The sequence below is a fragment of the Microtus oregoni genome, unplaced genomic scaffold (assembly GCF_018167655.1).
Source record: "Microtus oregoni isolate MIOR12 unplaced genomic scaffold, Mior012 000001F_ref0000356, whole genome shotgun sequence".
NCBI classification, from domain to species: Eukaryota; Metazoa; Chordata; class Mammalia; order Rodentia; family Cricetidae; genus Microtus; species Microtus oregoni.
The window spans coordinates 5,600,270-5,725,512 of NW_024543060.1; the positions used below are offsets into that span (position 1 = coordinate 5,600,270).

Genomic DNA, 125,243 nt, shown 5'->3' on the forward strand with positions numbered 1-125,243 from the left:
TAAGTCTGCCACGCCAGTCTGGGTTTCTGAGAATCACTACATCAGGGGACTTCTTCGGAAAGGCCAAGTAGACAGTCATCTCCATCAAAAGAAACTTCATCTCAGGGGTGGCCTGTTCGTGAACTTGTTTGACCCTCTGTATTATTTGCTGTCCTTGTGGCTGTGATGAAATCATGACAAAATGGACAAAGGAAATAAAGAGTTTATTTGGGCTCCTGGGTTGAGCATGCGGTCTAGCCCAGAAGGGAAAGTTGATGGCTTCCCCAGATGTGGTCACAGGAAGGTGAGGCAGCTGGTCACATTGTGTCCACAATCAAGAAGCCGGGAGAGCTGGGCACTGTGTTTAGTTCATTTTCTATCTCTTTTCTTCCCTTTTTATTCAGTTTTTATTCCCCCAGACAGGCTTTCTCTGTGTAGCCCTGGCTGTTCTGAAACTCGCTCTGTAGACCAGGCTGGCCTCAAACTCAGTGATTCCCCTGCCTCTGTTTCCCAAATGCTGGGGTTAAAGGTGTGCACCACCACTGTCCGACTTGCTTCTCTTTTTAGTCCATTCAGGATTCCAGGCCCAGGGATGGCACCACCCACATTCGGTTTGGCTCTTCTCACCTCAGTTAAACCTCTCTGGAGACACCCTCATAGACACCGACAGATGTTCATTTCCTGGATGGTTCTAGGTCCTGTCAAGTTGTTAAAATTAACCATCTCTGCGGTCCTGTGAAGTAAACACCACCATTATCTCCGTTATTCAGATAAAGAGACTGAGCATGGAAGGTAGAGTGGTCTATTGAGCTTGGCGGTCAGTGGGAATGGTGGGATTTGAACCTGGGCAGGTTAAATTCTTGGTGAAGTACCATGAACAGTGCTTAGAAATTTGTAGACAGAATGAGTTTTAAAAGGAGACCTTCATTTCATCCATGTTTTATGTAGCTGGTGGGGAAAGGGCCTCACCCTTGTGTGAAGGAATAGGACACCACTCCCAGGGCCTTTCTGGGTCTGAGAATATGCTCATTCTGGCCATCATTCTGATCATGCAAGAACATCAGTCATCAGTCCTGAGAACTGTCACTTCTGGTTGCAGATGGAGCCTAGGTGAGCCCAGAAGAGCAAGGGTCAGCCCTGAGGATACAGAAGGTATTCAGAGGCCCCACAGGACTCTGGGGGAGTGAGAAGGAGCTAGCACACAGCAGGGGGTGAAGATCTGACTGGTTTAAGGTGAGAGGAAATTTATTAGGAGCAAAACCTGGGCACAAAGCAGGAGGAGAGCACGCAGGGTCCAATAGAATCCACACCAGCCTTTGGGTGATCACTTTCCTCTGCAAGTTCAGGGACACAAGCAGAGGGGTGGGCCTGGGTCAGATGGCACATCCCTCACTGAAGGGCAAGGCTACAAGGCCATTGGGAGAGGGCGAAAGCTTGGGGGTCAGAGCAGAGCCTGGGTGGCGGTATTTAGAGAGGGGTGGGGAGACCGGTTAGAATCATTCTCACCTCCAGTCATGGTGGGCAGTGGATGACCGCACACACAGGCCGTACCTGGGCTGAAAGTCAGAGGAAATGGCTAAAGGCAGAGGTCCTTTCCAGGAAGAAGTGTGACCACTGATGGTTGACGCGCCAGGGATTGACGAAGACGGAGAGCCCGGTGTTCCTGAGAAGTGTTGCCAAAGCCCTGCTTTCAAATCCTCCAGGGCATTCCATGGACAGCAGCAGTTCTCCTTGACTTGAGGCAAAAGTCCTTCCTCACTCCTCCTGCCAGCCTTCGCTGTTCCTCTTCCGCCTCTGGTTCACCACCTCCCCACTGCCTGCTGCTCTCTCGCACACCTCCTACCAAGGGATGAGGCCTCGGGCAGCATCTCCGCTTTTCCTGCTACTGGCACTAAAGCTTCAATGCTTAGAAGTCTCCCCCTCCTCCTGATTACCAAACAGAACAGTCTTTCCACACCCAGAGCCTCTTCAGCCTTGGGCAGTGAGCACCATCAATGGATGTTCCTCAGAGTTCTTCAGAGAATCAGCACCAACAGGACACACATTTAGCTATCCCCCTTTCATGGGAATAGGTCCCCAGGCGCTCAGTAGACACCTGAAACCATAGACAGCACAAACCATAGATAGATACACTGTGTTTGTTCCTATACATAGACCTATGGTAAAGTTAACTCATAAGTTAGACATAGTAAAAGACTAATAATAAGTACAATAAAAGAGGACCAATTATTCAAAACACTGTGTTTAAAGTTAGTGAGAGTTGTCAGTTTCTCTCAAGATACCTGATCGTGCGGTGTGTGAACTAACTGGTGTGTAAGATTCATACCACAGATGTATGAGGCAAAGACCTAAGAGTGTAAAAATGTCATAATTATCACTAGTCTATCAACTAAAAGTAAATGATAACAATAGTAGTTTAAGTTTCTTGCAGACATATTCTGCACCTAAATAGGAAAAGAGAATACAAAAATGTGACTATCTCAAAAATAAAGCATAAACTGAAAGCAATTATCTCTTTTTTAACTAGGAAACATCATTTTTAGATTCATTCAAATGATTTAAAATATGCAAAAACTGAAAAAAGTTTTAAAGGAAAGCTCTACGTAATTAAAGCAATGTATTCCACACACATAAAGAAACCAATTAGATGAACAGACTAGGAAGTTTGATATAGATCTAAGTTTGTTTGAGAAACTTCGCATATGTAGAAATGGCATATTAACTTGGCATGGATAGGGTCATGTGATGGTTCATTCCAGTTGTCAGCATGATGAGATCTAGAATCACTGGGGAGACAGGCATCTCGGTATGCTTGCAGGGAATTTTCTTAATTAGGTCACTTGAAGTAGGAAGACCTCCCCACTGTGGATGGCATCATCCCCTAGGCAGGATTGAGAACTGGCCTTCATAGCTCTTTGCTTCATGACTGTGGAGGCAATGTGACCAGTTGCTTTAAACTCCTGTGGCTGTGACTTCCTAGCCATAATATATGGCACCCTCCAACTGTGAGCCAAAACAAGTCTTTCTCCCTTCAGTTGCTTTCCTCAGAGTATTTTACCATAGCATATGGAAAAGTGACAATGACAATTTCTCTGACAATAATGCTACATACTAGGTTACTAATCTAGAATAAAATGAAGCTAGATCACTACTTTACTCTCCCCACACTCATACATACAGAGTCATTTGCACGCATTCCATTTTGTTTAGATATACAGATATAAAGATAACACAATGGAAGCTAAATGAAAAGAAGGAGGATAGTGGTCTATCTTTGAGCTGAAGGAAGAACTTCTCAAACAAGACAGGAAAACTAAAGACTAAAGAAAAAGATAAACAAATTTACTTCACAATCAAAGGAAAAATACAAAGAAATGACAGCTTGTTAGAAAGAGGGGTTAAGAACCCTTGCTGTTCTTCCTGAGGATCCACGTTTGGATCCTAGCATTCATGTCACTCCAACTCCAGGGCATCTGACACCCTCGTCCACCTCTGTGGGTCCATGACTCATACACAAATACATACAGACATGTCAATAAACATAAAAATAAATTTAAAAGAAAGGAAAGCTGGAACACACAAGGGATTACTTTCCTTTTTTCTTTGTTTACTTAAAAACTATTTTAATTGATTGAAAAACACAAATAATTTGTTAACATAAACACACAATATGGACAGCCAAGACACAGAAAAAGGAAGAGAAAAGGAAGTTTTACTCCAAAACAAAGAGTTGAAATCCATTAATATACAAAGAGATTGTGACAGATAATGCCTGCCTCTCTGTCTCTGCCTGTCTGTCATCTGTCTCCCTATCTCTGTCTCTGTATCTCTCTCTCTCTTTCCTGAGGCAGGGTCTCATTTAAAATCCCAAACTGGTCTGAACTTGCTGTGTATCCCAGGCTGGCATCCCTCAAATTCATGATATTCAAGAGCAGGTATTACAGCTTATCAAACTGGCACATTCAAAGGACAACATTTATCATGGTGATCATGTGAGAAGGGACATTCTTAGAGAAGCTAAAGTCCCAGAAATCCTTGAGGGGAAGTCAACAGACCATGTATCTGAGCATTAAGAATGAACCCTCTCCAGTAGGTGAAGTGCTTGTTGTCCAAGCAAAAGGAGCAGAATTTGCATGCCCAGAAACCACATCGGGACATGTCGATGCCCATCTGAGATCTCAGTGCTCCTATATGCTGTGGGACAATAGTCTGTGCCCTGTCACTTGTATTTTAAATAAACACTGATTGGCCAGTAGCCAGGCAGGAAGTGTAGGCGGGGCAACCAGGCAGGAAGTAGAGGTGGGGCAAAGAGAACAGGAGAATCCTGGGGAAGGAGTCAGTTGGCAGTTGTCATCCAGACACAGAGGAAGCAAGATGTGACTATCTTGCTGAAAAAGGTACCAAACCATGTGGCTAACAGACAAGAATTATGGGCTAATATAAGTTATGAGTTAATAAGAAGCCTGAGCTAATAGGCCAATCAGCTTATAATTAATGGAGGCCTCTGTGTGTTTATTTGGGACTAAATGGATGTGGGATCTGGTAGGACAGAAACCTCTGTCAACACCCATAGAGAGATGGGAGGGTGGCTAATCTGGTACACAGCAGGGAACAAGAGATTCTGCCTCCAACAGGTTGTTCTCTGAGCTTCACACATGTGCCATAGAACATATAGAGCAACCCATATACACATGCATGAACATGCACACGCTTCACACATAGAGATTTAAGAAAAAAGAATAAGCTGTCTGCTTCATCTGTCAATGTCTTAACCTTGTTGGGAGCAGCAAAGGCATCAATAAATTCAGAGGCATGTGTGGAAGGTCATAATTTATGACATGACTAAGACAGGCAAGTCAGATTAAGAGAATGATGGAATAAAACATATTTAGTTTTACTATGGGATGTTGTGAAGCTGCCCAGAAATATGGGTTAGGTCTTCCTATGTATTGACTTAAAGTGCTGTCTATAATATTTCATTAGGTAGACGAGAGCAAGTTGCATATGATTTAAAAGTGTTTTTAAAACTGTGTATGGATGTGTACCACATGTGTGCAGTACCCTAGGAGGCCAGAAGAGGGAGTCAGATCCCCTGGAACTGGAGTTAGAGGCTGTTGTGAGGGCTGGAAACTGAACTTAGGTCCTCGGCAAGCACAGCAGGAGTTTGCTGTCAACTGCTGAGCCATTGCCTCAGTGTCTTCAATATTAATTTTGGATAGGAAGATAAATAAAACAGTGATCTATTTTTAGTTTTAGTTATTTTAGTTATGTATTTGCAAACACGCACATGTAAATGTGTGCATAAAAATAAACATCTATTACTTTAGAAACATGAAGTTCAAAGAGGAGTTGATAAAAAGACAGATAAAGAAAGGGAGACTGGTTACTGACTATGTATTCATTCATCTTTTCCTTTAAATCTTTGGGGGAACATGGAGCTTGCAGTGTCTGTATCTTTGTGTCCTCCAAGCTTGCCCCATAAGTCAGTTTACCTCAGCGTGAGAAGCACAGTAATATGTATTTTGTATATTATACAAAAGTGAGCAGAGACGGGGCCGGGAAATCACGAAGAGAAAGTGTTTCCTGTGTTTAGTCTACAGCCACACATAAAGGCAATGGAGCATGATCGGGGCAGGGATGGAGAGGGTGAGGTGTTGAAGGAAACCTCAGGCAGGTCAGATACATTTTGGGTGTTCAGGTGTTTGACGAGTTGGCTTGTGGAAGAAAGGACACAACCACATATTGTCTTAGAAATAAGCTGTGGGAGGCCACTGTGTGGAGGAAATTGCAGGGGCTTCAGCCAGGGCAAGCAGAGACCTGCTAGGGGTCCTCTGAGTCTGCTTCCCCATGCTGCCGTAAGGGGAATAACACCACACACTATCAAATGAGCAGAGCAGAAGCCAACAGTTTGCAAACTGTGTTTGTAAACTGTGGCTGCTTTTACTTGGAAGCCTGCATATATCGAACATGTATTAATATATTAATATAAAATTTTATATGTACTAATATGTTAACACAAATAGATTTCTGATTTTATTACCCATAATGTCACCTTGCACCTGTTAGTTATTGACTTAAGGTACCCTTAAACTATTACTGCCCAGAGAGTGATCCTGGGTGTGGGTCACGGGACTCTGCTCTTGTCCATTTCTACTTTGTTTTGTTGATAACTGAAGTCGTCCTGAGTCCACTGAGCCGGCTAATGGCAGGGCTGTGGGCGTGTAGGAAGGGCACTAAGTAAAAACATCACACGCAAAGACATTTGGGCAGCCGGAGATGCTGAGCAAAGCTGAAAGAGAAAGATCACCACAAAGCTCTTTACTCACACCAGCAATCTGCCGCCACAACCACAGAGAAAAGAAACAAATGCCTGGGTCACAGCCCACAATGCGAGCATAGTGGGGAACAGCAACCCCAGCCGACAGCCCATGCACTCTGTGAATCAGCCCGTGACTCAGCATCTAGCTCAAGGCCAATGAGGAGTATTTAGAACAAGGAAGTGTGTGGTCCTCCTCTGCTCTGCATGGTCATGTCTTACTCCTGGCATTGGCAGACCCAGAGCTGGGCTTCAAGAGTGGCAAGGTCAGAAGGTCAAAGAAAGCCTGGAAGGGTCTGCAAACGATGACAAGCATGGGGCTTCTAGATCCAGGCCTCTGAGGGAAGCAGACTGAGTTGCTTTCAACCATCAGCTTGAACCAAAGGCCTTTGGGAAACATAAGTATGATTTCTTTGTGTGGTCCTGAGGCCAGAACTGAGCTTAGGGTCAGCCCTTATAGGAGCCAATGGGCTTTGGCCAAGGTGCCCTAAGTATCAATGGCTTTCCTAAAGAACAAACTGCTTGTAAGGGAGGTAGCCCGTTCTGAGGTTGGATGCATCAAATAGAAGCATGGGGAGTGGGGTGGGGGAGAGGCACCTGGTAGGGATGCTGACTAGGAAGAGGAGCTTGTGTGAGGGTCGAACCAGTTGTCTTCTGCAATTTTCCTAGGATTCTGAAAATCCAGGTCTGGGGAGATGAAGCCCCCTGGTCCTGTGTCAAAAGTAGCCAATACTCATAACCTCAGATCTGGGGAGGTAGAGGCAGGAGGGTCCTAAGACTCCCTGGGTAGCTGCTGGCCTAGCCTACCTGGTGAGTTCTATGCCAGTGACAGATCCTGTCTAAAGCACAAACAACAGTTGGACGGCACCTGAGAAGGGACATCCGAGGTTGTCCCATGGTCTCACGTATGCACATGTATGCATCTGCACACACGAGTATGTCCATAAACACACGGACACACCCACAAATCAAGTGGAACATTCCAGATTGTGCCGGTTTTCTCAAAGTTGAATTTCCAAACCATGTGTACTTGGGAACTGGAGAAAAGCAACCACTGGCAATCATGGCCGGGGGAATCCTTATCATCGCCCTCTCCCTGGGTCCCCTACGTCAGCTGACCAAGGCAGATCTTCCTGTCTGACCTCCAAAGAACACTCCTTACAGTGATAGCTATTGTAGTCTGTGCCAGCTACATCCAACAGAGAGGGGGTTGCAGAACAAAAAAGTTACAAGGTCACCAGTGTCCATGGAAAATGTAGCTATTACTGATAATTCTTAGTTTTTTTTCTTTATATGGAACACAAAGAGAAGTTTCTGGTGGAGAAAAAAAAATCCCCAAGTTTCTGTTGGCTCTGTGCTTTGGTTAGTTATCTTTTCAGACTTGGCATTGGGTCAGGTTAGGCGAAAGGAAGCCTTAGAGAGGACCCATTTCAGGTTCATCCTTCCCAGACGGAAGAAAAGAAGACCCGAGGGCAACATGGCTCATCCAAAGACACCAGGTGCCTCGAGGCACAATTGGGACCGTGGCCAGACCTAGCCCCCACTTCTGTGTCGAAACCTAGACAGTTCCTGTAGGCTGCCTTCTGGGAAAGGTCCAGAGAAGCACAGCCTCTGGCCTTGGGCAAATGGAAATCTGGCCTCCTGGCTGTTCTTTTACAGACATGAAAGAGACACGTAGGCCCTGACCACACACCTCTCCTTCAAGACCTTTCTCTTTTACACGATTTTGAAGGCCTGTCTCCCAAACCTCGTGCCTGTACTGGTTCCTCACTGACTTGAGAGGAATACCAGACCCTTGCCCCATCTGTTGACACACACATGTTCCAGGGTCCAGAGTGGGAAGCTTGGCTTCTCCTCCAAAAAGTAGCAACATGGTAGAGGTTTCTAGGCTGTTTCTCCTTCCCAGAGATCCCTGCAACAGATGTTCTTGCTCTCAGCAGAAAACAGCTGGGGAACCTCTGGGCACCTCTGGATGCAGACCCAGCTACTGAGCCAGCAGGACTCAGTAGAGAATGTCCATGGTAGATAGGGTCCTTCTTCAGAAACCAATGTGAACAACAGGCCATTTTTTATGAGTCATATATTAATCATAGATAATAATAAGTTTGATAATGACACGTATAGTGTAATGAATGCATTTTGACCTTAGTAACATCCTCCCATTTACTCTTTCTTGTTCTCTTCCCCCTCCCATAGTCTCTTCTCTTTTCTTCCTCTCCCTTGTGAGTTTCATTAGGGCTGCTGATAGGAGCATGGAGAAGAAAGCTATTCATAGAACCACGGGCACCTTGCCAGTGGCTGGACCACTGCAGAAAGTGGGATAGTGCACTTGAAAACAGGTATGGGGTTCCTAGGCCCTGGGCCAGCGAAGCCCACCCTGCTTGACTGGGTCCCATGGACGTGGGAACAATGCTGAAGTTCTAGGGATCCCAGAGACAGGGGAGGGCTTCTGGGTCCCTGGTGTATGATTTGCTCATTCGTTTCTGTTTCCTCCATCTGTCTGCCAAGGGACCGGCAGCCCATTGGGAGGGCTTGGGGAGCCAAGCATCCTAAGTGTGTACTCTTCTCTAGCGCAATGTCTGTGTCATCTTCAGTGTTTCTGATACTCTCCCATTTAAATGGGAGAAAAGAAAGAAAGAGCGGTTAATGGGTTAATGCGTAAGATGGCCGGATTGCAGTAGGGTGTGTGTCGGGTGGTGGAATCCTGCGCCTGTTTGGGGATGTGACTCCTCTTCCCCTAAAGCTCTTCTGTTAGGGCCTGGCTGTGAGTCCTTCTGCAGCACGCAGGGAAGAGGGCAGTCACCAATCTAGGGTCCTTTTGGCACTGGCAGGGTCATTTGTGATACCCATGCGCCCCCCGGTGCCCCCCGCAGAGTGCTGCACCTCCCACCCCCACCGCCAGACTTCCAGAAAGCTCCTGGTGCATTCCCCAGCATTCTCTGGGCGTGAGTCATGCAGGTTTGCAGCCAGCCCCGAAGGGGGTGTACTTGAGCCGAGCACTATAAATAGGACGCTTCCCTGGTTCTCACCACCAGCGTCACCAGGAGGAGCGCACTGGAGCTACGCCGCAGGCCGGTGAGACGTCCCCACCTTTCCCATCCTAGGGCTGAAGCCACACTGGGAGGGATGGGAGGATAGGGCCAGCATCCAGGTGGAGAGATGGCGCAGCCGTGGGGAAGTGGGAGGAGGCCAGAGCCCCATCACCAGACTGCCGAGCCTGGTCGAACTGTACGGGGGCTGCCTGCCGGCTCAGACTCGGGAGTCCCTGTGTTCATAAGCCCGGATCACAATTTCAAGGTTGATTAGCCCGGATCACAATTTCAAGGCTGTTCAACAGGACGCATGCAAAGATCTTCCTTTTGCAAAAATGGGGAAACTGAGGGTTGAAGCCTGCGTTGCGTTGTGTTGCGTTGCGCTGCGCTACGGAAGGCGCAGGGGCGCAAGTGGCTGCGCGCTGCGTGCAGGTGCGGATCTTGGTGGTGGCTGATGCCTTACATGCATGAGTCACCGTGTTAGCGCCTCCCTTCCAGCTCCCGGGACATCATAATAAATAAGATGTGTATTTAAGGACACATTTCAGCCATCCAGTCCTGCTTAACACTGGCCTGAATGCACCCAGTACTTCAGAGAAACGCTCCACCAGGGCCTGAGAGGTCTGATCCCACCGGATCATTGTATAGATGGTAATCTGAGGCCTGGAGAGGATTAGAGGTTCAGCCTCCAGCCTTATACTAATGATAACAGACGCCCGATGACTTTCCAGAATTTCTGGACCCAGTTTTAAAAGCTGCTGCTGCTGCTGCTACCGCCGTTTTAAAGGAAAGAGTTAGGAATTGGAGAGTCTATGCAGGGTCTGTAACAGGAAGCACATGAGAGTACAATCTAGCTGCCCAACCTTGTGAGAATAATAAACGTTAGCCAGTGAAATATTAGACAACCACTTTAAAGAGCATTTGAAAGCAGGACCTATGAACAGATGGTTTATAAAAATGCATTGACATAAATGGAGAAAGCATGCCTCGAGGGAAGAGGCGGTGTTGTCCTCTTAGATAAGGAGATCCTTGGCCCTGGTGGGGCTCATCCACTCTGGGCAGCTGGCAGTCAGGCAGTAGGCCAGCCTCCAAGTGATGAGAGGAAGTGAGTCAGTGTTGAGGGAGGGCGCAGGGCTGTGTGGCATTGTCCTTGGACCAACAGCACCGTAGTACCTGGACGTTTGCGAGACAAGCAGATTCTGACCCAGAGTCAGCATTGCCACCAGGCCTCAGGGGAGTCTGTTGTTAGGAGATTCACAGAGCAGAGGATCCATCGATCGCATCTTTGAGGTCTGTATCAGCTCCATTTTATGGAGAAAGAAACGGAGGCAGGGAGATTTAAGACTTAGGATGCCAAGGAAAGAATACTGAAAGGAGGTTCTGGAGAGCTGGGCTCTTATCCTGGGTGGCAGCTGGCTTACAGTGTGTCTTGGGAACCTCACTAGTCTCTAGGCCTTGGCCCTTTTGTAGACGTGCAGAGGTTAGGTAGAAGAGTGACCCCCCCCCCTTTCTTATCTGGGAGCTTGGTGGCTCTCCAGGCCCTGGGTCTCCTTTGGCAGGTCCCAGGCCCACTGTGGCTCATCTTGATCCTGCCTCACCTCCCATTCATTGGTCTTCCTTGGCTACCCTGCCCTGCTTCTGGGCACAGTACTATCCTCTGGTTAGAATGCATTTGAATGGAGTTTCCCAAAGTCACACTTGAGGTTTCTCTCACCTACAGGCATTTCTGTGGTCTCATCTCTGATGTGGCAAAGGGTCTGTCCCTGTCTGAGTCGTTTCAGGCCTTGGGCAAGCATGTTGGAGGCTTATGGGATCAGCACTTTTCAAGTGGATCTGAAACCAGGCTGGTCCAGCTGCTTATCCACCACCACTGGGAAAGTGCCTGTCTCTTCTCCCATGCAGCTCCTCTGCCCATGTCCACAATTACGCCTCAGGAGAGGCCTTCCCTATTAATGATTTACCCAGTGTGCCGATGGGCCTGTCCAGCTGAGAGCCTGTTTCAGAGTGAGCCATTTCAGTAAGAAAGATGGCCCCCCCTTCTCTGTTCCTGTGGTGATGGGAAGTTGGTGAGCCCAGATAAGCCATTCTGGGCAGGGTTGGAGATGCAAAGCATGTGTGTGTGTGCATGTGTGTGTGTGTGCATGTGTATGTGTGTGTGTGTGTGTGTAGGCACGCACCTGCATGTGCATTTGTGTTTGTGCCTTTTTATGCAACCAATCCAGCTTCTGGGAAAGGATCCATTGTGTAATACTGGGGCTTCAGCCTGTGTCCCCTAGCTCAGGGCAGCCAGCCCAGTGGTGGCAGGGGCACCTTGGCAGAGCAGGCTGGTTCAGGCTTAGAGGGAACAAGCGTGTGAAAGGAATTTGCTGGAACCAATGTGCCTGTCTTCCTGAAGGGACTTTCGCGGGGGCTCATTGCTAATCCCCGGCTTTGTCTTCCCTTCCCTAGCTCTGCTTTCTCAGCTTCCTAACCAGTCCTTCTCTCCTCAGTCTGCTTCTCTGCCCCTCCCCCCCCCCCTACACACACTGGAATCCATGTTCGTCCTGGCAGGCACCTCACCCAGAGAGAGTCAAATGGATTGAATCTGCGGTGCTGACTGAAGGGGGTGAATGCTACCTCTGACTCCGGAAAAGCACACTTAGACAGCCCTGGGGGCTCTGAGGGGAGAGCAGAGCTGGGCTGGGGGTAAGGGTGTGGTCCCATTGAAGGGGATAGGGAAAGGATGTGTTTTATCCGAGGTTGCTGGGGATAAATTGCAGTAACAGTAACGGAGAGACTAGGGCGCCAGGTCCAATCCCACTCCCCCTCCTTTCTCCGGGAGCTGAAGCAGGTTGCAGGAAACGCATAAGCTGCCTGCCTCTTACCATGTTGTTCTGTTCTTTCTTTCCAAGCAGATCTGCTAGGACTCCTGACACAGAGGAGGCCCCGCCATGAAGATTCTCCTGCTGTGCGTGGCATTGCTGCTGACCTGGGACAATGGCGTGGTCCTGGGAGAGCAGGAGATCTCCGATAATGAGCTCCAGGGCAAGTAGACTCAGGGGGAGGTGGCGGGGCCTAGGGCAGGGCCAGCTCTCCAAGCTCAGTCCCCAAGTGCTGAGCGCTGTGGTCATCCTGCACCCCGGGTCTGTACCTTTCCCTGTGCTCTATTCTCTCTCAGTCTCTAAGCTCCTGCTTAGTGTTTTTGTGGTCAGGTACCTTCCAGACATTGCCCTCTATCCCAAGCCACTCCTTCATTCCTTCCTGGTCCCTCACCTGGCTTTCTTACTTTTCTCTCAAAGCTGTGCCTGGACCATTTGAAACTCTGTTGGTCTCTACTTTGTGTGATATCCAGAGTTCTTTTCCATGCATCCCCAAACCTCTCTCCCTGGAAACCTGGTTCCATCAGTGTTCTTAACTGGGTGAGAACAGCACAGTTCAACATGAAACAGTCATCTGAGATTGCCCCTTTCTTTCCCACTTCCCACCCTCTCTTCTCTATCTCCCACCCCTCCTCCCCATCTTCCAAGTCTCCCCCAGAAACCTGCCTTTCCTCCTTCCTTCTCTCACGACCTCTTGCTCATTACCTGGCCAGTTCTATGGGGCTTTTCATTAAGAAAAAAAAAAAAACCCAGATATTTGGATCAGACCTGGGCGCGGGTCTTCCCTATCTGCTCTAATTTCGTGGTTCTCTAACTTCCTGGTGCTGGGACCCATGAATACAATTCCTGTGTTATGCTGTGGTGCCCCCCCAACCATAAAATTATTTTCACTACCACTTCATAACTGTAATTTTGCTACTGTTACGAATCGTCCTGGAAATATCTGACACACAGCATAGGCGACCCCTGTGAAACAGGCATACGACCCCCACCCCCAAAGGAGTTGTGGCTCAAGGTCGAGAACCACTGTTCTAACTGTAAACCTCAGGCTTGAGCACATCGCTCTGCTCCTAAACTCCAGCTCTACTGAGACATGATTGGCGCGTCAGAACGGTGTGCTACAGAATACAACCTGATGCTCTGGTGTTGATACGCATGGTGAAATGACTGCCATTGTCAAACTATTAGGTTCCCATCATCTCACCTCACTGTTGGGGTTCAGACCTTCTTAGTGTGCTACAAACGATAGGACACCGCATTATTAACCACGAGCACCGCTAGGACCCTTGATCTCTGGGCTCACTCTCGCTGCAGGCTTGAGACTCTGTGCCCTTGGCTCAACACGGCCCCCGCCCCACTTCCCCTTCTCATTGGATGCATTTGACAATGGCATCAGGAGTAGTGAGTAGGACCCTTCTGAGGTGTAGGAAATGGTGCTTGACACAGGCTACGTATCCAGTAGGTGGTGTCGCTGTGTCATTGCCTGCATCACCCGGTGCTGTGCCTTGGTTACAGTCTCCATGGTGATTGCAGCCCGTCATTTATCTTCCTGTCTCCATGCTGTCCCTTGCCATTTCCTTCATCTTCCTGTCCCCATCACCTGTCACTGTGCGTTGGACAAAGAAGGACAAAGGCTGCGTTAACCTGAACTCCAGAAAGAGCTATATCCGAAAACAACAGACTTTTATTATATTTTGATGCTTAAGAGGTTAACTATCGCTTTTTTTCCCTCTTTTCCTTGAAATATCCTCTCTGACCATTGGCTCCCCAGAGTGGGTGTGGTTTGTGTTTCTGAGCTGTGGGGTGACATCTGCCATGAGTCCTGTGATGAGACGTAGAGGCAGGACACAGACCATAACAGCTGCCACTGGCTTGGGACTTGGGGTGGTTGGTGGTGATGGTGTTTTAGACCCCACACCACCAGAGCAGGGCTTCCGCACAGCCCCACTGGCTCCCGGGATATTCCTCCCGTCATTGCTTCCTCTCAACTCATATTGCCTTCTTGCCTCTCACAGAAATGTCCTCTCAAGGGAGTAAGTACATTAATAAGGAAATTCAAAATGCCGTCCAGGGAGTAAAGGAGATAAAGACCCTCATAGAAAAAACCAATGCGGAGCGCAAGTCACTGCTCAGCAGTTTAGAGGAAGCCAAGAAGAAGAAGGAGGTAGGGACAAGCCTTGACCAGGCCCTGGCTCTCCCTGCTGGAGGGGAGGAAGGAGTGGTGGTGGGCAGATGTCTCCAGGGGTTGCCATGGTGCCCTAGCACAGTCCGTGCAGGGTTTTACTGAAGCTGGGCTAGACCGAGGAAACAGGGAAGGCACATTTGCTTGCGAAAGCTGAGGTCTTGGATCTGGTTTCCTTGCATGTCCGGCCCAGGGCCTGAAGCCCAGGTTCATTTCAATAGATTCGTCTAATGCTTGCCTTGTTGAGGCTAGGGAATGGGCGCAGGCCTGGGTTGGGGTGAATCACAGCGGCGCCTGGCTACTCCCCGCTACTCTTTTCTTGTGTATTCAAAATTACTTTTAACGTGAGAGTGCTTATTGTAATATTTTAAAATTACTGCAGAGGCCTCCTAATTTATCCTTAGTCATACATCCATTCCCACTTCGCCACAGGGGGGAATCCTGAAGCCGTGGATAGAACCAGGCCCTCTAGATATGTCTTTGTGTACCTGCCCATGATAGTGCCAATTTATAAATTATAGCCAGGAAGATATGAACAACAACCACAAAATAGAACAATTATGATCTTACACTGCTGAGAAAGTTATGCATATATATTGTTCTCACTCTCAAAATATCTTCATTCCTCACGGTCCTTGATACTATTTTTAGAATGTGGTTGGCCGTGGGTGGATAAGACCACGAATGATAATTGGGGCTGCTATGGTACCATTAGTTTGTCTTGTCTTCTCCACTTGAGCATCTTGGTAGGCTCTGGTGCACACTCACCCATATGGTAGAATTTGTACACACCTCCATCATTCACACACACTTATTTCCCAGATCTGTATGTAGGTGTGCACATCTGCTGGAAACTAACATCTCTTCAGGCACAGGATTTAAAATTTTTATTTTGGCAAGCCCTGGAGCCAGTAACTGGGCCAGGGGCATGGTAATGAGTTTGATGGTTGAACCGACTTCTGTTTCGATGGCTTCGGTTTGCATGCCAGAGGCCACCACCATAATAGAAAGATGAGACAGGCGTCTTTGGGGAGCTGAGGTGTAAGGGAGAGGTGGGGCCTGAGGAAGAGACTGTCAGGGCAGTGAGTCAGAGAGGTCTGGGAAAGCCTAGGGAGCAGCTGGATCTTGAAGGATGAGAGGCTGCTGAGAGCATGACAGGTGGGCCAGAGAGAAGATGGGGGCACCAGGGCCAGAGAGAAGAGGAGGGCACCAGGACCAGAGGGAAGATGGGGCACCAGGGCCAGAGAGAAGATGGGGGCTGCAGGACCAGAGAGAAGAGGAGGGCACCAGGACCAGAGGGAAGATGGAAGCAGCAGGACCAGAGGGAAGATGGGGGCTGCAGGACCAGAGAGAAGATGGGGGCTGCAGGACCAGAGAGAAGAGGAGGGCACCAGGACCAGAGGGAAGATGGAAGCACCAGGACCAGAGGGAAGATGGGGGCTGCAGGACCAGAGGGAAGATGGGGGCTGCAGTAGCACATTGAACATAGCCCAGGGAGGTCTGCCGGGTCTCCGTGTGGCTCACCTGGCCTTGTTTTCTCCATGAAGGATGCTCTAGACGAGACCAGGGATTCTGAAATGAAGCTGAAGGCCTTCCCGGAAGTGTGCAACGAGACCATGATGGCCCTCTGGGAAGAGTGCAAGCCCTGCCTGAAGCAGACTTGCATGAAGTTCTATGCACGTGTCTGCAGAAGTGGCTCTGGTCTCGTTGGGCGCCAGGTGAGAAGGAGACATGGGCCTGGCCTGGGTTCTGAGTGGGGCATGTGGGGAATCCCTGAAACAGGCCTCATTCCATGTGCTGGGTACAGGTGATTAGCACTGCTTGACGACTTGCCTCACTAGTATCATGGTTGATTGGTGATGTCTGACATGAGTGCAGATGTTGGAAAAAAAAAAACCATTATAGGTGTGGTTGCCAGGTACCATCTCCCAGGAGACCTTTAACGAGCTGGGTAAAATGGCCTTACAGTATGGCAGAATCCTGTGTTCAACTAGGAAGAAGGAATTAAGAATATTTAGTATATTCACGTTGATTCTATCCCTACCTGTGAGCTTCACAAGGTTGGGACCTTGTAAAATGCACCGTTTCCTGGAGTTTGACCAGCTAAGCAGGAGGGGCTGTCCCCTAGGGTCCAAGATCACAGGGGCTCAGGGTGAGCCTCTGAGTGTCGCGGTGAGAGGGAGATGCAGTGACTCTAGTTGTCAGGATATCCAGGAGCCAGAGGAGTGGGGAGCTGGGTCACCTGCTGCGTGATCAGAACGCAGGATGGAGGCCACACCCCCTTACTGGGCTTCTCTGGGTCCCAGCTGGAGGAGTTTCTGAACCAGAGTTCACCCTTCTACTTCTGGATGAACGGTGACCGTATTGACTCCCTCATGGAGAGTGACCGACAGCAGAGCCAAGCCCTCGACGCCATGCAGGACAGATTTACCCGGGCGTCTGGCATCATGGACACGCTTTTCCAGGACCGCTTCTTCACCCACGAGCTGCAGGACAGCCACTATCTCTCACCCTTCGGCTTCCCCTCACACAGGAGACCTCATTTCTTATACCCCAAGTCCCGCTTAGTCCGTAGTCTCCTGCCTCTCTCCCACTTTGGGCCCCTGAGCTTCCACGACATGTTCCAGCCTTTCTTCGATATGATCCACCAGGCTCAACAGGCCATGGACATCCAGTTCCACAGCCCAGCCTTCCAGTTCCCCGACATGGATCTCTTAAGAGGTCAGAAAATGCTTGCTTGCTTTCCCAGCAGGAGTGGGAACCTTCCAAATGTTAAGGCTCTTCCAGGGCTTGGCATGTGCCATGTTTATGTTCCTAGAAGCCCCCTAGGCTGGCATTCTCTTCATTTACAGGGCAAAGGAACAAGGATGGGGGTAAAGCAATGTAGACGACATAGTGGCGTCCAGTTCAATTTAGCACTGCAGTGGTTGGAGACTGTGTTCTTTGTAGCCAACTCAGGGTGTGACCTGGGCCGTGCCTCCTGCCGGGCCTCAGCTTCTTTCTTAGGAGCTCTTGAGGTGTGGTGTGGGAAGCCTGCCCTTCCATGCAATGAACTGTATCACAGCCTTGATCACCCTTAAACAAGAGGCTCGTGGCTGTGGCCTTAGCATGCAATGTCTGTAAGGATGAAATGTAACACGAACACAAGAAGCCAGTGTCTGAGGAGCAATATTCTTCATCAGGGCCCTGTGTCCTGGCACCATTATGTGGTTTGCACTGTGGGGCTTGATGGCCGGTTAGGGAGAACCACCAGCCAAGGAGGCTGCAGAACAGAGTGACCTGTGGTGCCGAAGGCATGCAGCTGAGGGAACGTGGCAGGAGAGATGGAGACGGTGGGAACACAAGCTGTACCCGCTGAGGAGCCATGGGGATATCCTCAGGGAGCCACAAAGAAGTTCACATGCTTAGGCAAACAATCACCCGCATCTTCCCCGACCACAGGGCTGAGCAGAGAGGTGCGGGGAGTGTTATGTCGGGTGGGCTCCCGACATTCCAAAGTGCTGTGTGCCTCAGGCTGCCTCTTTCTCCCCTCATGTATGTGCAGAAGGTGAAGACGACCGTGCAGTGTGCAAGGAGATACGCCACAACTCCACAGGATGTCTGAAGATGAAGGGCCAGTGCGAGAAATGCCAGGAGATCTTGTCCGTGGGTGAGTGGGCGACCGGTCTCTGACTTTGCGCTGGGGTCATCTGACTTTGGGTCACTAGTGACTGACTCACTGGTGCTGGCCTTCTTCAGAGACTAGCTCTCTGTCTGTGAGCAGCGTTCCCAGGGAGGGTCCTCACCCTGGCGCACAGCCCGCTGTCCTCATGTCGAGAGTTAGGGTTGTTATTTGGAAGCTGGCATAGAACCCAGTGCCTCATTCTACCTCTGAGCCACACCCACCATACTTCGAATCAAGTTCAGATGCAGATTGTTCTAACATAGATGAGGTACATCTGAGGCACTTGCCGCCTTGGCAGCCCATGGTAAACCTGCAGTCCACGGTAGGTGTTGTGGTGGAATTTGACTATAGCTATCAGCAATCCACAGCCCATTCTCCTGGTTGCTTTGTCCGCAGTGCCAAGCCTAGTAGACCTTGTTTTTTTTTTTTTCCCCACTTCATATTGTGAAATCTTAGATGACATGCAGTTTTGTTTAACGAGCACTGTTGTAAACACTTCGCAGATGCTTGTTCACCCTTGAGAATGACCTTGTGAGTTCTTTCTATCTTGCAGAATGGCTAAGTGACTTGCCTAAGATTAGGAGACACAAGACGTCTCCCTTATGCTGTGCTCGTGAACATAACCCTGGGGTTTCTCCCTGGGAACCCTGAGCTATGTGACAGTGGTCTTTGCAATCCTGGTCATGTTCTTTTTGGCGGATTAGCCCCTCAGAAGAGGAAATATGTTCCTTCAGTAGTTCCCCAGGCAACCTGGGTATGGTGGTATCCCCCCACCCAATAATTCCAGTACTTAGGAGGCTGAGGTAGGATGATGGTGAGTTCAAGGCCAGTCTTGGCTACATAGTGAGATTCTGTCTCAAAGAAAACAAAACAAAACATAAGCAGAATCAAAACTGTTTCTTGCAGTTTTGTAGGGTCTGGCTGTCGATCCCATGCCCCTGCTCTGAGCCCACTCTTTACAGTGGTCCCCTGTCTTTGCAGCACACCCTGCTTGGATCACAAAGGGTTAATCTTCCTTATCAACCCTTTTTCCCCGTTACTTCATACCTGTGGTTGGCCAGGACAGGCCTTCAGAGTCTGGTTAAATATTCCTCGCCTCCCTCCTGCGATGTCAGGAGCCCATGCAAACAAACATTAGAGTTTTTCAAAGGTTATGGTGTGAAATTTTAGACAGATATCTGGCCCACCCTTGCAGACTTTCCCCAGTAAGCTGTCAGGATAGTTGAATGACAGAGAGCCTGACCACAAAGAAGCCAGTCACCTTATAGACTGGCTCTCTGACATCAGACTTAGCGATCCTAGACCACACTCTGCCACCCCTTAGCTTGTTCACGGTGCTTACCGGGACCTCTAGCCTGGGACGTCTTGATTTGCCCTGTGGGGCGGACCTTTGCAATGCTGAGTGTTTAACAGCATCTTTGGCTTCCACCTGCCAGATGCCAGCAGCCACCCTCCCTCCGCTGTGACAATCAGAAATATCTTCAGAACTTCCAGAATGCCCCCTGGTTGGTAGCATGGCGCCAGGTTGAGAACCGCCGTTCGACACTGTTAGCCCCTTGAGGACTTTTCCTTGTTTGGGATATTTAGTAGTAAGAACATTTGGGTTATTCCTCGAAACTTTCTCCTCAACCTGGCTTCCTGTCTCTAATCCTGTTTCTTGCCCCACACAGCATTCTATCTTATTTCAGTATAATAATTACAGCTGCACACAGGGCCCAGGAGGCTTTCTCTCTCTTTGTTTTCATATGGCCACTCCTAGATGTTTTAAAAATAGTGAAGGGGTGGGGAAAACTGGTTTTCAGATGACATGGGCACTTTCTAGGTCCTAGAAGCCTGACATCTGCAGGGCACTCAAGGACCAGAAAGGAAGATGGAAATTTTTCTCTTCTCTGCAGGAGCCCCCTGGCCAGCTATGGGTGGACAAGGGCAGGCAATGACCTACCCCCAGGCACCAAACGTCTGTGTTTTGTAGCTTATGGGTCTGACTGGCTCTTGTAAAGAACCAGAATTTCCAAATCTCTCAAAAATGCTCAAAAACAAGCTTGGCGAATATTCTCGAACCATAGTCTCAAGAGGAGGAAGAGCCTAGGTTGAGGAGTTGAAGATGTGGGCTCAATCCTAGTTCCACGAATTGTTTCTCCTATCAATTCAGGCCAGCTTTTAACTTCTGGAAGCCTGTTTCGTTACTGGTAAAACCAGAATTTGGATGCTTAGGCCACACCAAGTGTCCTTTGAGAGAAAAGGACACTTGGCGCACCTGATGTGTGTCTGGCACACAGCAGGTGCACTCTGAAGTGTCCAGTGCACAGCAGTTTCCTCTTGTTTGGAAATGACTCCTGGGAGGAATTAAGGCCGCCAGGGTAGCTCCAGGTCTGAAAATACGGAGCAGCGGACATTGGTGCTGCCCAGAGCGTGGTCCGCAGCTCAGGGACAAATCACCAAGACTGGTCATGTCTGCCACCCAGAGAGGACTCGGTTGTGCCGCTCCAGCACAGCACAGCCGCCACTGCTTCCCAAAGCACGAAGGGAACAGGGCCTTGATGCCCATTTTGGGGAGAGCAGTTTTGTGGGAGTCATAAGAACTGGTTTGTGGCCCCTCTACTCAACAGGAGCTCTGCCTGCTTCAGGCTCCAGCTGCAGCAGCCGGTTCCCAGTGACATTTTCATGGCCCTTTGACTTTTCGCTTCACGCTTCTGTTCCTTTCTCCTCTGAACAGACTGTTCGGCCAACAACCCCGCGCAGGCTCACCTGCGCCAAGAGCTGAACGACTCCCTTCAGCTGGCCGAGAGGTTGACCCAGCGGTACAACGAGCTGCTTCATTCGCTCCAGACCAAGATGCTCAACACCTCGTCCCTGCTGGAGCAGCTGAACGAGCAGTTCAACTGGGTGTCCCAGCTGGCTAACCTCACACAGGGCGAAGACGAGTACTACCTCCGCGTCTCCACAGTGAGTTGGGTTCCAGTCACGTGCCCAGGCTAGGGCCCACGTGTGGTCTAGAGATGACGTGTGCCTCACAGAGGTGGAATGGGACAAAGGTACCACACAAGAGTACCTCTGATTTCCACTGGCAAGGACTAGGGAAATCCTAGGCATACTTTAACATGGAAATGCCTTCACTCTCTGAGGGCAAAATATCCAAGTCCGATTTCCAAGAAAAGGAAAGTGAGGTTTCGTGGCTTACTAAAAATGAGGAACTTTGGACAACTTCCCCGGGTCACTGACCCGTCAGCTTGACTGTAGAGCAGCTTCCTTACCCTGGGCTGCGTTAAGTAGCACATGAATTGGTTCATTGTCAGCCGGTAAGAATAGCTTCCTTTAGTGCTAGGAGACCCCGTCTCCCCGTTTTGACCACAGACTGGCTAATATTTGTACAAGCAAATGTTGGGGCCAGACATGCTTTCAGCCAGCATTGAGGAAACTGAGCTAGAAGGGTGGCAAGCCTCAGGACAGGCTGGACTATGGAGTGAGACCCCGTGTCAAAGCAAAAACAAAAAAAGAGACAAGATAACAAGAAAACATTTTTGAAAATCAAGTTTCCGGAGTGCCTGCTCAGTTGGTGGTTTTCAAATGGCCTCTGTCCTTTCAGATTGGGCTATTTTTGCTCTGAATTGCCTAGACATCTTGACTAGGGGCAGATAGCAGAAGACCTGTATTTGGTTGAAGAGGGCAAAGAGAAGATCCATATCCTTCGGCAAAGAAGGGCACACGCTAGCCATCGTGTCCAGGTGTCTCATTTGTCTTTCCCTGCCTAGGTGACAACCCACTCCTCTGACAGAGACGTCCCCTCCCGTGTCACCGAGGTGGTGGTGAAGCTCTTTGACTCTGACCCCATCACAGTGGTGTTGCCAGAAGAAGTCTCTAGGGATAACCCTAAGTTTATGGACACAGTGGCGGAGAAAGCCCTGCAGGAATACCGCAAGAAAAGCCGGTAAGTAGGTAGCCTTTCTGTGACCCCGAGGGGCCGATAGACAAATGTCTCTGAGACCCTGGGAGGCTGGAAAGTCCTCAGGAGTCCAGACAAAGGAGCAGAATGTACGCTCTGGGCACAGTGCCTATCCCTGTGGCTGGAGCCCATGGGTAAGCTAGGAAAACCCTGGGGATTTTCCTTTCTTTGCTCTGGGAAATGTTTTTCCTTGGAGGTAAGACTGTGGGTGCTGGTAGCTGTTTCTTAGGGGGGAAGATTAATTCCCTTCTCCTCTCCTTTTCCTTCCAGAGTGGAATGAAACAGAAGCATTGCTTTCCTATATGTGGGGGCCTCTAGGAGTGAAGCCCCCCCCCAACTCCCTGAGGTTGCCACAGACCCCTCGCGAGCTCTGCACGTCTCCACGAGTCGGCCTCCACCCCAGCAGCCTTCCTCTGGGTTCTGCACTCTAATGCCTGCACTTGCTGCTCCTGGGAAGAACTCCCCCACGCAACTAATCCAATAAAGCCGCCTTGTGATCTGTTGCCTGGCCTGTTTCCGTACTTGATTTTCCTGCCGGCTGCGCGCCTTGGTTGGGTATGGGGAAGGAACAAAGAAACAGATGGGTCAGTTGGTAAAGTGCTCACACAAACATGAGTTTGGTAAAGTCTGGCATGGTTGTGGTGGCACACACTTGTAGCCTCGGCGTGGTCAAGAGGGCCTGGAACTTGCCGGTGGGCCCGTTTCCCCTGCTCAGTGAGTGGCAGGTCCCAGTGAAAGATCTTGTCTCAAACACATGGGTAGGAAGAGACCAGAGAAGCAACACCCGAGATTGTAAAGGACCCACCAGACAGCAGAGGGTAAAGAATATTCATCATGGCATTTAGGGGTGGGGGACTTCTGGCTTTGAACCGGAGAGGCACGTTCCAATAAGCCACTGAGGCGAATTCCTGAAGCTGGAAACTTTGTTTCCCTTACAGCACTGTCCCTGTGTCCTGACAGGGCTGGGGCAGTCTCCCAGAGAATGCACTGGAAATCAAGGCAAAAAGAGCTGCCCATAGGACACACAGGTGCTTTAAGGTGTGGCTCTGGAGGCCAAACGAAGAGGCAGTTTCTTTTTATTTGTAAAAACTTGGAACCCTGGGACACTTTCGGGACCATGGTGGTCTCTGATCACTGCCTCTCCATACAATCTTTGCCTCTTTATTGGGTGTTTCTCTGCTCCAGTGGTTTTAAGTTCATTTCTCCACAGTTTGGGCTGAGTTGTAGGTCAGCTGCAGTACCAGGTGGTGCCAGCAGGTGATGCTGACCAGCTATCGTCTGCATCTCCATTGCCCACATCCAGTTTGTTAGTTACTTGCCCGTTTCTCAGGCCATTGGGAGTAACACTGTGGAAGCGACAGGGGCCATTGGTTTGCAGTCCTGAGGCTAGGAAATAGGTTCAGAGACCAAGGGGCTTCCCTGTGGTCTTATGGATGCCGAGGCTTCTAGCTCAGGGTCCTGTGTAGATGTAGCCTGGCTAGGTGTTTTCTGGAAGAACTCGGTCAATCCAGGATGCACAGCTCAGTGACTTACGGTCCACCTCTGGTCCAGCTGTAAGTGGATGAGGGTTCGTCAGGCTTGGTATGGGGTTGTCACAGGTTGGGATACCTCACTTCTAAATCTGAAGCCAGCTACGATTTGCAGAGCTCGGTGTCCGTTCCTTTCTGAGATATTCAAGGTCAGCTTTTTGTTTGGGCCATGGCAGGCACACACATTAGGTTTAGATTTTCTCCTGGGGACAGTCACTGGGATAGCTTCAGACTCAGTTCAGCCTGCCCTCGCTTGTACCGGCACCCAGGGGAGTAACGACCATGTCTTGAGTTGGCACCAGAGCCACTCTGGGACCTCATCTTTGCCTCAGTCTCTCTGAGTATCCTAAGGCCCATCACAGGATGGGGGTGACTGGAGGGTCACGTTTCCAATCTTTGCCAATGATGACATTGGCAAATGTGACATCTTTGCCAATGATGTTGTATGTGTAAGGCCACACATACATGCTGACACTGTCCCAGGAATGGGCATGTTTCTCACATCAGCAGATAAAAGGACCTAAAGACAGGAGCTAGTTCTTTGAAACCGGCCCGTGATGACCTTGACAGCCATGAACATAACACGATACTGGCTGTGTGAAGACATCCTGTGTCTAGAAACACATGTCAAGAACATGAAACCGACAAACATAGGTGACTCCCTTTTGGAATTTTCTGGCAATGTCTGGGCTTCCCTTGCCCTCTGAAAGGTCCTGTCTCGTGGAGCTGGCATCAAGACAAGGCTGATATCAACAGCTCGGATGTTTAGTGACCTTTGCTCCACATTGCCTGGTGATGTTGCCCCTCTTTGTAGATTCCCATTCCAAAGTCTCCTTGGCCTGTGTGGTTAGGCTCTTTAGAAGGATTTTTCTGGCTTCCAATCCACTATTCTTGTTATAGAACCCTTCTTGGAAAAGACCTCAGGCAGGGGCCTTACTTACGGAGACCAGGAAAGCTCACTTCTAAATCTGAAGCCAGCTACGATTTGCAGAGCTCGGTGTCCGTTCCTTTCTGAGACATTCAAGGTTAGCTTTTTGCTTGGGCCATGGCAGGGACACACTCCTGGGGACAGTCACTGGGATAGCTTCAGACTCAGTCCAGAGACCTACAAGAGGCTACCATGGAATGACCAGAGAGGTCCCTTCATGAGCTGTGTGTTCTCTCGGTTGATGTGCTTTGACAGCCCTCCCCAGCCAGCGCTACCAGTCTGCTTTCCTGTCAGGTCACCATGTCTTATCCAAGATTCCAAGGTGACAGAGTCGATCCATTCTCTAGTATCAGTTACTTTCTGTTGCTGTGAGGAAAATACCCCAACAGCAGCAACCCGAGAAAGAACTGCCAGTCCAGACACAGCCCAGTGAAGCTTCATCTCCGAACAGTTCCAAAACCGTCCCCAAATGTCCCCACCAGCTGGAGACCAAGTGCTCAGACATGGGAGCCTGTGGGGGCGTTGGACATTTGGGTCACCATGTCGGTGGCCTGGCCGACTTGTCTAAGTTTGTCCTATCCTGAGTCAAAGATCCTAGGGCATAAGGGCCACTTGTCTGCACCCTTTAAGTATATTGGGGTTTGACAAGAACCTCAGAATAATGAGCTGGTGGCTGCATCCCATGGGAGCCCCAGAGCTCACCAGGGCCCCTCTTTTTCTCAGCCGCATACCTCAGGAGTATGGAGACAAGTGGAGAGGTGGTTGTTCATCTCCCCCCAGATTCAGCTTGGAGAGCTGCCTCTGTGCTGTGATCCTAATTCCCGCTCCCACCCTGGGAGGGCACTGGTCCTCATCGTCCAACTTGATTCTAATTTCTTGCATGCTCTAGTGATTACTGCCCACTTGTTAGAGTCCAGGCTCAGCAGACAGGAACGGGCCCACATCTCAGTACCCATGAGTTCCCACATCCAGACAGGAGGTTAGCCTTTGCCCCCAGGGGCATGGATGAGCTGCTTCCTGATTGGGGTTCAGCTGATGGGGAGGCAGCTGCAGACAGGACTCAGCCAATGGGAACTTGGACCAGAAGAAACAGAAGAAAGATGGAAGGAGGGAGGAAAGGGGGATCTAGGCCAGCAATGCCCTTGGGAGCTCAGCATCCCTCAGTATCAAAAGGATGATGCCATGGCCGTCTTCTGAATGGATATACCCTGCAGCAGTCAGAAGACACCAGCTCAAAGAAAAGAGATTACATTGCTCAGAGGCCAAAGCCCCTAAGGATATGCAGGTGTTCCGGCAGCGAGAACGTGTATTTCCAGAACACTGGGTTGACTGAGCAACCTGGGAATTGAAGAATTAAGGAACTTGGAGGTTTCAGGGATAAGTCACTGGACTGAGTCCTTCCCTTACTGCCTCTGTGTCTGGAATAGACTGCTCAACCCTTAAATAGAGTTTAAGGGTTGAATGTAAACCCTCTAAAATACACACTGTAAAGGGTGCTCCTGTCTCCAGCAGCAGGGGTGCTCGGCCCAAGCTGCTACTTGAGCACAGCCTCTTCTGGAGAAGAAATTATTTTTAAGGATGAGTCAGCATGGAGCGAGTTTGGAATCGAGTTAGTAAAGTTCTGGACTTGGTAAGACGACAATGCAGGCTTTAAGTGTGGGCATGGAGACACACACACACACACACAGACAGACACACTTAAGGGCAGGACATTTGAGGAAGTGAGGGCTTCTCAAGGGTTTGGAGTCATTGGGATTTTGGATAGCCCCCTTTATGAGCAAACTTAATGGAAGGGTGATTATTTATGAATTAAAGTGAGGTAGGTGGGGGATTCTATGTGTGGTTTTTCCCAGAATGGGGTTCACTGTTTTTGGTCCATTATGGGGTTTTCCAGATGTGTTATGACATCAGATGAATAATGGGGGAGACAATCTTGCCAGGCCAGTGAGGGCAAGCTGCCATTATAGCGGAGCCAAGGACAGTCAATGAGCGTGTTGCTCAGTCATGCTGACCCAGCTGGGTTTGGGTTGTCTTATTCATTGATGGAGAGATACAGGATGTTTCACTATCAGACAGTTGTTTTTTTTATTTTTCTTTAAGTGACAAGCAGTTGGCCTTTTCATCCCTGCCTAAGCAGCCTGTCCCCTGTCACTTTAGCTGAAGCATTTAAAGACACTGTCTTTTGCAGCTTGCTCTGAGATACTGATGTTTCTTCTCTTCCCCGAGCCTCCTCTTTTGTGGAAGGGCAGGAGAGGGGTGATTTAGGCCTGGTAATTTCCAATGCCTCAGAGCTTAGTTTGATATTTTTTCTAAAAACATTTTTCCTTGTATGTATACATGTGTGTATTTTCACACGAGTGCAGCTACCCAGTGTCCAGAAGAGGGAGCTAGAGCTATTGGTGCTCATAAGTCTCTTTGACCATGTGCTGGGGATTAAACTAGGGTCTGATATAAGATCAGTGTACGCTGTTAAATTCTTGAGTCATCTCTCTCCAGCCCCACATTTACTCTCGTTGGTCCCTCCAATCCTTTCTAGAGGCTTCGAGAGAAAAACAACCAGTGGATACCTCAATAGCAATGTTGGACTTAGGTGCGGGTGATCTCAGTTGTCAAGGCCACTCTGAGGGCTGAAAACTCTGGCTGGAGTTAGGGTGGACTCTACAGCCCCCAAATTTCCCCTAATAGGCCTGTTTAACCTTTTGGCTGGTCAACTTGGCACTATCATCTACGAAGCTCACACACGAGAAATAGGCAATCAAGTTAAAAAAATCGAAGCTTGGACTATCAGAGGGGCCCCTGGCAGTAGGACCAGGATCTATCCCTGGTGCATGAGCTAACTTGTTGGAGTCCATTTCCTGTGGTGGGATGCCATGCAGCGGGGAGGGGCTTGGTCCTGCCCGGACTTAATGTGCCAGGTTCTGTTGACTCCCCATCAGAGCCCTTACCTGTCATGAGGAGTAAATGGAGGGTGGTCTGGAAGGGAGGTGGGGGGTCGGGGAGGGAGGAGGAGTGGGGAGGAGAACTGTGGTTGAAATGGAAAATGAAATAAAAAAAATAAATTAAAAAATAATTTTAAAACTATAGTATTTAAAGCATGCTTCTACATTAAACTATGCGTTATTGTTGATACTAAGAGTGTCAGGCCATGGCCTCCATATTGACAGGGATGCTGAATGACTTTTTACGCGTTCGGTGGCCTGTGTGCATTTGCGGTAGAGAATCGTCTACCGGAGTCCTTTGCCCCTTTGCTGATCTGGCGGTTCCGTTGGTAAGTACGTTTTGCACTTTAGCTCTTTACGAGATAAAGAATTAATATAAACTTCTCAAGGCAGAACAATATCTTCAGAGTCTTTTAATTTTTACAAAGCAGCTGGAGAATCTTGGTTCTCCAAGGAACACTCTAGAAAGGTCACAGAGCAAACTGAAATCACCCTTGTGAAGGGGAAGGTGAGAACAGTACCCAGGGAAAACCATGGTGAGACCCCTGCTTTTAAGACCTGTCTCTGAGGCGATGGGAGAGAAACACACAGAAGAGGTGAGGAACGCTGAAAGAGGCACTGTGAGCTGGGGCCAGGCACGGCAGGCCAGCGGGACCTGTCTGGAAGATGGTTTGCCCAGGACCAGACAGTCTCTGGGCATCCAGAAGAGCTTTTAAACATAAAAGAATGCAGAGGATGCTCCATGCCAGCCCTGTGCTAAAACTCTCCCTAAGGGATTCCTTCTGGAGAGGGCTGGGGAACTTCAGGCCTCAGGAAACTCACTGCACCTGGCTGACAGAGCCTAGGAATGACCAAATCCCCAGCCTGTGGTATTCACGGGTGTGCAACAGGAACTTGAGTGAGAGGCAGCCTCTTGCCTGGGGTGCTTTGACGATGGTGGAGAAAGGAGCAGAGAGGCCCCACCCCGAGCCCAGCCCTTCTGTGTGGTCAGGAGAGGAGGTCGGCCCCCACTGTGCCTGTGGGTCCCTGTTCTATCCCCCCCCCCCCCCCAAAGGTCGCAGGACCGTGAGGGGTGAGGGTGGCTTCTGCTACTCCTGTTTTAGTAGAACACCTTCTCCAGGTACGGATTCAAGAACATTCCAGTGGGGTCCAGCTTCTCGCGGATGTCACAGAACTTTCGAAAGGCGGGGTACATTTTCTCAAAGTCCTTCCTGGTGCAATTGTGGGCCTGTGGAAGCAAGCAGACGCAGTAGACTTCGTCTTAACAGAGCTGGCAGGCTACGCTACATACAGGCCAGGACCCAACGTCTCCGAGCCTTATGACACTGCTCCCCCACCTTCTGCACACAGTACAGACTTCCAGACAGAAAGAAAGGGGTCTGGAAAGTAAAGCTGAAGGAATTTAGAATTCATCACTGGTCCCCTCATCCCATAACACCATGGAGGTCCTGGCTCTGGTCCCACCATCGCACAGGTCTTCTCTTTCCTATCAGTTAAATGGACACACAGATCCTTATCCCGTTCACAAGCGCCACAGGAAAATCCTATAAAGTGAAGGAAGTTTCTATGAAAATCCCCAAGGGCCCCTTTACTAGCTCAGAGTAATGGAGAGGAGCGGCGCCCTCTGGTGGAAGCAAAGCGCATAGCAGCAGCCCCGTGGCGACGGGTGCCGAAGAGTTACCTTTGCCCAGTGGGGCCTGCCTCCAAACTTCTTCATGATGGTCTCATAAGCCTGCCAGTAGTCCAGCCGAGGCACATCCTTGCCATAGGGCCTAGGGCAGAGAAAAGATGGTTAGCCAGCCTTCCCTGTCTCATGAGGTGCCTCTCTTGCCTCTGGTGCATTCCCAGCAGCCTGCCCTAATCCGGCAGGTGACTGGAGTTCCGACTGGCCCTCCCTGCAGGACAGCACAGACAGGGCAAGCACCTGAAGGCTTCTGCTCATGGCGCATCCCCAAGGGATCCCCAAAACTTTGTCCCCTTTGTGTATTCAACAGCTGGTACCTGGATATGACTGTGAGTTTACTCTTGGCCAGAGACCCTAAGGTAATGGAGCTGAAAATTTTCTTCTATCCTGCCTGGCCTTTGCTTTACACAGGTTAGCTACCATAGTATCAAAGAGAGACAGTGTAATGTACAGGCAGAAAGTCTGACCACAGCAGGGGTGTGCAGAGGGCATGCCAGCCAGGTTTGCACGGGGTGACATTCATTGTGACAAAATTGCTAATGGTATCGCACACATATAGTATTCACATCTACAATACTTACACACAATACTTAAACACACATAGTAGTCACACAGCCAGTATTCACACATGATTTACATAATTCACATGATCTTTGTGCAGCACCCATACACACCAGTCATATACAATACCCATACACATCACACACTCTCTCTCACACACACACACACACACACACACACACACACACACACACACACACACACAGCTAGTGCTTTGGAATCCCTGGACGACCTCATCCATGTCTGGAAAGCATGGCCATGTAACCTAATGAATGTCTCCTGCCCAGCAACACAGCCCCAAAGTGACTGGTCCCCAAAGCTGACTTCAGTGCTAGCATCGAACACGCACCTTCAGATGCATTCCTGGCAACTCTCACTTCTGCGTTTGAACTCAAGGAGCGAGGAAAGGAGACATACAGACAGCAAGAGCACCCCATGAGCATCGCCATAGCCATGTCCTCTCTGAACTAGATAGACTACCATTCCTTCACTGTGCCATTCAGAGCTCTTGTGGCTCCCTAAGAACTGTGACATCAGTTGTCCCTGGCTTTGAAATGATTGGGGACCTTTTACATGGGGAAGGAAGACCCTAGAAAGATCAGGACCACTCTTTGGCAAAGCCAGCGAAGGCCTGTGGAGGAAGCAGGGCAGGAGGTAGGTGGGTGGCAGACGAGGAATACATCTTAGCAAGGAACCAGGAAGGACAAATTCCTCCACATGTCTCCTGTTGGCTGAAAAGAGAGGTCAGCCGTGGGCTTGGGTTCAGTCACTGCGATTACAGATACATCCCAACATCAGGTTAATGTCTCCCCCACTGACTGAACTTAAACCAGCTTCAGAACTGGTCTCAGTATAGCACGGCTGCCAGGCCAGCAGAAAGCTTACCGACTTGGGCACCTGAGCTGGGATGGATTGCTCTTTTCCATCACATAGTCCTCATAAATGTTCAGTGTTAACTCACTGTTGGTGCTAGAATACAGGGATGAAGCCCAGGCTGGAAGTGGTACATAGCCCAAGAGTCTACAGGGAGGGAGTAGTATAAGAAGAACTCGAAGGAGTGAGATGCCACTTCCTGCAGCTAAAATCACTGCAATCTCCTGGTAGAGAAGATGGCCTCAGAAACGGGCATGAGAAGACTGAGGGAGGAGAGGAATCCCTTTACATGAGGGGACAGCTCCCTCTACCCCACGCCCTGCAGGGCCCTGTCACCTGTACATGATGATGTTCATGTAGCAGCTGTCTCTCTGGAAGCAGGGGCTCAGCAGGATCTCATCACCTCTGGTGAAGCGCACCTCCACGGGGAAGTGGGCTACCACATGGGGGTGGGCCTCCAGCATGGCCTTCAGCTCCAGCAGGGCCTCCTTGGTCTTCTCCCTGCCCAGGAGAGACCCCAGAGTAAGAAGGCACTGCCCCAGTCCCCTTCCATGGCTCCATACAGGGCTTCTGGGGATTTTCAGCCCAGGCAATAGGGACTCCCAGCTCTAGAGGGTCCTGCTTTTCATAGTAGGCCTGGGGGCGTGCCCTACCTGGGGATGGCCCAGTCTTGGACATGCTGCTTGAAGCGACACTCATAGGTGAAGATCTTGTGGCTGAGGTTGCTGCTCTTCTTCTTGTGGCTGAACAGCAGCCAGAAGAAGAAGCGGTTGATCCAGCCCACGAGGAATGGCCAATAGGTGCTGGAAGGGACAGGGCAGAGAGGTGGAGTGTGTGTGTGAGCAATTACTGTGTGTCAGCTGTGGGCTGAGCTCTTTCCACACCAGGCCCTCACTCCTCACTTCTACTCTCCTAGTGGCCTTGCTGGATACAGGTTGAGCCAGTATGGTGTTGGTCTCCTACCACCAGCCCTTAAGACTATGTGCAGGATCTTGTCACTTCATACCACGCAAAAACAGAGTTCTATGTCTCAAAGCCTTATGGGATAGCCAGGTCAAGGCGGAGTGTGGTTTTAATTTTGGCAGGTGCCTGCCAGGTTTAGTTCCATAAAGAATGTGCTGTTCGCTCTCCATCTACACCCTGGGAACCGTGATTCAATGCTGCCAAGAGAAAGCAGCTAAAAGGGGCCAGTGTCTTGGGAGAGGGTCTTGGGCTAGACACTTGTCCCTAGACACAATGCTGGGAGTTCCCCGGGGGACTATAGAAAGAGAGCTCAGTGCTTCCTGGGCCAAGACACAACTGCCTCTCAGCTTTTGGCTCTAGAAAGTTCACCATGCCATTGTTTTCAAGATCTACACACACACACACACACACACACACACACACACACACACACGCGCGCACATGCACGCTGGATTGCTCTTTGGCTGGTGGTGCATTCAAGAAACAATTAGATCACGAGGTGGGTGCTGCCTTCTTAGTGAGTTGACACACCATCAGGGAGTTCTCAGTTGTGTGGTCTCTCAGGAGATAGGGCTCAGGTGGGAGGAATTAGGTCACTAGGAGTGTGCCTCTGAATGTGTATCTACCCACCGACCTTTCCTTTCTCTGCTTCCTGCCTGCTGTGAGATGGTCAGTCCTCACCATGAGTCTCTGCCTCAGCCCCACAGCAGGGACATCAATGATCATGGACTGGGACCTCTGAACTCATGAGCCTAAATAAGCCTCCCTTCCTTTAAGATGACATTCTCAGGTGTGTTGTCACAGCAACAAAACACTGATGCTCAGAATCCACTCACCCACCAGACCACCCATCCATCCATCCATCCATCCATCCATCCAAATTATCCATCCATCATCCATCCATCCATCCATCCATCCATCCATCCATCCATCCATCCAAATTGCCCATCCATCTGTCCATCCATCCACCAAAATGCCCATTCATCAATCCAAACTGCCTATTTATCCATCCACCGCCCACCAAACCATCAGTCCATCCATCCATCCATCCATCCATCCATCCATCCATCTATCCACCCACCCACCAAACCATCCATCCATCCATCCATTCATCCAAACTGTCTATCCATCCACCAAACCTCCCATCTACCAATCCATCCATCCATCCATCCACCAAATTATCCATCCATCCATCCATCCATCCATCCATTCATATTTGTTGATCCACCAAACCATCCATCCATCCAAACTGCTCATCATCCATCCACCCATTCACCCACCCACTCACCCATCCATCCACCAGACTGCCCATCCACCAAACCACCAATTCATCCATCCACCCACCCACCAAACCATCCATCCATCCATCTATCCATCCATCCATACATACATCTGCCAAACCACCCATCCACCACTTTTCCTCTACTCCTGCTGACTTGTTACAGGCACTGCTCATGTGGACTCAACCCTCTCCTCCAGTCCCATATTCCCCTTGCCTTTCCCAGTCCACAGGCTCCCAGCTCCCAGGGTGCCTTACTCTCCTTCAAATCCTGACTTTTGTTGTCCTTAGAATGCACCCAAGCTCTCTATGTGAATCCAGTGTGTAGCCAGGGCTGAAATCATAGCCCTAGACCCAGGAGGCAGACCCAGTTTGCAGGTGTAAAGGCAGGGGCTCTTCTCGTGGCCTGTGTCCTCCACAGCATACAAAAGATGGGATAGAAGTCCCGTGGCATTCCTACCTGATCCAGAGCACGAATTCCAATAGGTAGAGTCCGATGGCACAGTCCCAAAACCAGCTAGATGCAGAGGAGGGGGGCTGGAAGGATAAGTATTAGAGCTAGGCACCAGGGCTCAACTTCTGACTTGTTTATCATGATGTTCCATTAGAAGAATGTTGTGGAATATTATTTTAAGATGTGTTACATTTGTTTATGCTGTGGAATACTTGTTCAGTGATGCAAAGATATCTTGCAATATGCTGTGGAATATTTGTTCAATGATGCAAAGATATCTTGCAGTCTTTTATGTGACATTTGTTTAATTCTTTTTTTTAGATTTATTTATTTATTATGTTTACAACATTCTGCCTCGATGTATGCCCGCACACCAGAGGAGGTAAGCTGTGTTAATTGCCTGTCTAAAACACTGTATTGGTCTAATAAAGAGCTGAACAGCCAATAGGTAGGCAAGACCAAAGATCGGTGGGGATGGCAGGTGGAGAGAATAAATAGGAGGAGAAATTTGGGAAGAAAAGATAAAGGAACAAGGAAAAGAAGGAGAAGCCAGGCAGTGCATGCCTTTAATGCTAGCACTTGGGATGCAGAGGCAGGCAGATCTCAGTGAGTTCATGGCCAGCCTGGTATACAAAGTGAGTTCCAGCACAGCCAGGAAAGTTACAGAGAGAAACCCTGTCTCAAAAAACAAAAAACCAAAAAAAAAAAAAAAAAGAAAAAAAAAAGAAAAAGGAGAGGGGACACCAGGGGCCAGCCGCCCAGCCAGACGTGGAGTAAGGGTGAAAGTAATATATACAGAAGAAAAGGAAAAAGCCCAATCAAGAGGTAGAAGGGATAATTTAAATTAAGAAAAGCTGGCTAGAAACAAAACAAGCCAAGCTTGGGCAGGGCATTCATAAGAAAGAATTAGCCTCCTTGTGATTTATTTGGGAGCTGGGTGGCAGGCAGCCCCTCCCCATAAGAGCAAAGAGTAAGAAGAGTGAAAAACAACCAACTGTAGAAGACATGTCCCAGGAGGGATTAATGTTAGAGGAGGAGGGAGGAAAGTGAGATGACCAGAACAATTGGGAGCCCTTTTTCTCCATGGCAAAGTTAATTTCCACCATGTGGATCCCAGGACTTGAGCTCAGGTCATCAGGCCAGGCTTAACAGTCGCTGTCTTTCCTGGAGATCCTGTGATCCAGGTGTTCAGCAGTCACCTTCACAAACCCCGTACTGTCCCCTACACACAGGAGGATTTGGACACCACTGACATTCATTTTTAAATTATGGCATTTTAAAGGTTCATTTTGTGTGTGTTTATATGTGTACCTGTGCACCTGTGCAGGCCAGAAGCCAATACTGAGCATCTTCTTTAGTCTCTCCATCTTAATTTCTTGAGACAGTCTCACACTGAACCTGGAGCTTACCCAGTAGCTAGACTGACTGGCCACTGAGCCGCAGGATTCCTCCCATCTCTACTTCCCCAGTAGAGATACAGGTGTGTGCTACCACCCAAAGCCTCTTTATATTTATTTTTTCTGGATGCTGGGGATGCTGCAAACATGGGTCCTCATGCTTGCATGGCAAGCACTTTATTAACTGAGCTAACAACACCTCAGCTGGTAAGTGATGGCTTTGTTTGTTGTGGAATAGACTATTACTTTAACTAGGTAAAGATGTGTTATATTTGTTTATGTGACAGACTATTTAACTGGGTAAAGGTGTGTTACATTTGTTTATGCTGCATCTGTTTCATTATGTAAAGATGTGTTTCTGTTTTACCTTGCCTGCCTAAGGTACCTGATTGGTCTGATATAAAGCTGAACAGCCAATAGCTAGGCAGTAGAGGGATAGACGGGGCTGGCAGGCACAGAGAAAAAGTAGGAGGAGGAAGCTAGACTCGAGCGGAGGAGAAGACCAGGAAGACAAAGGAGAAGCCCGGGGCTAGTCAGTCACGGAGTAGGACATACAGAATGAAGGGAAAGTAGAAAAGCTGAGGCAAAATGTAGAAGAGGAGAGACAGGTTAGTTTCAGTTTTTAATAAGAGCTAGTGGGACAAGCATAAGATGTGAGTATTCATAATGAATAATAAGTCTCCGCGTCATGATTTGGGAGCTGGTTGGTGGCCCTAAAGAAAGCCTGCTGCATTTCTTTCCTTCTGCTAAGAAGCCCCATATCTGCAAGGCTGTGACTAAAGGAGACAAAATACGCTTTTTCTTCAACTGAAGTGGAAGAGCGGAAGTGTTAGAGAAGGAAGGATCCTGTGGGCCAGGCCGGCTGTCTCACACTCATCCATCCTGTCTGCTCCTTCATGTACTTCAGTTCTTTCTGTCTCTCTCCCACATCTAGGTTTTGACATGCCGGACCCCATCTTAGCCACCTTCCTTCCCACCTTCACCTGTCTCTTCTTCTCTTTGTGTTCAATGACAAGCCCATTTCCCTAGGCGTCAGGACAACAAATGTCAGCTACCTTGGGATAGATAGGGAGGGTGTGCGGGATGCGGTGAGGATGGACAGTGAGTACGCTAGTAACCAGCAGCCCCCTGCTCCGGGATGCTAGGCCAGGTTGGGCCCGCACTGCGCTTACCTTATTGGTGTGGTCTTGGTAGATGACGCTGACATTCTCACTGTGGGGAAACCAGAGGAAGCGGAAGTATTCTGACTTCTTCAGGTGGCTGTCTAGGTTGTCCAGGACCTGGCACAAGAGGGAAGTAGGGGAGATGATCTTGACTGTCAACTTGATTTGATTGAGAAACACCTGGATTAGTGAAGCCCCCTGAGTGGGTCTAGGCGAGTGTCTTGAGAGATAATTAGATCGTGCTGACTCTACCAAATCAATGAGTCAGGCTCTTTTCTGTTTTTTTTTTTTTTAGTTTTTTTTGAGACAGGTTTTCTAATAATACTGGCTGTTCTATAATTTGTCTTGTAGACCAGGCTGGCCTCAAACTCAGAGATCTGCCTGCTTTTGCCTCCTGAGTGCTGGGATTAAAGGTGTGAGCTGCTGCCACCACCACCACCACCTGCCCAAGCCAAGCTATTGATGGATTCATAATATGAAGATATTATCGGAAGGTCAGAGCTAAGGCATAACTGGTCCCTACCTGTACCCCACTTCCTCTGCGTCCTGCTGTCTACTGTGCTCTCCCTGCTGTGATGGGCAGAACGCCCTGAAACTGTGAGCTTCCTCCTTTAACATGTGCCTAGCACACATTGGTGACCACCATGCAAAAGAAACTGGTACAGGAAGAGGCTCTCAGTCACAGAGAGAAGTCAATAAACCCAAGTCCAGACCTGGGCATGTTTTGGTTTATTTCAAATTGAAGGAAAATACTGAAATTGTCTTAATATTACCAAATAGGAGCTGGGTGTGGTAGCACATGTGTTTAATCCCCGCACTCAGGAGGCAGAGGTAGGTGGATTTCTGTGGGTTTGAGGTCAACCTGATGTATAGAGTGAGTTCCAGGACAGCTAAAGCTGTCTGTTGGTCAAAAGCTCCAGATTAAGCATCAGTACATTCTAGCTGGACTTGGAAGCAGGACAAAAGATTTAACAATGTAGCATGCAAGATTACAACCTCTCTGCTGGAACATGGTCCTAGCTACATACACATCCTTTCCTAGCCTACGATGGTCCTTTTCTCCTTCACCTGTAGGAGCCTCTCTGCAGCTGTTCTCATGGAGGTCAACGATGGCCTCCTGGGATTGATCTGATTCCCTGCAGCATGCTGTGGACACCCATTCCCTGCTGCTTTGGGAACCCCACCTCTCCTCACTAGCTAACCCCTCTGGGCTCTCTCGTCAGTCAAATGCACAGCCTTCAAAGGCTCCTCTTTCACAAAAGCCCCCTTTTGCGGGGTGACGGACCCTCTCATTGATCAGTTTCCCAGGGTTTGACGTTCTCTGCCACTGCCTGACCTGTGTCTACTAGATTCCTATGCTGATTCCCTAACTGACCTTTGCTCCTTAGGATGTGACCATGTTTAGAGACTGGGCCCAGATCTTAGCCTGTGGTGTCTTCCATGGTAATGGAGTCCTGGCATGTCCCCCATAGGACAGGTGCCAGTCAGTGCCTGAGAACAGCTAGTCCTCATGTTTTCCTGGGGCAGATCTCTGCTCAAACCCCTTTCACACCTACAGGTCAGTAAGTCCTGAGGCTCTTCTGGGTCTTAAAGTTCATCATGTTTCTGACCAGTCTCTCTTGGGCCAAGAAAGAAAGGGTATGTGTGTGAAATGAAAATCCCTCTCCCTCAGGACACCAGAGGTCCACGGGAACTGTCAGAGGGCGAGGACCCCTGATTGGGCCCTCCATTTGTTTTCTGAGGCTGGGCAGTGGAGAGCAGAAGGCTAGTACCTCCTTGAGGGTTGAAGGGAAGGAGGTCTCCTGTAGGTGGAACTGGGGCACGCACTGCAGAGACACGGTGAGGATGATGCCCAGACAGCCCAGGTGCACCCGGGCAGCCTGGAACACATCCACGTTGCTTGACTCGGAGCATTCCAGAATTGTCCCGTCAGCCGTCATCAGGGTCAAGGCCACCACCTGGCAGAGGAATAAGTGTCACTCTTAATAGCCCGCTCAGAACCACGCAGCTTTCAGACTTGTACAACAGAGACCAGGCAGCACTTACTCCCAGGAGCCACCATGGCCAGCCACACAGCTCCCTAGCTAGGTGTCTTATACTACCTGAGAGGGCATTCTGGGAACTGAGGGAGAAATGGGTGAGAGGAATGCTGAACCCGGCATCAGCACTCAACTCTCAGGAGGAGTGTGGAGTACATTGTCATGTGACGTCACATGGGACCCTGCTGGCCTGGCCTCTCCTCCATCATTCTGTGACCTCACAGGCAAGAAGCAGCTAACCTCCACGGCCTGGTGATACTCTGCTGCCTGAAGACACAGATCCCCAGGAGATGTGCTTCACAAGGCTGAGTGAGCACATGTGTACCCTCAGATGAGACAGTGGATTGAGATCCCAACAGCCTTACCTGGCCGTGTGGAGTCAACAGAGGACTCCTCCCACCCCAGGAAATGCATTCTCCTGCTTAGCCTCACCTGACTAGAAAGTTTGGGTTTCTGTGAGTGTTGAGGCCTTTGGTTGCAAACTGAGGGGGTCCCCACTTGCAGAAAGGGCTTTCTCTCATGGCTATCGAGGTCCTTCTCTGCTACCTGCTCATTTGGATGGAAATCGCTTCTGACACGCGCAGTTGGTGGTTGGTTGCTCAGGGAGAGAGGACAGCTACAGCTGAACTAATCTGATTAACAGTGACCTGAGAGCAGAGAGGAGGAACTGACAGAAATGGGACACCGTGGCCAGCTGTGGGGACAGGGTGGCATCTCGCTATTTGTTGCACCGTTGGAGATTCAGAGCCTTGAGAAGAGCAGACGCGTGAGAGATGCTTCACGAGCATCTGAAGGCCTGTGCAGGGTGGGGCTCTGAATTAGTCACTCCTGTGACCTTAACAGGTGGCAGCCATCGCTACCTAGGAAGGTAGGAGGATCAAGCGTGAAGCCTGGGACTAACCTCCCACTGTAAGCCGATGTAATACGAGAGCTGGCCACCCCTTTACCTTGAATCTGAAATGCCCCCCATAGGTGCATGTGTTAAAGTCTTGGTTGCCAGTTGATGGGTCTGGAGGAAGCCATTAAATCATGATAGATTTGACCTCAGTGATCCACGGGTTGACTATTAGTTTGATGGAGGTTGTGAAAAAGTCAAGAGTTGGGTCTAACTGGAAGAAATATACTACAGGGGTTGTGCCCTGGAAGGACCTCTCCTGCCCTCGGTCCCTTCTTTTGCCATCCCTGGTTCCTAGCTGCTGTGTAGCAAACAGCTTTCCTGGGTCTTAACGGTCCTCTAAACCCACCGAATAAAAATATACCTTTCCTTCTTGAAGTGCATTTTTCTCAGACACTGTTATGGTATCAAAAAACAACCAATATCGTCGTCATCTGCATGACTGTGATGCAGAACAAGCCCCACCTCTTTAGTTACAGGCCTGCTCAGTGGGCTTCCAAAGAAAAGTAACCAATAAATCCGATGTGTGTTTTAGTGAGTGACTCCCTTAAATTAGTTTTACACCCTGACAACCAGCGCGGAGCAACTGACATGACCATCTTGACATCAGTCCTAGACAGTGATACACTGGGCTCATCTCTTGGGAGTGCTGCCTATATCCCCAGGGACCACTGGGCCCCTAGGGCAGTAAGCCCGGCTTTGAGAAGGCAATGGCCATGAAGGACTTCAAGTTGACAGTGTGGAGAGTTGAAAGTGTTTGGTTTCAGAAAGGCCATTCCTGAGGCAGGTAGCTCTGAACTGCCATTTGGCCAGACACCATTCAATGAGTGCTAACTCATGACCTTCACACTGTGTCCTCTCCCTGTGGGTTGGGCTATCTTCGTTTTGACTGAGGATTTTGACAGCAATGTACCCAGAAGCTAGGGACCCTACCAGTGTACACAGACCCAGGGAGAGATGGATTAAAATACATTTTTTTTAAATGAAGGACAGACAGATTCTGCCACAGGTTACCCCTATGCTTTTGCAGGCCCTACCTCCACTGCTACCCTGGGCAGTCCCATCCCCCGCCTGGCTCCTGGTTATAACTTCCATAGGAATTGGTGCCCTTTGCCCTGTGCTGCCTATGAGGATGTACAGGGGTGGGGATGAGAGTGTCCCTTGGGATGGCTAAGGCCGTGACAAACCTGGGGCTCCTTCAGGCCTGGTAAGGTTTAGGGAAGGAAGCGGCATTTCTGGAGGCACTTTCAAGTGTCTCAGGCCCACGCGGAGATGGATCTAACCTGTCATGGACCTAGGGGACAGACTCACCTGGGTGGCCAGGATGCCATGCTTGATCCCCGTGTTATGTGTGCCAGACCCAATGACGCCAGCAATCGTCACATCGGACACTGCTCCTAGACTGTGCTCAGCAGGTGGAGGAAGGGAGACAGAGAGCAGTCAGACTTCTCAGGGAGCCCCAGATGCATCCATGCTCTCTGGGACAGAAGACCCTCTTCCTCCCTGAGAATCCCCCATTCCCCTTCGACGGCCTAGCTTGTGGTAACCTCCATGACCAGCAGATGAGCAGGTTGGGGCATGGGCCTGTTTGCAGGGAGGCTTGACTATATAGCCTTTGAGGTCTCTGTAGCCCTTTCCCTGCCTACCAAAGGCATCTTCTCTAAGCAGAACCACAGGTTCTGCTGAGACTCCCCTGCTCCCAATTCACTAAGACTCGGGTACCTCTCTGGTTCCAAACACACAGCTATCCCAGCAAGGTCTAGGTAGGTGAGTCTCCCTGAGCTGGAAGGGAAGGAAGGGGAGAGGGCCCAGACACCCGTCCTACTTGGAACCTACACAACTTCCTCAGGGCTCTAGGAGAAAGCTAGCTAAGCTCCTTTTGACTCGGGGTCCAGGCCCGGAATGAGTCATGCTGAACTTAGGGAGCCCTGAAGTCTTTCGGTCCCCTCAACATGTCACTGCTGTTGATCCTCCTTCCTGTACAATACTGGTTAGTGTCTGTATCTACCCCCGCTTGCTGGAGCTCCTGTTAGGTGGGTCTGGGTTTCCTTTGTCTTTACTTCTCCAGAGCCTAAACATGGCCTATGCATGGTGATCACCCTATAAATACCCTAGCCACCCTGACCTTGGGAGAGAGGTGGGGACAAGGGTTTCCATAGTATAGAATTGTGGGACCTGTGCTAGGAAGGTGAGGTGAGCCGACCCCAACACCTGAAGATCAACACCTGAAGATCAACCCCAGATTTCCACAGAGTTAATTCCAGTTGCAGTGAGATTTCTACACCACTGTTCAGACATCTGGCGGTACTTTCTCAGAGTTACCCTGTTAGCTGCCTTCAACTGCTGTGCTGATGGCAACCCTAGGACTAAGGTGAACAAGGACAAAGGCATTTGGATAGAAGGACCAGAAGGCCACGGCATGAAGGGCCACCTTGTTTTTCTGTCCCTCCCAGGGCTGTTTTACCTGTCTTTGTGTATTGGGCTCTGTAGCTGTAAATTGCCAATTTTTGGAAAGACTCAATCCTCAGTTGCCTTATCCTGGTTCAAGACCATTGACCAATGCTCAAAACTCCCCCCTCTTAACTCATGGGGCATGACGAGTAAACCACCCCAAGTGGGAAGGGCAGAGCTCTGAGGAAGGGGTACACCCCAAGAAGTGTGACTGTCTCACTGCCAGATCCTTGAGTGTGGGGGCCCAGAGCAAGGAGGGGAGAGGCAGCTCTGGCCCAGTGTGGGCCAGAGGAGGGGCTCTTACTTGGACATGGCCAAGCCATGCTTGTCCAGCTGTAGATGCAGGTCAGCCAGGAGGATACCAGCTTCTACCTTCACCTGCTTCTTCTTCGTGTCCACCTGCCAGAAACAGCACAGGCTGGGAGGAGCTAGGCTACATTCGGGCCCTTGGTCCCCAGTCAGACCCCTCTGGAATGTGAGTATGGCTATCCTAGCCTGCGGTCAGCTTGAGCCACTTTTCAATCTGAATGGGGGTACTGAGCCCAAGAATGCTGGGACACTAAGGAAAAGTCTGTCTTTGAAACAGAATCTTATTATGGAGCCCCGGTTGGCCTCAAAGGTGCAATCTTCTTGTAGCAGCCTTCCAAGCAGAGGGATTACAGATGCACGCCTCAGTCCCTTGCTTCTGGTCTCACAAAGTCAGCTCTTTATTTAGTTTTGTAAGTGGAATCCCGGGCCTTTGCACATGCTGGGCAAACACTCTTGACTGAGCCTCCCTTTAGGCCTTCAGGGATGTCCGTGCAACTGCTCTTTTCACAGGCAAAGGGAACGAGAGTCAGAGAAGCGAAGAGCTTTGTCCTGGGACTCTTGGGCTAGGATGGGGGCTGGGCCACACCCACACTCCTCACTTTGTCCTCACTTGGAAGGTGTGGACAGGGTCTGTTGCCACAGGGCCTGGTCATGCTATTTGGAGGACAAAGTCTCAGGATGCTCTCACCAACTGTGGGATCCTGAGATCTGATGGCAGCCAGGGGCTATACCAAGATCCAAGGTCATGCAAACAGAAAAGTTGGTGGCAGAGCTGGGACGAGGATCCACACCAGCCCAACCATGAAGTGCTTGCTTGTATAGCCACCCAGGGCCCAGAGCTTGGAAAATCAATTGCTGAAGTCCAGTTCTCACTAATTAGCAATCAGAGTTAATTACTGCCATGACTGCTGTTCGCTAAGAGACAGAGCCTGCCAGTCTGAGCAAATACGGGCACAGGATAGAAACCTAGGTCATCGCTAGCTGGCTGCGGGGAAGGGAGAGAATTCTGTGGAATTCAGCTCAGGGGAGCCGGTCCTGGCAGGTGAGGACTGTAGTCCTATGCACATGTTTCTGGGATCCCATGTCCCTAGTAGGCAAACTGCATGGACAATATTGCAATAGGAAGCTAGTGGCAGTTCTGAGTCTGGGTCTAGCTTTGCTGTTGTTTGCTGTGTGACCACAGGCAAGTCACTGCCTGTCTCTGATCTTCATGTCTCTTTGTAAGCCTAGTTCAATGTCGCTTTGGGTTCTTGTGGAGTAGTCACTGTGATTCTACTCTTTGAGAGTCTCTTTCTCCTCACCTCTTTGAAAGAGGTGGAATGAAGACTACAACAAGAGAAGGGATGGACATCTTCTCTGTGGCCAGGCCAGGCAGACCTGACAAGTAGCCTGAGCAAGCCCAGGGAGGGCTCACATGACAGACAGTTGCTCAGGACGGCCAGGGATCAGGGTGTCACTCTGGGGACCCAGAGCAGGAAGAGGCTGAGGACTAAGGCCAAGACTGGGACAGCATGCATGGAGTCTGGGACACAGGCTGAAGCTATCAGCTTAGGAACAGCTGGGGAGAAGAGCCACAGGCCCCAGTACCTGCAGAACCCGGTTCATCTTGCCCATGTGGATCATGAAGCCATCAGTGCAGGCGATGTCTGAAGGGGAGTGGCCACCGCCCACCACCTTCACTCTCTTGTTCTGCTGCAGAGCCAGGGCCAGCACCTGCCAAGACAAGGTCAGTCAGGACTTGCTCATAGAGGAAGCCAGGAGCTCCTTGGGGCCAGGTGTAGTCTGCAGCGGGTGGGAAGAAGTTGAAGAGCGAACCTTTGGCATTAGTGGACCCGGCCTGGTTCCAGAGAGCCAGAGAGATGGGCTTCGAGGTAAGCTGGGACTAATACATCTCAGAAACTGTCATCTTAGGTAGCTATGCCAAAAGCACACTCCTGGTTCCCTCCCTCATCCCTCCATTGCAACCAAAGTCAGTTTGCTTTCCAGCTTCTCATCTATTCCTGGTGCTTCTTTCTCATCTCTTAGGGTACAGCCCTCAATCCCTTCACTGGTTCCCCAGCAACCCTGATTCTTCTTAGAAAGTCATCTTAGATATGAGTGTAAGTGTGTATCTACGCATGTGTTTATATATGTGCACAAGCACTCATGCATATATGTACAGGTGTTCAACCCCATGTATATATATGTGCATATGTATGCACAGGTCTACATGCATATATATGCATAAATGTGCGTTTGTAACAGGTATCTATGCACAGGTCTGTTTGTGTGTCTGTGTATAGATGTATGTATATGTGTGTGTGTATATCTTGTGCAGATAGATGCATATGCATGCAGACCTATGTATATGCATATGCATGTACACATTCATATGCATATGCACACATAGGCATGCATGAATATCTGCACATGTGTGTGCATGCCCGTGCACAAGGGTTTGCATGGAGTTCATTGCAGAAGTCTGAGATGGGAGTACAGACAGACATGGCTGCTTTTGGCACATCGTTGTGCACACCTTGTGGTGGGCATCGAAATTACAGCTGGCTGCTGGGCAGACCTGAAGGCTGGGGGGGGGGGGGGAGGGACAGGAAGAGGAGCTTAGTGTTTACCTAAGTGGGACAGCAGTTAGGGACTGTGGTGGGCTTAGACCAGGAAGCCCCCCCACTGACCTCTGTTCCAGGGCCAGGACTGTGGCTGCAGACTGGGCAGCCCATGTGGTGTTGGACCCACCTCTCTGACCTCCTCCACTGATGTGGGCTGGTAATACATCTCTGGGCTGCAGCCATAGGTCTTTGCCCAGTTTTGGAACTGGAACCCTTTGCATCCATGGACCTGTACCAGGAAGAAAGCCAGGTCTCAGCTGGTGAGCAGCCACTCTGCCCTAATTGTAGGCTGTCACATCACCAACCCCACATCCCACACACAAAGAGGGGAGGACGCAGCCACAGCACAGAGCCCCGGCTCCCTTTCATTGCCAAGGTTCTTAGGTCAGGGCCACTTAGGAAGATCAAACAGGTGGCAGCTGCTCTGAAGCTGGTGTCCCACTCAGGGTTTCCTGGTGTTATCTTGTGATTCCCTCCTGATCAGACGGAAGGGAATTCGGCCCTTTCTGAGGCCAAGGGGATGGCTCGGGTCAAACAACAAGGGAACCTGATAAACCAGACCTCAGGTCATTCCCTACTCAAGGCGTGTTGATGGCTCAGCAGATAAGAGTGCTGGAGGCCAGGGGCTGCAGAGAAAGAGCTGGAAGAGGTGGTCCAGGAGACAAGGGCTGGGACGTGGCTTCTCTAGCAGGGTGTGTCTCAGGGGCTAAATGGCAAATCTTCTTCTTGACCTCCAGCCTGGGAATCGGAATCCAGTTGCACACCTCTGTATAGCCAGTCAGACACTGTATAGCTGGGTCTTCTATATGTCATCTCTTATTAGATCTTATAATAATGTCACCAAATAGAGGATATTAGTCCTCTTTCAGCTGCCAAAAAATCAAGGCTCAGAGAGGTGAAAGGGTCTTTCCCAAATTTGCAGAGACCCAATTGAAGGCGTTAAGAGTCCAACCTAGGCTTTCTACCTCTTTTAATGCCCCAACAGTTCCCCCAAGAGCACTTGGAGGATCCCCATGGCCCCTCCCATGACTCCAGCCTCGGCCTGACCTTGCCATCCGCACACTCTCACACCTGACTCACACAGGTGCCGCCTGGACACAGCTGACCTGATCTACTAGCTGCATCATGGGTCCCCGCCATTCCTACCATGGTTCCAGTAGTCTGTGGTGTCAGATGACTTGAAGTGTTCCCAGGAAGGTCGAACAAAGCCCTAGGCAGTAGGGGCAGTGGTCACTCAACCTCAGCTCTGTGTTACCAGTCAGAATGGGACTGGTGGATTGGTCACCAATGCGTTTGGCCCGCGGCAGGTAAACAGTGCCGAGTGGGCTCCTCCCCCTGCAAAATCCAGACAATCCCTGTAAATAGTATCTAGGCCCTGCCCCCTGCCTGGATGCTCCCAGGAAGGCTGAAAGATAGACATTCAACCACAGCTGCTGTGCTCCTAAAACCCACAGCCTGAGTTCTGCACCCAGCCTTGGGGGTTTAGAGCCAAAAACACCAATCCCCGCTCCTAGGCTCAGAACAAGACTGACTGCCTAGGTATCTGGCTTTGACACAGCCTAACGGGCCCTTCAAAGCCAGGTCCCTATGCAGCCCTGGTACTGAGCCCCCCGAAACTGCTCCCCGCTTCCATGCTGACCTATGATGGTTGTGGGACGAGATTGCTGAATGGTAGTCTAGGGCATTTGGAGTCTAACTGGCATCCTACTGAAGCAGACCCTTAAAGGCTGTTTGGGTTAAAACTCACAGATCCCTCACTTGGACCCACAAGATGACTAAAGGCAGGACGGGAGCCTGACTCCTGCCCTCGTTGTGTCTCTCCTTTCCCTAAGACATGGAGATAAGTCATTGTCCTTAGAGCCACCGTGGATTCTTTTCATTTACTTTGGTTGTTTTTGGAGACAGGATTTCTCTGTGTGGTCTTGACTGTCCTGGAAGTCACTCCTTAGACCAGGCTGGCCTTGAACTCAGAGATCCACCTGCCTCCACCACAGGTGCTGGGATTAAAGGTGTGGGCCACCATGCGCATCTTGGATTCTAAGAACAGCACCACCTCCTAGCACAGACCACCCTCCAAATTAGGGCCCTTATCCACGAAGGTGAGGCTGTGCCCTGGAGCCCAAGGGCTCATTGCTGGAGAACTAAATGTCTGGTGTGGAGGGCAAAAATGCCTCTTACACACAGATAAGCACTAGGAGCAAGGGAAGTCAACCCCACAGTTTGCCTCTGCAAGGAAATGACGGGCTTTGCAGCTCTTTCTGGGGTGCCAGGAATGGCGTAGTTCACAACCTGGGGATCCTTTTCTGTCCGATGAGACAGGCTCTGCTGAATTTCCCAGAATTAGTGGTTTTACTTTTTTTTTGGTTTTTCGAGACAGGGTTTTTCTGTGTAACAGTCCTAGCTGTCCTGGAACTAGCTCTTGTAGACCAGGCTGGCCTCGAACTCACAGAGATCCTCCTGCCTCTGCCTCCTGAGTGCTGGGATTAAAGGCGTGCGCCACCACCGTCCGTCATTTATTTATTATTTTTATTTTATGTGCCTTGGTGTTTCATCTGCATGTACATCTGCGTGAGGGTGTCGGATCCCCTGGAACTGGAGTTATAGACAATTGTGAGCTGCCATGTGGGTGCTGGGAATTAAATCCAGGTCTTCTAGAAGAGTAACCAAAGCTTTTCACCACTGAGCCATCTCTCCGGCCCATCCCCCTAAATCTAGAGCATCGCTTTTGGACAATAAAACCCTTGGTGACTTCTGTGTTATCATAGGGCCAGACTAATCCTGACACTACAGGTGTTATGTCTACTTCAGTCATGCTCCCTAGACCCTTACCCTGAATATTGTTTCTCAGTCCACAGGAACCCATTATACCAGTGAAGCCACAGTACTTTGCAAAGAGCTTTAATGTAAACACGTCCTCAAGCAGGACGGTGGTGGTGCACACCTTTAATCCCAACATTCGGGAGTCAGAGGCTGGCAAATCTCTGTAAATTTGAGGCCAGCCTGGTCTACAAAGAGAGTTCCAGGCTCCAAAGCTACACAGAGAAATCCTGTTTGGAAAAACAAACAAAACAAAACAAGACAAAACAAAATAAACAAAACAAAACAAGACAAAACAAAACAAACCAAAAAAACCCAAAACAAAAACAAACACGTCTTCTACAGTTGTGTCCTTGGGACTGAGTTAATTGTTATCTGAAAACCCGCTTTTCCAAAATTTTGCTTGGGTAAAGGCTAAAGTAAAATCTGGGCCATACGGGCTGAGCCAAGTTTCTTACCTAACCCTAATTGTCTTTTCCCTGCCTGCTGTAAAGCCCGCAGGGGAATCACCGCAGTGGGCACCTCAACACGGGACACCTGACCCTGGAAGGTAAGAAAAATTTCCTTCAAATAGAAATGAGGTTTAGGAAACTTGGTTCTTTCACCCAAGGGGTCGAGACTGTAAGCGAGAGAGTGGAAACTGATGCAGTTCTGCTCAGTCCTTTGAGACAAAGCCCGTTGTGCAATTAGAGATATCCATTAAGATCCAAAGGAGCAAAATATTCAGCGCTATAGCTCCACAGTGTTCTAAGGATAGCCCATCCAAGAGAAGATAAAAATTCCGTGTAATTATTTTGCAAACTGGAGTACAGTAATGTTTTGCTTGGAACCTCTCAGGAAACAAAAAAAAAAAAAAAAAAAGGAAGAAAAAGGAGAGAGAAAATTCTCTGCCACAGATCTTGGCAGGTCTTGGCGGGATGGGCCAAATGGTGACCAGCCTTGTCAGTGGTCACAGAGCCACAGTGGGGCTGTTGCCCTTCTGGGTGAACTGGTGGGAACTCACCGGTCTCTTCAGCCTTTTTTTGGCCTCTGAGCTCTGGAGGAGCAGAGTGAATTCCAAGGACTGGCCCGTGGGACTCCAGCATCAAGACATGAGCTCGCTTGGTTACCTCAGAACTTAGAGTTTGTATTTGTTTGCTTAATTTTTGTTTAAATGTTTTTGGTTTTTGCCCATAGCAGGAATAGCTCAATACGGTCCCTTCATGGGAAAAACCTGAAAACAAGTTCAACTCCTAGGACAGAAAGCAATCATGAGAGGCAGGCGGATCTCTGTGAGTTCGAGGCCAGCCTGGTCTACAAGAGCTAGTTCCAGGACAGGCTCTAAAGCTACAGAGAAACCCTGTCTCGAAAAACCAAAAAAAAAGAAAGACCAAGCAAGCAAGCAATCACGATCAGGCATAACACAATCAGCCAACGCTGTTTAAATTTCCAGAGATATTAGCCAGCATTATATGGAAGATATTTTTTTCTTCTGCTTATCTAATCAATGCTTAAAGGCTCAACTTTCACGGTAAGAGCAAAATCTAAAATTTCAGATCACCATTGGGTGCGTTCTTATCTGCTATCACTCCTGAGGAGTTAGCTCTGCTTTTATGTTGCTTTCTGGAAATTCTCAGTTAAATTCTGCAACAAATATAACGTCTAAAGTGGAGTGAGTTATTAATCTATTAAATAATGCAGTTGCTAAAGCAATAACTCATAGAAATAATCCCTTACTGGTAAAGACCATTATTGGTTTCATACTGATCATTAATCGGCAGGTTGTATTATCAAACTACTTGGGATTTACAGATAATTATCCAAACACTTCCTGTATTAATCAGGGTTCTCTAGATTCACAGACCTTACAGAATGGATGTCTATCTATCTATCTATCTATCTATCTATATGAAAGGGGAATTCATGGGAATGACTTACCAATCCAACAATGGCTGGCTATGAATGGAAAATCTCAGCAGTTGTGCGTGGCTGGGTGTCTCAGCTGGTCTCCTCTGTATGCTGGAATCTGGAAGAAGTCTCCCCAATGCCAGTAATGGATGGATGTACTGACGAGGCAATGGCAGGCAGGCGAAGAATGAACCCTTCCTTCTCTCACTGTCCTTATGCAGACTCTCAGCAGAAGGTGTGGCCTTCCAGCCTCAAGGTCTGGATTAAAGGGGTGTGCCTTCCGTGACTAGATCCAGACCAAAGGTGTGTTCCCCCAGCCTCAAGATCCAGAACAAAAGCATGTTGTCTTCTCACCTCAAGATCTGGATCCCAGGTGGGCCCTCCATTTCTGAATTGTAGCTCATTTCGGATATAGTCAAGTTGACAACCAAGAGCAGCCACCGTGTTCCCTCTTAAAATTTCTTTCTTTTTTTTTTTTTTTTTTTTTTTGGTTTTTCGAGACAGGGTTTCTCTGTGGTTTTGGAGCCTGTCCTGGAACTAGCTCTTGTAGACCAGGCTGGTCTCGAACTCACAGAGATCCGTCTGCCTCTGCATCCCAAGTGCTGGGATTAAAGGCGTGCGCCACCACCGCCCGGCCCCTCTTAAAATTTCTAAAGATATTTAATCCCAGGCTGTGAGGCTGGTGGATCTTTGTGAGTTCAAGGCCAGCGTGGTCAACAGAGCAAGTTCCAGTATTGGCTCCATAGCTACAGAGAAATCCTGTCTTGGAAAACAAACAAACAAACAAAAACAAAAAAAGAAAAAAGAAAAAAAAAGATTTTTTTTTAAAAGAAATCCATGGTTATTGCCTAAAATTACATCTAAAAATACTATAGTTTTAGGATTTTTTTTTTTTTTTTGGTTTTTCGAGACAGGGTTTCTCTGTGGCTTTGGAGCCTGTCCTGCAACTAGCTCTTGTAGACCAGGCTGGTCTCGAACTCACAGAGATCCGCCTGCCTCTGCCTCCCGAGTGCTGGGATTAAAGGCGTGCGCCACCACCGCCCGGCCTTAGTTTTAGGATTTTCAATCTAAAAAAGATTGCTTTTGTAGCTAACTCTTTGAAAAGACAAGGAGCATATACACTGTATATGAATTCCATGTGTCCCACAAAGATTGTACCCATCCCAGGTGATACAACTCAAGAATCTAAGCTTGCTACAGTCAATCAGCTTTTATTAGATGTTTCTCAGCCATTGGCTATTGTAGCTGACTCTGCTGTTTGTATAAATTTGGATGGTCATCTATTGGATGGACTAAGGAAGAATCAGCGCCTTCCAGTCATGATGGGTAGCTTTGCACCCCCAGTCTGCACATGGCACCCAAAATGGCTATCCTGAAGGGAGATGGAGGCTCAGCATTAGCTGACCTCAGATGTAAATCTGAGGGACATGAAGGACGGAGATGCACTGAGAATGGAAACGGACCTAGCTCAAGAGAAATGAATATTGCAGAAGGATTGTAAGTGTAGAAAGGCATAGAGGGAGGAAACATTTTGAAGGAGGCGCCTGAGGATGGAGTCTACTTAACAGGGCATTGCAACGAATGGGGCATGAAGGGTTTGGAGATAGAACTGGGAAGGAGACAAAAGTGGAAAAGAGGCTTAATGTGTTCTTTCAGCTGTTTCCTTGCAATAATAATAATAATAATAATAATAATAATAATAATAATAATGACAATCTCACTGAAACATGACAGTGACACTGAACTTCTGGCACCTCTGTCTCTAGAAAACGCTAGCAGGGAAAGCCTGCCTGGGAGGAAAGCCAGGAACAGCTGTGGCTGCCATTGGTAAAAGGCAGCACCTATAAAATTTCTTAGTCCTAAGGAACCCTCTGTTTATTATTTCTATCTTATTTTTAGACTAAAGAGACGATGGCAAGTTTCCAAGATATTTTGGATTGGAATGGATTTTTGTATGGTAAATTCCAAAGGTTGTAAAAGTATACTCAGGTTAGCAAATAACTTAGCCATGTGTGCCTAAAACTGTAAAACCCTAATCTTACAAAAACTACTAACTTGTTGTAAACTGTTACCTTATAAAGGATCAAATTCTTTAATGTGCTCAAAGCTAAATTTGTAGTCATACTAAGTATAAATATGATTTCATTTAAAAAGACAATCTTTGGACTTCTATGTATGTTTTCAAGGATACCCAGAAGACAGGCTTGGGGTCCTTGTGACACCAGGATCTTACTCTACCCTAAGGATCCTCAGTCCTCATGATTTCTGATAAGTGAATTCAGACAATAGCCACAGAACATAATGAAGAATACAGACAGAAATAACTCGATGAGTTCTTGAGGGTGACATTGGGCAATGGCCAAGGGACTTCTCATGGTGATGGACAGTGGCCAAAGGCACCATTGTGCTCACCATCATACTTAGGTAGTTGCTATTTATTTCTAAAACTTTCTGGGATAGACAGCTTTACTGAGAGATGGTTTTCTGCCCAGGTGGTTGACAGTCCCATTTGGACCAACTCTTAAGGGCAGAGGAAGTGGAACACCTTTGTTATTTTCTGGGAAGCCCTGGCTAGATTGGCATCTCAGTTCAGAATAATGTGTTTCCACCCAGAACCAGAGAGATACTCATGCTCCATCCTTTGACCAGTTATCAAGGACCTGCTTCTGTCATTATCCAAGCTGCTGCTGAGGAAGGGGAGTCCAGAGGGTAGCTAGACAAACCGGCTAACTTGTTCCTAAAAGCCCCTGGTACATCAGTTACTCTGCTACCCCCCTCCCCAAACCCAGTCCCTCCAAGTTCAAGCCAAGTTTGTCCTGCTTTGTCTTCCACAATTTCTCTTTCAGCTGGAGTTAGGTCGAAATCCTCTTTTTGATGAACCGAGTCTTTCTGAGTCTAGTGCCATGGCACAGGCCTGGGAAATCTCGTAGCCTGGATCTGTTTGTGGGCTCCCTGCCTCCTCTGCCCAGGTTTTCTGAACCAGTTCCAGGGCAAAAGCTTTCTGGCTAATGGCCCACAGTGCGATGCTCCCTCCCCAATGGAAACCAGTCACATCAATGGTATAAAATTCTTTTATTGGAAAAGAAAATGAAAGTGCATTGAAAGAAATAAAAGTCAGCAAAAATGGTGTACATCACTTAATTTGATGTGTGTTGTCCTCAGTGTGATGGAGGGCCAAGGTTTATGGAATATTTCTTCCTGTAGGAGATACTCAGCTTGTTAGATAATAACTGCTACAACTTAGTTTTTTCCAAACATTCATTGACAAGAAAATCGATGTTGGTGGTTCAGAGTTTACCAAAGGGCTGGGGTCATGACCTCTCTCAGGATTGCTAACCCAGAAGAACAGAATCTTCCGTATCATGTGCTCTGTAACAGAACACATCTTGTTGGAACGGTCATGCTTTCGCTGTGCACATTTAGAATGTAGTGCTTTGGGGTCTGGGTGAAGCACTCCTGGCAGGAATGAGGCTATTCTAGAGACACACTTGTACCCCTCTCTTTGACAATCAGGTATTGGAACAATGGACCCCAAGGAACTGGAATTCCCCCCCCAGGAATCCCATGAAGGGGTACAGGAAGGCTGAATTTCAGGTCTCCACCAGAGAGGATCTTCTCTTCCAGGATGAGTCCTGCCAGTTGTCAGTCCGCCTTTCTTGAAATACGGTTGTTACTCCTTATGGTCTGGCACAGTTTTTCAGGTTACGCCTTGTCCTCAGTGACTCTGCTTTGTAAGTAATGGCTGGCTCTATTTGAGCATGGAGGATGGCTACACAGAGATGGCCGGATGAACAACACCGTGGGTCCCTAGCCGAGCATCAGAAACTGGCAACTGAACTCCTAAAAGCAGAAATGCTGCCATCTTATGCATTTATCCCAGTGGATTGGGACCACATGATGAGTACATGGGTTATTAAATTCATATTAATAAAACCAAGCCTGAGAACCTCTTGAACACCAGACTGAGAACAGGGCACAGCTTCCCCAGACCCCATAAAGAGGTGGACATCTAACACCAAGACAGTGACAAACCCCAATGACTTCATCAAATCATCCAATGCATGCATCAGGGCCCCAACAGGCAGACAGCTCCTAGACAATAGGCAGACAGCTCCTAGACAACAGGCAGACAGCTCCTAGACAACAGGCAGACATCTCCTTGACAACAGGCAGACAGTTCCTTGACAACAGGCAGACAGCTCCTAGACAACAGGCAGACAGCTCCTAGACAACAGGCAGACAGCTTCTAGACAACAGGAAGACAGCCCACCAAGATATGGCTTACAATACTGCCTGTCACCTCTATTGCCTCCAGCACATGTTGCTTCTGCAGGTCAGCTCTGACCTTGCAGCCTGGTTCTATGGCTCTGCAGCAGCAGCAACAGCCACAGACCCGAAGCTTGGTTTGTTACCTTATTCTTGAGGAGATTCTCTGGGCATCCCTATGAGTTTCTGCATCTCAGGCCCCTTTGAGACTCCGAGGGCTGTGCTAGAGCCTCGTTAGCCTCCGTAGTCATAACTTACACTAAATACATGTGTATATGTAGATACAGATATTTGCCATGTAATATGAAATATGTACTCTGAGAGTTAGGCGCACGCCTTTAATCCCAGCACTCGGGAGGCAGAGGCAGGAGGATCTCTGGGAGTTCGAGGCCAGTCTGGTCTACAAGAGCTAGTTCCAGGACAGGCACCAGAGCTACAGAGAAACCCTGTCTCAAAAAACCAAAAAAAAAAAAAAAAAAAAAAAAAAAGGAAAGAATTACCGAACTGATGCCCCTTGTGAATTTGTTGTTATTCACTGTCATCTGACATTGTGGAAAGACACTCACATATTCGCGTATGCTTCTAGAACAGTGTGTTCATGACAACCTGAGAGAAGAGCAGACCATCGATGAGCGGTAACGAACAGGGCTATACTCTGACTAGGACAGCTTACTCATGTGACTTCTCGCCTTCTATTCAAACCCAAACCTTGTAGCAGTACCCAGGAAATCAACCTGGGAGCTTACGGCACCTCTTTATTTGCTCTTTGTTGCAGTGTGGCCATATTAAATAAATCGTATTCTCTTGCTTCTCACGGTCACCTGTCTCTTTAATTGGCCTCTTGAGGACAAGTGGCAGAGTCGAGCTTCTGAGGTCTGACAGCTGAGGCTTTGGCCTCAACAACCCAGTCATCGTATGATTGTTGCTGCCTTGCTCCACTGTCAGCTCATCCTCTTTACAGTAGCTGTAAGGTTCCCAGCTGGAGGATCTCAGGCTGAGGTAGGAAGGAGACTTTTACAGTACTCTGTACCGTTCAGGGTGGGTTTACATCTAAATCTAGGCCACCAGATGAAGACTGTGAACACACGCACCCCTTGAAGGAACCAAATTGTAACGAACACACATGGATCTTCCAAGAAATGTGGGTTTCTTTTGTTGTTGTTGGTTTTTTTGTTTGTGTGTGTGTGCTTGGTGTGTGTGTGTGTGTATGTGTGTGTGTGTGTATGTGTGTGTGTGTGAATTGCTTCTGACATGGAAATTCTGAGAGTTCCGAGCAGCCTCACTGGATGCCAGCCTGCTTTGGCCTCCTACTTTGCCAGCAGTGTCAGGGAAATGGAGTTTCTTCTGAAAAAGGACTTGAATCCTAACCCAGCAACTTTAAAAACAGGACATCCATTTTTAGTTAATTAGGAAATACATTTATTGCTCTTGGGGCTCAGGACACAGCACCCCAAATCACCATCCTTGGCAGGCTGAGTCTTTGGAGCTGATGGGCAGTGGACTACTCAGATACGAAGCCTCTCTCACCAGCCTGCCTTTCCCCCTGCCTCTTACTGAGACACAGAAACTGCTGTGGTCCAAGTGTTCTACAGAGAGAGTATGGCTGCCACTCTCTAGGCTAACACCCAACTTGCAAGGCTTTGGGGTCATGCCTTTTGAATAGTCGTTGTCATTTTTGTGAAACTCTTGTGAAACCATAGTGCTCTCCCTTCCCGTAGTGGGATTCATCCCAAATAGTCTAGCAGTGTATTAATTATTGGGCATAACTTCTTTCTGCACGGGTAACTGGATGACCTTTACCCCCGCACTGTGGGGCCCTGGCGTGAAAATATTCACTCAGTCAAAGCAGCCTTTGTTCTCATAGTCAGATCTACATAAAGCCAGCCCCACAATTATCCTTTATGGCAGGACGGATGATAAGGAGAGAGGATGGCAAGGGAGGACTCTTGCAAGTAGTCCACATACGGACCCCAAAAGACAGACATTGAACATTAGAGACAGCATGTCTGCCCTTAATGATAAACAGGTCTGGGAGGCCCTGAATTCTCAAATAGCAAACTCAGGACAGTGTAACCTACTGGCCTTGGCTCTATCCTAACAAACTACTAATATTCTGTATTTACCTCCACCTCTGTTTCCTTGACACAAGATCTTAGTCTAGAAAATGAACCATTTGGGCCTTTTACCCTTAGAAATACAGGGAAAAGCTCAGAAAGCGATCCCTTCTCGCCTGGGTGCGAGCGGATCCAGCGCCCCTACACCACTCTTACTCTCTTTCAGGTGACAGTTGTGTCTTCATTGCATTGACAGTTTGTAAAACTAACCTGTCACACTCTCCTCTGACTATCCTTTGTGACAGATGCCCAAGCCATGCTCTTGATGGGGGATGTGTGTGAGAAAAATAACCGTGTTCTTGGAGGGCAGGGGATTTTAAGGAAAGGATCTACAGCTGACCTTGGCACAGAGGCGGGGATCCTAAAAGTGTTCCGCTTTAGCAAATGCATCAGACGATCAACTGAAAGAGAGGAAAGGTTAGTTCTAGCGCAGTTTTGGAGGGTGTGAGCCATGACTGCTTCATAACCAATTGGTCCCTTTGCTTTGGGTATGAGGTGACAACACAGGGTATCAGAGGTAGGGTGCCATTAAGGTGTCCTGTGACCAGAGGACCTTCCATTAGGGTCCACATCTTAATTTCCCACCACTTCCGAAGGACACCAACTTAGAGACTGAGACTTTAATGCATATGTGGGGACACTGGAGATGCAAGCTACAGCCACGCACTGCGACAACAGTTAGAGCCCCTGGCACCAGAGAGGTCATCTTATTCAGTTCTCTACCTTGTGCCTCTTGAGAGCTCTGGATTGGGTCCATGGGAGCAGGGAAAGGGTGGAGACATTGATCATCCCTCCATGCTGAACTTGCAGTTGGAGGTTTCTGATGAAAGCCATGTTAGCTTGTTAATTACGAGCCCGCTCGTGTGTAAGATTCGATCACAATGGAGAATCGATGGACACCTTCTGCGAGGTGATGGATGCCAGGCAAGAAATAGCAAAGGGAGGCTGTAGATCGCAGTGATGGATGACAGCCTGCCCTGCCTGTGAGTCGACCTCGGTCAGGATTCTTATTTATTGAGAGCCGACCTCACCCCAAAGCAGCTGCTGTTGATGAGCACAGGGGCGCACTTCAGTGTCGGGGGGCCTGCAGAGGACTCCACAGAGCTTTGACCTGGCGCTTAGGAGAGTAAACAGATGCCAAGAGGTGGTCAGACTCAGAGAGCGCCTGGGTAAATAGCTCTGCCCACTCACATGAAAGTCCATCCTGAGGGGGGGGAGTGTGAGGGCAGGAGGGAGGTGTAAAGGTGAGGGCCAGAGAGGAAGGGATAAAAGGGCTTGTGCTCCTGGGCATGCGCCAGCTGTGTTATCTGATTCAAGTCATCAAAGGGGAAGGCCGCATTTCACAACGGCAAGTATCCTGGCTGCCCCTTCTGTGCTCCTGAACCCAGCCTTAGAACCTAACACACATGGCTCAAGTCCTAGGCCGGATTCCATGACCTTATCTCTCCAAGGCCTGGGCTGTTTCATCATCTGTCAACTTTGAAAGGGCTTCTGTATGTTTCTTATTGTGGTTTACCTATTTACGGCTGGCATGAGACACGAGAACACTTGTCGGTTATCGCCATTAGTGTTGCTGTTCTTCAGGTTGTCACACAGAATCACAATTGTCTAGTTCTGCCCTGATGCCCTCACTACCCTGTGACTGACTTGAGTCTTTCATGCTGTATCTCCTTTACGTTTTTACTCCCCCTGACAAAGCAACACAAAAGAAGGTACCCAGCAGAGTCTGGATGACGGCTGGGGAAAAGAGAGGGGAGAGGAAGAAAAGAAGGAAGAAATATAGGCATCCCTTTGAATGACCACACAGCTTGGGACTTTTGTTTTTCTGCCCACAATGAGGACGCATCCCCACCAGACAAGCAGATTCGCTTCTTGAGCCGAGGGGTGAGCTTTGGCACAAAGGCCATGGAACAAGTCTGCTTTGCTGTACCCAAAGTCATCCCCGAGGGGCAGGGGGCAGGTGGAAGGGATGCAAGATGGTTGGGACTTTACCTCAAAGTGTTCTCTGGTGTTGGAGGAATGAGCTACAGCTTCAGAGGGAGGTGACATGAAGGGGACCCTTAATAGAATTCATCAGGATGATGAGCGTCCTTTCCAGCCAGCCCTCTTCATGATCTCTCTTCAACGTGAAATCACAGACTCCAGGAGGAAAGGCCTTGCCCAGTTCCTCCCCCTCCCCCATTATTGTGATAAAACACACTAAAAACAGCAGCTGAATGGATGCAAGTTTACTTGGCTCATGATTCCAGCTTACAGTCCATCCCCGCACGGAGGTCAAATTGCCAGTAGAGAGCAGAGAGAACAAACACACGCTTCTTTTTCAGTGCTTGGCTGGCCTTCTCCACACCTAGGTAGCCTAGCACCCTAACTCAGGGAATGATGCTGCCCACAATGAATGTGCCCTTCCACCTCTGTGGCATTGCTTCTCTGGGGCTCCTTTGGCACAGCTGAGGGGATAGCATCCAATGGAAGTCTTAGTATTTGTGTGCCAGCATGACTCCCTGCTGTTCAGCCAACCAGAGGGAGAGGCATGGATAGTCGGGGCTCTGAAAGAACCCATGGTGTCAGCTGCCACCTGCCACTTTCTGGCTGCCCTGCCTCTTGCTCCTCACAGCAGCACTCAACTGACCAGACCATTTCCCAGGCAAAGCCTCTCAAGTGGAGGTGTCAAGTGCCTCTGTCAAGGTCGGGTCGATTATAAATGGCAACACTGGGCGTGAACATGCTGGATTTCAAACTCATGGTATTTGGTTCTTTTCTCCATAATGTAATTGTACCAGTTAAAAAAAATATTAAAATAAGATGCTAAAGTTTTTTTTTTTCCATGAAGCTACAAAGATGAGAATAAGGATAATGAAAGCCTGGTGGCTAAGGGTGTACCAAGAAGCACTTTAAAAACTATGTCCTTTGTTGTGCATGCAAGAGGAATAAATGACCCTCAACAGAAGATCAGCACAGGAAACCATGGTACAGCTCTGTCCTGAAATGCAGGGAGCCTTTAAAAACAATGAGAGCCATCAAATGAAAAAGTGAGAGCCAATTTGCACTCTACAGGTAAAGAGGTATATGTTGCTGTTGTTTGACTCTTTACTCTTGGGGGGTGGGTCACTCTTACTCCGTGGCTTGCTATGTAAGCTGGGTGTCTGGCCCCTGATGTCCTCCTCCCTTGGTTCTCTTGCTTCTTCTTCTTTCTTCCCGGCTTTCTCCTTCTATTTATTCTCTCTGCCTGCCAGTCCCACCCATCCTTCTCCTGCCTCACTATTGGCCGTTCAGCTCTTTTTAGATCATCAGGTCTTTTAGGCAGGCAAAGAATCACAGCTTCACAGAGTTAAACAAATAAAGCAGCACACTTCAAAATAATATTCTACAACAGGTATCCATTCATGTTGTCACACACATTAAATTAAAAGCAGATTTGAGAAAATGCTGGAAAACACCCAGCTATTACTAGCAGCTAGCCATGAGGACCTTCTAGATGGTGGGTGGAGAGTTCACCTTTTGAAGCTAAGCTTTCTGCCCCTTTCTCTCTCTCTCTCTCTCTCCCTCTCTCTCTCTCTCTCTCTCTCTGTGTATTCTTCCCTCCATCCCTCCCTTCATAATAAAAAATAAAAAACAAACAAAAAAACCTCAAGAAAATAAGCCATAAGCCTTGCCTCTAACATCCAGCTATCCCTGCAGGAGCTGTTGTGATCCAGAGGTTAGGAAAGATTTAACACTTCTAGGCGGGAGGCATTCCTCTCAGTCAGATAGAAGCTTCACTGTAGGGCCCAAGGGTCTATCCCTCCTCCCAGGATTAATCTTGAGGACAGTTTCTGGCCAGATATCTTGTTGCATTTTTCTGGCTAAACACCCTGTTTGTTCCTGTGCTCCCTCTGCCTGCCTGGTTGTTTAGCTATAGGGCCCTTGTTTACTCCATCTTGGGCGTGATCATTTCCCACCTGCCTGGGGGGAGTTCCATTGTGCAGCAGCTGGGTATATAAGGTTTTTCCTAAGCTTGAATAAATTGCATTCGGCATTATCTCCTCACGAATGACCCAGGTCTCTTGTGTGTTCCTTTACTCTCCAGGCTCTTGCCCAACTCGCGAATGGTACAGTGGTGCACGAACTGTACCATAGAGAGTAATGCAGGTGTTACAGCTGGAGACCCATCAGTGAGACTGGGAAGTAGGGGATCTCTGAGAGATTGCCCTCAGAGGCTGGCCAACAGTTAAGAAATTGATGGTGAGGGCCAATTGAAAATGGGTGCTAGTAATTCAGTATTGATGGGCCAATTAATAGTTCTTTTTAAGAAGCAAGGGTCAGCCGGGCAGTGGTGGCGCATGCCTTTAATCCCAGCACTCGGGAGGCAGAGGCAGGCGGATCTCTGTGAGTTCGAGACCAGCCTGGTCTACAAGAGCTAGTTCCAGGACAGGCTCCAAAAAAAAAAAAAAAAAAAAAAAAGAAGCAAGGGTCAATTGACTGACGGGCCAATTGATAATTCTTTTAGAGAAACAAGGCAAACAAGGCACCGGTGTTAAAACTAAGACAACACAATAGTTCATTAAGATAGTTTTCTTTTGTGTAAGGTAGCTTACTGCCTAATTTTTTTGCGAGAGTTTAGTCCCTGGTTTCTACAAACAGGGGGCTTTAATATTTCTGATTGGGAGAAGGTAAAAGTAAAAAAGCAATTAGAGAATTTGACCAAAACCTTTGAGGAGATTCAGCATGAAGAATCTGTGAGTTCTATTAAGAGTTTTGAGGAGCGGGAAGTTAAAAGTACTAAAGGGATATAGAAGAGGAAGAAGAAATTTTAGAAAAGATTGCACTGATGAAAAAAAAAGGAGCTAGAAAAAGAAGAAAGGAAGGAAGCAAACAGATGTCTCCATGAAACCTCCACCGCAAAATCCAGCCTTTGCCATTTCAAATTCTTTTGCACTGCTTCTGCCCGTATTGACTTAGAGGCGGAAATCCGAGAGATCCAACACAAACTAAATAATCTAAGTAGAGAAAGTCAAATTTATCCTTTTGTGGAAGTTATTGATCTGCAAGGACAGAGGGATCAGGCAGCATAACTCTCTGACCTTTAAGGACATTAAGCAGCTAAAAGAAACAGTTCTGGCCTATGGAACTCATGCCCCCTTCTCTGTGGCTTTAATGGAATCCTTTGTGGAACTCAACTTTACACCCAGTGACTGGATGCAGCTTTGCAGGGCTTGTCTTTGGGGGGAGGTTATTTGTTATGGAGAGGTGAAATGCAGGAAAACTGCACAAATACCGGCTTAGCACCACAGATTGCTTATGACCCTGCTGTTTATGCTCAGATAGCTGCCATGGCTGTTAAAATGTGGAAAGCTTTACCTAATAAAAGAGCAGGGGAACAGCTGTCTAAGGTCCTTCAAGGACCCTCAGAACCTTATCCTGAGTTTGTTGACTGCCTGTTAGAGCTGGGAGGTTGCATTTTTGGGGATGTGGACACTGCTATGCCTGTAATAAAGCAATTGGCCTATGGAAATGCTAACAAATTCTGTCAGGAGACTATATGTTCCCATAGAAATAGGAGTTTAAATGACTATATCCAGTTATGCAGGGACATTGATGGCACTCACGTGATGGGTAAGTGTTTCTGCCCTTAGAGGGAGTCAAGATGGAGCTAGGTCAAGGACTTGTTTTCCACGTGGACAACCAGGATATTTCAAAAGAAATTACCCTGCAGGTAAAGGGGCAAGTTGTCAGCCCGGGGAAATTTACTTTCAAAGTACTTGGAGATCTCAACTGGGTCTGGCCCAGTTTGAAAATTCCTACTGGAGCCTTAAGTTTTTTTCCCCCTCCCAGCATAGCCCTACTGGAGTTTTTGGCAACAAGGACCCATCCTATAGGTACATGAACATGTGTCACCTGCAAAAATTGTTATCTCATATCCCTCTGCTGTGCTATGTGTTATTCAGAAAGGGTATAAACTTAGTTTGTAAACCTTTGGAATGTTACCTGATAAGGCTATTACATCATATACTCAGGCAGAAATAACTTGGCTGCAAAACTTTGCTGAAGACTGGGCCTTGGTTTTATGCACTAATCCCTGAAAGTTTGATATCATTATCCTTCTGATAAGTTGGTCACCTTTTTCAAAAATCATCCGGTATGCTTCCCTGAAGTTATTTCTTTACAACCTCTGGCAGGGGCTCAGGATGTGTTTCCTGATGGGTCTTCCACCGAGAGAGCTGTGGTGGCCTTCCCTCCTGATTTTGATATTCAGCCTGTTAATGCTAAATCTGCTCAGGTGGCTGAATTGATCGCTGTACTAATGGCCCAAGAGAAATATGCTGATATTCCATTTAACCTGTTTACTGACAGTCAATATGTAAGCAAAATTCTTGCACCTTTGGAAACTGCAACTTATATTGCCTCTGTATGTTGAGTCCAAATCCTGGGGTCCTGAGGAGCTGGCTGCGGTGGTCCAAGTACCAAGGATTGTTCCTCTACCTATCAACCCATCCCATGATGATCAACTCATCCTGCATCGAACAAGAAGAGATTTTGGCTTTACAACAGCCATATGGTGACCATTGCTGTGACTGTCAGAGCGGCTATGGCTGCTGGATTTACCGTTAGTCAGTCAGTTGTTTCTGCTAACACAATAGATACCTTATGGGGCAGGTTGTAATTTCCTTGGCCACTCAAAATGAGCTAAATTCCCAAATGAATATTGCAGTTAAATTTGCAATTGGTTTTGGTTCAAGACCACTGCTAGGTTACAACTTAACAGATACAGTAAAAATGCCCAATGCTGCTATTCCCAGACCCTGGAGTGCACAATTTACAAATTGGCTCATGAGATTATTCTAGTTAACAATACCAAGGTTCCTCCCACCAGTGCTGAGACCTTACTTAGTTAAAGGGTTCCAAGTTCCTACTTGGGGGCAAACTCATTAAGGATTGAGCAGGCACTGCCTCCTTAGGAGTGCTTATATGTGCTGAAGCATCATCTTCATGTTTTCATGGTGACAGAGCCAGAGGCAAGCGCAGGTCAATGTCGCCACTCTGCAAGTCCTCTTAGCTGTTGCCCCGGAGGATCTTTCAGCACGAATCTGGCTGAACATGGTAATGGGTGAGCCAATGACTGGAAAGGTTTTTTGGGGGCTGCCCCAACCTAAGACAGGAAATGTGTTTTGACCTGGATGTTTTCCCATGACAGGTAAGGGGTGTTGCCTGACATCCAATGCCACCTAAGACAGGCCTAGTCATGTAATTTATATAAAAGGGGGACCTGTAGGGCCCACGGGTCTACCCTTCCTCCTGGGGTTCATCTTGAGGACAGTTTCTGGCCAGACATCTTGTTGCATTTCCTGCTAAACATCCTGTTTGTTCCTGTGCTCCCCATGATTGTTAGCTATAGGGCCCTTGTTTACTCCACCTTGGGCATGGTAATTTCCCACCTGCCTGGGGGAAGTTCCATTGTGCAGCAGCTAGGTATATAAGGTTTTTCCTAAGCTTGAATAAATGGCATTCAGCATTATCTCCTCGCGAATGACCCAGGTCTCTTGTGTGTTCTTTTAATCTCCAGGCCCTTGCCCAGCTCGCGAATGGTACAGTGGTGCATGAACTATACCGTAGAGAGTAATGTAGGTGTTCCGCTTTGCCTTTGACCGATGTTTCTCTGTTCTTTAGTATCTCTCCTTGTGCCCTCCAGGGACCAGACCTTGTGAGTTGTTTTGCCTCCCCCCATGAGCTGCCTGCTTAATTCCCAAAGGTTCTTTATGCCCTCGTGGCTTTTGTGCTCTTGGAAGCCTCTCTCGCCCCTTATGGCTTGTTCCTCCTTGCCCCTTATGGCTACGCTGTTCTCTGTCACTTGGCTGCCTAACCCTCTCTGTGGCAGAGCTTTTGTGACCCTTCTTCCTTTTCTCCTGGGATTTAATTTCTTTCTTGACTCAGATTTTCTTAAAGCCTTGCTGTCTTACTGAAGTGGTTTGTCCTCAGGAAAGCTCAGTGACCAAAGATGACACAATTCCAAATTCTCACAGATTGCAGCAACTTCTGCCATGGCATAAACAAATGATCCCAGTATCTCTTATCTCTAAGATGTTTACAACTTTCTACTCTTTAATCTTTTATTTCTATGAGTTCTCTGTACTCTGCTCTCAAGAATCTTTTAAGACTCTCTTGCAAACAGTCTTTATCTCAGGATTTGTAGGGCTCAGCCATGACAAGCTCAATAGGGGCCTGAGTCTCAGTAGTTTACCCTAAGTCAATACCTGGTGCCAACAAAGACCGCAAACTGAGACTACCCAGGCACCACCCAGAGCAGATCATCTAAAGGAAATTCCTAACAGTTCCAACCATTGTAGATAAGATCACCTGATGTCCCTTAGCCCAACACCCCCTTCACCAAGACACCCCTAGACAAATGGCAGTCAATCAGGGGTTCTAAACCCTAAAAATCCCTCACCCCAGCCTCTGCTATCATAGAAACCCTGCCCCAGCTGAACTCTCTTAAACTAAGGCTCTCTGTTTCTGCCAATGCATTGAACATAGGGAGAGTCGGAGTTCAAAGTTGAATATATATAAAAAAAAGGCTCTTTGCTTTTACATACAGGACTCAGTGAAGAGTCCAAGAATAAGAATATAGAAATGTAGATTCCAGATATAAGAATGTGTAAATAAAGAAATGCAAAGTTATGAGCCTAGGAGAATGAGAGCAACTATCAGCAGCTTTCTCAGCAGCTTAAGGATTAACTATTAACAATAGGTTACTCTGGTTACTCGGCTTTACAATTGGCTGCTCTGTTTACAAGACCGCAGCATCCTTCTGCAAATGGAGGGTCAGCTCCGCAAACTGAGAATTAACCCTAAGATAACACCCCACCCACCCGTGATCAACAGTGGATGTGAGCTAACTTTTAAATGATGGGCTGTATCTGACTTTTTGGTTGTGCATTTTCCCATACCCTTCCCTGCTATGCGAAACTGGCAGCATCAGGGGAGTGCAGAGCTTTGGTAAACACTATCAGGAAGTACCAGGAAAAGCAGTGGACTAAATACAAACACCAGTTTAACTGAAAAACCCTGTAAATGAAAACTGTAAAAAAAAAAAAAAGCAATTTGTATCTGAGTTTTACCTTGAGATTATAAAAATTATTTTTTTGTTGTTTTTTTGAGACAGGAGGGTTTCTCTGTGGCTTTGGAGCCTATCCTGGAACTAGCTCTTGTAGACCAGGCTGGCCTCAAACTCACAGATATTCGCCTGCCTCTGCCTCCTGAGTGCTGAGATTAAAGGCATGTGCCACCACTGCCCAGTTGAGATTGTAAAACTTCTTTTGTTATTGCCTACAGTACTGAAAACAGCCTGGTATTGGCATAAGAACAGACAGGAGGACCAATGGAACTGAACAGAAGACCCGGATATCAATCCACACATCTTCGAACACCTGATCTTTGATAAAGAAGCAAAAAATATCAAATGGAAAAAAGAAAGCATATTTAACAAGTGGTGCTGGCATAACTGGATATCAACATATAGAAAAATGAAAATAGACCCATATCTATTGTAGAACTTTAAGACAATTCTAAAGCCATTTCTGACAACTCTCAGTACTTCCTCTCCTCCCCTGGGAACCAAGGACATAACATAACAGCTATGCATGCACGTACTGAGATGTTAGTCCATCTCCCTGAATAGGGGCATGATAACCCTTAGGTGTTGACTCGGTTACTGATGTTTTGACTTAGTCCCTGGGAAGGGGCAAAGTGACCCTCAGAAGTTTCCCCCTTACCTCATCTGATCTGGCAACCACTCTTCAGCCAATTATTGGTAAAGCCTTTTTGAATAAGCCAATCATAGTAGTTAAAGAAAACCTCCCCAGACACTCCTTCCTTCTGTGGTTTTTCCCTTTAAAAATAGCCTGTACCAGACATTCAGGGTCTTCTAGCCTCCCGACTGCTGGAAGACCCTGTCACTACAGAATTAATACAATCCTCATGCTTTTACATCAACTGTGATATGAGAAGATCTCTTGGGGCGACTCCTCCTCCTTGGTGATTGAACGCTAGGGTTCAACACTATCACTATGCATAAAACTCAAGTCCAAATGGATCAACAACCTCAACATAAAGCCAGCCATACTGAACCTTATAGAAGAGAAAGTGGGAAGTATACTTGAACACATTGGCACAGGGAAACACTTCCTAACTAGAACCCCAGCAGCACAGACACTGAGAGAAACAATTAATAAATGGGACCTCCTGAAACTGAAAAGCTTCTGTAAACCAAAGGACATGGTCAACAAGACAAAAGGACAGCCTACAGAATGGGAAAAGATCTTCACTAACCCCACATCAGACAGAGAGATCTGATCTCCAAAATATACAAAGAACTCAAAAATCTGAACACCAAAAGATCACATAATCTAATGAAAAAATGGAGTACAGGCCAGGCAATGGTGGCGCACGCCTTTAATCCCAGCACTTGGGAGGCAGAGGCAGGCGGATCTCTGTGAGTTTGAGACCAGCCTGGTCTACAGAGCTAGTTCCAGGACAGGCTCCAAAACCACAGAGAAACCCTGTCTCGAAAAAACCAAAAAAAAAAAAAAAAAAAAAAAAAGAAACCAAAAAAAAAAAAAAAGAAAAGAAAAAAGAAAAAGGAAAATGGAGTACAGACCTACACAGAGAACTTTCAACAGAGGAATCTAAAATGGCTGAAAGACACTTAAGAAAATATTCAGCATCCTTAGTCATCAGAGAAATGCAAATCAAAACAACTCTGAGATTCCATCCTACACCTATAAGAATGACCAAGATCATAAACACTGATGACAACTTATGCTGGAAAGGTTGTTAGGAAAACGGAACATTTCTGCATTGCTGGTGGGAGTACAAGCTGGTACAACCCCTTTGGATGTCAGTGTGGTGATTTCTCAGAAAATTAGGAAACAACCTACCTCAAGACCCAATAATACCACTTTTGGGTATATATCCAAAGGATGCGCAATCATGCCATAAGGACATGTGCTCAACCATGTTCATAGCAGCTTTGTTTGTCATAGCCAGAACCTGGAAACAACCTAAATGCCCCTCGACTGAAGAATGGATAAGGAAACTGTGGTACATTTACACAATGGAGTACTATACAGCAGAAAAAATAAAGACAGCTTGAATTTTGCAGGAAAATGAATGGAGCTAGAAAACATTATTTTGAGTGAGGTAACCCAGACACAGAAAGACAATTATCACATGTACTCACTCATTGGTGGTTTTTAAACATAAAGCAAAGAAAGCCAGCCTACAAACCATAATCCCAGAGAACTTAGACAACAATGAGGACACTAAGAGAGACTTACATAGATCTAATCTACATGGGAAGTAGAAAGTAGAAAAAGACAAGATCTCCTGAGTAAATTGGGAGCATGGGGACATTGGGGGAGGATTGAAGGGGTGAGGGGAGAGGTAGGGAGGGGAGTAGAGAAAAATGTAGAGCTCAATAAATATCAATAAAAATATATATAAAAGAAAAAATTGCTTGATAAATAAGATAAATTTGATAATCAAGATTTATAAATTCCCTTTTTTTAAAAAAGATTTATTTATTTATTATGCATACAACATTCCTTCCATGTACACCTGCACACCAGAAGGGGGCACCAGATCTCATTACAGATGGCTGTGAGCCACCATGTGGTTGCTGGGAATTGAACTCAGGACCTCTGGAAGAGCAGGCAGTGCTCTTAATTGCTGAGCCATCTCACCAGCCCAAGATTTATAAATTCCTAAGGTTTACTCAGGTTCACAGTAATATTTGTCTGCCTTCATCTTTGATCACTTTAAGGTTTAGTTTTTTGGAAAAATTAAGCCATGCCAAGACAAAAAAAAAAATCAATAAAAAAAATCAACCAACCAAAAAAGAAAAAAATTACAAACCCAAAACCCAAAAACCCTAAACCAAATCAATTAACCAACCAACCAAATGAACCCCTGTAATGTCTGGTCCCCCATTACTATGAGAGTCATTTTCCCAAGGTGAGGAATTTGGACAAGAGTCCCATTCCCTTAGGGGCTTGAAGAAAGCTCCTGCTTGCAAAACAGGGAGTTGTTTTCTTCTCTGGCAAGAGGAACTTGTCACTCTTCTTTAACACGTGACTGTATTGTCTATCGACTTGTCAAGGTCAATGCTGGTCTCTAGGCCCCTTAGACCCTTTCACAAGCCCCACTCCAACTTACAACCCACGCCCCGTTCTCATTTAACCATGAAGATCTTTCCCTTGTCTCTCCTAGATTTCTCAGGAGACAAGTCTTGACAGCTGGGAGTGGCTGTTTTAGTTTCTGTACTTGTGCCCGTTAGCTCAGGCTGCACTGTAAAAGGATCAGCAAAGCTGCCATTTTTCTTATGGACTGTATCTATGATTTCAAGTTTTATTTTGACACTAAAAGAGCTTCAGTTAATTTTTTTTTTTCTGAGACAGGGTTTCTCTGTGTAGCCCGGGCTGTCTAGAACTCGCCCTGTAGACCAGGCTGGCTTTGAATGCACAGAGACCCAACCTGCTTCTGCCTCCCAAGTGCTGGGATTTAAGGCCAGTGCCACCACTGCCTGGCAAACAGGTTGACTTATATGTATAGATTTAAAAGTATAGATTTAGCACACTTCTCATTGTGCTAAGAACATCTCTCTAATCTATATACATCTAGTCTTTTGGACAGAGAAAAGAGTGTTCACCCTTTTAACCAAAGTCATTTTACCAAGCTTTTGCTGTGCGGAATTACCTGGCGTGACTGAGAATTAAGCACACAACAAACCCACTTAAGAGTTTATTAGAGACACGTGTACAGGCCTTGTGAGGTTGGTGTTAAGAGCCTGAAGATGTTGCATCCAGCTTTTAAAGGGTGTGTGGGGAGGTGTGTGTGGGGGGGTGGGGGGTAGGTGTGGGGAGGGTTGATGTAGCTATGTCATAAACAGACGATGGAGCTCGAGCCCATGCATGTACGCAGGGGCTTACATAACTGCGACATACGTAGGTGATACAACCATGCTGCACGTAGGTCACGTAGGGTCTTTTACAGTTCCCTGGGCGGCTATGTATTTTGCCTGAGTGCTTGGCTGCACTTGAGTGCGTGGCCCTGGAACCCGGAAGTGCCTGCCACTGCTGTGTGGCTGGAACAGTGACACTATGACTCAAAGGCATGAGTCTTCTGCCTTTTCTATACTGTGGATTTCAGCACAGATTACAAACAATGGTTATGCTTGTTAGGATCTCGGCTTTATCCTGGCCTGCCCTGTCATCTGGCAGTGCCCTGGTCAGCCCACGGCCCTAGTTTGTATGCAGGTGCAAAAGTCCCTTTCAGAGGCAAGCTGCACTCACTCCTGGTCTCTTTCCCCCATTCCTCTGAAGGGGCACGTAGGACTTTTCCTGCCTCTTCTCTTCCTCTTCCTCTTCTCTCGTCTCTTCTCTTCTCTTTTCTCTTCTCTTCTCTCGTAGGACTTTTCCTGCCTCTCCTCTCCTCTCCTCTCCCCTCCCCTCCCCTCTCCTCCCCTCCTCTCCTCTCTGCTCCTCCCCTCCCCCCTCCCCTCCCCTCTTCTCTCTCTCTCTGTTTTCCATTCTTCCTTTCCCATTCCCTTTAATTAAAACAAACTCCACTGTGGCGTCTTTACCACCGGGAATTGCAGTGGGGGCAAGGGGCTGGGGAGTAAAGACCACACAGAGACACGGGTCACTCTTGAAGCAGAAATGCCAATTTTATTATGTTCCCAGGCAGTTCATATAGTGCTCTCCTTGACTAGTGGCCGCACCCTAGCTCTCAGGGTTTTCTACTACAAATCCAGCAGAAAACACTTCCTTGTTATCAGGAACTCAGGAGGGTTTCATGTTCAGAGCAGCTGCAAGCGTAGGAAAAAAAGTTGTTTACTCCAGCAGGCAAGGGGCCATAGAAAGTTCAGGGTCTGAGGGTCTGCAGTTCCTAACACTCTACACTAAAACTCTGTCTCATAGGTGTATTTGTCTGCCCCGTGAAGTCCTTACTGCTATGGAACCTGCCAAGGTCTCTCTTGCGCTGTTTTACAACAATGCTAATATATTTAAAATGTAGCTCTTTGTGTAATCTTTAAAATTTTTGCCTAGTGGTGGTGGCACACTCCTTTAATCCCAGCATTCTGGAGGCAGAGGCAGGTGGATCTCTGAGTTTGAATCTAGCCTGGTCTACAGAGTGAGTTTCAGAGTTACACAGAGAACCCTTTCTCAAAAAACAAAACAAATAAAAATTTCTTATAAGTTTCAGGGAATAGACTACCAGCTACCAGGACCATGGGTCTAAAGTATCAATTTTGCACCTAGGAAAAAGATTTCCCCCTAAAACCCTTAACTTTACCTTCTGCCCTTTATGTATATATATTCTGGCAGATTTCCAGTCAAAGACTTCAAACTGCATCTTTTTTCTTTCTTTCTTTCTTTTCTTTCTTTCTTTCTTTCTTTCTTTCTTTTTTTTCCCCAGAAGGTCCTGCAGAGTGGACAGCAAGTGAAACAGTCTGCTCTTCCCATACTTGGCCAGCATTCTAACCTTTTGGATCCCCAAGAATGCCCCATGTCAACAGAAAGTAGTCATAGATGATTATGTCATCCCTTATCATTGTTTATTATCAACAAAAGTTTGGGATGTTAAGTTTCAAACTCAGGACAAATTGCTGAGGTGCCTACTTAATTCCAAAATGGACCTGGCCTCCAAGTTCTCCCAGCACCCCTAAGTCCCTACCCTGAACTCTCCGGCCCAGAGGCTCTTCCCTGTGTAATCCAGACATTTTGGTTACCTGCCCCTTTTGCCCCTTTGGTCTCCTGGCTGCTGTCCCTGGTTCCCCTTTCTCCCTTTCCCTCCCCGTCTCCCCACATGGCCCACGTCAGGTCTACTCTGGACTCTCCCAGATGTGTGGCCTACGTCAGGTCTACTCTGGACTCTCCCAGATGTTCCTGCCCCTGCCTCTGGCTATGTTTTCTCACATATAATAAACTCCCTCCTCTAAGCAGTCATGTCCTTTCTTTTTTATTTCTTCTCTTATCATTCAAACATTCCACCCATTCTTCCTCAAAGAAATAAAAAGACGTATATACAAAGCGTTACTGTCAGGTAAAGAGGAGCTAGAAGTGTTGGGAGGTAGAAGAGGGCAGGTTTCTAAGGGCTGAATCGGAGCTATCACCAGGCTAAGCAAGGGCATTAAGCATCCTAACACTTAAGCAGTGGAACTCCCTATGCTAAAAGTGACACATTCTTCTTGCTTTACAGCCAGAGACCCTGCTGCTTCCCCACCTGACACTGTATGTACAAAAAGTTTGTTTTCCTCTTTTTTAAGAAGAAAAGCAGTCCCATTTTTATGTTTATCAGATAAAGCAAATTTGCAGGCCAAGCCTACAATTCTCCAGTGTCGGACTCCAGCCTGATCTTACTCTTGTTCCAGCAAGTGGCAGCAGGTCATGCAGATGGAGACCGCCTTCGAGACTGGAGGGCAGTGGGCATCTCAGAACAACTCATCTTGTTCAGAGGAGACCCTGCTGGAAGGAGGGGTTAGTTATCTCTTATAACCTGCTTAAAACTATCTTGGGACATCAACCTTTTGCAGTAAGGAAACAGAGCCGTGAATAAGCGGTCTTCTTTACCCTTTGGTTTCGGCAGTGCTCTCCTTGACTAGCAATAAGCCTTGTGAGTGGGCCTTCCCTAGCCCTGTTCTGAGCCCACTAGGGCCGCCCGCTGCTGGGGTGTGGAACTCAGCCCAGTCTCCTACTATGATCAGGCCACTCATTTGAGTGTCTGGCGAAGCCCCTGCCAGGAAGCATTATGCTTGAGAACAAAGCCTTTTCTCAGCTCTCAGTACAGATAAAGCCCTGCTGCTGCACCAGAACAACAGACACTCTGATATTTTCACATCAACTGTAACAACCTCCAAGACAGAACCTTTCTTTGTCCTTCCAACGCCAGGAATAGGTAAGCATCTCCCCTCTATGGTCACTTTCCCAGCAGGGCTGGGAGCTTGTCTTGCCTTCCTCCATTTTCTCCGTGGAGGTACTCAGAATAAAGTTTGCACTTCCTCTTAGCCTGGCTTTGACTGGATCGTCTGGGCTTTGGAGACAAATAAGCTTGGGTCAATATCCTGACTCAGTCACATGCCTGCCTTTGGTCACGTAGCCCAGAGCCTGTAGTTTCTGCTGAAAAGAGTATTCCACAGATTGACCGATTCTTGCCAACTTTGGTTTTCGGTGTTTGCTGACCTCCTGAAGGTAACCAGGATACATGAGGCTTCTGAGGAAGCTGTCCAGATCCGAAACTTCGTGCTTCTTTTTGTTATGAGTATGATTGCTTTGAAAAATATGATAGCTTCTGCAGATATTAAAATTCTGCTTTGATCAGTTTTGCAAAGTGTTATTTTAGTTGATTTCTATTTCACCTAAGAAACGCAGTTTTGTCCTGACGGCATTTATCTTATTCTGCACAATGCTGATATCTGCATTTGAAATTTCCCTTGATCTTCAGAACACGGTGATCAATTTCACCTTTTTAAATAAACCATTTGGCTTTACTTTCAATGTTTTAACTTTTTTTTTTTTTTTTTTGGTTTTTCAGACCAGGCTGGCCTCGAACTCACAGAAATCTGCCTGCTTCTGCCTCCCAAGTGCTGGGATTAAAGGTGTGCACCACTACTGCCCGGCCTTTCTTTGTTTCTTGTTAAATTTTGTTGTCAATTCTATATTGTTTCCTGAAGAAAAAAAAAAAACATAGTTGACTAGGGACTGGGGATGAGTTTCAGTGAATAAAGCGAGATGCAGACCGTGTCAAATGGGGGGAATGTGAATCAAATAAATCCCAAGAGAACTCCAAATGGAGTATTTTAAGGTTTTTCTTTATTAAAAGGGGACTCACGAATCACAGTGAGGAAATAGGAATGGGGTCGGACATTCAGGTGTGGCTTGCAGGAAGAAGAGACCTAACAGGGTGGGTACCCAAAAGCCATGCCTCAACCTGGTCCAGCCTCTCAAAGGCCTTTGGCTGAAGGAGGTTCCCCATCAAAGGCGCTTGCCATGTAAGCACGCAGACCAGAATTTAAATCCCCAACAGTCATAAAAGCCAGGTAGGTGTGATGACTTACCTGTAAACCCAGCACTCAGGGGTCAGACTAGTCCAAGCTTAGGTGAGAGACGCCGCCTCAAAAATAAAGCAGAAAGCGATCAAGGGAGACACCTTTTATAATTGTGTGGGTCTGCCTTGTCACCTGGGTATCCTGTCCCTTTAAGAGACAAGCTCCGCCCGTTCCCAATCTTCCCCTGCCTGCCTGCTCTGGCAGCTCAGTTCTCTTCCTCTATCTCTCTCTGTCCATTCTTCTCCAGAGGCAGCTTCTGTGTTCTCCTCCTCCCCCTTTCCTCTTTCCTCTCTTTTTCTGCCCAATACCCACTAAATAAACTCTATACCCAAGCTCTCTCTGCATGGTTTATCCACCTGTCTCCTACCTGCCGCGGCCTCTCCCACCGCAGTGGGACCTGCCAGGGTCACCCATGCCACCAAAAATCATAACAACACCTACCTGGGTCAGTCTCTGGCTTCCATACACATGGACACATTTGTGCATATATGTGCACCTGAACACACGTGTTCACACAGGTAAATTCACATACATATATGGGTGCATATCGCACACTTTTATACAAAAGAGTAAATTCTTTAAAAATTTCCTTTTCACTTCCTTAGATACATTCAAATAGCTTAGATACCTTCTAAGCTTAAGACCTGACTACATCACACAATTTCAATAATACTTAAAAAGACACAGTTCAAAATGCACTTAAAGTCCCACTAAATGTTCTTCTTAATTCATAGATTTATGAATGTATTGCTTGTCTCAAATACTTAGGGGATTTAAGCATTGTATCATATATTTATCTGAAATTTATCTCTCTTTTTTTCTTTTTCTTTCTTTCTTTTTTTTTTTTTGTGTGTGGCAGGATCTCAGGTAGCACAGGCTAGTCTCAAACTCACCAAAAAACGACTGTGAGCTTCTAATCCTCCTGCCTCTCCCTCCCTGTGTTCAGTTATTTCTGTGCTGGGGGTAAATCACAAGAGCAGGCTAGACCAGTTTCTACCGGATGATGGACATCCCCATGAATTTACCTTAAGTTTAGTCAAAAAACATGATCTAGAATATTCCACATGATAGATCAAACTTTACTTCTTAGTAATACATCCATACTACACATACGTATATGTATACATACATGCACACACATACATAAATGCATAAATACATACATGCATAACACATACACAATACATGCATGTGCACACATGATACATGCATGCACACACAATGTGTGCATCATATACACATAAATACCCATGCATATATACATGCATGCATACACATACATGCATTCATGCTTACATGAGTAATTCAGATTTTTCTGTTTTCAGAGTTCCATAGGTCAAGTAGACTACTTTTGTTAATTACATTATTTGAATTTCTTATTAAATTTGATGTTTTTTCTAACTGTCTGGGCTAAAATTTGTTTCCTGTATGGTGAAGGTGCATTAAAACTCACAGGGGCTGGTTGGCACAGTATTTGCATGGTGTGTGATAAGCCTTGGGTTCCATTCCCAGGATTTCAGGAACAGTTGGAAAATAGACATTTTATTATTTTATTTTCCACTTAAACTGACCCTTTGACCTCTGACGTTTTTGTCCTTTGTCTCCACAAAGGCTCCCAGGGTTCAAGACCCTCTTCCTTGGGTAGACTCCTGTCTGTGTGTGTTTTCATCCATCCCTTAGAAGCGGCACATACTTCCACATGTAGCGTTTATAAACACCATGCGTCAGAGTGTCTGCTGAGCATCATCTTTGGGCTGTTATGGACCCTCAGACTACAGCACGGCAGCATTTCCACTGCACTCTAAACGCAGGGCAGGCACGCTTGAGTCAGGGTACCACATTTATTTTATTAGAGCCTTCCCTGTAACATGCCTACTAGATAATATGACTTATCCCTACGGGCCACCAGAAGAAGTAGGGTAAAAATTCAAGTTTAATACAAAGTTCATAATCTTACATTCCTTACAGGCAAATCATTTTGGAATTATATACACATATATGTATCGTACATGTGATACAGAGATATGATTTCTGGCCAGATAGAAACCACGATATGCAGGCTTGACTTCCAGGCAATCAGATAATGCATATTTTTTCTTTTCCATTTGTTATCTGCCCACCGAAGAGAATTACTCTGAAAGAACACATACAAGAGAAGAGTCACGTGCAGAGCTAGCCAGGTTAAACCATGCAGCAAATACACTATATATAGTGTTCTGCCTGCATGTATGCCTGCAGGCCAGGAGAGGACACCAGCTCTCATTACAGATGGGTGTGAGCCACCATGTGGTTGCTGGAAATTGAACTCAGGACCTCTGGAAGAACAGTCAGTGCTCTAAACAGCCAGGCCATCTCTCCAGCCCTTTAAAAAATTTCTTCCTCCCTCCCTCCCTCCCTCCTTCCCTCCTTTCTTTCTTTCTTTCTTTCTTTCTTTCTTTCTTTCTTTCGAGACAGGATTTCTCTGTGTAACATCTCTGGCTGTCCTGGAACTTGCTTTGTGGACGAGGCTGGCCTCGAGCTCACAGAGACCCACCTGTCTCTGCCTTCCGAGTACTGGGATTATGGGAATAAAGGCATGTACCACCACCACCTGGCTGAACTCAGAATTCTAAAGGATGTAATGGAAAATGTATTGATTTTTTATATATATATTTAGAGACAGAGTCTGATGTAACCTATGCTAGCACTAGCCTTGAATTCTATGTAGTAGAGAATGAATTTGAACTCTTAAACCTATCTCTACCTCCCAAAAGTCAGGATTACAGGCTGACACCACCAGACCTGACTCTTGCTAGAAATTGTGTGTATGTGTGTGTGTGTGTGCATGTGTACTTGTATACATGTGTATTTGTGTGCATGTGTGTGTATGTGTGCATATATACTTTTGTGTTCGTGTGTTACTTGTGTGCCTGTGTGTATTTGTGTGCATGTGTACTTGGGTACATGTGTGTATATGCAGGTGGACTTATATACCCATGCACAGATGTGCACATGCATGTGGAAGCCAGAGATCAACCTTGGCTGGTGTTTCTCAGGTACTGTCTACCTTGTCGGCTAGATTGACTTGGCCATGAGCCTCAGGGACTGCCTGCCTGTCCCTCAGGGCTGGGGTAACAAGCTGTGCTGTCACATCCAGCTTGCAGTATGGTTTCTGCCTACAGAACTCAGGACCTTGTGCCTTTCAAGAGTGAGTTACTTCCCCAGCCTGCAGGATCATTTTCAGTGATCGATTGTGATATTATTTATAACATTCTCATGTTATTGATATAAATTACAATACTGCGAAGTAGTTTTGTTGTTCAGGTTATACAGAACAAACTACATGACTATTGCCCTTTACGCCCAATACATTTTTCTTCTTCCTTCTCTCCCTTGCAATGTTGGAGACTCACCACGACATCGTGGAACTCTTTGCTGTCCAGACTAGTCTTTTGTTTCAGTTTCAGTTTCAAATTGCCTATAGAATTAGAGACGAGACAATCACTTAGAGACAGGGATACAATGTTTCTAGGTTGAGCCCACTCTCGGATTCTTAACACTTTTAAATGGCTAAATTGCCTGGGACCTTTCGCAGCCATTCACCATCACCTTTACTCACTGATGTTAAGTTTACTGGTTTATTGCCCTCTTCCTGTGGTCTGCTTGGTTTTTACTGTCAACATGATACAACTTAGAGTTACCTAGGAAGAGGGAATTCCACTTGAAGAACAGTCTATGGCCATTCTGTGAGAATGTCTTGATTGATGTGCGAGGGCCCAGCACCATGTCTAGGCAGGTGAGCTTGGGCTGTGTGAACTAGAGAGGGAACCAGTCTATATCCCACTGTACTGGGTGCCAGGTGCACGCTGTCTGCCCAGTTTTTATGTAGGTGCTGGGGGTGAAGTAGGTTCTCACGCTTGTGTGTGTGCACTTAACACACTGAGATACCTCCCCAGCCCATACCACTCTCCTGCATTTTCTTTCTGAGGCAGTTTCTTTCACTATGCAGTTGAGGGCTAGGCTGGAACTCACTAAGTAGACCAGGCAGCCCTTGAACTCATGATCCTTTTGCTACAGTGTGCGCTACTCTTTTGGTGTCTTGTCTTTTAGTCATAGTAGTCTTTCACCTTTGGCTCTTTAGTGCTCCGTTTATGTATATTAAAAAAAGGTCAAAACTGAACAAAAGGTAAAACTATTTTCCTGAACTTTTTTTGGTCAATTTTTCAAAATAGCAATAAGAACTCTTTACAATACAAAAACAACAAAAATTAAGTAATGTTTAATGCATATTTGATAATAATTTTAGTAAGTGGGAGATAGCAATTTTCATTTGCTTTTATCCCTAAAGAGGCCAGTATGTGTGTGTGTGTGTGTGTGTGTGTGTGTGTGTGTGTGTGTGCGTGCTTGCGTGTGTGTGTGTGTGTGATTATTTTCGACTATTTTTCTTAGTAGCACAAAAAAACAACAGATATCTCTGTGGCACTTTTATACCCACTAATTTTTTATAAGATTAAAACCAATCGTTAAAAAAACCTGATTATTCATTCTAGTAATCATTAATATATTAAGTACTCAGTTTCCACCACACAAAGGACAAAAGTTAAATCTGAGTTACTAGCTACATTTATCTTGATACCATTAATAATCCATTATACCAACTAATCATGAAAGTAAGAAAGCAGGTATGAAATCCACACACTCATCGCTTGAGAAGTCGCTGGTCCTCCATTTTTTCCTTTGGGAGTGGACTTTTACCAGTATGGCAATCAGGATACAGAGCACAACGTAGAAAGGGATGATCAAGAAAAACGGCCACCGGGTAGGCTTGGAGCGGTAAGCAGTTGCAACATAGTGCCTTCCTGGAAAGAACAGCACCAGGGGTTAGAAGGCAGCTGCTAGGACTGAAACAACAGCGTTGCTGTGTGCTGCTGTCGTTGGAACAAACATGTTACACTATTTAAAAGTTTTCAGCTCAGCCAGGTGGTGGTAATGCTTGCTTTTAATCCTAGCACTTGGGAGGCAGAGGCAGGAGGATCTCAGTGAGTTTGAGGCCAGCCTGGTCTACCAAGCGAGTTCCAGGACAGCCAGGGCGTTATACAGAGAAACCCTGTCTTGAAACAACAATAGGAACAGGAACAAAACAAAAAAAAACCTTTATAATTACATATATTTTATATATAAACTTTATATATAATTAACTGTATATAATGTAGATAACACAATGGCACCAGAAGCCCCACCTTCAAACTCCCCAAATCTATGTGTAAAAGTCCTGCCCCTTGCTTTTCTTTTTGTATGTATCTTTTTAAAGGATTTTTAAAATGTTCTTGTGCATAAGTGTTTATCTGTATGTATGTATGTCTACCATGTGTGTGACTGGTGGCTGAGAAGGCCAGAGGAGGGTGTTGGATCTTCTGGAACTGGAATGATGGTTGTGAGCTACCATGTAGGTTCTCTAGAAGAGCAGCTAACAACGGAGCCATCTCCCCCCCATCCATGCTCCTTGCTTTGCCTTGGAGACTCTTCTATTCCAGGCAGTCTCTGATCAAAGGAATTGAAGTGTGATCTAAGTTACCAGTGAGGAATTCTCAAACTCTTATTTCTGGTAAAAAAAAAATGCTGTACATATATTTTAGGTCTAAATTATGTTTTGTTTTGTTTTAACCTAAGCATATTTTCATGTCCTTTCTCACAAATTGTTTTTCAAAGAGTTCTTCTAGAATATTTATATACAGGTTTAGTTCTCATATTTAGATAAACTGTCCACTTCATAGAGCATCAACATTGGTCGGCTCACAACAGTCAGGCGATTCAACACCTCTGGTCTCTAAAATCACCTGGATTCACATGCACGTAATCCCTGCCCCATCATACACACATCCACAGAATTAAAAAAAAAACAATAAAAGCAAGTTGCTTAGAAGATATATATATATATATATATATATATATATATATATATATATATATATATATATCAGGTATGGTGCTGCATGCCTTAATTGCAACACTTGGTAAGCAGAGGCAGGAGGATCTCTGTGAGTTTAAGGCCAACATGGCTACATTGTGAGTTCTAGGTCAGTCAGGGCTACACAGTGAGACCTTTGAGAAGTGCTTTTTACTTCTTCAAATCTGTTATGATTTTCTCTGTGGTTAATTGTATCTTACACATAAAAACAACATCACATCATCTTTTCTAGTCTTTTTGTTCCTTTCTTGTTCTTTCCTATGTTTAAGGCCTATGACAAAGGAAACATACTGAATACGTATCGTGAGAGCAGACTTCAGTGTTTACTCCTAATTTTATGAGAAGATAAATATTGCTAATCATAAAATGTGTTGGTTTCAATTTTCTGATACCCTTTATCAAACTGACCAGATTGTTGTCTGCAGTCTCTTTGCTGCTCTGTGGCAGGTGAGGAATCTCAGTCTCTCTCTCTCTCTCTCTCTCTCTCTCTCTCTCCTCTCCTCTCCTCTTCTCTCTCTCTCTCTCTCTCTCTCTCTCTCTCTCTCTCTCTCTCTCTCTTATTCTGCAGCACCAAGGATTATACTAGTTGCTGTTTTAAGACATCTCGTCGTCTGGTGGATGATGGAGAACATCAGGAGGAGAAGGAGGAGGAGGAGGAGACTGGGAGTTCCGAGTAAGTCATACACTCTTCCAGGATAGACATCTTCATGTTTCTTTTCCAAGTCTGGGCACAGAAAGTGAAGCCATTCCTTTTCTGATGACTGGCTGGAAGGTAGAGACTCTGGCTTCTCTGTTCTTGCTCTTAGGGACCTCCAAAGCTAAGGTCCTTTTCTTTCCTTGTCCCATCTCAGCTTCTTCTTGGGGTCTTTCTGCTCATCATCTCCTCAAGGGCTGTGCAATGGTACAAACTGTCTGTACTACCAGGGATTCTGACTCCTCTATATCTCTGGTCTGGCTCCTGGTCCACATGTGACTCTGGGCACCTGAATTTGGGCAGAATCCATGGCAATTGCCCTTGAGGAGGCAAATCGCTCAAGTCTTTGTTGTTGGTCCAGCGCTCTATGCACCAGGGTGGATGCTCACCTTCTTTGGAGAATCCTTGTTGCTGATAGGGGTTCTTAGTTTGAGAGGCTGGCGTCTCTGACAAAAAGACATTGCTGAGAGTTCATAACAGGGTGCTGTTGAAGGGGCAACATAACTTAAAATGACGAAAGGTTGTGGGGTCCTGTGCTTCCTTGTGCCTCATGCAAAAGGCTGGCACCTGCTGTCAGGAGGCCATCGTGAGTGCAGAGACTCTGCTGGTGTCTCCAGGCTAGGTTGATATGGTTAGCGGGGGAAGCCTTCCAATGTTAAATCAGCCATGGAAGTCACACAATTGTTATTAAAAGATATCAGAGCATGATAACCCTCATTAGATGATTAGCATTCCTGGGAGACAATTTGGTCTTAAAGGTGTGTGATTACATTAATAGTGTTGCCTTCACAGTACCTTCACAGGACCCATGTATGGTTGTATGGTGCTGCATCCTTTTAAAGGTGGCTTTGGACACTTTCAAAAACCTCTCCAAGTCTGTTGGTCTATATATAACTCCATGACAGCAGCAGGACAGACGTTTCGCTTTCGAGAGAGTTTGAGTCATTCCAGAAAGCAGTGTCTTAGTTAAGGTTTCTATTGCTGTGAAGAGACACCATGACCACAGCAACTCTTATAAAGGGAAACATTTCATTGGGACTGGCTTACAGTTCAGAGATTTAGTCCATGATCATCATGGCTTGAAGCAAGGCAGTGTGCAGGCAGACGTGGTGCTGGAGGAGGAGCTGAGAGTTCTGCATTCTTGATCTGAAGGCAGCAGAAGGAGACTGAGTGTGCTTCCGAGTCCTCAAAGTCTGCTTCCACAGTGACATATTTTCTCCAGTAAGGCCACACCTCCACCAACAAGGCCACACCTCCCAAAAGTGCCACTCCTTATAGGCCAAACACTCAAATACCTGAGTCTATGGGGGCCACACTTACACAAACCACCACACATAGGCAGTCATGCTTCTCCATCTGAGAACTCCCAGGGAAACATGGTTGGTGGTTGGACCTGCTCTAGACAAGCTGAAAACCAAGATGGGAAAGCTGAAATACAGTTCTGCTGTACAACTCTCACGAGCATGAAGTTTGTTGGAAAAGACACCATGCTTTTCACAGGATAAGCAGGCCATTTGGAAGTCATATCTTGCTCAAACTTAATTCTTCTGGCTTTACCTTAAAGAGTATCTCAAAACAAATAACAACAGCAACAAAATCCTCAGGAGTTAGGGCTAAATACCTTGCAATGAGCGCCATTTTGTCTTTTGCCAATTTGGGTTTTGTTGCTATAATGAACGGCATTGGTTGACAGTGGTACAGTATGGATTTTTTTTTCCTTCATGGTGGTACCTGGGATTGAACTTGGGGTCTTATATGTGCTATCTAAGTTTTCTACCATGATAATTTATCCCTAGGCCTGGTCTGGAATTTTAACTTTGAATACAGATAACTATACACTGTGAGCTAGCTTCATGTTAAAGATTTTCACATGTGCAGCGACCAAGGATGCTCGGTTGTGATTTTGTTGTCATCGCTGGTTTATGCACCTGAATTTGTTATCAGGTTATGTTTTCCTCAGTACTATTTTTTCTTTGCAAAAATATATTTCAATTCATCTTGGAAAGCATCTGGGCATACCTTCTGATTTTTTTTTTTGTGGTGGGTTTCTTATAGTGCTGTATTATTTGTGTTTTAATAAATAAAGTTTGCCTGAAGGTCAGTGCAGGCACACTAGTCAGCCATACAGGCCAGGGAGTGGTGGCACACACCTTCAATCCCAGCAGCCACACTAGCTAGCCACAGAGGCCGGGCAGTGGTGGTGCACTCCTTTAATCCCAGAACTAGAGAGGAATATAAAACAGGAGGAGACAGGTCTCACTCAGTCCCAGTCTGAGGATTCGTGGTGGCAGGATCACCATTTCAGTCTGAGGTAGAGGTAAGAGCCAGCGGCTGGCTGCTTTGCTTTTTCTGACCTTCAGGTTGAACCCCAATATCTGTCTCTGGGTTTTTATTATTAGTGCTTCAGTTTCTTAACCATAACCTCCAAATTCTCAGAGAACTTTTGACTCTGGTTTCTTGGTTCTACCCTGTGGTTGACAATTCCTGGTCACCCCTGGTGGCTTTGCCAGCCTGTTTCTTCCTGGTAGTAGACATGAGCCCAGGACTTATACTTCTCACCATGTCAAGTTCACAAGACAGGATTCTCTCAGTGTAAGTTCCTGAGTTTGGATTAGAAAAAGTCCACTAAGGCCACAACTATGGGTCTCTTTGGCCGACTTTTCTCTATTTTGCACCTTGCTGTGGCCACTGTAGACTGACTTAAAATTCTTAGTAGTGTGTGTGTGTGTGTGTGTGTGTGTGTGTGTGTTCCAAAGGTGGATGGTAAGTGTCTTCCTCAGTTTCTCAACTCCTTAACTTCTGTGTCTCCCTAGCCCGAAGGGTACCGGTTAATCTAGATTGGCTCCCGTCTCTGCCTCCCAAGCGGCAGAATTCCAAGTTTGTGCCTCCACAGCATTTTTACGTGAGTTCTTGGGACAAAACTCCAGTCCTCATGTTTGTGAGACAAGCATTTACTTCCCCTGTCCCACAATGTTTCAATTACGTTTTCCACTCCGTAGGAAGACTTACCAGGGATCGACTCAGCTCGTTGTTGATTGCCACTGTCAACGCTTCCACCAGGCCATTCATCCTGCATATTCACACAATCGGGAGGTAAGTATGAGGCCGTACAGTGGCAATGCTTCTTGTTATTACATACCTGAAAACAGCGTAAAGTCACGGGCTAAGACCGGCAGCTGGGTTCATTTACACCAGGAAATATGCAAACTAGTGTTTATGTCAGATAATGTCCATTTTCCTGGGTGGCTTCTTATTGGGATGGAGGGCAGCAGGCGGGGTGGGGAGGGGTGTGGGGGAGGGGACTCAGCCCTGGCTCAGCAGTTTGGAGAGCTTGCCTTTCTCCCTCTCGGGTCTGCCACTTACCCCATGGTTGTTGCAGTCTGACGGGGAGCAATCATAATTCAAGACTGTAGCTTCTACACATTCTTTGTTCATGCAAACCTGGAATGGACAAGGGGCCTGATATGTCAGCTGGATTCGTCACTTTTTAAAAGCATTCTGTACTCTCTTAAGATAAAAACCACCTTGAAATACCACCCCGTCCCAGTTAAGCTGGCTATTGGCAATATGGCAAAAATAAAATAAAAAAAAACGACACCCCAACACACATCTCAGCAAGGGTGTGGCCAAAAGGTAGGAATGTGAACTAGTATAGTTCTTATGCAAAGTGTGCGGAAAGTCCTTGAAGTAAGTCAACAAGAGAAAGATTTAGAGTTATTCTAGGCTTCCACAGCTAGGTACACACACAAAGGAAATAAAGTTAGGCTGCTGACGTGACACCTACACTGTCCTGCCCTGTCCTGTTTATATTATACATAATGGCCAAGAGATATCGCCGGTTTCACTGTCGCCAATAGATAGGTAGATAAAATGCGGCATATATGCTGCGTGAGAAAAATGTATCAATGCAATTATTACAAATTGTTGAAAATCAACCCATTACAAATGATCACACTTAATATATAAAATGCATATTGAAATTGTTGTTTGGCCACAAAAGCAGAATGCAACCTTGCTGTTTGTGGCAGCGTGGAAGAGCTCATAGGGCGTTGTGTGACATCATCATTAGGTGACTCCAAATAGAATTGGAGAGCTCTGAGGGACTGGGTGCGGTATGGGTGGGGGTGGGGAGATGAGGGAAGGTTTGCTAACAGGTGAAGTGTCACAGTTAGAAAAGGAGAGTAAGCTGGTACTGCACTGCAGAAGAGGGTGACTAGGGAATTACATATGACATGGTATGTATGCCAAATGAAAAACAGTGAATACTTAAAAGATAGAGATTCTGGCTGCTTTGACCTGATCATTGCAGAAGTGTTTCCAGGTCTCAAAAATATCACATTGTGGTGTAGGAGGATCTTCTGTCTACGTGTTACTTTCATTGGTTAAATAAAGAAGCTAAATAAAGAAGCTGCCTTGGCCTTTTGATAGGGCAGCCCTTAGGTGGGTGGAGTAGACAGAACAGAATTCTGGGAGGAAGAAGGCAGTGTGGCAGACACCATGGCTCTCCTCTCCTAGACGGACGCTGGTTAGACTCATGCCGGTAAGCCACAGTCAAGTGGCGATACACATTAATGGAGATAGGTTAAACAAATATATAAGAGTTAGCCAATAAGAGGTTAGAACTAATGGGCCAGGCAGTGTTTAAATGAATATAATTTGTCTGTTGTTATTTCAGGGTCTAAGCTAGCCAGGCAGACAGGAGCCAGGCGGGAAATGGCCTGCTGCTCCTCAATACAACAACATTGTGCCCATAATATACATAATTATCTAAGGATGAGATAAAATGATTATCAAAAACATTCTCAATACTGATCTACTCTTCAAACACCCAGAGAAGCAGATTTTTCAGACACTTAATTTGCAACGACAACAAAAATCGTAAGGAACAAAAAGAAAACAGAAAAGCACGGCCTTTTCGATGGAAGGGAACAAATTAGTTTTATGGATGTAATTAACATTCTCAAAAATCCCTAAAGGGAAACACAGATGAAGAACTAGAATAAAACAGGACAGTGATTTCAGCACAAAGAAGACTAGAAACCAAGATCAAACTGGAAAGGGCACTGCACAGAAATTCTAGTTCTCAAGAACATACTAAGGGGACTGGAAACCTCACTGCATGGAAACCTCACTGCATGGAAACTTCACTGCATGGGAACCTCACTACATTGAAACCCCACTGCATGGAAACCTCACTGCATGGAAACCTCACTGCATGGAAACCTCACTGCATGGGAACCCCACTGCATGGAAACGTTACTGCATGGAAACTTCACTGCATGGGAACCTCACTGCATGGGAACCTCACTGCATGGAAACCTCACTGCATGGGAACCTCACTGCATGGGAACTTCCCTGAATAGGAACTTCACTGCAGCAGATGTGGCCAGGAGGAGGGAGGCACAGATGAACCTGCGGACAGGGTGTCTGAGGCTAAAGAGCCTAAGAAATGGAGGAAAACTAACCAGAAAAGTGACCAGAGTCTAAGGGCTGGAAGGAAGGAGCATCATCAAGCTGCCCCATGTTTGGGCCATGATTCTGCACCATGATTTTCATTTTGTCCTCCTTGCCATTAAATTGCTCAGGACCCCCTGCCGAGGGAATGGTGCTGCCCACAGGGGGCTGTGCCTCCTAACATCAATTAACAATCCACTCCCCCCACCCCACGCCCTTGGGACCGGCTTGATCTAGATAATTCCTCTTCCCAGAAGAGACTCTCTTCCCAGGCAGCAAGTTGACAGAACTAACCATCACATGCTAGTTAGATTTGTCTGTTTTATGCTTTACTCTGTGGAATCTTTATTTTCACCATTATTTAAGATAATTATGCCAAAAGATAATCCACCACATCACAAGTGTGCTCTTTCTGCAGCATTCTGAAAATGTAACAAAATGCAGGGGTGAACCCTGTGATTGTGTCTTCTGGGAATTTGTGTGACTTCCACAAAAAGCAGCCAACAAGATAGCCTTAGCAGCAGCAGCTGTGCAGAATCAATGGCATTATCATTATTATTATTATTATATTTCTTTAAAAATACTGTTAATGATAGAGCATAATTTTAGGATCAATGGCTTTATTCTATTTTATTCTTTGAGTTTTGACCTTATTTTCCAAATTTCATCATTGATTGCGTACTTACATTTTGAGAGAACACATTACTAGGCATACATCTCAATAAGTACTCACTACATTAACACTGAGGAGTTGCTGGGGGAAGATCACGCTTTGCAGCACTGGGGAGTTGCTGGGATGAGATCACCTACCTTGTTGGCGGCGCAGACAGTTCCATCTCTCACCCACATGTTGTTGCTGTCTTTATGATTAGCGGCATATTCCAGGGAAACGCAGATGTACCCACTTATATTGGCATAAATTATAGTGGCAGCTCTTATTTTAATTAAATTCTCACTTTCGTATTTACATATTAATTTCCCACACTTCCGGTCACTATAATTTACAGATAAATGAAAGCCATTATTTTAATAGAGAAATACTTTAATATAATTTCAAAGACAAATAGATTTAAATTAAACATTGGAGTTGGCAATTAATTTTGAATAACACCCACAGAGTCCTTACTGGATTATTGACAATAATGAACAAATTAACTGTGAACTCTTCCATTGGCTAGATTACCATTTGTGATGTCATCACCTGTATTTGATCCTTAAACACAATCAGATCCAAGCTTATTCTAACTTTTAAAAAAGAGCAATTGGCCTGGCCACCAGACTGATTGCGTTTCCTTTTTGGCTTAACAACGGATAAGATATTGAAGTTCACATCCCACCATACATCATGCATATTATTCTGATAAAATAATAAAATAATAAAAGCATATATGCCCTAATGGTAGTGCAGAAAAACCCAGGAAAAGCATACAAAACAATAAAGGGGCATTAGGTACAGAAGAACAATACTAAAAATGAAAACTGTTGGTCAAACAAATAAGGATGTAGACCAGAAAGCTATGGCATGGTCTAGCCAACAGGGGACAAAAAGTATGCCATCTTCCTGCTCCACACACAGAGAGGATACCTGTCGGCAAGGACAGTCATCTCCTATAGAAGTGGCTTGCAAATCAACTTCCTGGCAAGATGGTCTTTGAAGATGCTCTCCTTCCACCCTCCAGTCAGCTAGCTTTGTCAGAATGGGGGCGGACTAGATACCATCTCTTTGCTTCTGAGCTAACTGACTCCCATGTATGAAGAGACCGAGGCTTTGCATGATAGGCAGGTGCGCACTTCTGCGCAGGAAGAACGCACACTCAGGAAAGGAAGGGAGAAACTGTGTCTATCAGGCACGCTGCTGCTCCCTCTTTTGTAGCTAAGTGTTATTCTTTTAGCCTGGAAGGGCTGGCCATGAAAACCAGTAACCCTGATGCTGGAGGAGCCTTTCTTGCTTTGATGCACACTATAGAAATCCCTCAGCCGGCATCACTTTGAGACCAGCAATCTCAGTGGGCAATGGATGCCAGTAACTGAGCTGAGCCTGAGCCGCCCAAAGGATCCAGGTTAAGTACTTGGGGAAGAAGTACCACTGTGATAGACAGCACGGTGAGACACGGGTCTACAGAGCAAATCTGTAACCACAAAACTCGAAGGCAAAACACAGGCACCTTCAGCAAATCCTGTCTGCACACAGCATGCATGCATACGTACGCACGTGCACACACACACACACCATGCATAGTATCTAAACCACAATTTAGTAATCATTCCATCACCCAGATAGTGAATTGTGGCTTAGATAGTATGCACATATGGCTTCTCTGCTAATCACAGCCATAACCTTAACCGTTTAATGTTTCCTTTTCACATATAGGGTTTATTAAAACACACAGACATGGAATTACCCCCACTTCATGAAAACATGCATTTTCTTTTCTTTTCCCCCCCTTTCTTTCTCTCTCTCTCTCTTTCTTTCTTTCTTTCTTTCTTTCTTTCTTTCTTTCTTTCTTTCTTTCTTGTTTTTTTGAGACTGGGTTTCTCTGTGTAACAGCCCTAGCTGTCCTGGAACTAGCTCTAACAGACAGACCAGGCTGGCCTTGAACTCACGGAGATCTACCTGCCTCTGCCCCCCAAACGCTGGGTTTAAAGGCGTGCGCCACCACCGCCCAGCTGAAAACATGCATTTTCTTTTACAGCGAAGATCTTCTCATGATACCCTTTCAAACAAAATAAAACAAAGCCAAACCAAAACACAAAACCAAATATAAACAAAAAAGCTCACAAGCCCAAATCCTTGGGAAGTTTCTAGGGTACCAAATCTCAGGTGCTTGCAGGCAGCCCGGAGGTAAGTTTATTACCATAGGTTAGGAACACTTTGGTCAGGGCTGCACAGGTTCTTCATTAATGTTTCCTTTCTTGTGCTTTAATTTTAACTCTATAAAGAAGTCCAGTCTTGGGGCTGGAGAGATGGCTCACTTCTTTTAAGAACACTGGCTGCTCTTCCAGAGGACCTGAGTTTGATTCCCAGCACCCACATTGGTAACTCACAAGGGTAACCCTTGTTCTAGCCTCACCAGGGATCACTGTTTTGCCACACACATAAAGCAAATAAACAGAAATGTACAAAGAAGAATGCCCACTTTGTGTGTGTGTTGTGTAAGTGTTTGTGTATGGTGTGTATGATGGCCTAGCTGCCTGTGCGCATGTGTAGAGAGACCATAGGTCAATGACAGGTGTCTTTATCTATCCCTCTCCACCTTGTTTTGTGAGACAGGGCCACCTAGGAGTCCCTGGGGCCCACCCGTCACTGCTCTCCAGAACCGGAGTCACAAATGTATGCCGTGAATTAAGGAGACAGCATCAAAAATGTCAAAAGTGTTAAAAACTGAATACTTATGTCTGATGAGTGGACCTTCATAGAAATAAAACACTGAGCGGCAAAAGACAGAGAACAATTCAGGTACAGACAAATTAGTTCAACTGGGACAACACCCCAGGTGTGGGGGATGTGGCAGGGAACCTTTCTAGGCACTCCTGACATCTGTCACTGGATCAGACATGGCAGACCTCATGGTCAGCTGTTATTTTGCTTCCATATGGATGTAACTGGTGGCATTTTCAAGTGTCAGGGGCTAGAGTCTGATCACATTTTTTAAGGCATACTTAGGTGCGCAGGCTTTGTACCCCGAGGGGCTGATCCCACAGTTCCCAGATATGTCCGTTTTCGAATTCAGCTCGTCATAGCATTCATTTGTACCAAAGTTGGCTTCTGGAAGGTAAACAGAAAGGTGCAATGAATATTCGGATGGTCCTTTGCATTGAAATAGGTAATGAACACTTTCAAGGTTCTGAAATGGTTCAGAATGTATTGCACAGAAAACAAACATTACATAAAATTGAAAATAAAGACATGTGGATGATGGCACAAAACCATTTCAGTCAAATACTTCAATCTTGATGTCTCCTGCACAGTTCCTAATATGTAATGCTAATATTCCTCATCCATGTAACCAAGAAAGTCAGTTTCTTAAACAATCATTGACTTACTGTGAATAAAGGTGGGCTTTTTTGCATAAATGTCTTTTCAATCAAACTATTCACCATTTACTCTCATCTCTGATTCATCTTAGCTTCATTTCTTCTAAGACCCAAACTTCCTAGAGAAAAGTTTCTATTTCCAGCCTCCATCCATTCTATGCTTGCTGAAACCTCTGACTGGGACTTTTGACACCTGCATTGCCTGGCTGGAGGAAAGTGACCTGTCACAACAGCATCCTGGACAGTCACTAGGTGCTCAGTTAAGTTGCATAGAGATACCAGTGAACCCAAAGTTGATGGTTTATTTTGTCTCAGAAAAAAATTGCTGAATATGTTGTGGGTAAGAAGTGCAGATTATGAGCCTGGTTAGAGCAGCAAACTGTTGCTTATAGACTAGAAAGCAGGCAGAATCTGAATATTTCATAGCTGCAGGGACAATTTTTAGATCCGTCACACTCCATTGGCTCCTGTCCGGTTTCCTCCTGAGAGTTAACCTAGGCAAGATAGGAGATGAGCTCACGGAGAGAAGGCTTTGGTTGCATCATGCTTTCACGTCTGCCTGTGTATACGTCAGAGCACACAGCGAGAACCCTGGAATCCCATGGGTGAGACACAGGGGAACAACCTTCTGCAAATTCTAACTGAAGCTCAATGATATCAACAAATATCAACAAACAGCAACTGAATCCAGACGACTGGTCTCGCCTCTTAGGTCTAGTGGAGTATAAACACGGGCGGCAGCACCTGCAGGATGCACAGTCCACAGGCAGGCCTTTTCAACACCAACCATGGAGGAGGGAAGGCTCGGCAGATAAGTCTCTGCCATTTCACTCAGGAGTGAACAGAACAAAGCCGGCTAGGTGCACTCAAATAATGGTGCAAGTGTCTTGACATGGAGAAATAGCACAAAGGATACAATCTTCAAGAAAAAAAAAAGTACGAGAAATAGATGGGGTGGGGAGATGGTAAAGAATTGTGATTGCTCTTTCAGGGGTCTTGGTTTGATTTCCAACACCCACATACTTAAAATAAAAATGAATTCGTTCCCCCAAAAGTAGCAAAAATAGAAATGGAGGTAATTCTAGATGAATAGATATAAACATACATTTGGTTTTTGAGGTCTGTGTGATAATGTAACAGTTCACTGTTCCAAGAAACTCAGAGAACAACAAACAAAAATATCAACCAACCAACCAACCAAACAAAACCCAAAGACAATCTGGATCAAAGGAAGAGAAAAGCAGTGCTTTGTGGGTTCTGGTTTCTCAGAAAACACAGAACCCCCAGGACAGCGGCATAACTAGTAACTGACAATAGAATCATTCTCCTTTCTCTGCTCAAAAGATTGATTCTCCCTCAGGATCCTTTCAGCTATTCTCTTTACGCTGGGTCCAGGGAGAGCATTTCTCGAATGGATTGCACAAGGTTTTTTCCTTTCCTTTTCTTTCTTTCTTTCTTTCCTCCCTCCCTCCCTCCTTTCCTCCCTCTCTCTTTCTTTTCTTTTCTTTTCTTTTTTTTTTTTTTGAGATAGTGTTTCTCTGTGTATTCCTGGCTGTCCTGGAACTTGCTCTGTAGACCAGGCTGGCCTCGAACACACAGAGATCTGTTTGCCTCTGCCCCCCCCAGTGCTGGGTTTACCACCACTGCCCAGCCCCTGTCATCTGTTTCTTAACTGGGTCTGGTGGTTCAGGTTTGTAACCTCAGCTACTTGCGAAGCTGAGGCAGGAGAATCACAAAGTCAAAGCCTGTCTGGGACACAGAGTGAGTTCAAGGCTAGCCAGGGAAACTTAGCAAGAAACTACTTCAAAACTAAAGAGTGGAAAAGTGGGCGGGGGCTGGGCATGCCGGTGGTGGAACAAGAGCGCATGCGGCAGGTGTGGCCCTAAATGCAATCCTCAGTACCGCAGACCAAACAAAACAGGCTCATCTGTTTCTTTTCAGCACCCAGAAAATGCTTAAACGGAAAAGCCAAATGATTAAAGATACCATAGCCGAATAGATCACGGCACTGTTGTTCTCCATCCTGACACGAGCCGTTAAGACAGACCCACTTATCCTGTCCACACGGATGCCCATCGATGATGAAGAAATCTTCCGCACACACGGGGGACGTGCCGTTGCAGTACTCTGCCAGGTCACACTCCCCTCTGGGAGGCCTGCAGACCTCCCCTTTGGGCTTCATCTGAAGGGGGAAAGGAATCGCACTGAGTAAGGCCGCAGAGGAGCAGAGAGGCACCCGGGAAACCGCTGGTGTGCTGTGCGTTGTGTGCGTCAGGTGGGAATAAATGCTCTGTCTGGTGCCTCAGCAGGGATGGGTGATCTCTTAGGGCTCCACCCGAGATGAAGAGCTACGGGCGATTAATGATGCCCGAGAGAGGGAGAATCGGTCTCCTCCGCGGATGAGCCACCTAACTGATTATCCAGTGCCACGTGGTCAACCCGAACAAGATATATACAGTCAACCCGAACAAGATATATACAAACACGGTAAATGAACTCAGCGTGTTACATTTATATATTTACTCGTGTACATGTAAATATATATGTAACAACAATAATTAAATAAAAAAGTCATGAATTAGAAAGAGAGTGGAATGGGTGTGGGGGGAGTTGGAGGCAGGAGGGGGAAGTGATCTAAATATAGTATACATATGTGAAATTTAAAAACAATAAAAATAAAAATACACTATTAAATTATGTGCTGCTGGTAGCATATTTTGACTATATATGACGTGTAATAGGAACAATATTTCTGTTTCAGTCATCTCATACAACCCATACATCCTTGTTTTAATTTTCGAGGAATGAATGCTTGGAATATTATAGAAATGCAAAAGAAAATTAATTTTTCATGGTTGAAAGACTTTTGTTGCTAATACTCTGACATTTCTGGTGGAAAATGCACATGAATAGGATGAAAGATTTAAAATTAATTTCTTAATAATAGAAATGTCTGTAGACCTCCATTGGTTCCCTCCCCTTGGAGCCTGGGGAATCCTGAAAAAGACAGGGCAGAAGGATTGTAGAAGCCAGTAGGGCCGAGCACCCCAGGAGAACATGGCCCACAGAATCAACCAGGGCTCAATTAAGCAGGGGCTCATAAGGGCTCACAGAGATGGAAATGGCAATCATGGAGCCTGCATGGGTCTGCACTAGGTCCTTTGCATATGTGTTATGGTTACTAGCTTGGTGCTTTTGTGGGACTCCTAACAGTGAGAGTGGGGGTGTTTCTGACTGTTTTGCTGCTCTTGAGACCCTTCTCCTACTGGGCTGCTTCCCCCAGTCCTGATATGAGAGTTTGTGCCTGGTCTTATTGTATCTTGTTATGCCATATTTGGTTGATATCCCTAGGAGGTCTGATCTTTTCTGAAGGGAAATGGAGGGGGCATGGTTCTGAGAGAAGGGAGCTTGTGTGTGTGTTGGGTCGGGGGACTGAAAGGAGTGGAGGGAGGGGAAACTGTGGTCTGGGTGTGTTGCATGAAGGAAGACTAAAAAAAAGGAGAGATATAGTAAATTTGGAAAAAGAAATTACAAGCTAATCTTGAAAAGGATAATAGAGTAATACCTGTGATATACATAAAAAAAGCCACTGACAAATGCCAAAAACAAAATATAAATGTCAACACTCTTTAAAAGGAAAAGCTTGGGTCTGGAGAGATGGCTCAGTGGTTATGGTTAAGAGCATTGTCTGTTTGTCCAGAGAACCCAAGTTCAGTGTTCAGTACCCACACGACAACTTACAAGCATCTGTCACCTAGTCTCAGGGAATCCTACACTCCCTTCTGGCTTCTGTGGGACCAGGCACGTGCATGGTACTCAGACAAAACACCCATACACATAAAAAGTAAGAAAAAAATCTTCTAAAAAAAGAAAAGTCTCGCCGGGCAGTGGTGGCACACGCCTTTAATCCCAGCACTCGGGAGGCCGAGGCAGGCGGATCTCTGGGAGTTCGAGGCCAGCCTGGTCTACAAGAGCTAGTTCCGGGACAGGCACCAAAGCTACAGAGAAACCCTGTCTCGAACCTCCCCCCCCCCCAAAAGAAAGAAAGAAAAGTCTCTTACATTACAGTCCTTGCAGCACGGCCCCTCAGCACACACAGAACCATCTGGCAGCTTACAGGTGTTGGGATCACAGCATGGTGGAGTTTGGTCACCACAGCCCTGAAAGGCAAACCACGTGTATAAAGAGTCTTCCTGAATCCATTCAGAGCGGACAGGCATTTAAATGGCAACATATTATATAGCCTGAAGACAGATGCTCGCCTTTCATCTGGGCAAACAGGAGAAAGAAACTGAGTCACTTCTTACCCACCCTCCTGATTGACTTGCCCAGACACCGATTGACTGCTGTTTATTACAGCCTAGATGTTTCTATTCCTAGGACAGAGCTTGCTGTGTAGGGAATAAAATCCTTTTGGTACCATCACAGTGGAGACAATGAGGTGGTCCCTGGCTCTTATTGACAAAGGCTAAATAAATATAAGATGTAGGATAAGCAGAAGTTGTGGTTTGGTCTTATGTGATATTTTTCAGCTTCGACAATATATGTCTCAATAACAGTTTATAGGCATTTTAGAGACTTTTTTTTGTTACAAAATTCTCCGTGGATGTGTGTTTCTGTGTATTTGCACAAGAGAAGGTATGTGTGCCTGTGCTTGTGATGCATGAGTGTAGTACTCACAGAGGCCAGAAGAGGGCATCAGATTCCTGGAGCTAGAATTACAAATGTTTGTGAGTCGTCATGTGGATGCTGGGAACTGAACTTTGGTCATTCGAAGAGTAGCAAAAACAACTGAACTATCTTTTGTTGTCAGGGTTTCTGTCCTGCCCAGTTCCCACAGTCATTAAGTCCCAAAGAAATCACACAGAGATCTACATTAACTATAAACTGATTGGCTCATTAGCTCAGTCTTCTTATTAACTCTTATAACTTATATTAGCCCATTATTTTTATCTGTGTTAGCCACATGGCTTGGTACCTTTATCGGCGAGGCAGTTACATCTTGCTTGCTCTGTGGCCAGGTCAGGTCTGCAGAGAGATGGGCTTCCTTTTTCCCAGAATTCTCCTGTTCTCATTGACCCGCCTCCACTTCCTGTCTGATTGTCCCGCCTATACTTCCTGCCTGGCTACTGGCCAATCAGCATTTATTTAAAATATAATTGATAGAATACAGACAATTATCCCACACCAATCTTTCCCAATATTTTTTTTTTCTATTTTGAGATTTGGTCTCATTTGTCTACACCAGCCTCAATGGCATTCAGCTAAAGCTGACCCTGAATGCCTGGTACTTCTGCTTCCATTCCTGCCCCTGCAGTACTAGGATTGTAGGCATATACCACCATATCTAGCAATTAACTTTATCTTTAATTTTTAAAACAGTAGTATCTGAACATGGCTAAAGTTGTTACTATTAGATCATTTACTCATGGCTTCTATTTTATGCTTTCTGAATCTGCTTTAATAGCTTTGACTATTGGGGTTAGTAAGCAAACATAACAAAGGAGAGGTCTTTTTAGTTGATGCGTGCGTGCACACACACACACACACACACACACACACACAATTTTTAATTCCCAGGAATTTGAGATGGCAAATTGGAAAAACATTTATTAAGCAGACAAGAGTCAGCGTGGAGGTTAGTTGTCTTAGAATGACTGCCAGCAAGACATTCAGTAGGACACAGGAATGGTCCTATGTTTGGCACAGCTGTTCTGCCCAGTGGATGCATTGCTGTGGCTCTCTACATTGACTTCTACAGGGAAGGGATTATCACAGTGGTTAGACCTCAGTTAGATAACACGCCATGAGCTAGGACACATTGCTGTTAAATTTGAGTGGGAAGTTTCCATGTTTTTTCCACTCAAGCCAAACCAAGCAAAGATTTTGTTGTGATGGGCAACAGTTTCTTAAAAACATGCTATTCTGGGGAAGAAAGAGTCGATGAGGAGTTGTCTGGATCAGCTTGGCCTGTGGGCCTATCTATAGAAGAATGTCTTGATTACATCCAGTGTGGGTGGCTCCATTCCCTAGGTTTGGGTCCTGTCCTACAGGAGTAAGCATGCAAGCAATCGTTCCCCATGGATGCGATCAGCTGCTGCAGGCTCCTGCAGCTTGACTTCCCTACAGTGATGGACAACAGCTTGGAAGTGAACCCTCCTCTTCTAAGTTGCGTCGTCAGTGTGAATGATTGCAAGGACAGCAGAGAAACTGCAGCATCAGAAAGACAGTTTTCTATTGGGAGGGGCATACACTAGTGACTTCAGCCACCACACAGAGAATCATGAACACGTGCGTCCTGGTTCCCCAGGGATACAGTACTCTCAGCAACTGTGACAACGGCTTGTTCCCCTTTATCTCTCTATTTTTATCTCATTTACCTTCATTCTATCTTTTTCTCTTTCCTCCAACCCCACAGTTTTATGGAAGATTTATTTGGTTTGGAAAAAAAAAACTCCCTGTGGTTATAGGTATATTTTAAATAATTTTGAATTAAATATTAAATTTAAATTGGTGATTGAATATTGGTAAAAAGTCAATAAGATTCCATGGCCAAACTCCAAATGGGCCTCTCATATTTTCTTACTTCACGGTGAAAGCTTCCCATCTGCCTTTCTGCATGGCAAGTGAGTTTAAGGGAAAGGTTGGGCAAGGCTGGGCCAAGAGGAAGAGAAGGGCTTCCTCTTAGGAGACGTCACCCAAAGATGGGACTCAATGACCTTCAAAATGGCTTGTTTGAAAAATGAGAACGGGAGTGGCATGGACGGGAGGGGTGGAGACGCCGTGGTCCAGAGGTGTAGCTGTGGAAAGCACGATGAATCTGCTCTGGAGGTCTCACATACACTCGCAGGACTGCAGGTAACAGATTCCATTGCATGTACACTGGCAGTGTGCTAAGAGGTGGCACCCTAACTCTTACAGAGGAGACGGGAGAGAGAGATTGTGATATAAATTATAGTCTTATCACTCTATGGGAGTCTTTCCACTCTACGAGGGTTGGGGACAAAGGGTTTATTTTAGCTCACCCTCTCTCCCCTAGGTGGCTTTTGTCGGGTTGTATCACAGCAATAGACACGAAATTAAGACAAAAGCCTTGTAAGAGATACTTACTATGAATTTCAGTGTTTACTTTCAAATATGGAGATGAAGGCATTGTTCATCTCATACTGTTGCAAGAAAATATATTTATGCAAAGCACTCGCAAACTGCTTAGAGGTTACATCCTAATTCTTTTTTTTTTTTTTTTTTTTTGGTTTTTCAAGACAGGGTTTCTCTGTAGCTTTGGAGCCTATCCTGGAACTCGCTCTTGTAGACCAGGCTGGTCTCGAACTCACAGAGATCCACCTGCCTCTGCCTCCTGAGTGCTGGGATTAAAGGCATGCACCACCACCGCCCGGCTACATTCTAATTCTTAATAGGGAGGTGAGGGAGGAGAGGGGAGGAAGTGAGGGAAAAAGGGCAAGGAGAGTCAGGAGGCAGATGGTGAGCTCATAAGCCAGGCAAGATGGCTCAAGCCTGCGATCCCAGCACTCAGAAGGCTGGAGTTGTTTTGAGTTTTAGGCCAGCATGTGCTACACAGAGTGAACCCATATTAGATGCTGATCTAAGCTGACAGGCTTAGCTGTGGTTTCTTTCATAGGGCATGTATGCATTGATTATCAAGTCACTGACTTGCACATGGCGAGTGTGAACCATTTCCTTAGGTGCCACCTATATACCAATAAGAGTGGCAGAAAAGCAAACATATCTGTATGGATAGGCTACCAATCGGTGAACCATATGCCAAGACATTACTTCACCCCCGAGTCTGTCCGTATGTCCCTTGCAAAGGCCTTTGTAGCAGGATGAAATGAAGCTACTGTGAGAAATGAAGCAAACAGACAGGGGGACAGCACAGATGTTAATGAAAGCTCCTGTCGCTCTGGCCACATCCCCCTGCGGCAGCACTAACCTGCGGTCCACAGTCACACACTTCGTCCTCTTCCAACTCTCCATTCCCACAAACGGCCGCCTTGTAGGACGGCTGTAGCTGCGGCTTGTTCCGAAGACAATACGAGTTTGGACTTGAGATGAAATTGAAAAAATTCTCCGTGCTGCAGTTACTGAAGGTCCGTACGCCGCTGGAATGACTGAGAAGAGCCCAGATGTCAACTGTTTGTGCCAAGAGTTCCCACAGGCCATCTACCCTTAGAATCTAAGTAGTTAGTCAGGAGGAAGGTACTGCAGGGCAGAGCCAGATCCGTGCATAGGAAGTCAGCTGCTTGAGAACTCCAGCTAAACCTGTTAGCAGAAGCGGCAGCACAAAGTTTTGCTGGCGTTTACATGACAAATTCTGGTGACACTGGTCTCACAGTTTAGTATCTACCTTACTTCTTAAGTTGTCTCTTTCTTTTCCTGCTAGAACTGTTGGACTTTGGAACAGCCCTGCCTTAAGGAAGGCCAATAATCTTTTTTAAAAAATGATTTTTTAATGTACCTTGGTGTTTTGACTACATGTGTGTCTGTATGAGGGTATCAGACCCTCTGGAACTGAAGTTACAGATAGTTGTGAGCTGCCATGTAGGTGCTGGGAATTGAACCTGCGTCCTCTGAATGAGAAGCCAGTGCTCTTTGCACTGAGCCATCTCTCCAGCCCGGAAGGGCAATAATCTTTATCTCCCTTTATCTACACTTGGTCAGAGGTAATTCCCCCTGACCTGGTTTTGTAGTTTTTAAATAACTCTTGCATCTCTTATCTTCTATTGAAAGACCCTCCAAGAGTGTCTTTCCTCTGGGGAGACCCTTCCCAAGGAACAGCGAGACCACTTGTACGGATGCAAACAGCAAGAGGTTTATTCAGATACACAGGTACCTGGGGTGACAAAGTCTCTCGGAGGACTTGTGCGCCTCCAGGTCGGGGTAATGGGTTTATATATGTTTTGGGGAGCAAAAAGCGTGGTACAGAAGTGAGAAGCGTAGTTACAGGGTTTTTATTGGTTAGTTTGAATGTGGCCGAGTTCAGGTTGGGACAAGGTCCCTAGTTCCCGAGAATTCAGATATAGGCTGCCTTGGCTCTTATCTAGGGCAGACAGGGTGTCTTTCTCAGTATTCACCGTTCCTCCCCGCCTGGGACAGACGATGCCCAGCCACATTCTCGGTATTCCCCATTCCCCCCCCCCCCCCCCCCCCCCCCCCCCCCCGGCCCAGCCTCAGGTGTCTCTATCTCGTTTTGGCAGCTTTTAAACTGCCCTTTGTTCAAATCCTGAATATTCAGTACAAGCCTTGTAAAATGGCATTACAGGTGCTAAGTTGTTTAACAAGCTAGGCGGGGGGTCTTTCATCTGGTGCTAAGCTGCTTAGCAAGCTGGATGGGGGTCTTTCACTATCTTAAAACCTGAACTCTATGACTCTAGTAAACAACTCTTTATGTGTGCATGTATATGTGTATGTAGGTATTCATAGGCATACAGGTGTGTGTGTGTGTGTGTGTGTGTGTGTGTGTGCGCACATGCACACACGCTTGCATAGGACAGCAGTCAGCCTCAGGTTTACGTGGGGTCAGGCAGGGCAGGGATCCACTTTGACCCGGACTCCTGCACTGTACTGCTGACTTAGGCCTTTGGTCAGGATGTAGATGCTGTAACATTAACACTGCGCAGTCACAGACAAGCAAGTGCGGGAAGAAGCATGTAGAGAGATTCAGACGGAGCATAGAACACAGTCGATGCTCTGGGTCACCGAGCTTCACCCTACCAGACTCAACCAACCATGGATCAAAAGTATCGGGGAGAACTTGCATCTGCTGGAAGAGAACAGACGGGTTTCCTTGGCCCTGCATCCTGAATCGTACAACAGGACAGAGACTTGCCTGACCCTGGCTTTGAGCCGATGTACACACCGTGGAGAGGAGAAGAGCAGTGCGCAGAAGGGCATGCACAACTAAGGAGCAGCTCTGGGAGGGACCTGTGCGCCTGAGGACTTGAGAAACCTCCCGTCCACAAGGGCTGCCTTAAATTAACTGATGAGGGAGGACATCCTAACTGCGGGCAGCACGGGGTGCTGGGCTGTGTACAAGGGGAGTGTAGTGAGCACTAACCCTCAGGATTCCTTCCTTCCCTCTGCTCAGCCCAATGGGCTCACTGGGCGCTCTCTTTCTCCTTCTCCCACTCAAGAGCCTCTGAATTTAATTGGACACTTGATTTTCTTGTACAGATCCTGTCATCTCTCAAAGGGCAATACATGACAATTATAAGAATACATTTATTACTTTTAATTAATCAGTTTTGATACAATGGATACATACTAAAAAAATAGCCCAGATTTTTTTAAAAGCCTGTAATTTAAACATTAATAAACTTCTTTCTAAAAAAGAGCAATCCAAGCCTAGATGGCCCCGTTGATCAGTTCTACCAAATAAGTTGGACAGCAATGATGCCCACGGTGTGAAACCCACGTGACCCTCCCAGGGTTAGAGGCATCGCAGCAGACCACAGCTCAAGACCAAACTATTCTCACCTGCACTTTCTCTGGATGAGAAAGTGGGGAAGCACTACATTCTGAAGGGTTCCAACCACAGTGGAATTGCTGTAAGAAAGTGCCTTGACCAAAAGCAACTTAGGGGAGCAAGGGGCAATTCCAGGTCACTGTCTGCCAATGAAAGGAAGCCATGGCAGGGACTCAAGCAGCCAGTCACCTCACACCCGCCAGTAGTCAAGAGCACCCGGGCTTGCTGCTGAGTGGGTAAGCCAGCAGGTATCCTGCTAAGGTCACTGAAGGTAGCCCCCTGTGGGCGGAGGGTAAGCATGAGTCTTTCATCTTGGGGCCTGTTTTATGGGTGGTCTGATGAAGGGGCTGGTTGATATTCCTAAGTGTCAAAAAGTTAGTCAGGCCTTGGAGTACTTCTTCAGTAGTTTCTGGTGGGAAATGAAAGCTAAACACCCAAATGCAGTTGCCTCGTCATGTCCCTAGGTGGTGCTGTTCCAGGACACTCTATGGATATTCATCCTCAGGTCCCTCACAGAGGGTGACAGGGGGGCTTACGAACTTATGAACATCTCTGTGTACTTGACACCACCTCTATATGATGTTCAAGGCCTAGAGTCAATGCTGGGCAAATAACCCAGCATGCCGTGCTTCAGGAAGCAGGGACTAGGAAAATGGATACAATTTGAATCTGTGGGGGTGAAGCTCAGTGACCCAGAGCATCAACTGTGTTTTGTGCTCGATCTGAATTGCTCCTCATGCTTCTTCTCCACCCTTGCTTGTCTCTGACTTTGCAGTGTTAATGTTACAGCATCTACATCCTGACCAAAGGCCTAAGTCAGTGTTACAGCGCAGGAATCCGGGTCAACCAGGTTTTCTGGCACCTCTCTCACAAAAGCGGCTGAGTCTAAGGAATTGTTTGAATTCTGCTCACCGAGACATTCACCATCCCTACCCTGGTTGGTTCGGAATGTAACTGTACTTCAGCATGGTAAGTTACCATCGCCACAACAAGAGCTTCTTTCCTCACCAACTGGCTTTCAGGAGTTCCCAATGAAGCCATTGGGTTGTTAAGAAACACTGTATCGGCCCGGGACTGTGGCCCAGGTGGGCAGAAAGCCTGCTGTGTTGGCCAGTTTCTGTTAACTTGACCCAGGCTAGAGAAAGGGAAGCCCAGCTGAGAAAACGCCTCCCCAGGGTTAGCCCGTGGACCATTTTATTGATTAATGGTTGATGTGGGAGGGTCATTCCACTGTGGGAGGTGTGTCCTGAGCTGAATAAGGAAGCAGGCTGAGAAAGGCATGAGGAACAAGCCAGTAAGCAGACTCCTCCAGGGCCTCTGCTTCAGTTCTGGCCTTGACTTGCCTCCCTGATGGACGAGGCCATGAAAGTGTAAGGTGAAATAAACCCTTGCTTCTCCAAGCTGCTTTTGATCATGGTGTTTTATCATAGTAACAGAAACCTAAGATGCCCGTTTTTTAACAGGTTAGTTTTCTTTAAATAGGCAGGAATTAACGTAATAGAAACCCTGGAGGTGAGGCAGGGGAGCCAAGGCTCTTACATTGCTTCCGGGTTCATCACGCACATGGACACTCCACAGTGGCAATTGCTCGCGTTGTCATACGTTATCCCCATGCTGAGGCTCAGGAGCTGAACTAAAACAATCGCCAGTGATTCCAGAGTTACGGCTCTGGGATGCTGGAAAGAAAACCCACCAGACCATAAGTGTGCGTACGCGTTGTGGAAAGCATCTTACTTGAGCTAGGAAAACGTGATTGGTTACTCACAATACCACACAGTCAAATAAAGGGGAAGCATGCATTGGTGCTAGTCACGTTGGTGCTAGTCACAGAAGCGCTACCCACACTGCAACAGTGTGCTACAGGCAGCACTGCAAACACAGGAATGATCTCAAAATGCATGCCTTTTAATAACGGGAGTGAGACACTCAGAAACAATAACTTAAATAAATTTAGATGGAATCAATTCCAGTTAGAATACTGAGATGTATAACTTAATGGTTTTGAGTACTTGCTGCTCTTCCAGACGACCCAAGTTTGATTCCAAGTACCTACACAGATGCTCACAGCTGTCTATAACTCCAGTTTCAGGAGATCTGACGCCCTCTTCTGGTTTCTGAGGGCACTGCACATTTGTGTACAGATACACATACATGCAAAACACTCATACACATACAATAAAAATAAAACAAAAATGTAATCAGTCAGGTGGTGGTGGCTCACACCTTTAATCCTAGCCCTCAGGAGGCAGAGACAGGTAGATCTCTGTGAGTTCAAGGCTGACGTGGTCTACATAGTACATAGTGAGTTCCAGGACAGCCAGGGCTACACAGAGAAACTTGTCGCAAAAAAAACCCTAAATAGTAAATAAATAAAGTATTTAATTTAATAAATAATAAATAAGATCAGTGACATAAATAAATAAAGTAAAATAAATAACTTTAAACAAATTATGAGTGGTTAGAAAATTAAAAATAGGCATCACTAGATATCAGCATGGAGAAAAATGAAAATAGACCCATCTCTATTGCCAATAACAAAGCTCAAGTCCAAATGGATCAAAGACTTCAACATAAAACCAACCACGCTGCACCTCATAGAAGAAAAAGTGGGAAGTATACTTGAACTCATTGGCACAGGGAACCACTTCCTAAATAGAACCCCAGTAGTACAGACACTGAAGACAACAATTAATAAATGGGACCTCCTGAAACTGAGAAAGTTCTGTAAAGCAAAGGACATGGTCAACAAGACAAAATGGCAGCTTACAGAATGGGAAAAGATCTTCATCAACTCACATCGGACAGAGGATTGATCTCCAAAATATATAAAGAACTCAAGAAACTAGACAGTGAAAGAACAAATAATCCAATAAAAAATGGAATACAGACCTAAACAGAGAACTCTCAACAGAGGAATCTAAAATGGCTGAAAGACACTTAAGGAAATCTTCGATATCCTTAGTCATCAGAGAAATGCAAATCAAAACAACTCTGAGATTCCATCTTACACCTGTAAGAATGGCCAAGATCAAAAATACTAATGACTACTTATGCTGGAGAGGATGTGGGGTAAAGGGAACACTACCCCATTGCTGGTGGAAGTGCAAACTTGTACAGCCCCTTTAGAAATCAGTATGATGATTTCTCAGAAAATTAAGAAATGACCTTCCTTAAGACCTAGCAATACTGCTGTTGGGTATATACCCAAAAGACACTCAATCATACCACAAGGACATGTGCTCAACTATGTTCATAGGAGCACTAATTGTAACAGCCAGAACATGGAACCAGCCTAGGTGCTCCTCAACCAAAGAATGGATAAAGAAGATGTGATACATTTACACAATGGAGCACTACACAATGGTAAAACATGACATCTTGAAATTTGTGGGCAAATGGATGGATCTAGAAAAAACCATATTGAGTGAGGCAACTCAGATTCAGAAAGACAAATGTAATACATTTTCACTCATAAGTGGCTTTTAAACATAAATAAAAATGAATAGCTCAATAAAAACAACAAAAAAAGAAAAAGAAAATTCAAAATAGAACTGAGCCTTCTCTCATGTTAAATAACAGCCTAGAGCAAGCATCTCATCTACTGGAGCCAGAGAGCACTTCTCCTAGAGATCATAAATGAGACAAAACAGCCATTTGTCAACCCTACTCAGTGTTGTTCAAGTCAACTGTCTCACAGATGCTCAAAGATTATGAAGGGGAAAATGGCTTTCATTTCCTGAGGAAAAGATTCCCTCGCTATGGAAACTACAGGAGTCAAGATACTTGGGGCAGAGTGCTGTATCTGATGAATGTGTTCATTCATGTTACATACGTGTACCTGTATTATTTCGTGTGTCTTTGTGTATGCTTCTGTGTGTGTGTATGTATATGTACATATGTGAGCATGCTCATTTGGGCATGTGTGTGGAGGCCAGAGGCCCACCTCAGGTATCCTTCTCTTTGCCCTCTACTCTTTGAGACAAGGTCTCTAGTTCGACGTGGACCTCAGTGCGGACAGTACTGGCTGCTGGGGAGCTCCACAGATCCTCTCCTCTCTGTCTCCCAGCACTGGGGTTACAGTGTGAGCTAACTTTCCCAGCTTTCTTACATGGTGACTGGGGACTCAGGTCCTCATGTCCACACAGAGGACACTTTTTTCACCAAGTCATCTTGTGGTCACTGTTCATTGTCTGCAGTAACCACTACACAGTCTGTGTATGTAAACCAAATGCTATACTTTATATGTGTGTGTGTGTGTGTGTGTGTGTGTGTGTGTGTGTGTGTTGCATCTGAATGTTTGAGGAAGTCATACATCCCACCTTTAGAGAGCAGGGAAATCACTTTTTCCATAAAATAAAAGCGACATTTACCAAAATATGATTTATAAATTTTAAATATGAATTTTCTCTTTCCCAGCTTCACTGTGCTCCATTTTGCTTATTAGAGTGGGATCATTCTATGTCGCCTCTTTGAAACTCCAGTAGACATTGCACAAACACAAACGCTAAAGAAAGGAGCAAGTTCTACAGCGAGAAGCACCAAAGTGAAATGATATCAGGATTACACAGTGTCGATGCCCTAAGAGCCCTACAATAACGCAAATTTTAATGAGGGTAGCAAATCAAGAGAATCTTTTATACTGTTTATACTGCAGTTTGTTATACAGATTTACTTTTGTGTGTGTGTGTGTGTGTGTGTGTGTGTGTGTGAGTGAAGTGCCCATAGAAGCCATAAGAGGGCATCGGATCTCCTGGAGCAGGAGTCACAGCTGATTGTGAGCTAAAGGATGTGGGTGGGTGCAGGAAGGGAAGCTGGGCCCTCTGTGGAGGAGGCAAGAGCTCTCCAGCAAGCCCCCACCCCCAACCCCCCCCGTTAGGAATTCTAACCAACCAGACTAAAGCTGTAGCATACCAGAGCAACGCCTCCTGCGTAGTTCTTGTTACACATCTTCCCTTGAAAGGTGGCACCGACATAGTCTGAAGTTTCTCTGTAACTAAATTGAAAACAGATGATAATTATATAATTTTGCAAAAGTTAGCAGAGTTAATGCTCTGTTTTCACAGGACAGAGTTTAGTGTTGCTCACTGACATTCGTGTGACATGGGTTAGGATGTACCCAATGTTCCTACATTTTCTAAAAATGATAAAAATCCATTAAAAAATAGGACATGCACTTTTACATGGGCTTCAAAATGTAGTGATAATGAATTCAATGCAGTGACTATTTTAGGATAAAATGGATATAGTCTCTGAAATAAATATAAAAATAAATAAAATTCCTTAGAATGGCAAAACGAGGCAATGAAGCTGGCACAAGTCAGAGTCGGGGGTGGGGGGGAGCTGTGATGTCTCTTCCTCTTCTGGTGGCTTTAACGAGCCGTATAAGGCAAGCATGTGACCGAATACTAAAAGTCCGCATGTCATGTGTGTTCTGAAATTGCCAGTGATAGAAAACAAGGAAGTCTATTAAATCGGGGCTTGCATATTAAAATTTCAACATGTTATATTCACGGTATATTAGAACAGTAGTTCTCAACCTGTGGGTCATGACCCCTATCTCCAAAAATATTTACATTACTGTTCATAACAGTAGCAAAACTACAGTTAGGAAGTAGCCACAAACATAACTTTATGGTTGGGGTCACCACACCATGAGACACTGTGTTAAAGGGTCGCAGCGTGGGGAAGGCTGAGGACCCCGCTGCTGTAGACTGTTCAGAAGCATCTTCCTTTCTGGGTTTTCATTCTTCCATAGTGTGTGCACGCGCTCATCTGTGTGCGCCCTGGGGTTACAGAAGCACGGGCCACCTGGCTTTTATACAGGTTCTGAACTTGGGGACTCAGGAGTGCACAGCAAGCCCTCTATCCACACGACCATTTCCTCAACGCTTCCTCATTGTTCTTGTCGTCATCATTACTGTCATTTCAAAGAGCAAAACTAAATACCTCCATTCACAGAACTCACACAGATGTCGTCGTGAGCTTCACTTGATGGAGTGATGTGTGCTCTGTGCTAAGACGACGCCTGGAAGCTGGGCTGAAGAAGTGAGCTTCAACTACAGACCAACCAAGTGAGGGACCTTCATGATTTCACCATAGTAAGTTGTCCCAATAACAGCTGCATGCCATTGTATATACAAGGGGCGGAAATCACAGAGAGCTTGCTTTTTCTCTAAAATGCTTGTGGATTGTTGGAAAAGGGGTCAGGCTGGCCAGTTTCTCTGGATGTACCACGTCACAGCTTGAGGAGGTACGTACACAAGTAAAAACGCCATGTCGTGTGGACGCAGCACAAGGTAAGACTGTTTCCAGTTCAGGAACCTGTAGAGCAACTCGTTAGCATCGCCGGTGGTCAAGATTTTGTTTTCATCCATCCAAAATTCCAGGGAAGACAGAATTACTGTAAGATTAAAGGGGGCAAAAATCTAAAATAGAACACAGACAGAAAACCTGTTCAAACGACATGATCTAAAGGGACTAGGCAAAAGAGCTCTGAAAATCAGTTCAGGTCATGCATTTAACTGCACTGGACTCGGCATTTGAAAGTGTTCGTCAGTGGTAAGTGTCCTGATCATGAAAGTTATACTGGATACTTTAAAATGCTCGCACTTTTAATGCTTGCACATTCCTCTCCCAGGAAAGTCTCATTGTATGTAACCCTTTCAATGACCTACTTTCCGTGTAGAAGAACTGAAACCTCCAAAGCAACTCAATGAGCCTTCCATCACTCAGCATGCATCTTTATGCCCTTCCACAAAAGAAGGTATGGGGGCTCTTAGGGACAGCAGCAAGTGTGGTGCTTTCAGTGATAATGTCCCATGTAGGTGCTGGCATTTGGATATTGGTCACCGGTTGGTGGCACTGTTTGGGGAGGTTTAGAAAGTGTGGCTTTGCTGGAGGAAGCGTGTCACTGGAGGCGGGGCTTGAGGTTTCAGAGCTGAACACCACTCCCAGTTGCTCTCTCTGCTTCCTGCTCTTCATTCCAGGCACGCGCTCTCAGCTTTTGTCTCTAGCTGCCGTATCTGCTGCCGCCTGCCCTGCCGTCTCCACCATTAAGGACTCTAACCCTTGGAACTATAAGCCCAAAGAAACTCTTCCTTCTATCAGCGTCTTATTTATGGTTTCTATTGCTGTGAAGAGATACCCTGACCACAGCAACTCTTATAAAGAAAACATTTAATGGAGAGTGGCTCATTTACTGTTTCAGAGATTCAGTTCATTTCCTCCTGGCAGGGAGGAAAGCGGTGTGCAGGCAGATGTGGTGCTGGAGCCGAGAGAGCTACATCTTGACTCAGAGGCAACAGAAAGCCAACCGACTGTCACAGGGAGGGAAGCTTGAGAAAAAGACCTTAAAGCCCGCCCCACAGTGCTGCACTTCCAACAGAAGCTGTGGCCCAGATTAGAGGTGTGCCCTCTGGCCTCAGGGTCTGGATTAAAGATGTGTGTCACCCAGCCTCCTCCAACAAGACCGCACTTCCTCCAACACGGCCATGGCTCCTAATAGTGTCACTCACTATGAGTGATGGAGGCCAGTTACATCCAAACTACCACAGTAAGTTACATTGGATATGGTGTTTTATCACAATAATGGAAACGTAACCAAGACACAAATGTGAAATATTTTTTAAGAAACAAAAAAAGAAAATACTTACAGCATTTGCCAGTCCGATCAACTGGAAAATCTTTTGAGTGACAATGGCTGAATCAGCCCCAATATGCTCATACTGTAAAATAAAATTGCCATTTATATACATACATATATTTGTTCAGCATTGATGATTCAATTCTTCTATTAGAAGTTTAATATAGCAAAGCAATAAGCTGTTTTAAATCACTAACATATTTTAATCAGCATTATTTTATTATTCATACCATATAGTGTGAAAATAGAAAATATAAAAAGATCTGAAAGGAATTCAAGCTAAAATTCCACTATTAATAAAGATAATAATAGTTCTGGACACAAAACATTAGCTTTAAATGATTTAGATGTGACTATCTCAGTGTTTTGCTTATTATGTGTGCATCTGCAGTGGCCATGGAGGCCAGGGGAGGGCATCGAATCACATGGGCTTGACTTAGAGGCTGTTGTCTGTCAGTCACCGCATGGGTGCCGGGAACAGAACTCAGGTCCTTTGTAAGGGCAGCAAGCGTTCTTAACCAAAGTCATCTCTCCAGCTCCAGGAAACAACTTAAGACTGGGAAAATTCCCAGAGTCTGTATATATGTGAAAGCTCCTAAAATGTTACATACTGAGTGATTCCATTTATACAATGCTTTGGAAATGAAGGCCAGTGAGATTGGGGGAGGGAGGGGTGTGGCTGGAAAGCTGCTTGCAGTGGCTCCCTGTTGGGGTGCAAAGATCCCGTATCTTGACTGCGTTGGTTGCAGTGTGCTGGCTGCTGCAGCACTGGCAGAAGGCGTCTGTGTGTGCACGTGTTCTTGTAAATATGTGTGAGTACATGACTCTCCTCAGTAAGAAGGTAAACTAGTAAATGAGAAAGCATTTTAATAAAAATTCCCAGTTATGACAAAAGGAATAATGGGGAGAAAAAGAGTGCAAATAATTGAGATTATTAAAATCCAAGTTATTGCCTTCTACTGTGAGACATGGGAGAATTGTTTTTCAATGCTTCACTGCTAATAAACAATGCCAGGACAAATGCAATTGGAATAGACTTACCATTTCTTTCTCAACTACAATATGTATTTCCACATAGTAAGGGACAACTTGCGGTGGCTGGAAAAAAAAATCCACAGACTCGAAGTCAAAATGCTAGTGAGATGAATGTGGAGAGATTTTTATATTCAGAAATAGAACCAGAAGCATTCCCAAGGCAGACCCTCCAGACTCCTCTCCACCTGTTTCCCCCGGTCCTACACTGCACCTTATCAGACATTATCTTATCCAGAAGGTAATCCATCTCTCTTCCTTTCTCTGCCTTCTCACTGATCCCACCTCTCCCGTCCTTTCTCCATATTTTGGTTGATCCCATCTCTCCTTTTCTTTCTCCAGGTTCTCATTCATCTTGTAAGTAGTTCTGTTAGCTGAATGGTATTCCTTTTAAACTTCATCTTTATTTTTAAATTAAAAAAACAACTAATGTGCACCTGTGTGTGTGTGTGTGTGTGTGTGTGTGTCTGTCTGTCTGTCTGTCGAATGTGCACCACGGATGTGCAGTGCCAGCATTTGTGGCTCTCTTGGGTATTTATTTAGTCACAGTTAATCCCCCAGGCCAGGTTGAGAACAATTCGCCCACATTTTGCTCTTGATTAAGCCATTTTTAGACATCCTTGGGATGTCTATGTGTGTGTGGGGTCTGTGAACAAATAATTTGTGTATCAGAAAATTACTTGATACCATCTAATTAATCCCCTACCGTGACACTTTGTATCTTATACTTCAGGTCCCTTAGTTCAATATCCTTCTCTGCATAGAGTAAAGCGTCTCTTTTCTTAGGTTCCACCTGATAGATCACGTGTTCAAAACCAATGGAAGATTCCAGAGGTTCAATTCCATAGCTAACGTTTCCAAACTGAAGAAAACCTCTGCCAAGAAAGAAAAAAAAAATACAAGTTATAAATAAACCATGGCACAGGAAGGCATCAGTCAATTGCCATGTACTTAACACATTTTCATAGTTCCCTGAGTCCTACTGTGTTACTGAAGAGCCACACACTGAGAGGCACAGAAGAATCACACAGTTGGGATATTCCAACTGTTAATATCTCATGACTCTGTGGGGCTAGAGAAATGGTCGAGCAGTTCAGAGCACTTGCTGGTCTTCCAGAGGACCAGGGTTTGGTTCCCAGCTCCATAGGGCACTCACAACCACTTGTAGTTCCAGTGTGCTCATCTAGTACACATGCCGGCACACACATATACACATAAAAATAGCAAAAAATAAATCCTGAGAATTTTTTTTATGAACTCCCAATTTAAGAATAACTTAAATTCAACATGAGGGTACAAGCTGTTTTTAAAATAATTTCCATTTATAATCTTTCCATTTATAATCCATTTTGTGTTCCACACATTTACACACACACACACACACACAGATTTGTTTTTTTTTTAAAAACCACACCATTTTATATACAATTATGCATTACAACCTGAGTCCGGTACAGGTGCTAACAATCACCATAGAATCTGGATAACCTTCAATGTATCCTTGGAAGTAGCAGGCATTCTGAAACAGAAAGAGAAAAGGCACAATATCCGTGTGGTAAAGGCAGCATTGTCAGAGACCACAGATTGTCAGCTACTTTGTGTATCAAACACCAGTTGTTTCCAAAAATGGACCCATAAGACCAGTGGGTGGAGGGGAGCACAGCTTTCCAAACTGCTCTTGCAGTTTTGTAAGCAAGCACATGTATTTTCATATATTCTCACTCTCTGTCTCCCTCTCCTTCCCTCCCTCTCTCTCCTTCCTTCTCTCCCTTCTTCTCCCACCCTCTCTCTTTGAGAATGGGTCTCACTATATAGCCCTGGCCTACCCGGAACTCACTAGGTAGACCAAGCTGGTCTCGATTTCACAGAGATCTGCCTGCCTCTGTCTCATTAAATATGATTTACTTTATCGATAATTAGGATAATTATTGATAATCAAAAGCTCTTTTTGTTTTGTTTTTATCCTCTCTTGACTTAATTCTGCAGGTTAAATAAGCAAAAGGAATGGAAAAGGGAAATTTGTTCTCGAGAGTATTTTGAGTGAGATATTAGGTTGGCTTGCAGAGCTCTCTCAGAGAAGCCAGCAATAACTCCAGAAACAGGACCATTAAATTCATGGAGCTTCTCAATATGTGGGTCCCCCAGCTGCAAGGGCACTACCAGGCAAGGGAGCAGGGGGCCTCTAATGGTTCAGTCTTCCAGGTTCTGGGGAGTGGCAAGGGTTTCCGAGGTGCCGGAAATGATATGCAGAGCCTTGGAAGAGTTGATGACACTGGTGGAGGTCCCAAGATGCATGCCCAGGTGCCATTCCACCTTTGGGATGATGACCTGGCATGGCAGAGAGACAGTGTTTTCCAGGGGCTGCCTCTACCCATCCACCCCAACCCTGGAGGATGTTTACAGCACTCGCATCTGTCTTTGAGGACAGGATGCTTACAGGGAAGGGTGGTTTGAATCAACCTGAATCCAAGATGGCCACCAGCCTGACCACGTGACAACCTCTAACCTTTGTGTAGTTTCCATACCAAGTGACACACCCACCAGGACTCTTAACAGAAAGCACTGGACCATAAAGGGGGCAAAGAGAGGCAGTGTGTGGCTTAGGAAAACACATCTTTTCTGCATAGATAACGTGTGGCTTTCCCTGAGCAGGTGAGCTGAGAATTTAATTTGTGAGGCTCCCCGGGGTGTGCTGTCCCTTGTTTGATAAACTTGTGCTGCTGACACTTAGCCTAGGATCTGTCTTTGGCTTTGTGGCACTAAACAGTCATCTCTCCAGGGTGGGGACAATAATCTGTGGGTCCCATGGGAATCTGGCAGAAACTAAGACTCATGAAGCTGGCAAGCCAGGTGCCAGCTCCAGGAGGATTACTGGAACAAGACCAGAAATGCTTGAAGTTGATTTCTTCCAGTGCTGGGATTTGAACCTAAGACCTCCTGCATGGTAAGCAAAGACTCTACCACTGAACTATGTCTCCAGCCCAAGACTGGAAACTCTTCAAAGTTTCATAAGTGTTTTGATGGCATCATTGAACATGGCCAGAACATGATGAAAAATACATTTTTTGGGGGGTGGTGGTGATGTGGTGTACAGCTTTAATCCCAGCCATTGGGAGACAGAGGCAGGCAGATTTCTGAGTTTAAGGTCAATCCTGTCTACATTGTGAGTTCTAGGCTAGTCAAGGCTACATAGTGAGATCCTGTCTCAAAAAAAAAGTACACACACACAGAAAGAGAGAGAGGGGGAGAGAGAGAGAGAGAGAGAGAGAGAGAGAGAGAGAGAGAGAGAGAGAGAGAGAAAGGGAGATGGGGGAAAGTAGCACACAGTCAAAACAAACAAACAAACAAAAAACCACAACAGAATAACAGTTCGACATTAAAAGAGAGGATTTTGAATTACCAAATACTAAAACACATGCTAAAACTGTGATCAAGAATTCCAAGGAAAAATTGGGCACAACAGAGGATCAGCTAGAGAGTCTAGAGAACTATGAAGCATAAAAAGCCAATTAGAACAGAAAAAATACTTTAAGTGAACATACCAAGTAGGTTTTACTGCAGAAGCAAGGGTCAATAAACCCTTCCAAATCAGTCCAGTGAGACTTGCCAAGATGGCCTCACTCAGCAGAGGAGGGGCTAGAAAGTGTGAGGAGAACCTGGGGAGGTGGAATTCCAGGACAGCATGGAGGGACTGGAAAATTGGAGACTGTCTAACTCAGTAATGGAGGTTGAGAAGGCATTTATCCTCTCCACCAGTTCCCTGAAGTGTAGACTTGCCTCACGTAACCAGAAGTCAAGGTCAGCACCGCTGTATCCATCCACCTCTGATCTAGAAAAGCCCAAAGGAACTGGTTTAGCTCTTACTTCAGAGGTGCTTTTATTAGCATCAGCTTTTAGTAAAGACCAAGAATGAGCCAAAAGGATGTCTCCAAGAGCAAAGATGAGGATGCTGAGGGTTCTCCGGAAAGTGAATATTGACCTGAACAGGGTGTGCTTTCTGATTGACAGAACTCACTTAGGTCACCTTAGAGAGAGTAGGCTGTCAAGAAGGTGGTAATCAACCTCTTCTGGGATTTTATTTGCAACAGAACAAGAGGAACTCATGCCTACAGGCATTGTGAACAACCAGAAAGGTACAGGTTGTAGGGAGAAAGTGATGCTAGGTTCGTCAGCTTTCTGTGTTCAGCCTCCAACTAGCTGGCTAGCTTGTGAGGGACAAACAGATGGATAGAAGGCGTGTCCTGGGTCACAGAAGACATGGAAGCTTGATCTACACAGCTGTCCCTCCAAGGTAGGCACACTGGATTACAATGAGCTATAGAACACTGTGTGCCCTGGGGCATGGCTAAGACATGGTAGTGACCAGTCAGCAGGGAACAGAGCCTGACAGTGGTGTGGGCCAGGAAAAAGAGAACCCTGCACGTCCACTTTCTTCCAGGCTGACCCTGGGCACAACTCTAACTTTATCCTCCTGTATAATAATCCCAGCACAGACTTAACACCCAATGGGCAGGAGGGAGGACAGGCCATTAACTGACAATTAACAGAACTTCTAACAATTACAAACATCAAGGATGGAGACAATACTCAGACTGGATACATGACACTATGCAAAATGTCTAATTTCAAACAAAATATTGGTAGATATCTAAAGAAACAAACAAGCACAAAATAATTGGGGAAAAGAGGCATTTAAGAGAATCTCCCAACTTTCGAGAGGCTGCGTGCTTGGATTCCTGAAAAAACCTTTGTTGAGCCCCTGATCCCCAAAGTGACAGAATCAAGAGATGGCGCATAGACCTGGCTGTGTGGTGCACACCTTTAATCTCAGCATTTGGGAAGAAAAGGCTGGAGAATCTCTATGAGTTCGAGGCCCATTTTGGTCTACAAAGCTAGTTCCAGGACAACCAGGGCTGTTACACAGAGAAACCCTGTCTTGAAAAACCAAAAAGCAAAGAAGAGCGGTGGTGGTGGTGGGGGGGGAGCACTGGTTGTCTACATGGTTGATTTGTTTTTTGGCATATGTTGTAATTTCCAGGATAGTATGATTTTTAGGGATGAATACTTTTGAAAATCTTATTTTTCTGTTTTCTTTTCTTTTTTTTTTTTTTTACCTGTTTTGATGGCTAGAAACAGGCTTAAGGCAATGATAGGAACCCAGATTATCGACATGAAGGCATGTAATTAGTTGTGTTGACGTCATCATTTAACAACTCAGCACCTTTAGGTTTTAAATAAAGCATTCTTTCCTTAGCCTTTTCTTAAAGTCGTGCTTTTGAAGCAAGGAAACAGAGTCTAACCATTATAGAAGTGGCCTCACAGTCATTTTGTCCCAATCTTGCTGCCTTAGTCTCCTGAACTGAGTTAACAGACATGTGTTACCACGCAGGCTTTTGTTTTATAGGATTTTTGTTGTTGTTCTTATTGCTTTATTTCTTGACCTGGTCCAGGCTGGTGCACTCCCTATGTAGCTGAGGGTGACCTTGAACTCCTATTTCTTCTGCTTTTACCTCCTGTGTCTTGAGAATACAAGCATATGTCTTCATGTTCAAGTGTGAGCTATTGTGGCCTTGTGTCTGTCTGTCTTTCTCTCATACACACATAAACACACATGTAAATCTCTGTGTGTAACATGACAACACCATTGAACAATATGCATTATTTATTAATATCGACTCAAATGTATCTGCTTTCTCGGTTGTACAGTAATTAAAGCAAGGCATGCTAGTGTCAGTTGTCAACTTCACAGAATCTAGACTCGCCTGGGAGATGGTCTCTGGGAATGCCGGCTGGGGAACGCTATGCTTTTGTTTACTGAGTTGGGAATACCCCTCTACCAGGTGTTAGCACTACTCCCTGCCTGGGATGCAGGACTTTATACATGGAGAAAGGCAGCTGAGCTGCAGGATGCTTTCATCTCTCTCTGTCCCTAACCAGAGATACAATGTAAGCAGTTGCTTCAAGCTCCGGAAGTCTTGCTTATCCCACCAGGATGAGCTTAAACTATGAGCCAGAGCAAACCCTTTCTCCTTGAAGTTACTTTTGCTAGGGTATTCTCCCGGCAACAGGGAAAGAAATCAAGACACAAGGACCGTGTCTATCACTTTGTTTTGTTAAAATCTTAGTCTCTACAGAGGATGCCATCATTACTTAGAAAATGAAAATTCAAAGGAGAGAGGAGGAGGAAAGGGGAGCAGAGGAGAGGAAGAGGGAGCACAGGGCGGGGCAATGGGAGCAATAAAAAGTGCACTTCAGACATGGCTTCTCTAGTTCTGCAGTTCTGCACACATTTCTCAGGCGCTTCCCATCCCCCAATGTAGATACCAGTAAACAAAGCTCCAAGTGTTTCAAGGGTGTGAAGATGTAGTATTTTCCTAATTGTTCATGAAATTTTATTTGTTCTCATTTGGTCCTTGGGCAACTTCAGAGAACACCTTGGGGTTCTCTTGTTTTCCCACATATGGCTTCCCTGATTCAAATCATGATTTCCACCAACACCCATATGCACACACACATGCACGCATGCACAAGCTCACGCCATCTGGAAACCAGTAGTTTGGAAACACGGCAGTCTGCTTTGGCTTAGTAATCACCTGCTAATAAGATAAGTACATCTCAGCAGCAGGAAATTCTTAAATTTATGTCAAAACTATAGAGGACATCTCGGCTGTGTGCTCTAGGACTATACCCCCCAAGGCAGAGTGAGATGGAGGCATACCTGAAAATGCTGGTCAAGAGGCCTCATGATTCCCGCGTTGTCATAACGGTAAACCTTAAAGTTGGGAGGCAAGAATGCTCTGCAAAGGTAATGATTAAATATATTTAATAGAAAATGGTTTCCTACATGTTTAACTTCTAAAAGATCGTTTTCATATACATTATCCGAGGTAAGTTTGCAGAAGATTTCTTCAGTGTCCAAATCTTTTACCTCTAGGCTAAGTTTCCCACAAATCGCCAGAACTATTGTTTGTAAGTCACTCGGACGATAGGGTCCTCCTTTTAGAAACCAAAGAGACAAAGATTCCTGCTATGCCCAGACCATGGACATAAGGAGGCTGCCTGTTCCCGGTCACTTTCGACATGAGTACACAACAGGCAGGCAGATGAAGATTGAATTCCAGTCAGCCACAGCACTGCCAGGACACTGGAATGCAGGTCAAGGGTAAATGCTGAGCCCAACTGAAAGATCCAGAAGGAATCAGGCAGAAGCATCCACTAAATCATTCACAAAGCCTCCATGTCCCACAGAGAGGTGGGAGAGGATTGTGGGAAATAAGCCACTTCCAAAGTGAGGTCTCATGTCCCACAGAGAGGTAGGAAGGGGTCACAGGAAGGGACAGCCACAAAACAGAATTTTAAACAGTGCCTACACACATGTGGAAAGGTAGGTTCAAAGCTTGGATCTTCTGCATGGAAGAAACAACAGTTGAATAAACAATGTAGTGTAAGGAGAAAGTTCTCATGTTGAGAAGTAAAAAAAAAAAAGGTTGGTGGGGAGGCAGGAGAGATGACTCTGTTATTATGAGCATAGTCCATTCTTAGCACCCGCATGGTGGCCCATGTACCTCTGTGACTCCCATTTTAGGTGTTCTGATGCCCTCATCTGGTCTCTGAAGGGACCGTGTATACAGAGTGTACTTACCACACAGACAAAACACAGGCATGAAATAAAAATCTTATTGGGAACGTTTAAAATAAAAATTAAAACATAAAGGACATAAGAGAAGCCATGGAAGACACTTTCAGAGCACTAAGTCATGTGTTTGTGCAGAAGTTTAAGTTAGATGCTCGTTGGATCTTGAAACTGGACCAAAAGAAGCAACAATACGAAAGTTAAAGTCAAGAAGTGCGTGGGAAAATTGGAAGGGTACGGATAAACACATGTGATTGACCAGGGAGTGCAGAATGGCTTCAGTGAACCAGTGGTGAGTTGGTCACTCAGATTAATGTCAAACCAAAGGCCCCATGTGTGCCCAAAAGCATCCAGGAGAGGTGGGTGGGGTGAGAACAAAGGCCTGAAGTTGTCCTGTGGAGTAATAGCTCCGTACACAGCACAAGCGTCCTATAATGGTAAGCCTGGACAAACTGCCTTCTGTTTGGCATAAGCTGGTGGTCACGTTGGAATGAACTAGTTGAAAAGGTAGCTGGAGAGGATCTGGAGGGGCTGGAAGCAGACCAATGATGCTGGCTGCTGATGGCTTCAGGCCCCAGAAGCATGAGGTCCAGGAATTTGTTACAGAAACTTCACAGCCTTCCCAACACAAAGCTGGAGAAAACTGAAACGCGAACCTATAAGCCCAGCACTTGGGAGTCTGAGGGAGAGTATGAGTTCTAGACAACCTTGGCTACACGAAAAGATTCTGTCTCAGAAGAAAAAAAAACAAAATAAAACAAACAAACAAACAAAGAGAAAAACTGAACAGCCCATAATAGAAAATATTCAAACATTGCATTTTAGGTAATCGCCAACAATAGTGATAAGTGAGATAAAGGCAGTTGATAAAATATGACAGTCACCTACTTTTGCCTTAGGTTCAGAGTGTATGGTTTCCCTTCAATTGTGAGATTGTAGGCTACCTGGAAGGAGAATATATTTAAAAAAACAAGGAAGATAAGGAAGTTAGAAAGAAAAACTTTTTACATGGATGCTACATTCCAAAATCATATCAATACAACAAAAACAGAAAAGGTACAATTTAACATTGACTTATTCCAAATATATGAAATGTGATGTTAAAAATGCTAGCTTCCAATACAAAAACAGCAGACAGAAAAACAAAGAGGTTGTAATTTATTATCCATTACCTTATCCAATCAGACAGATCTTCTAAAAAATGGATCACTTTTTATCCAATAACTATGTTAGCTTGCTCAAGATTGAAACCACCATAAAACTAATGATTCATATCTGAGCAGTGTATAGCAAAATCATTTAATTCCATATATAGGAGAGCAAAATGTCAACGCACAGCAGGCAGTATTTGTAACGTTTTATAAAACTGGCTCGTGGTCTGGACATGGAGTTCACCAACCTCCATCCTAATATGCAGGTTTAGAGAGGCTGCCCGTGGCCATCAGTTCCCGCTCTGCATGATGGCAGAGACTCCGTGTCCCCAAATGCATAATTAATAGCATACCTTGCGGTATATTAAGGTCTTCGATCCTTCCCTTCTCATTTTCTTGTCTGCTGTGTATTTGTGAGATCTACTTGCGCTCAGATTTTTATGCAGTGTAAGTTCCATTCTTTTATAAAATTCTGCTTTGGTTCTTCCTTTGCCAAGATGAAAACACGCTGCATTTTTGTACTTTGATTACGCTTACACATTTTTTTTTTACTGCTAGGTTTTGCTTTGACTTAACAGATTTTATTTTGTTTATCGTTCTCTCATCTTTAAATAATGAGTTTTTTCCCCCCACTTTATCTCCAATTTTTGTGCCCAGCCATCGTTTCTATTGGTTTATTTCCTTTTTGCATGGGTTGGTAAGCACCTTCAGGACAATGGTAAAGAGAGAACTAACCAGGGGCAGCTTTACTTCCTTCTAGATCTCTTCTAGAACTTCCAATCGCTTAACTTTATGCTGGTTTTAGAGGGCATTTTGAATTCTCTGTAAGCCACGTTGGGGTCGTTTGACTGTGACTGGCCCCCATAAACTCATAGGGAGGGGCACTGTTAGGAGGTGTGGCCTTGTTGGAGGAAGAGTATCACTGAGGGGTGGGCTTTGAGGTTTTCTGTGTGTAGAATACTGCCCCATGTTTCAGTTGCGTTCCTGTTGCCTACAAGATGTAGGACGCTCAGCTACTGCTCCAGTACCACGTTTGCCTGCCAGCACGCTCTCCATCATGATGATAATGGACTAAACCTCTGAGACTGTAAGTGAGCCACCCCAATTAAATGTTTTCCTCTGTAAGAGCTGAAGTGGATCCCACTGAAATCAGGAACAAGAGAGGTTGTCCACTCTCTCCATATCTATGCAAGTTCTTGCTAGAGCAATAAGACAACAAAAGGAGATCAAGGGGGATACAAATCAGAAAAGAAGTCAAACTCTCACTGTTTGCAGATGATATGATAGTTTACATAAGTGACTCCAAAAACTCTACCAGGGAACTCCTAAGATTCATAAACACCTTTAGTAATGTAGCAGGATACAAGATTAACTAAAAAAAAAAATAGCCTTCCTTTATGGAGAGGATAAATGGAATGAGAAAGAAATGAAAGAAACATCACCCTTCACAATAGCCACAAATAACATAAAATATCTTGGGGTAACTCTAACCAAACAAGTGAAAGACCTGCATGACAAGAACTTTAAATCTTTGAAGACATCAAAATATTAAAGGAACTCAAGAAAAATGACATCAAAAAACAAATAATCCAATGAAAAAATTAGATACAGACCTAAACAGAGAACTCTCAACAGACGAATCTCAAACGGCTGGAAGACACTTAAGGAAATGCTAAACATCCTTAGTCATCAGAGAAATGCAAATCAAAACAACTCTGAGATTCCATCTTACACCTGTCAGAATGGCCAAGATCAAAAACACTGATGACAACTTATGCTGGAGAGGTTGTGGGGTTAAGGTGAACACTTCTGCATTGCTGGTGGGAATGCAAGCTGGTACAACCCCTTTGGATGTCACTGTGGCAATTTCTCAGAAAATTAGGAAACTACCCACCTCAAGACCCAGTAATACCACTTTTGGGTATATATACAAAGGATGTTCAATCATGCCACAAGGATATGTGCTCAGCTATGTTCATAGCAGCATTGTTTGTCATAGCCAAAACCTGGAAACAACCTAAATACCCCTCGACCGAAGAATGGATAAGGAAAATGGGGAGGTTCCGATCCCTCAGAGCTGGACTTGTGGATGGTTGAGCCCTGTGATGGGGTTGTTGGGACCAAACTCCAGAGCAGCGCATGCTCTTAAACACCGAGCCTTCTTTTCAGCCCCTGAAGCCCATTGTTTTAACAATGTTCTCTACTCTTAACTTGAACTCTTTCTGTCTGTTTGTTTGTTTGCTTATTTATTTATTGAGAAAAGTTCTCCCACTATAGTCTGAGCTGGCCTGGTACTGACTATGTAGGCCAGGCCTCAGCCTCATAGGTCCTGGGAGTACAGACGTGAGCCACCATGCTGGCTTAGGCAGGAGTCATGCACACATTCCATTTCTGTAGGAAATGACTATGCAAACCAAATTTATCAAAAAATAGAGACTGGAGTTTCTGTTTCATTACTTTCTCTCCCTTTAGCAGATCTACTCGTTTATTTATTGTTTCATTGCATATTCTTTTTAAAAAGTGATTTAGATTAATTAACTAACTGATACATCTGTGAGTGTGTACACGCAGAGGCCAGGAGAGGGCACCAGGACGCCTAGCTTGGGTGCTGGGTCTCTGCAATCTGGTTCTCCAGACTGAACAAATGCTCCTAACCTAGCCAGCTCCCCAACCCTATTGTTATTCTGACTTCCCTTAAGACTTCGTCTTCCTTTGGTATCCAAATGTGTCAAAGAGTTACTCCCCACACCCCTGCTGTGAGTTTGTAAACCTGGTCCAAGGATTCCGTTAAAGAAAAAAACCTTTCCTCAATTAATAAAAACCTGCCCCTTACTCCTGTCTCAGGACTTCCACTTCCTCCGAGTTTCCCTTTTCTCCCCCTTCCCACCAGCCATTTGCAAACTGTGATGTCATTCACACTAGCCTTCGGTGCTTTCCTCCTCTGTGAGCTCCACCCACTCACACTTAATTGTCTTCCTCTTAGGGTTTCTACTCTCTACTAAGTACTAACTTGCCCCCTGAGTCAGCAACTACAGCAGCTTCAGCGTTTCAAAGGCTCTAGCAGGTCCCTTGAAGGGTCACGGGCAAGAAGGCATTAACCAAAGAGAGGATTTGAGTCCTGAATTATATGGTTAAGACAACTGCTTTTTAAATTTTCTACTCTGCCTATTGCAAATCAGTGCCTGGTGGGTCCTTCTGGAAGCCATTCCCCGTCCCAGTAGAACCCTTGTTTGTTTTCCAGTTAAAAAGAAAACAAACACTTTGAAAATGCCCCTTTTAACTTATTAAAGTTTAATAAACACACACACACACACACACACACGTTCCTTTTTTAAAAATGTATGAAAATCCACAAGCTTCACTCTTCAGAGTCACAAACGGAGAAATGCTAAGAAACACGAACACTTAGTGTTCATGTGCCCTAATCACAAAGGTTTGTTACTTTAATAAACACAGTTTACGAACGATTCTAGAACTTACTTAAAAACAAGTAGAAGAAGCAAAGGACAAAGGACAGTAATCCTAAGAAGAAGCAAAAACAGTTTGAAAAGAATAATCTTAACGAGGAATGTATTTGCAAAGTGGAAAAAAATAGTTCTAAACATACCATGGTAGGACAGCCATCACCCCTCACCAAAATAATCCTTCAAACATACGCGGGTAGGAGGATGGGAAGAGATCCTTTGGTGGACCATGTGAGCAAGTGAATTCAAAACCACGGAAGGCCCAGGGACTGAGACACCCAGGGACATCAGCAGTGTTTCTTCTAAGTATTGTTAAAAATCTGGGGAGTGCACATGGTTGGAAAAATATCAAGGTAAGCATATATTTGGGTAACTTCTAAGCTGTAAGCAAAATTAGTAAAATTAATTACTTGTGATTCGTAGCCTCCGCTCAGGGTGGACCGGATTTTCTCTGGCACCGTGATTTGCACGTGTAATCTCTCGCGAGCTGCAAGGTGCAAAAGGCGTTTCTCAGAGCCACACTCCTCGCACACCGACAACCCTGTCTCCTGGGAAGCGTCACCTCTCAGCATGGCTATCTATTCAAACACCCACATTGCTCCTTCCTTTCCAGAACTGAAAATTTTTCAAGAGAAATATGTATGTTGCTTTGGGAGTCTTGACCAGTGGGAAGGATTTGTAAATTCTGAGACAAACTCACGTCCTCCTCCCCTTCCAACTCATGTAGCGTCATCTAAAGGATCTAAAGCTGGAGGATAGGAGAAGCCAAGTCTGCGCACCCCCGTTTCTCAGTTCTCAGGGTCCTCGGGTCTGTGGGGAAGGCCCGTCCCTCCTGTTCCCATTTCAGCTGTTGAGCTGATGGCCTGGGCTTGTGCAGGTGCGAGCGATCCCGGGACACCCTGGGCAACCATGAGAGAAAGGCAAGCAGAACTGGCATCCAAAAGCCCCAGGATGGGTTGTTACTCACCGTCTTTTGTTTGCTGCTCGCTAAGCCCGCCAGCCCCACTCAGCCCACTCAGCAGAAGCAAGATGCGCCACATGGCCTGGCGTCCTGGACCCCAGCCCCCAAGGAATGGCAGTTGGCCCGCGACGGGGCAGTTGGAAGCGCGAGGTGAGGGCTGTGGGCGGCACAGCTTTGTGCTGGTGGGTTTGTGTGCTGCTCTCTGAGTTTTGAAGGACTTGCTGGGTTTGAGTTCCATAGGGAGCCATAGGAGAAAAAGGGGTGGAGATGGGGGAGGGGAGATGAATGACCCAGGGAGGCAAAAACTACACTACTGGGAGACAGAATCCACGGAACAGCTGAGGAGCTGGAAGCTGCATATATACTTATACTATATACGTGAACTCTTATTTTTGTTTTTTGGTGATTTTCTTTTTGTTTGTTTGTTTGTTTTGGAGGGGAGGGTTCAAGACAAGGGAACTTTTAATTCTTCACAAGAATAATATTTTCGAGCCTGGCGGTGGTGGCACACGCCTTTAATCCCAGCACTTGGGAGACAGAGGCAGGTGGATCTCTGTGAGTTCGAGGCCAGCCTGGTCTACAAGAGCTAAGCTAGTTTCAGCACAGGAACCAAAAGCTACGGAAAAACCCTGTCTCGAAAATCAAAATAATAATGATAATAATATTTTAGGATGTCTAACAGTACTTTACATATATAAGGATAGTATCAATCATAGGTGGACAGTCTGACTAATATCCAACGGAACAAACCAGTGTAATGTTACACCACCCAGATCAACAACTAAGAGAGAACCACCCACAGCTCCAGTTTGTTCCCTGACAATTCTCACAGTCACAGACCAGTTTTGTCTGCCTTGAACTTTTCCCAGAGGTAGCGTAACACTTCTATTCTTCACATCTCGGTCCCTGGGATGGGGTAATTCTAAATTCCACGCACAGCAGCAATTTCGGTGCCTCGTGCACATTGGATACATCACCACGTGTTTGATATTTGTCATCTTGTGTGTGATTTTGGTTTAATACTTCGGTGTTCCTGCTGAGCTTATTCCCAGGGGAAAGTTGCCAGGTCGAAGAGTATGTCTTATAAAGACTTCTGAACACGCCTTTAATCCCAGCACTCGGGAGGCAGAGGCAGGCGGATCTCTGTGAGTTCGAGACCAGCCTGGTCTACAAGAGCTAGTTCCAGGACAGGCTCCAAAACCACAGAGAAACCCTGTCTCGAAAAACCAAAAAAAAAAAAAAAAAAAAGACTTCTGAAGAATCCTTCAAGATTGTGTTACTAATTTACAACCTACCAGAAGTGTATGGAGATTCTAGAGTCTCTGCCAGCACTGTTCTTGTCAGCTTTGTCAACTTGACACAGCTTAGAGTTACCTGAAGAGGGAGTCTCAGGTGAGGGACTGCTGAGAACAGATTGGCATGTGGGTGTGTTTATGGGGGATTTCCTTGATTGTTCATTGACATGGGAGGGCCCAGCCCTCTGTGTGCAGCAACACTCCCTGGGTTGGTGGTTCTGGGCTCTATAGGAAAGTTGGCTAAACATGGCTTTGGGAATAAACCAGCAAGCTGTATTCCTTCATGTTTTTTTATTGTTGTTGTTTTGTTTTTTTAACTTTATTGATTTTTATTGAGCTCTACATTTTTCTCTGCTCCCCTCCCTGCCTCTCCCCTCCCCTACAACCCTTCCCCAAGGTCCCCATGCTCCCAATTTACTCAGGAGATCTTGTCTTTTTCTACTTCCCATGTAGATTAGATCTATGTATGTCTTTCCTAGTGTCCTCATTGTTGTCTAAGTTCTCTGATATTGTGATTTGTAGGCTGGTTTTCTTTGCTTTATTTTTAAAAATCACATATGAGTGAGTACATGTGATATTTGTCTGGGTTACCTCACTCAATATGATGCTTTCTAGATGTCATTTTTTTCTGCTGTGTAATACTCCATTGTGTAAATGTACCACATTTTCCTTATCCATTCTTTGGTCGAGGGGCATTTAGGTTGTTTTCAGGTTCTGGCTATGACAAACAAAGCTGCTATGAACATAGCTGAGCACATGTCCTTGTGGCATGATTGAGCATCCTTTGGATATATACCCAAAAGTGGTATTACTGGGTCTTGAGGAAGGTTTCCTAATTTTCTGAGAAATTACCACACTGACATCCAAAGGGGTTGTACCAGCTTGCATTTCCACCAGCAATGCAGAAGTGTTCCCTTTACCCTACAACCTCTCCAGCATAAGTTGTCATCTGTGTTTTTGATCCTGGCCATTGTTACAGGTGTAAGATGGAATCTCAGAGTTGTTTTGATTTGCATTTCTCTGATGTCTAAGGATGTTTAGCATTTCCTTAAGTGTCTTTCAGCCATTTGCGATTCCTCTGTTAAGAGTTCTCTGTTTAAGTTTGTGCCCCGATTTTAAAATTGGATTTTTTCTTTTGATGATCAGTTTTTTGAGTTCTTCGTATATGTTGGAGATCAGCCCTCTGCCCGATGTGGGGATCTCATTTCTTAAAAATATCCATGCAGTCTCTTTCCACTTGTGCTGTGTGAGTCAGTTTACTTCTGAAAGGTTTTGTCCATTTATCCCCTGAGTTTTCAAGTATATTTGCAAAAGTTGTTCAAGCATCCCCCTCTCCCATAATATCCTTTTAAAGGCCGTGGCCTCTAGATAAATGACCATATGGACACGATGTTATTTTTTTACATAACCTAGTGACCTTTGCCCATCCAGCATCACCTATGACCTTCAGCCTTGCAAACCTTTTGGTTGTTGTTGCTGCGGTGCTGTGGGCCCAGTTCATTGGGCTCTGGGAAGTACGAGGCATTTTGTTGGTGTATGGGGTTGCTGACAATTTGAACTCAAGCCAATGGATTGCCTGCTGATGCTCCTATTGGTGGACCTTCTCAGAGTTCTTCTTCCTTACAAATGAGCTTGCATTTACCTAGCTAGGAAAATACTGTTTTCTGGCTTATTTAGGCATTCCATCAGATCGCAGATTTGTCTGGCAAACAAGTCCTTCAGTCATAAGGTCCAAAAGGGTGGAGGTGACCCTGGTGTTGCTAGGATCTAGAGCCCTCCAAGGTCTTGTCTTAGTATAAACAAGAGTACTTGCAACTACACGACAGTAACTGTTCCTCCATGCAGCTCCCAGTCTAGAGTTATGCATGTATATGTATCATATACTACATTGTATACTTATACACAGAGCTATATAGATACTGACCACCACCACCATCTGATGCTAGCTACTACTGATGTTCTCTTTAAAACTGAGGGAACTGAGACACAGGAACCAGTTCTCAAGACCACAGCAAGGAAGAAGCAGATCAGATGTCTATGCCAGCTGGTCTGGATTCAGATTTGGGAAACAGAATCTCAATACAAAGAACTCAGCTACTAGAACTAAAGGTTGAAGGCCCCAGCTGGTCAAGTGGTCAAGTTCCTCTGGATAGTTAACAGAATGAGGAACTGTACCTGGAGAGAGAGAGAGAGAGAGAGAGAGAGAGAGAGAGAGAGGAGAGAGAGGAGAGAGAGGAGAGAGAGGAGAGAGAGGAGAGAGGAGAGAGGAGAGAGGAGAGAGGAGAGAGAGAGAGAGAGAGAGAGAGAAAGGAGAGAGAGAGCGCATGGACCCAGGTGGGACAGGCAGCAAGGGGAGACGACACACCACTGAAACTGGGCCTTGGTCAAGAAGACGACGGCTGGGAGACTCCATATGAGAGTATGCAGCTCAGGCAGAGGGTCAAGAGACCCTGTCTCGTATGAATGTAAGATTCAAGGATAGAAAAACTGGAGGGCAGCTATTAGTAGGAATCATGGGGTGATGGGGCCAGGCTAGGTGGGTCTCAGAGCATGGACTTTATCCTGGGGGAAGCTCTGAGGATCTGACAGGGGTGTGGACGGACGGTTAGGAGGTCGCTGCTATGAGACTCTGGTCCCAAAGCAGGACAGAGGGCAGACAACTGCAAAGGACAAGATCAGTGAGACCTGGAGTTTCCCTAGATGTGACAAGGAGGGGTCTGTGTCGGGTGGAGGGCACAAAACTGGCTCAGCTGAAGCCTGGCAGAGCTTCAAATACAGTCTGCCTCAGTGAGCACCTGAGTCTACACTGCACAGAAACAAAGGTTATGGACCACCCACGGCGTTCTTCAAGAAGGCTCCCTGGATGGAGCTGGTTGAGGTTACTCTGCACCTTGGAGGCCCGTGCAAGGCTTTTGCTTATTGGAAGGCAGTATCCTGCAGTGAGATTTCAGCTGATAGGGCAGAAGGCTGACCCAGCAGAACGAATGCCTACCACCTTTTGCATATTGACTGATTCTTATTGACAGTGGATCTCTTGTGAAGCCACAAGCACTCTCCTTTGGTGCGATTCAGCAGAGTATGGATAAGTGGGCATGACTCTTTCCCATGTACTGGTATATTGGATCACCCCCCCCCCCTCCACTCAGTGGGACTTCCAAGTGGGAAATTTAGTCACACGGTCAATAACCTTGGTCCCCACAGTCTAATCTCCGCTTTGTTCCCTGAGATACGTTAGAGGCCACCTCCCTGC

At 46.1% G+C, this 125,243-nt stretch overlaps 3 protein-coding genes across 5 annotated transcripts; 1 reads left to right on the forward strand and 2 right to left on the reverse strand.

Moving 5' to 3' along the window:
• Positions 1 to 9,246: 9,246 nt before the first annotated feature.
• On the forward strand, positions 9,247 to 22,477 carry Clu (clusterin). Of its 3 annotated transcripts, none has more exons than XM_041676417.1 (9): positions 9,247 to 9,370; positions 12,222 to 12,351; positions 14,201 to 14,349; positions 15,915 to 16,085; positions 16,674 to 17,088; positions 17,912 to 18,016; positions 20,748 to 20,977; positions 21,784 to 21,959; positions 22,245 to 22,477. In XM_041676417.1, the coding sequence occupies exons 2-9, from the start codon at positions 12,258 to 12,260 to the stop codon at positions 22,252 to 22,254; spliced, it is 1,350 nt and encodes a 449-aa protein (XP_041532351.1). In that variant the 5' UTR covers positions 9,247 to 9,370; positions 12,222 to 12,257; the 3' UTR covers positions 22,255 to 22,477. The 3 variants fall into 3 exon arrangements, with proteins under 3 accessions (XP_041532351.1, XP_041532341.1, XP_041532360.1); XM_041676407.1 differs by lacking the exon at positions 9,247 to 9,370 and adding an exon at positions 10,472 to 10,617; XM_041676426.1 differs by lacking the exon at positions 9,247 to 9,370 and adding an exon at positions 11,994 to 12,012.
• A 5,952-nt stretch (positions 22,478 to 28,429) lies between these two features.
• Positions 28,430 to 45,317, reverse strand: LOC121462497 (L-gulonolactone oxidase). Its single transcript, XM_041674101.1, has 12 exons — positions 45,188 to 45,317; positions 44,169 to 44,270; positions 43,026 to 43,151; positions 41,434 to 41,528; positions 39,990 to 40,080; positions 37,517 to 37,702; positions 35,754 to 35,861; positions 33,191 to 33,267; positions 31,142 to 31,291; positions 30,825 to 30,989; positions 29,052 to 29,142; positions 28,430 to 28,598 (listed from the first exon to the last, which is right to left on the reverse strand). The coding sequence occupies exons 1-12, from the start codon at positions 45,188 to 45,190 to the stop codon at positions 28,470 to 28,472; spliced, it is 1,323 nt and encodes a 440-aa protein (XP_041530035.1). The 5' UTR covers positions 45,191 to 45,317; the 3' UTR covers positions 28,430 to 28,469.
• Positions 45,318 to 75,625: 30,308 nt separating this feature from the next.
• On the reverse strand, positions 75,626 to 120,777 carry Adam2 (ADAM metallopeptidase domain 2). The gene is made up of 20 exons (XM_041674570.1): positions 120,705 to 120,777; positions 120,148 to 120,224; positions 116,011 to 116,066; positions 114,208 to 114,286; positions 108,932 to 109,008; positions 108,196 to 108,364; positions 107,499 to 107,555; positions 106,468 to 106,539; positions 105,074 to 105,240; positions 103,727 to 103,808; positions 100,355 to 100,491; positions 96,284 to 96,461; positions 92,394 to 92,492; positions 90,319 to 90,514; positions 87,958 to 88,063; positions 85,108 to 85,291; positions 82,207 to 82,284; positions 81,853 to 81,982; positions 76,881 to 77,040; positions 75,626 to 75,659 (listed from the first exon to the last, which is right to left on the reverse strand). The coding sequence occupies exons 1-20, from the start codon at positions 120,775 to 120,777 to the stop codon at positions 75,626 to 75,628; spliced, it is 2,211 nt and encodes a 736-aa protein (XP_041530504.1).
• Between the last annotated feature and the right edge of the window lie 4,466 nt (positions 120,778 to 125,243).

Coding starts and splice junctions, on each gene's coding strand:
- LOC121462497 (XM_041674101.1), bottom strand. Junction 37,703..39,989: donor ATGGCATCCTGGCCACCCAG/GTGAGTCTGTCC, acceptor TTCCTCTGCCAG/GTGGTGGCCTTGACCCTGAT. Junction 33,268..35,753: donor ACCAAGACCACACCAATAAG/GTAAGCGCAGTG, acceptor TTATCCTTCCAG/CCCCCCTCCTCTGCATCTAG.
- Adam2 (XM_041674570.1), bottom strand. CDS start 120,777: ATGTGGCGCATCTTGCTTCTGCTGAGTGGGCTGAGTGGGGCTGGCGGG. Junction 114,287..116,010: donor ACTCTGAACCTAAGGCAAAA/GTAGGTGACTGT, acceptor TTACCTTTGCAG/AGCATTCTTGCCTCCCAACT. Junction 109,009..114,207: donor CTCTTGACCAGCATTTTCAG/GTATGCCTCCAT, acceptor TTTCTGTTTCAG/AATGCCTGCTACTTCCAAGG.
- Clu (XM_041676417.1), top strand. CDS start 12,258: ATGAAGATTCTCCTGCTGTGCGTGGCATTGCTGCTGACCTGGGACAAT. Junction 12,352..14,200: donor CTCCGATAATGAGCTCCAGG/GCAAGTAGACTC, acceptor TGCCTCTCACAG/AAATGTCCTCTCAAGGGAGT. Junction 20,978..21,783: donor ACTACCTCCGCGTCTCCACA/GTGAGTTGGGTT, acceptor TTCCCTGCCTAG/GTGACAACCCACTCCTCTGA.